The sequence below is a fragment of the Brassica napus genome, chromosome C6 (assembly GCF_020379485.1).
Source record: "Brassica napus cultivar Da-Ae chromosome C6, Da-Ae, whole genome shotgun sequence".
Taxonomy (NCBI): domain Eukaryota; kingdom Viridiplantae; phylum Streptophyta; class Magnoliopsida; order Brassicales; family Brassicaceae; genus Brassica; species Brassica napus.
Window position 1 is genome coordinate 8,620,755 of NC_063449.1, and position 142,242 is coordinate 8,762,996.

The following is a 142,242-nucleotide window of genomic DNA, read 5'->3' on the forward strand; positions in this document are numbered from 1 at the left end:
TCTGGCGAATCAAAGGAGACACTCATCAGACAACGCAATGAGATCCAAGACTACGTCGATGCTCGATATTTATCAGCTTGTGAGTCTATGTGGCGGACGTTCGCATTCCACATACATAAAAGAAAGCCATCAGTTGAGAAGCTTATCATTCACTTAGAAGGCGAACATAATATCACGGTTAAAGAAACTGATAACCTCGGCCGTGTAATCCGCAAGCCAGGTATCGAGAAGACAATGTTCACTGAATGGATGGTTTTATGCAGAAGGTCAAAGTTTGCACGGACATTAACGTATGTGCAAATAGCAGAATATTTCGTATCGAACAACAGTACTAAAGTGTGGACTGAACGTAAGAAAGGCAAAACCATTGGGAGAATCATAGCTGTTCATCCATCAGCAGGTGATCGTTACTATCTAAGGATCCTCATAAATAAGATCAAGGGTCCTAGAAGTTATGACGAGCTCAAAACATACAATGATGTGAAATATCCTGACTTCAAATCAGTTTGCTACGCACGCGGCTATTTGGACAATGATCTTGAATGGGACGAGAGTATGTCAGAGGGTGCTAGATGGGCTACCCCATACCAACTCCGTGATATGTTTGTCACATTCCTAAACAACTGCGTCGTTACGAGTCCTAAAAACCTATGGGAAAACTCATGGAGATCAATGAGCGAGGACATACTTCACAAGAGGCAGAGAGTCTTAGGTCATACAAATCTGGAGCTGGATGATGAGACCCTTGAGAAATACACATTAATCAAAGTGGAAAAGTTGATGCGCATACATGACCGCTCATTGAGTGATATTAAAGAGATGCCAAAAATCAAACCTATTTTGCTAAAAGAACTGGGAAACAATTTGTGGAACCAAGAACTGGATTACAATGTTGCCGAGGAAACACTAAGACATGACATGCAATACAACAAACTTATTGCTGATCAACGGGCGATTTACGAATCAGTCTTAGACTCTGTTGATAAAATGGACGGGAAGCTATTCTTTGTATATGGCGCAGGTGGCACAGGGAAAACATTCCTACACCAAACCATTATATCCATGATTCGATCAAGAAAACAAATAGTTCTGTCGGTTGCCTCTTCAGGAATAGCCGCGTTGTTGCTACCTAACGGTAGAACATCGCATTTGCGCTTCAATATCCCTTTAAAGCTCACCGAAGATAAGCTCTGCAACATCAAACCAGGAACAATGCTGGCTGAGCTAATCGAGAAAACGGACCTTATAATTTGGGACGAATCACCTATGACACATAAGCATGCTTTTGAGGCACTGGACAAAACGTTGAAAGACATAATGTCTACGAAAAATCCTTCCGCAAAGGATCAGATTTTTGGTGGCAAGACAGTTCTATTAGGAGGTGATTTTCGACATATACTACATGTAATTCCACAAGGTAACATAGCTGATACTGTCTTAGCTTCAATAAGTCACTCATACCTATGGGATAGCTGTCACAAGTTCACTTTAAAAACAAATATGAGAGTTAATCAGGAAGAAAAAGAGTTCTCCGATTGGCTCCTTCAGGTCGGAGAAGGTCATCCACAACTAGAATCGGGATATGAGTGTAAAGACTACCATGAACAAATGATAATTGTCGATAGATCATTGATTCGTCAGAGTTATCTTGACCCATTAAAAGAAGTTTTCGATGCCGCATATGAAGAAGTCAACAAAATGACAACTTCTCAGACCTCATACACTGATAAAGCTATACTCACACCCCGTAATGAAACAGTCGATGAAATCAATGCTTATACCATCTCGCAGACCGACGGGGTGTCAAGAGATTACTTCAGCTCTGACAGCTTTGAGATATCGGACACCGAAACATTAAAAAAAAAAAAGACTATGCAATTGTACCCGTATGATCCTAACGCACATAGGCGACTGCATTCTCAAGGCAGAAATTATCACTGGCTCACACATTGGAGAAGAAGTCTTGATCCCAAGGATTGCTCTTTTGCATGATGAAACAATGCTACCGTTCATATTATGTCGGCGGCAATTTCCTATCAGATTGTGTTATGAAATGACAATCAACAAAAGCTAAGGCCAAAGTCTAAAAGAGGTCATCTTATATCTGCCTAAACCGGTCTTTGCTCATGGTCAACTTTATGTGGCCCTCTCACGTGTCACAAGCAAAGCAGGATTAACGATCATCAAAAGTGAAGATTCCCACCAGCTGAAAGTGAAGAACATAGTCTACAAAGAAAACTTCAAAGGCTTCCTCCCCACAAAGGTATTTAAAATTAAAATAAGAACTTTTCACTTCCACCATTTTTCAAAAATCTTCTGATAAATTATTCTATTTACAGATTTGTAATGCCCAACGTATCATCCAAACGATGGTACCATCAAATAAAGAAGGACTTACACAGAGTTTCTACCCAGTTATGCCAGGTATGTATCTTTTTTATTTAAAAAACCATGGCTTGGTATATACTTAAATTTAAGTTAACTAACTTAATCTTTACCAATTTCAGGCTATTTCTTTCTCATGGTCCACATCGCAACTTCTGTTCTTCAAAAGACTTGAACTTTTTCTTACATTGTTTATAATTACTTAAGCTACTCTTTTTTTTTGTTTTTAAACAATTACATGAACTTGATATTCACCAACTTTTCCATCATTTTGGAAAATACAATGCTCCTATTCCAAACAAAAACATTGAGACTTATAATCGGAAAATAAACTTTCAACACGCTTTTCCGCGCGTAGCGCGGAGAGAGGCTCTAGTATATATAACTTTTTAAATCTACCCGCATGCAAGTCATTTGGTTTTATGGTGAATAAAGCAACATCATGACCCAAATATATAACAAACGTATGTAAACCAGATCCTAGAGTAATCAGTAAAGCAAAAAATAAAAATAGGTCAGGATTCATCCAAAAGTTAAGACATGTGATAAAAATCATTCCGTCAGTGTTTCTCTCTAGCCAAAAGATCGACACAAACTATGAAAAAAGATAACTGATGCAAATTGTCCTCGAGGGTGTTAAACATATTCTTACCTAGAACAATTGGCGATGCTGTGAAGCTTAAACCTATGTGTTATTGTGAACCATATGTGACTGGTTTGATCTGGGAAGATGCCGTTGTTTTGTGTTCTCTAACGAAACCTTCATGTAAACTAAGGACGTCAGATTGTACAATACGTGGAACGGTGGAGATAAATGGTAATCTCAAACTCATGACTTACAGATTTACAGCATTAGTAAATCCGCAATGGAGCATGAGCATGAGCATGAACATGAACTTCCATGATCGACGCTCCCAGTTTTTTTGGAGTTTGGGCTTCCGTGCGTCAAGAAAAAAAATGTATGTTGAAATGGAAAACTTCAATCAGCGGTTAGGGACATTGGTATAGACTAAATTTCCCACCTTTTGCAATCGGCTGGTCCCGGGACGTCGTTGATATACACAGCGATAGGAGACTTGTCGGTGGATACGGGAGACTTCCGGTGGATTTCATGGCTGTGGCTGTAGCTTTCTTCAGTTGAGATTTTCAATTAGGGTTGGAGTATAGATCAGATGAAGCGCTTTATATAAAAGGAGAAGAGGGGGGAGGTGGAACGAAACCATTAAAGAAGTATTTAAGATCATAACAGATTGGTGTGGAAAGAAACCATTAAAAAAGATTTAAGATCATAACATATTGTTGAAGAGTGGGTAACCGTAACGGCATAACGGCGAAGTGCAGATATCTTGATCGGCGACGACAAAATGGAAGAGTCGGAGAAGATGAAAACCAACGCTTCCGGGACTAAAGTAAACTTGGGCTTGAATTGAGACATTTAAAAATGTAAACTCAGCCCAAAAGAAGGACCAATTTTTGTTTTAAAAGGAAAAAGCTCTCGTGACGTGGCCAATTAAGTCTTTCTGATTAGTGGATTATTTAATCTGATGTGAACACCTTAAGTGTTGAGCTTATTCTCCTTTTAGTATTGTAAGATATATCGTGTTCACATATCTATTCTAGCAAATATTAGCCAAAAGAAATCGAAATAATGATGGCTTCAAGATAAATCAGTCATTTTTGAGCGAAGGAATAGTTATGTTTTGTTTAATTAAAATGTTCACCTAATGACATATTCCATCTGTTTCGTAAAAAAATGTTATTTTAACATATTTTATTCTGATTAAAAAAATTACAAAATATATTAATATACCATTATTTAATGTATGATTAGTTCTAAATACAAATGATTTAAATAAAAATATATTGATCATGATAACTTTTTTTTTTTGAAGAGATAACTTTTTTTTTTGAAATGATAACTTTTTTTTTTTTTGAATTGTAGTTGCTTGGGAAATGTTTAAGAGGATTCTGATTTAGTTCTCCAGCTCAATTTTGGTTTATTATATCTGCTCAATTATTGCTAGAATGGTAAGAGTGGTTTAAAGAGCTGCTCTTTTAAAATTCTCGACTTCAAAATCATGAGTAAGATCATTGACAAACACATAAAGAACCATAGTAATTCACATCATATATATCTGATGGTTGGGAGAAAATTGAATAGCACTTTTCATTTTATCCTAGGATAAAGAAAATGGGTAAATCTCTAAAATAGCACATTTCAGAATTTATGTCACAAAAATAGTTTTCAAAAACTAAAAATACAAAAATAGCATTTTATCTTTTGAAAAATTTAAATTTTTTTTATTTTTCAAAATTTGAAATCTTATCCCAAAATCCCACTCCCCAACTCTAAACCCTAAAACCTAAACTCTTAACCCTAAACCCTAAATCCTAAAACCCCCTAAATCCTAAACCCTAAACCCTAAATCCTAAACTTCACCCCTTGACTCTAAACCCTAAACTCTAAACCCCACCCCTAAACTCTAAACCCTAAACCCTAAACCCTAAACCCCACCCCTTAACTCTAAACCCTAATGTCTAAATTAATTTACCATTGGAGTATAAGTGTATAATTATCTCTTTTGATAAAATATTAAGTGCTATTTTAGTCATTTTTATTCTTATAGACTATATTTATGATAAAAAAAAATTTTAGTGCTATCCTACTCATTTTCTCTGTAGAAAAGTCATAATTCAATTCTAACATACATGCTTGTTTTTTTAATAACAGAAGTCATAAAACTTGCAAGTTTCTTACCACCATATTTGTTGTCTTTAGCATTTTGCAATTAATGTAGCAAGACCGACAGATTATTTCTGGGATTTTAAAACTCCTCTAAGTCATGGCCATAACTTCAAACACCAAGGGCAGCAACGCATTCTCGTCGGAGATATCAGTTCCAGTGAGATGTTATTGTTGCTCCCTAGTCTGAGCAAAACAAAACAATTTAAAAAACAACTGAAAGAACTCTTTATCAATTGAAAGATTCAACTGAAAAAAAAAAATATTTTGGTCAATATCAGTGGAGGAGTTAATTTACCGGTGAATCAATTTAAGATCCCAATTTTCTCCTTTACAAGTTAATCAACATGACATAGACGATAAGTCTAATAAGTGTGGTTATACCAGTGAATCATAATTTCCTTTGTCTTCTCTCTAAAGCACATCCAGTTTTTCTCCACCCAGTGTTTTAAAATCCGGTCTGGATCCACGATCGAACCAATCAATCCAGTGACCTGGGTATGTAATACGGTTTGAATTTTACGAAATTCCATTATTTAAAAACTCAGTAAAATCCACAAAATATGTTAAAACCTGGAACCCAACTACCGGTTGAACCATACTTTTAATTCTTATTTTTCGGATCTTATCAGTTATTTTATCATTACGAAGTTAAGGTTTTTAATTTTTAAAAAATATCATATGATTATATAGATTATGAATCTATTAAGAAAACTAGTTGATGTGATTGATGTGATTTAGCATTAGTTTATTTTTGTTATCGATAATCTATTACAATTTTATATTTTACTTTTAGCTTATTCTGGATTTAAAGTTTAATTTTATTTTTCACATTAGACATTTAAATACCTAAGGATTTTAAATCTGGATATAGGCTTATTATATGTCATAACTCTTTTTTTTTTTTTTTTTTGTCAGCGTCATAACTCTTAACTTGTTATAAAAATTGTTAAATAGTCTAAATTATTTTTCTTTTTGATATTTTGCATGTAAAATGAAAATAAAAATAAAAACAACTAAAATTACAAAAAATTTCAAATGTTTATTTAACCATAAAATATTTCTCATATTTTTCAATAGCTAATATATTATTATATAAAAATATTGATCTATTAACCCATACTTTGTCTGCGGTCGATCCAATACCAATATGGTCGATCGATAATGTGCCAGGTTCAGTGTTCGGATCGGGTTTCAAAATATTAGCCCCACCGCATGTTCTGTTAACAATATTCCAAGTTATTGATGAAACAAAATAATTATATGAAAGGATCTTTGTGCAAATGCTTTGTAGCCAACTAGTCATCCATGATTGAAATTGACTACGTTTGACCAAATGAAGAATTCAAAAACTGTAAGTAAATTAATTAATGATGATGCGTAAATTAAAACTGAGTTGTAAAGTCAAAATGTTTTAATTGGCTTTCTTTGTTTTTTTCATTTATTAACTCATTGCTTTCTCAAACCTTTTAAAAAATGAGGTGTCAACTCTCTTATAATGACACTTATGTTATTATAGTGGTGATTAGGTGCCATCAGCATCTCCATCCACGTTCAATAATTTAATGCAAAAATAGAGTGAAAAATAAAATATAAACAAAAAATAAAAAATTATTTCATTTTGGTGCGGAAATAGAGATACCCTAACAAGTAAATTGTATTATTTGTTTCACGCTGTTATAGTATTTAAAATATGATCTATTTTCTGAACAAACAACATTATTTTTTACAACAAACAAGCATTCTTATTAAGCCAAATCTACCTAAAATGTAAAACTTCCTTCTTGTCAACAAATATAAAATAAAGACTACTGATCGTGGTATTTTAGGAATTTTAATTAAAAGAATCTAGTAATAATTTAAATTATTTTGTCATCCATTATAGATTAAAAAAATTAAATATAAAATATAAATATGGCATATTGCATAAAACTTATAGGATACGCGGTGAGGATCTGCTTGCTTTTTAGTATTACTAGGGGCATTGTCCCTGCACAAGCGCGAGGTTGTGGACAGAGTTCTTGTTTCATCTCAATATTTGTTAGGGTTATTGTAGCTGTGAATTTTGCGTTTTGGGTTGATCATTGTTTTTCAAGTTTTTTATTGTTATAGGATTAGAGTTGTGATGATGAACTGTGCATGCACTGTTCTCCATACTCATGAAAGACTAAACTGTGTTAGTAATGTGATTGATATAGTTCGTGGTGTTGCTTGCTGTGTGACTGAGACTTATTGTTCGTTTGTCTTTTTAATTTGTTACTTGTACTGTTGAGATTACATAAATTATATTAAGGTTGTTGAGAGTACATTTTGTTTCTAAATATTTTTTCTCCAGTTTAGTTGTGTAAGTTGTATGTATTAAGTAATAATTTTTTATTTTTATTATGTTGGTTATATGTTTTTTTTATTTTTAAACGTGTTGTTTTTATCGGACCTTTAAATCAAATACATGAAGACTTGTAGAAATAACTATAAAATGAGTGACAATTAGTATTTTAGCTTTAATTGGTTTTAAACGAATATATGTATTTCTCATAAGAAGACAATAGCATTGGCCTGTTGACAATGAACATGTAAGCTATTTTCATAAGACAAGAGGAGTGAGCAGGTGGAGATGTTGTTGCCGCATTTGTGTATGTTGGGATTGTCCCTTGTATCTCCTGGTGTGATTGTGTTTATTTCTCTTTTATTTGATGGGTAATATGTAAACAAACATCATTGTTAGTTGTATTTATCAGAGTTTATAACTTACTCTGCTTTTTTGTATAGGTCATTTCACTGATCTTAGTTGTCGTCTTCGTCTTCTTCGTAAGCATCTGCGAAAGTAAGTTTGTAAATTGTTAAATAGTTGGTTGTGTAGTTTGTATTTATTTAGCTGAGTCAATGTATGTGTCGTTGAGTTTCAGTTGAGTTGATTGATTTGGTATATATTTGTTTTGAAGTTTATTTGTAAGATTAGACAAAAAGAGAGGTGATCATTAATGATTCGCCTTTTTTGGGATTCTAGTTTTTGGTGTTTTGATTGTTTGGGTTATTGTGGTTTCTTTTAAGCTGTAAAATAAAGATTTGTGTAAAATTAGATTGATAAGTAAGGGAGATAAATAGACTACCACAAATCTTGGGTAGGAAATATTTTTGATTATTGATGTTAGCACAATATAGACAGTAATATAAAGAAAATTATGTGTGATTGTTTCTTACGGATCAATGAGGAGACGGATAACGACTCGAGTTGTTTCTTTGGTGAGGTCAGAGCCCTGGACAGAACGGATTTACCCAACCACATCTGCGAGTTTAAATATCAGTTATGATATCGAAATATAATATAAACCCAGATGCAATATGATAATATACCTGAGAGATCTAGGTTTGTGTTCGCAATCACTTGGAGATTGTCGAACAGTCCAATCCTGACTGGAGATTGATCTCAGGAGCACCCGTGATGACTTCATCAATAATGGTTAGTTAGATGAAACGAATGAGGAATGGATGATCAGTTATCTTGTATATGCTTGAGCACCTAGCAACCTCAAAATGATCGACTTTCACAATAGAACATGTTTTCAAAGATGACATGTAATGATTAGCATGTCCGACGGGAGTAAACCAATGAATCACGGAATCTGCAAATAATATTATTCAACAAAGAATCATGAAATCAATTGAAACAATTATGTTAAATAAGTGTGATAGATCGAAGATTAACTTACCTTTTCATCAAGGAAGAGAACCGTGATTCCCACAAACTCCATGTATTTCTTGAAGTTCAGGGAATCCCAGAAGCAGAGGAAGCCAGAGGCTATGCTCTGACTACTACGACCAAGACAGAGAGACTCGAAGGTTGAGTGACGGACGCAGGGACGCCGGTTTGAGGAACTGGAGAGGCAGAGAGAAACATTTTCTAGAAGATGGTTAAAGCTAAGAGGAATCAATGAGTTTTGTGGAGATGCATATTGAGTTCATCAGAGATGATAATCATATATATATAGGGTTTACAAAGGAGCTACAAATCAAGAACATTTATGATCAAACGATTTAAGTTGGGGACATGAAGAGTTCACCGGTGAAAAAATAGATTACGAAAAGACACACGTCGCAACTCTTTAACTCAGACTTGGTTGTGACAATGATGAAAAGAACCCAAACTCATGTTAAACGACAGCAGTTTACAATATGGAAAAACTATAATTGTTGCAAATTTGAGATTTTTTCATATAACGTGATGAATCTCATTTAAAAATGAAACTCATAATACACTTGTAGGCCCGACCCTCAGAGGAAGCCGAAGAATCAAGGGCTTTCGACCTTCATAAATATATATATTAGGTTCGGTCATCAATGTACAAAGTATCATTTAGCTTAGTGGTATAAATGTTGTTGTTTATATCTCAATAATCCGGGTTTGAGCCATAGGCTTAATACTTTTTCACACTTTTTAAAAGTGGTGCCCACAAAATGCTAACGTGGCGCGCTGAAGAGCGAGGAAAAACTCAACTATTATAATATAGATTCTTTAATCAGGGCTTGCAATGGGCGGACACATTTTGGATATTTCGGGCTCATGTAAAATTATTTTGCAATTGTTATTTTATCCGGCATAACATCTCTGTGTTGGTAAGTATCTCGTCCGGAGAGTTAGGATTTGTAGGTGAGTTTGGTGCTAGATGTCAGATCGAGATTTTGTTGACGGTGTAGTATAGTTGCTAAAGAATAGTTCAGGTACTTTCACTGACATCGCCTTAAATCTTTCTTCAACTCTAATTATGGGGTTGTCCTTTATGCTTCAGGGTGTTTATTGCTCGGATGGTTTGTTGTTTCGACGGGTTCTCCTTGTGGCTCGTTTTGTAGCTTTTTTATTCCTGAGTTTGTTTTCCAGTCTCTTGCTCTGTGTTTCTATGGCCTTATCGTCAGAGTCGATTCACCGAATTGTCTCTGAGGTCTTGAAATTTTTATTAGGTTCTCTATAATATAAATGTTTGTAGTGAAGTAGGTTTCTCTTGTTCTATTGTTCTAGTGGTAGACTGACCTTTCCTAGTCCCGTGTTGGTTGTCAAACCTCTCAAGTGCTGCTGGTTGGGTTTGTTCGTGGCCTTCCCTCATATTTTCTAGTTGTTTCTTCGTAACCTTCCCACTGCATATGTATATATGGTTAATTTTCCTCTTCTCACTTTTCTAGAATTTTTGTTAAGTTTAGTTTTAGTTCCTAAATTTAGCTTTCCATCAGACTTCGGAATGTGGGTTATAGTTTCACTCTTATAGAATTTAGTTTCTGTTATAAAACTAAGAGGAATAGTTTGTATATTTATTCATAAAACATATGGTTCCTTTATATAAGGATTACAAGATATAGAAATATGGAAAGTATCCAAAACCTAAACCAACTAGGATTAAGAAAACTACTAAGACAAGAGAAAGGAAAAACATCCCAAAGACTTAGCCGCCTATGTGTATGGGCCGAGTATGGTCTTGGAAGATGCTATGGTTATGAGCCTTCCACAATATGATTTATAACACTCCCCCTTGGATGCTATAACCATTATAACTTGTAATACGCTTTGGATGTTGCCTCATTAAAACCTTACCAAGAAAACCCAATTGGGACAAAACCATGGTGAAGAAAAAAGAGTACAACACGTATGAATAGATCTTCTGAATTGTTACTTGAATGAACTTGAATTACTTGTACCTCTCCTACCTTTGCAATGCGTGGGTGAAGGAAATTTTGGGCAGGATACGCTTCTTTGTCGTCGACCATCCCATGTTCTGACCGGACCTCGACCAAAACACTCTCATAGTCCACATATGCCGAGCTTGGTAATGTATGCTTATAATCCAACCGGGAGCTCCAAAGGTGATTAGGTCGAGCTGGTATGTCTTCGTGTAATAATGACGGGCTGGTCTATTGAGTCATGGATCTCAAGACACACACACCCACGGCTTGCCTCTTGTATGGCTATGCTTTCCGCGTGATACTACAAGGTATTGCAGTCCCACGTGCTTTTTTTGCTGCAATGATATGGATTTCCAAGATATTGCATAACCTGTTTGAAAACAAATCAACAAAACCAAATAACCCCTCTTTGGTCTGGTTAGTATAAAATAAACACAAGGAATTCGAATTTCTTTATAAGGATACATGGACTGATTTGAATTGTTCTTATAGAACTTCTTTTACTAAGTATTTACTTAGTCTATCATACTATATGCAGGTGCTTTGTTTCAGTCATAAACAGTTTTGTTCGGCTTTATACAATGTTGTTTTCTTGAGAACTTCTTATCTCATCTTTGAGCTCAATATATTTCTTTATCCAGTGGATTATATGTTGCTTACTACATCCTTTATACACTAATCTAATTTCTTTCTTTTGTCCAGACTTTATCAATTTCGAAATATGTAGTAGCATCCGCCACAGTCTCTATTCCTGGTCTCTGTGAGATTCCTTGTGTAACAAGCCATGCTTGAATGTTGTAAGTAGAAACATGGACAACTTAGACCACGTGATTATGTTCTTTATCTCACGATTTTACTTCTCACAAGACTCATCTATATTCCACTGGTTTAATCATAGGGCGTCTTTATTTATTGGTCAAATACGTCTCTCTTCTTTAAATTATTTAACCTCACGTTTCCATTTCAGTCTAATCTGATCTATGAGTGTACACTCTTATATTGACATGGGTTCATGATCCTTGCTTATATTCATATGTTCAAGTGCTACCTTTTATGTGCTTCCTTATATCATCTTATGTTGACATTCTTTATATGTTCCATTACATTCCAGACATAACATAATTGGTTGCAACCTTATCACCTTCATGACCATTAGTACTATGGAGTTTGGCGTCCCAAACTCCATTGGGTGGTACCTTAGATTGGCCGGCCATTGTCTATGTCTGGGATGGTTTCCTCGACCTCGGATTTGTTTTATCATTCTATGCACCTTTCTCTTTTGTTTCCGAGGATTCTTATCTTTTGGAACTTATTGGTCTATCTTGTATAGACTCTATAGCAACTTGACTGTGTCTCTCTTGGACATCAATTTCGTTGGTGCTTTACAAGCTGGTTTATAACTTAATCATTCTTTTCTTTTCTTTTCTTTTTGGGTCAAATGTGTCTGGCATTTGTTTAGCTAGCTTTTGTAAATGTATAATCTTTGTATTTATCTTTGGACGTCTTATTTCACTTTAGTCTGAGGATCTTGCCAAGACAATGATGGTTTATTCCATTCTATTTCTTTACCATCCTTTTACTCTTTTATCTTACCAGCTTATTACTTTTCTCCCCCTGATGTTGGATAGTCGGATTTATTAACTCTTGCAATCCGTGTTCTTGGCCACTAAATAGATCAACCATATTTGGCTCAAGGTACTTCATTATTTGTGGGAGATTCATATTCAACATATATCCCCATCCTCATCTTCTTCTAAGGATCCATCTTAGACGGCACATATATTTGTGGTGGCTTATCCAAATATCTCAAGATGGTATATGTCTGGCTCATGACCCGTAATAAATTTGAGATGGGAATATCTATGCTCACTTAAATGGTCTGATGCTTATTAGTTAAGATGCATGTAAATTCGTGTGTCCCCAAGCCTTGGACTGAGAATTTGGACCTATGGGTAATGGCCAAGCTATATATAGTATGGACATGTGCGGATTTGTCCTCACTGCCCCCTCATGGACATACTATAATCTTTAAGTGCTTGGGACATCATGGCCTAATGAGTTTCCCTTGTGTTCATGCTACACACGTGAGATTCTATGGGATAACTTTTTGTGCCCTTTCCAATATCAATTTCGCATCATGTTTTGGACCAGGATGGCCAATCCGGTCATGCCATAAAGTGTATAATTTTGTGGGTAAACCATTCTGGTTACCATGAATTTTGCCTCTATCTTACTGATCTTGGCATAGTCTAGATCAATAGAGAATGCAGGTATAGTCTAGACTACTTTTCTATGGTCTTGGACGATTTTCATAACTCTGAAGGAACTTTTGTTTCCTTTTGCCCATTGTATCATTGTGGAAACCATTCTTATATCTCTATATAATCTCAATGGGTTTATATGGGTGAATATAAAGCATCTAAATGCTTGCCCTTATACATATCTGGCCGTAGCCCTTAATGTGTACCATACCCGCAATTTATAAACTCATATTGGCGTTTTCAATAATAAAATCATTCATCTTATTAAATAAAATCAGATAAGATAATAGAAATAAAGTAAACTCAAAGAAATCATATTATTAAAAACATAAGTAGCAAAGCAAAGCAAACATAAATCAAAGCAAAAGCACAAAAACAGAATGTCGAAATCATCTCATTCTCTTAGGCAATCTGAAATCTCATAATCCATAAGGTCATCCTGGTCATGATCAAAATCGTTTTCCCCATCATGGTGGACCAAATGGGCTTCTGGATTCTTCCCTTTCTAGCTCTCTTGATAGAGGTCACAAAGATGTCTGAGAGTCCTACAATTCTTTGCCCAATGGTTATCCATTCCACACATGTGGCATACTGATTTGGACGAGTGTGGTGGTTTAGAGATACCACTGCTTCTGCCTCGACCACGGCCATAGCTGGGACCGGCCATAGCTGGGACCGGCTATAGCTGGGACCACTACCACGGTTATAGTGGTTCCCTTTCCCACGGCCGTGTGAGCTATAATTGCCACTCCCACCACGTCCTCTCCATCCACCACGGCCTCCTCTACCATAGCCATTTCCATAGCCATGTGATTTATCATGATGGACGTGGTTACTTTCTTTGGTGGGTTCTTTCTTTTCCTCTACAGCCTTATTGGCTTCAGGTAATGGAGTTGATCCAGGAGGTCTCATCTCACTGTTCCTCATGAGCAACTCATTATTAGCCTCAACTAATAATAGGCATGAGATCAGATCAGTATAGGTGGTGAAACCTTTCTTTCTGTATTGCTGTTGCAGCAACATGTTGCTAGAATGAAATGTGGAGAAAGTCTTTTCCAACAAATCCTTCTCTGTTACAGTCTCACCACAAAGTCTCATCTTGGGGACAATTTTGAATAGAGCTGAGTTATATTCATCCACGGTTTTGAAATCATGGATTCTCAGATGTTTCCAATCATATGTAGCATTTGGTAGTAACACCGTTTTCTGGTAATCATATCTCCGCTGTAAAGCGGTCCAAAGTTCTAGAGGATTCTCAATAGTGAGATACTGATCTTTTAAACCCTCAGTGAGATGATGGCGGATAATACTTATTGGCATGTATAAATTTATGTCATTCTCTTTGTTCCCCTCGATGATAGTATCACACGGCTATGGGGATGATATGCAATGAGGCCACACGACCTAGGTGATATATGATGCATAGCAAACTTAGGATTTAGATGATCTATATGCAGCAAAATTATTATGCACTAAGGCCACACGGCCATACTATCAATATACAAACAAGGCCACACGACCATGGTGCAATTACTAGCATACGAATTCACTAAGGGTTATATAGCAATTTAGCTTTCAATCAAAGGCAATGAATCAGAATTAGGGTTTATGCGGATTTAGGGTTTCAGAAATAAGTCTGGTCAACTTAGGGTTTAGGCTTTCAGATTAGGGTTTAAAAACAATTAATCTAGCCACTGATCCTAAACTTCAAATTAATTTAGAAATCTAGCAATTAAATTTAGCAGTATGCGATTTTAAGGTTTCAAAGCCTTTAAGGTTTCATATTCGATATTAGGGTTTTTAGAAAACATGTTATGAGATCAATCAAACTATCAACCTAACTCTTAATCAACAAGATCAATCAAAACAAATAAGAATCAAACAGGCTTCAAGTCAGATTTATAACATGTTATTTAGGGTAAAACGAATTTAGGGTTTTCAGAAAACAGAAACAGATCAGAAGGTAAAATATTCTAGCAACCTAAACCTCAAAACATTAAAAGATTTAATCAAACAAAAACAATCATCAAAACGGATTCACATTAGGGTTTAGGGTTTTGATTCGATTTCTAGCAATTTTAGGGTTTACGTTTTTTGGGTTTTGATTTAATCATAGATCAAGGGAGATTTAAGCACATGATATGATCATTGGATCATAGGGTTTTGAGATTCAAAACCGATTAGGGTTTTGAGTTTAGTTGATCAATAGATCAATCTCGATTTAGGGTTTGGGGATCGAACTTTTAGAGTTTCGATTTACTCATTAGGGTTTGATCTATTATCCTATGGCTTTTATCATAAAGATTAGGTTTTATGGTTTCATTCTTTATCAATCAACCCAATTTGATTCATATGTTCTTAGAATTCGAATTACCTTTAGCTTAGTTGATTGTTGAAACCGGACCACCAAAGAATGAACCTCGATCTGGACAGGAACGGGACGCGAGCTGGCCTGGACGCGAGCTTGCCTGGAACGGATTGAGGCTGAGATCACGAGCGGCTGATCGTTGAACGGGAGCTGTTGCTGTCGGATCGCGAGCGGCTCTGATGCGAACGGGACGCTTGCTGTCTGGAGCGCGAGCTGTCCTGGATCAAGAGCTGAGGCTGAGTTCGTCTGAAGCTGAGACGGGAACGCAGGGTTGCTGATCGGGAACGCGTAGGATCGGGATGCAATCGGGATTAGGGTGTTCACCGGGTAGGATTAGGGTTTATCGATATTTGGTTTTATCTTTAGGGTTTTAGAGGTTATTGTGTTGATAACATGTTATAAAACTAAGGGGAATAGTTTGTATATTTATTCATAAAACATATGATTCCTTTATATAAGGATTAGAAGATATAGAAATATGGAAAGTATCCAAAACCTAAACCAACTATGATTAGGAAAACTACTAAGACAAGAGAAAGGAAAAACATCCCAAAGACTTAGCCGCCCATGTGTATGAGCCGAATATGGTCTTGGAAGATGTTATGGTTATGGGCCATCCACAATATGATTTATAACCGTTTCTGAGGATTTTTATATTTTCCGCAAGCTTTTGTATCTGATAATGTATTTTTTTTTGTCAACAGATATTATTAAAGGCTTAAAGCCCAAACAAGGTAAACCGAAGGTCCATTACAACCCAATTCATAAACTGATTTCAACAAAAGATGATAACTACAATATTAAAGAAAAACGTGGAAACACGTGTTCTCACAGGCGGTCTATCTTCCGATCATCTCTCCGGTAAACTTCTCGGATGAGACGCATTAGCTTTACCGCTTCCTTCGAATCTACCTTGAACTCTTCATACAAAGCTCGCCGGTTCTTGTAGTTTGATCTCCGAGTGGTCACTGATCCTTAATTCCTGGGAAAACTGATGGATCTAAAGACAGATCATCTGTCAGGACGTTTCAAAGAAACCCTGACTTTACTTAATCTGCTTCAAAATCAACCAGACAAATCCAACACCTTCGATTCTTCAACCAAAAGGGAGCATCTTCCTATCTTTCTCTTTAGGAAGAAACGATTACGCCCCCTCGGATGAGATCTGGCACTCGGCTAGTACCAGAAGCCAAACACAAGTTCCGGGATTTATGGTTAGATCTTGCATGAAGGGAAAGTGTCCAAGCAAATCAGAGAAAGAAATAGATTCGTGAACAGTTCTGATTTGGTTGAACAAAAACACACCAAAAGATCGCCTAGCGAAAGTGAAAATCCGCAACCGGAACAGAAGTTCGATCAACAGATCGAATATTTACATACAAAAAACAAAAAGATAAAATATGGTAACCGGCAGCGAGAGCCACCGGCTACCGATCGACGATGGTGATTGAAGTTTTCTAGTGAGAAGTTGGAGAGAGTAGAAAGAGAAAAAAGATGTATAATTTTCAATTATCCGATAATGTATTTCACTCTTGATCTAATATTATCATATGAAAAAAACCATCTATGTGTGTTCACCAAAAAAAAAAAAACGTCCCCACGATTCATTTGTGATTTTGCTGCTCATCATGTATAAATACAAATTATTTTTAGGTTAGAAATATGATTGTTTAATATTAGATATATATATATATATATATTTAATGTAAGTATATAATTTATATTTTACGACATGTTTTTAATATTATAATAATATTTGGATCATATTTCCAATAAGAATCAGGGAAACCGACGATAATATTAATTATTAAAATCATAAACTAAATATAAGATAAAACTTAATTATGATATTATAGATATTGCTAATATATATCTACAAATTAAATGTCTTAAATATAATGATAAGTATATTCATTATAATTTTTTTTAAATAACAGCATAAATATCAGTTGAATATGTTAATGTTTATTAATTATCTTAAATATCATAATACACATATATAATAAAATAAAAGTTTAAGTATTAATATTAATCACACTAATGATTTATCCTAAATTTATATAAATATTTTATATCTTAATTTAAATTCTGCAAAAGAAATTCTTATTTTCAGATAATAACAAAATATATCTATGAATTATCTTATTTTTAAAATATGTTTTTAATAATTTATTATATTAAATTATGATTAATTATCTAACCGGAGAAATTTTATGTTTACCACTTTCATGGTACTATTTTTCATTTTTCCACCACTAAAGGAACATTTTCAAATCATACTAATATATAATAAATAAAAAATAATTTTTTTTATTGTTTTCGAATTATATTTTTTCAAATTCGACCTTATTTATATTTTTTTTTTTGAATTTGTTTTCCGAATTTTTTTATAAAATTTCTTTTTTAAAATCCAAAATTATGTTTGAAACTGTTTTTTAAAATTTTTTATATATTTTTTAAGTATTTATTTTTATATTTATTAGATCCTAAATTTCACATTCCAAAAACTCTATCCCACCCCTCAACTCTAAACCCTAAGTCTAGATTAGTTAATCCTAGGGGGTATAAGTGTCTTTTACCTTTCATTAAAAGTGAAGGTAAAAGTGATTAATGTAAACATGAAAAGTGGTACTATATGAGATATTTGTGGTAATTTCTCCTTATTTTTTTATGTGTAAAAGTTCATTAAATTATGGAAATTTGTTAATATCTAATGTAAAAATATTATTAGAAATATTTAATAAAATCATTGACTCACCTAAAATTTTGGAAAATTCTTTATTATATGATAATTAATAAGATAGTATCAAATATTTGTTATATATGAAATATTGTAATTATCATGTTTCCAAAAAGGGTTATTTTAAAAATATATAAGTATTTTAAAAATATTTATGAGAAAACATTAACTAAGCCAAAAGTTATAGAAAACATAACAAATCAAGAAATTCACTTCTTAAATAATATTACACAAAGTGTTTTTTCCCGCTCATGCAGACATAAGCTTCTTATCAATACATATTAGTTTATATCTTATTAATTAAAAAAAGACAATATGATAAATTATTATTTATGTACTTAAAAAATTTAAATTAAACATAAAATTACTTATATATGACAAAAAAAAAATCTATCAAAACATATATGCTTATTGTTGTGTTGATATTTTCAAAATACTCACATATTAAAAAAAAATTTTATAGAAATTTTTTTCCTTGATTATTGTTTAATTATAAAATGTTTATATCTTAATTTTTTTAAATTCTGTAATAGAAGTTATTACTTTCAGATAATAACACAATATATCTAAAATTATCTTGCTTTTTAAAATATATTTTTTGATAATTTATTATATTAAATTATGATTAATTATCTAATATAACAGATAAGTCTAATATTATAATATAATATTTTTTATTAATAATATAATAAACTTTGTAAGAAATTCATTAAGGATAATATTGATATTAATCAGTTATGTTGCAAAAAATCACTTCGCAAATAATAGAATATATATATATATATATATATATATATATAGATAAATTAGCCAATAAATTAAAAGTTGTTACGATTTATTGTAAACTTATTTAGAAGCAAAATTCTCGATTACGCACTCATGTTATATCAAATCCAGTTCTCACAAACGAGATCCATCCCATGATGCAACATACAACAATTTTAAAATGACCAATACCGAAGCAGACTTAGAACATGATTATCGCAGATCCTAAGTGGAGGGTTTTAAACAAAATTTGTGATTTAATTAAATCAAAGAAAAGAAAAGGAGAATTACCGATCCTTAATGGAGTGGTTTGGAAACCGATTTTTATGGGAGTTTTATAACCACGTGTCAGCATCTCGTTTTTTTTTTTTTTTTTCCTTTTTCTTTTGTCTCTTCCTTTCTTTTTCTCACGGTTTCTCGAGCTCTTGCATTCTACCTCAGAGGAGAAGAATCCAGACCAACGACGGACGAGGACTGTGTCGGTCCAATCGACGTCTCCTCCGTCTTCTCCGTCAGAAGAAGGAGCGGAACTCACCGCCGACTCTCTCGGTGCTCACCGCATCTCCTCCGTCTTCTCTCATCTACGCCGTCAGAAGAAGGATCGAAATCCACCACCAATCGACGAATCTCTCGGTATTGATGGCGTTTCCTCCGACTTGTCTCGTCTTCCACCTATTCGACAACTCTCTCGGTCATCACGGCGTCTCGTCCGTCGGTTCTCGTCTTCTCCGACGTGCGACGACTCTATCAGTCCTCCTGGCGTCTCCTCCTCCGGCAGGCAATGTCTTCAGTTTGGAGATCAGCTTCTGGTAAGTATGTAACTTTCTCACTTTTATCGTCTGGATTAGTGTGCTTAATTGTTGCCCTTTGATTCATGTAGAAATAATGGTTGAGTAGTTTGACTGTATTTGTTACAATATCGACCCTAAAGCATGGTTTCAATACAAATATGTAGTGTATGTTGACTGTGAATATCTACATTTGTTTGATATCTGGTTTGTTTTGTTTTTTGCTTGTTTCCTCTGCTATTATATTTCTCAATTTGTTGACCCGTTCTGTTCTATGTGTGTATATTATTAAAACGCAATCAAATCTCTAGAAGTCATCTGTATTGGTGATCTGAGGTGGAGGGATTGGTTCACCTGCATTATTGTATCATGAAGCTTGTGGTGTGGTATGGTTACAGACTTATCGATCATAATGTTGTTGAACTCAACAATGTGCATAGGCAGGTATGATTTTCTTTGAATGTTTAATCATTGGGCAGGTTTTAAGTAACACACATGCTAATAAAGTTGCATCTAGTGCAGATAATCACTATTCGGAAGGAACATGAGGTTAGGAAGTTGAATCTCAAAGCCAAGCACGAGGAGAAAATGCGACAAGCTCAGATTCAGTTCTTGTGGCTACTCTCAGCCAGTCTCATCTCATCTCTTTTATTATGTTACTCGGTTTATTAACTTAATTGGCTGATCCAAGAAAGTTTGTGTAACCTTTTATTATGTTACTCGGTTTACACAACATCTTCATCTTCCAACAACATGTATGTTTCAAGTTTCATTATGTATGTTTCAAGTTTATGTGATCTGTTCTGTGTGAAATGTGAGACAAAGAAACTCAAGTTTATGCAAAGCAAGAGAAGTCACGAGTTTTTGTTCTTGTATAATTATGTAAATGCTTGTCCTTGTGTTCTCTATCTCATGTTCTTGTCTTGGTATTTCAGGTCCAAAAGAGTGTTCTTGTCTTCTAAGAATGGCATTGACATTGGCATTGAGACGATCAAGTAAGGTTTTCTTGTTTATGTTTCTTCCTCTTGAGTAAGTGATCTTCCTCAATTCTTCTAAAAATTTTAAATTTTTTTGTAAGAACTTTTAATTAAGAAACTCCGATTGAACCACTCAAAATGATTAATGTTTAGTTTGGTAATGAAAAGCCAGGCGGCGATGGCGACTGTGACTTTTTCTGCGACATGAAGATTGGATCGATCAATGTTGTTTTGGGAATATTGGAGGCTCAGATTGATGAGGAAATTGGATTTTATGGCTCTACTGAGGAGTTTGGATTGAAATCACAAGGGGGAATAATGTTTTTTGGGCACAAAAGGACAGGATCCGATTGGACTTTTCTGATGAAGACGAATCATGGCATAAGGAAGGAGGGGTTCCTCGGTTGATTGTGATTGTGCCAGATCTATGGATAAGGAAAGGGGAGACGAATAGAGGGCTCCAAAATTTAGACAAGGAAGGTGGTGGAAAAGTTTATGGCCAGTTTGATTTGATAGATCTCTCAAGGTACGCTTGGTTTGAGCTGGGAAAAAGGATTTTTTTGAATCAGATCTCATATTTTCTCTAGTGATTGAATAGGGTATTATTCTGCAAAATCTTGATCGATTCAGTATTAGAAAGGAGATACGGACTTTGTTCATATATGTTTATGTGTTTTGCTTTTTGGAATTTTTCTGGATTCCCAATTAGTTATACTCTTTACCATTTTGAGTTTAGAGGAATCTGGATTGGGAATTTTGAAGATATAACATATCAGAAGGGGGATATTAGTACTATTGTACAGATAATAGAGAATATTCTCATATCCAGTAATTTATGCGGAAGGATATCTGTTTCTATTTTAAAGATTTCATTGGAAGTCGTTATGATTGTGTTTCAAGGCATATATATACTAGAGAATGCGTGTTATGTTTTCATCATTCTCAGTTTCTCAGCTTGCTCTGTTTACAATCCGATATCAGATTCTCATTTTTCTTTTCTCTCTATTTTTGGAGAATTATGACTCAGGGGCAGTGGATGGTTAAGTCTGGTGGTAAAAAGGTGCAGGCCCCAAGTATGGGATTGAAGATCTCGATCCCAAAGTTTGATAATTCAGTTCTCATTACTGAATACTCAAAAACGTTGATTGGGAGATGCATGAATCCTTTCAAGCAGGAGATGAATGCGCTACTGTTCCATCTACCAAAGATCTGGAATGTCGATGAGAGAGTGGTGGGCGCGGATCTGGGCCTAGGACGCTTTCAGTTCGATTTTGACCAGGAGGAAGACATTGTTGAGGTGATGAAGAAGGAGCCCTTTCACTTTGATAACTGGATGCTGTCTGTTGTTCGTTGGGAACCGGTGATGGAGGAGAACTATCCTTCCAAGATAACATTTTGGGTGCGTGTCATTGGTGTCCCTCTGCACTTTTGGGCTGTACCAACTTTCAAAAGCATAGGCGAGGCACTGGGGGAGGTCCGAGGAGATGATGATATTGACATAGATGAAGGGAAGGTTCGGGTGATCATTGACGCTATCAAGCCTCTGGTCTTTTTGGTTACTGCAGAGTTCCACAGTGGTGATGAGTCAACCATCGCTTTAAGGTACGAGAAACTGCACGGGTTTTGTCGAATCTGTTCGAGTTTGTGGCATGATCAGTTTCCTTGTCCGACGGTGAAGAAGAGTACTGACGAGGAGACTGAGGTGCAACCTCCAAAACCGGAGCAGGACCCAGCCATGTTAAGCTACAAGGGAGCAGTGGAGTCACAAGGAAGAGAGCTTGGTGGTGATGCGAATGGGAATAACCGAAGGCTAGGCCATCAAGTCCCGAGAAATAGGGACTACAAGGGCAAGGGTATTGCTTTTGATAACAGCAAATATGAGGGCAATAGTAAGTCGGGGTTTAAGAGGTCGTACAGAGATCAAGACACGGGCTACTTAAGGAATCTGAGGCAGACTGGGAGGTTCCCACAATCAGAGGCTCCAATGAGGTACGCTATCGATACACGGGGTTTAAAAAACATCAACACTCAAGAGATGGGGCAAAACTTGGACGAGCAACAAAAGCTTATGCTAGATGCCTTTAGGAGCGGCAAGAGTGAAGAGACAAACCAGATATCAGACTCCACGGCTCGTAAGGCTCTCAGCTTTGAAGGAAACATCTCCGGAACTGCTATGGAAGGATTGGGTGGTACAGATGTTGCGAGTGGTATAGCGGGTGCAAGTGTGGGAGAGGAGGACCCTAAGGCATTGAAGGAGAAACTCCTCCCTGAAAGACATGGTGCTGATAAAGCAGATGGATCTTAATAAAGAGGAGAGTGAGGGAGAGAAGATTGAGGAGATGGAGGGTCTGTCTGAAGAAATAGATTCAGAGTTAACTGGTGATGTAGCGCTTACTGAGACAGGGGAGCAGGATGGCTCAGAGCATGTGGGTGATGAGGTTTTTGCAGAGGCTGATTTCGATGTGGAGGAGGATGATCAACTGATGGAGACAGAAACCCAGGAGGTCTTGATTGAGTCTGAAGGCAAGGAACGTGGACGTGCTAATAAGAAGAAGCAGGGGAAAGTTAATGGAGCTGCTATGGGAGGCTCTCTTAAGAAGAGATTGGTGCAGAGTGTCGTCTCCCCAAGGAAGAAGCATACTGTTAAGAAGGGCAGCAAGGTGGGGGAGAAGGATGCACTACCCCCAGAGAAGGCTCCGGTTAAGCATGTTCCTGATCAGAACTAAAGTGTTTTTAAGGTCTTAACATTTAATGAATAAGTGTTGGGAAAGAGTTAGTAATTCCCATGATTTTATTGTTGTGTCATTTTTGTTTCCTTGTTATGATTTTCCTCTGAAGTCTTCAGGGTGTTGGAATAATAAATTGGATTTATCTTCAGTGGTCTATAGCTTTTCTTTTACGGGGTTATCAAGGATGGGTTTTCCTACGGATTCTTTGTCTTTTGTAAGTTATGGGGACATGTATATTTATATGGCGAGGAGTCAAGCTGAGCATAGGACTCTGTCTTTCTGGCTTATGGGGCTCTCAGGTTGTAGACGGCAATATATTGATAGAGAAACGAGGTATGTTGGGTTTCATCATTCTGTTTTAAAATATAATTTAGAACAATGTTGGTGGCTATGGAGTTGTGTTAATGGGTCTATTTGGAGCGTTCTATTTTTGCAGTGTAACGGAATGTTTCTCTTCTGGACAAGGCATTTTGCCATCACGATATTTATTGAGATTATTAAGGAACATCAACTTCTCCAGATTGTAATGAAACATTTGAATTGGCGCAATGGGTACTGGCTGGTCTTGAGCTGTATAAAGAACATGCTTTCTCCAGTTGAATATCAGGTGGTTTGTTTCCTCTGGCTTCTTATGGTGTGTCTGAGTAATGGTGGGATTCAGATTGATATGTGTTATTGTGATTTTCTACCTCTTTTGATACGCTGGCAGTGCACTTGTTTGTATTGTCCTGATGATTCTTTTTTTGCGGGTCTTTTGTGTAGTTTTGAGTTGCGGTGGAAGAGTTTTTTTCAGGGACAGATGCGCTTGGTTAGCTGTGGAGGAATATATATTTATATGGCAAAGAGTCACACTGAGCATAGGGCACTGGTATCATGGCCTATGGGGCTCTCAGGTGATCATTGGTGCTATATTACTAGAGAGATGAAGTATGCGTGGTTACTTTTTCTTATTTTACACTATAAGTGTGAACAATAGTGGTGGGTTTGGTTTGGTGTCAGTGGGTCTAGTTGGAGCTGCTGGATAAGGCTTTTTGCCACAGAGTTTATTGAAATTGTTAAGGTTTTTCAACCTTTTAAGGCTGTGATGGAATCTTTTAATTGGTGTACTGTGTTTTGGCTGGTATTGAGCTGCGCAAAGAATAGATCACTTCTAGGAGATTATCATTTGTTTTGTTTCTCTTGGAGGTTTGGGGTGTGCCTGAGCAGTGATGGGATTTTGCTTGATATGTGTCACTGTGTCTTTTTATCTATATGGATCCATTGGTGGTTTACTACTTCGTACTGTCCTGGTGCTTACCTTGCAGATGGAGGTTGGCACCTTAGGAAGCGTATGGAAGATATGGCACTGCATAGCTTCTGTAAAACATATACGAATCCATATATGGGACATCAGTCTATGGAGTGGAGTATTTATGGCAGTTATGACCTGAGAAAGGACAACTTAAATTACGCCAAGCATTACATTTCGGTTGTGCTCTGGCGAAGGGATTTAAAAAATTTGCAGATGCAAATCAAGTGCCTTGATGATCGGAAGACTCTGTCGGCTTATATCCTTGTTTGCAGAGTTACAGCTTCTGTAAAAATAAAACATTTCTATGATCTTTGTGTGGAGATTCGGTCTTCCAAAGATAAGATATGTTGGGTGATGGGCATGCATTGTTTTCTTTTTCTGGATTTTGGACCATTTGTTTCCAATGATGTAGAAATTTTGGGGTCTCTCTCTATGCTGGGTGTTTGGTCTCAGATGTTTTTGCAATGTATATGGTTTGTTATTATTTTTCTGAATGTTTGGAATTTCGGTGATTATATGATGCCCCTTTGCCAATCTTTAACGGCTGAGGTGGTGGCTATGTTCTTTAAGCGCTCGGATAAATGAAAATCTTAAGTTGGAATTGTCGAGGCATGGGCAGCAAATGGACTATTAGTTATTTGAGAGAAATTTGGGGGAAACATAGACCAGCTTTTCTTTTTCTTCCAGAAACTAAACATAAATTCGAATTTGTGCAGTCTTTTCAATTTCATTTCGGGTATTCTCATCTTCATACGGTTGATCCTATTGGGAGAAGTAGTGGTCTGGTTTTATTCTATGATTCTACTTAAGGTCAATATTATTTCCTCGAACAATAGAATTATAGATGTCGAGACAGAATATAAAGGAAAGCGCATTTTTCTTTCATTTGTTTACGGTGAACCAAATCAAAATCTAAAAGATCAAGTCTGGGAGAGGCTTACAAGATTAGGGATTTCAAGGGATGAACCCTGGTTTATTATTGGCGACTTAAATGAAATTACGGGTAATCATGAGAAACAGGGAGGAGCTCTTAGACATGCGGATACGTTTATACAATTCAACAATATGATAGAAAATTGCGGTCTGATGGAATTTCCAAGTCTTGGAAATACTCTTTCTTGGAGCGGACGAAGAGCTGGACATGATGTTAAGTGTCGTTTGGATAGATCATTGGCAAATAATGAGTGGCATAATCTATTTCCTTGCTCTTTTGTTGAATATTTGGGCATGATTAGCTCTGATCATAGGCCGATTGTGGCTTCAATAGAAGATAAAGTTCTAAAATTTCGGCAGCAATTTAGGTTTGATAAGAGATGGATTGGGCAGGATGGATTGATGGAATCTATTGAACGTGGGTGGGTGTCACAGAGAGGTGGAGGGAAAAAGAGTATAGTAGATAAGATCCATAATTGTCGGCATGAGATTTCGGTTTGGAGAAAGGATAATCCATCTTATGGGAAAGAGAAAATAGATACCCTACAGAAGGCTCTGGAGGAAGTTCAAAACGATATGACGAAACCTTATGAAGAGGTGGTCGAAGTCTCCCGGAAATTAAAAGAAGCATATCGAGATGAGGAATTATACTGGGAACAAAAGAGTAGGACTTTGTGGCATACATGTGGAGATAGAAACACAAAATTTTATCATGCTTTGACCAAACAGAGACGAATACAGAATAGAATTATTGGTTTATACAATGAGGATGGGGATTGGATTAACTCTGAAGCTGACATTGAGGGAGTGGCGATGAAATATTTCAAGGATTTGTTCCACTCTACCTCACCTTCGGAGTTTGATAGTTTTCTAGCGGAAGTTCCCCAGCTGGTAACAGCTGTACAGAATAGTAGGCTCACAGCTCTGGCTTCAGAGGGGGAAGTCAGAACGGCTCTATTCATGATGCATCCTGAAAAATCTCCTGGCCCAGATGGGTTGACGGCCTTATTTTATCAACAGTCTTGGTCAGTAATTAAGATGGATGTGGTTAATATGGTTAATGACTTCCTTAGCTCGGGAAGTTTTGATGATCGGCTAAATATGACAAATATTTGCCTTATTCCTAAAACAGTAAGGCAAAATAGGATGACGGAGTTGAGGCCTATTAGCCTCTGTAATGTCGGCTATAAAATTATATTCAAGGTTTTGTGTCAGCGATTGTAAGTTTTACTGCCAAACCTTATATCAGAAACCCAATCGGCCTTTGTCTCAGGAAGGATAATTTCGGATAATATTTTTACTGCTCAGGAGATGTTTCATGGACTGCGAACAAATAATGCATGTAAAGAAAAATTTATGGCAATAAAACATATATGAGTAAAGCTTATGACAGGGTAGAATGGTCCTTTATGGAGCGGTTATTATTGAAAATGGGTTTTTGTTCGGTCTGGGTAGCCAGGGTGATGACATGCATTTCTTCGGTTACTTATATGGTCTTACTTAACGGTAAACCTAAGGGAAGCATTATTCCAAAGAGGGGTTTGACACAAGGGGATCCCCTATCTCCGTATTTATTTATTTTATGTACAGAAGCTCTTATTACAAATATTAGGAAAGAGGAGAGAGAGAAAAGGTTAACAGGACTTAAAATATCGCGAGGAGGACCTGCGGTCTCACATTTGCTCTTTGCGGATGATAGTTTGTTTTTTCTGCAAGGCGAATGTGATTGAATGTGATGTTATCCTCAAGCTCCTCAAAGACTATGAAGCTGTGTCGGGCCAACTAATAAATTTTGATAAATCATCTTTGCAATTTGGTCATGAGGTACCAGAGTCACAACGGGTGGAAATTCAAAATAAACTTGGCATAACTAAATTGGGTGGTATGGGAAATTATTTGGGAATACCAGAAAGTTTGGGTGGATCTAAAACACAAATTTTTGGTTTTTTTTAATGAAAGAGTTAATAATAAGGTGAACAGTTGGACTGTCCGGTTCCTAACTAAGGGCGGAAAAGAGGTGATGATAAATTCAGTGGTGTCGACAATGCCAAATCATACTATGTCTTGTTATAGATTACCAAAGACATTTATAAAGAAAATTACAGGGGCTATTTCTCACTTTTGGTGGGGCAGTGGCAACAATAAAAGAGGTATACATTGGTTCTCCTGGGATAAAGTATGTAAATCTAAGGAGAAGGGAGGTCTTAGCTTTCGCGATCATCAAGATTTTAATACGGCCTTATTGGCGAAGCAATTATGGCGGTTGATAGATAAACCAGACTGTTTGTTTTCAAAGGTATTTAAAGGTCGATATTTTCAGAATACTGATCCATTGGATCCTCACAGATCTTATTCACCTTCCTATGGTTGGAGAAGTATCTGCTCAGCTAAATCTCTGGTTAATAAATGGCTAATCAAAAGAGTAGGAACATGACAAACTATCTCTGTATGGAATGATCCGTGGATTCCTGCTCCTCGCCCGAGGTCAGCTAAACCAAAAACGCTACCCCAATTTTTAAATCCTTCTTTGAAGGTGGATCATCTCATCGATCCGTTGACTAAGTCTTGGAATGTGTATTTGCTCAATGCATACATACATCCGGATAATGTTAAGATTATTAGAGGCCTGGCTATAAGCCGGAACGATAGGAAGGATTCTTATGGGTGGTCATTCACAGAGTCAGGAAAATATACTGTTAAGTCTGGATATAGGGTTGAATCATTATTTCCAGATAAGGCACATGATTTAGTTCCTTATGGTCCGAATATCAAACCACTTTTGGCTTTTTGCTGGAAACTTAAATGTCCTCCGAAATTGAGACATTTTGTTTGGCAAGTTCTCTCATGTACTATATCGGTTGCAAAAAATTTAAGGTCACGGGGGATTAATTGTGATACCCGATGTAGTATTTGTGGTACAGAAGAAGAGTCAGTTAATCATGCTTTATTTGAATGTCCTCTAACTCTGCAAACTTGGGCTTTATAAAAAATCCCTTCAGCCCCTGGTGTTTTCCCAACGAATTCGGTATTTACCAATATGGATTATCTCTTCTGGAGATTGCCAAAAGAGCATGATTTTAGTAACTTTCCATGGATTATGTGGTACATTTGGAAAAATAGAAATAATAAAGTTTTCAGTGATAGGGATGGAAATCCTCAGGAAATACTTAGATATGCGGAAGTGGAGAGCGAGGTATGGGCGGAGGCTCAGACTACAATTCCATAAAGACAAGTTTTGTGCCCACAAAACTTTGAAAGGAAAGCATCGGGACAGTCAAAAATCTGTTTTATAGATGGTGCCTGGAAGGAGAATGACAAATTCACGGGGCAGGGATGGTTCTGCAGAGAAGTAGGATCAGAAGAGAAGATGATGGGGGCGATGAATCTCCGAAGAAGCTTATCAGCTCTACATGCCGAATGTGAAGCCTTGATATGGGCTATAAAGTGCATGAAGACCCTTGATTTTTCAGACGTAGTTTTTGTAACAGACTGTTTTCAATTGGTGAAGATGGTGTCCTCACTAGACGAATGACCAGCTTTTGCTACACATATGGAAGAGTTTCGACGCAGTAAGTGTTTCTTCCCTTCCTTCAAGATTCAACATATACCAAGAGCAACTAATCTAGTGGCAGACAAGCTTGCACGAGGTGCTCGGAGTTCCCCTTCAGTTGTGCTTTATGTTGATTCTATCCCACCGGTTTGGTTTTCCGAGCCGGTAGATTTCTTATCATAGTTTAGTTACTGTTGTTACAAAAAAAAAAAAAACCACTCAAAATGAGAATTTCTTAACTAGTGTTTTTAAGTCCACTTAAGTACATTTATATAACTAAATAATCATTAAGAAACCCAAGTGGGTTTCATGGGATAATTATGCTCTTAAGCAGAGTCTACACCATAGAAAAAGATGTCATCATAACGACCGTTGGTCGGAGACTTCCCTCCATACATCAACAGCCCTTGTTTCGCATCCAGTGACGCAGTCGTGGATGCACACCATCCACGCGGGCTATGACCTTCCTCGAGTTTCTCCCACAACAAACTCTCAGTGTCCAACACAAAAGCCCCGCTGTCCAATTTCCCTGGACCCAAATGAGCCTGTGGGTCCATCTCAATCTCACCTCCCGATATAATTATATATTTCCCCACGACCGCTAGCGCGAACACACTTCTCGCCCACGGCTTTTCACCGCTCGTTTCCACTTTAGTCCAGTTACTTTCAACTGGATCGAAGCAATGAACATCGTCCATTTCATCACCACAAAATCCATAGACAACCCAAATCTTCCCTTGCACAACGGCAAGCCCCGCTCCACCTCTCGGTACTCTAGAGTCTCCAGGATTGGGAAGCTCAGTCCACTTCTGATCAACGATGTTGTATGCATGAAGTGTGTTCAGACGTACCGTTTTACTCACTCCACCAAAGACATATACGTTTTCATCATCAGCAGCCATCGAGAAGAAGCTACGCGGTGTCGGTCCTTTATCAACAGGAGTTATTAGTTTCCACTCGCTCTTAACGGTGTCGTAAGAATAGAAACCGTTGTAATCGCGGTTGCTGTCGCGGCCACCAAAGACGTAGAGTGTAGTTTCGATGGCTACCATGCAAACGCCTAAGCAAGCGAGTTCTGGAACGTCGCCGTTCTGAGGAGCGATTGACCACGCGCGAGTGTTGAAATCGAAGACGTACATGTCTTTATCAATGGAGAAATTTGGCGTTAGCTCTCCTCCAAAAGAGTACATTTTGTCTCCAACCATTGCTATAGCATGCGAGCATCTTGGTCCAGGTTCAAGATCCTTGCCTATTTGTTTCACCTAAAGATAATAGTTACACATGTTTCAGAATAAATTGTTTTTTTTTATAGAAAATGATTTAAGAGATTCTGAGTTCAAAGCCGTACATCCCATAAAACGAAGTCTGAACTATGTTAAATTGTTTTTTTTTTGTCATCATGTTAAATTAACTGAGTAAATTTCTCGTAGAAATTCGAGCATACATATTAGGCCATCCGAAATTTGGAATCTCTCACCATAGTTTTTCACCATTATATTATAGAGATTTAATTAAAAAATCTCTCAAATGTACACATACTAGGTCTAAGAACAACTCACTATTAAAATAAATATAAAAATTGAAAAAAATAGGAGTGTGAGATGGAGCGTTCAAATGAGACTTCATGTGAACTTCATTAGAACCTCTAATACCACATGTCTACTTATTGTCCATCCATATTGATTTATTTTTTGTAACAGTTCTAAAATTTAGTTATGTAACCAAAATATATTAAAATAATAGTATTAAATTGTTGAGATACTTATTTTGAGATATTAAACAATAAATTCCTCTAATAAATATGAACCAAACAGAGATATTTAATCGTATGTCCATCTCTACTACATATATCGCCCTACGGGCGGGTTGTCATATGAAAGAATTACATAAATATATTATCAATTTTAATGAATATTATAAAATATTTAGCTTAATTTAATTTAACTAGATCTTAATTTTCACTTGTATATTTTGTTATTTATTATAAATTATGTTTTATCTTAGTATCAAAGGAATGGATTACAATTTCGTTCTTATAAGTTTTTTTCTTTAATTCATTGAAATTATTTTTCAATGAGCGAATAGCATACATACAACTAATGGCGGTTTAAATACTTCAAATTATAATTATAATACAAAAATTACAATTATATATGTAATTCAAATACTAAAAGTTACAATTAAATACTATGCGTTTTTTTGAGATTTCTTATCATCTTTTTATTATTTTTTGAAGTTAGATTATGAGTCATTATTGAAATAAGTTACATCGTGACCTGAATACGGGTGGGGGAGGTGAGATGACGCCGGTTATGCTTCAGGTGAGATAATAAATATGCTATGTGTTAATTTCTGTATCATTATTGTTTTATACTATTTCTTTCTTTAATTAATTACCACGTAAAGTCTTCCAACCAATCCACCTTTTATCATTTTTTTGATCCTAATCACATAGCTATTCCAAATTCTTTTTCTTAAGAAGCAAAGAATAAAAATATGTTTTAATACCATTTAACTCTTTATTAAAAAATTACTTATACTTCATGAGAACTTAGCGAGCTTTATGTGTATAGATTTTATCAAGATTATGTTAAACTTTGTTTAGTAATTTTTGATACATCATTTTATGAAATGGTTAATTGAAAACATAAATTATTTTAGTGTATATAAATATATATTGTTGATTTATATTATTATTTTTTAGTTAGCTACCACGTAAAGTCTTCAATCAAACCCACCTTTATCAATTTTTTTGTTCCTAATCAGATAGCTATTTCAATTTTTTTTTCCTCGGAACCAAAAAGGAAGATATGTTTTAATAACATTTTAGTCTTTTTATTAAAACTTAGCGAGGTTTTCTTTTCTTATATTGTTTAGTGTTGTAATCAAGATTCATAAGACGATCATACTATTTTGATAGTTAGATTGTAAGACTACAAAATTAAAAAATTAGACGGATTTGAAGTTTTGAATTACATTGTCGCACATGTGACAAGTGACATGTCGGCCTTCTGTTGTGTAAGCCTATGTGTCAATCCCATTTACATGTGTATGTAAATTACAGTTTTCCGTCAGAATCCAATAATTAATAAGTATTAGTAAAAAGTATTAAAATACTTAAAACTTTTTTGGGTGCTTTAGAGCATGATTATTGGAGGTTCTTAGAGTGAAATCCTTAGCGGAATATAAGAACATGTTTCTTAAATTTTAACTAAAAAAATTAAGACTCTTAAAACTCTTATTTAAGATCGGTTCTTAGCTTTTTTACTTAAAAATTAAGAAACGGGTTCTTATATTCCGGTAAAAATTTCACCTTAATAATTTTTCAATAATCATGCTCGTTCTGAAAAAAATATTATAAAACATATTTGGCCACAAAAACTCAGCCCATCAAGTTCATTATAACTTAATCGGTTGTTGCTCAAACTCTTGCTATAATGAAGCCGCCAAGAAACGAAACAGTGTGATGTCTTTAGCGTCGCAATTCTCAGAGGAGGAGGCACAGAAGGCAGCAAGTTACTCCGAACATAAAACCGGAGAGAAGTGGGAAGAGATGAATCATCTTCAATGATTCTTCGAGGAAAACGACAATCCTGTCGAGAAGCTCCACGATTAACGCCCGGCTTTGAAGTGTTTGAAAGCATGGGGAAAAGAAGAGGAGAATGTAGAGGTGAAAAACATCAAACCAGAGCTGCTTATCTATAGGTGATTAGGTGATAGTTTTCGTAGTCGCTAAACAGGAGGTGGGGCATTGAAACGTTGTGCGGATTCTGTTATTAGTAAGAATAAATGCGAAGATTAATAACTGGAATAAATGCTGGTCATCAGCTTACAATGGCATTTAATTGGGAGGCGGTCGCAAGTTGAGTTACCGAAAGGATTACGAAAGTAAAAGTTGAGTTGCTTCAAGTTCGGGTCCAAAACTTGACTAAATTAAAAGCTTAGGGGGGGAGCCCATTTACATTATGAATAAACCAAAGGAGATGACACGTGGCATCATGTGGTGTCCCTATTTATCTAGGTGGCAGCACAAGAAGAGAAGAGAGCATGTTCTCCTTTATATATATATATATACTAGGATGAAATCTATGCCTTGTGCATGATAAATTTATATAAAAATTATTTAAAAAGTATTATACGGAAAAATAATTTTATATTCTTGATTGAATTAATATTTTTGTATTTAAACAATATTTTTTAATTTTTTGTTAATTACATAATTTGTTTATTGATAAGTTGATCTCATTTAAAAAAAAATATGTCAAAAATCATTTACCGCATAAGAACCTAACGTTTAGGTCGAAAAATCTTGGATCTATTTGATTACAATGAAAATATGTCAGCTTAGTATTATATCATGATTTAGTAATTTAAAAATTAATTATGGTTATGAGAAGTTTACGTTCATGTGTCAATCCTATATATCTTCAATATTTTTTTCTTTTTGATTTTAGTTATTGTTCGATATAAATATTAATTTTGAAGTTTATTCTCATTTCGTTTGTTTGTTTTGACCTGAGATTTAGAAAATACTTATGATTTAAAATAATTAAAAAGATACATACTTAGGTTAAGATCTACACTTTTTGCAGAATAAATATTTTATATTTATTATTTATTTTATGTTTTTTCTGCCTATTATGAAATAATAAAATAATAAGTATATATATTAAATAACTAAGAAATCAGTTACTATTATGTAATAAATAGGCGTGTGCATATAAATCAAACTATCACTCTTGTTTATTCGCAATCATTTTAGGGTAAATAAATCAAAACAATCAATCTTATTTATTGTATATGATATATAATTAAATTTAAATGATATTAACATATATATACAGTACACTTTTAATATGGATTAAATGACGTTTCTACTAATATGATTTTATGATTATTTGCAAATTTGTGTAACAAAATTTTACACCAACGAATTTTTTTTTAATGTGGGATAATTTGAATAATTTATAATCATTTAAAAAATAATGAAAATTTCAAAATTAAAATATTAACTTTTGAATATATGTTCAATGCAAATATCAAAATATAAGTATACATTTTCATACGATGTATAGTTTAATTTAAACGATATGAAATATATATATATATATATATTAACATAAAAACCTATTAAAATAAAATGATTTCTTCATATGGTCTTATAATCATTGTATCTTAATATAGAAAAAAATTTAAACCTTGATCATAAAAATTTTTGTGAGACTTTTAACAGTTTTAGTAATTTATACTCGTTTTGAAAAATTCAAAATACAACATATACAAAAAAATCTATATTTTTATTATATGATTAATGTAATTATGTAATTTATTTTAATAAAAAAAAGAAATAAACAAAAATGATAAAAAGTATACAAATTGTTATTGTGTAAAATCATTAATTGCTATATATATATTTTAATCACATTAGGTAATTCCATAGGTTTTATTTAAGGAAAGCCTGCAAAGCAATAAAGATTTGATATATGAAACCAATTATAATCTACGAAATATTATTTTGCTAAAGAGTATAATTTTTAGACTATAGTTTATATAAAGGTGATTTAGAATTTTTTGAAATAAGATTTAGAAGGCATACACAAGTGCCATATAGGATGAAATTTTTTTTAATTTTTACTAGATACAGGTTATAACTTTTTAAAAGATACTCGATTAATATACGGGGATATGTACGTACCTGGATCCACTTGCCACGCAACATCCGCTTAGAACGAAAAACATAAGCTCCGAGAGAATGAATAACATCGCCGGAACTTCCATAGAACCCGGTGATTTTGCCGCCTTCGAGGAAGAACATATTCGATGAGGTCTTTCCAAAGGAGGGAGAGGTTATGCCCTTGAACGTCTTGAATGTAACAGATGTTATAACTCCGGTGTGTTTACCGTAGTAAACTTTTACAGATGTGATGTAATCGTCTTTTCGAACCTCGAACACTTCTGTTCCTGACCCTGTCTTCTTTCCGTGCTCGCGTATCTCTCTTTTACCATCTTTTTCGTATTCGAACTTGAGGTAAGCTACATTGGAATCTACTTGGCCAACATAAACTTTTCTTACATTATCATAAGCACCGTCATCGAATGTTTCTCCAGTACCCTTTCCTCCTAGAGCCTCTCTTTTGTTGGTAGAAGAGGCTGGAGCTGGAGCTGGAACTGGAGCTGGAGCTGGAACGGGAGCAGGGAACGGGGCAAAATGTGCACCGAGGGCATTAATAACATTACTGGACCGACCACAAAACCCGACAAGCTTGAAACCTGTCTTCTCAAAAACAAATTTACTACCATCCTCATTCCCAAAAGCAGGGGAGGTTCTTCCTTTTGATGTCGTAAACTTAAGCGACGTAAGCTTGCCATCGATAGTTCCCTCCACTAACGTAATATGCTCATTAGGATAACCCACCACAAACTGCAACAAGATGCTACATTTCATTCAAACTTTTCATAATATCACGAGATAGCATATATATTGAATATCAAGATTAGTTACCTCTTTTGGAGCTTCATCTCTCTCCCCATGACTATGCGGTACAGTTCTTTCGCCTTTGGCATACTCAAACCTAACGTAACTAACAAACTTACCACGTCGTCCAACGACTACTTTTCTAACACCGTCAAAAGCACCATCGTCCCAAGCATTCCCTTCATTCCCACCTTCAAGGTTAAAGTGCGTAAGAGGATAATTGAAAGCGAAGAAGTGAGGTCCAATGGCATTAAGAAGGGGACCAGCGCGTCCATGGAATCCAAGAAGCTTTCCTCCGTTTTTGCTCTCAAACATGAAATCTGTCTCATATGATACTACAGGTGCTACTGCAGATGATATTGCAGATGATACTAATGATGGTATCAGAGGAATCTTCTTATGACCGAATGTGTCAGATGTCCTTCCATGGGAGGTTTTGAAGAATAAAGATCTGATCAGCGTTGTTTTATGCTTGATATCAAATTGGTGGGTTCCACCAACAGCTGTGATATACTCATCCGGATAATCCAACGCGAACTGGATACCCCATTTTCCATTAGAAACAACAAATGTACGAGGCGATAAAGGTATGATATTTAATAAGAACATATTGAAGAATACACATAGTGAAAGTTTATAACCTCTTTATGTTTCCGAGTAAACTGCCCATGTTCTTTGCTTTCAGTATCTCCATCCTTGTCGTACTCGATCTTGATATAAGAAACACTTAGGAGGGATTTTCCGACAATTATTCTCTTCACCCCGTCAAAAATACCATCGTCAAAAGGATTTCCCTTGTCACCACCCGCGGCTTCCAGTTTTTCAGACATGGTGGCCATCTTCTAACTTCAACGAAAACCTGATGAATTGAGATTTTTATTTTCATTCAAAAACTTATAACAAACAAGAAACAACATGATGTGTACTTGGTAAAGAAATACAATAAACAGAATTGCATAAACTCTGTTTTTTTGTACTTATCACAAATCAAAAGAGAAGTTAATACCCTTGGTAGGTACTATTCTACCGAAATATTGTTTAAGAAAAAAAATTTGTCAGTACTTGCATGCTTAAAACAGGAATATCATAAGAAAACTCGTAATAAGAGAGAGAGAGAGAGAGAGAGAGAGAGAGAGAGAGAGACCTGAATCTTGAGGGTTGTGTTACTCTTAGGCTAGAGGAGAGCTGTGAGTGAGAGAGCCATATATGAAAGTACATATGGGATTATGAATATTTATTGACCGATACTCCTTTTCACTTTTTCAGGGGTTACATTAAAAGTTAAAATATAAATTACCTACTGATTATTATTTATTCTATATTATTAACAATTATTATGACTTGTTTGTTTGTAATGCTTTCTTAAAAGCAGGTGCACTGTCACTTTGTGCATGAATACATTATTCGGCCAACTTGACCTAAAGAAGAGCTAGTGTGCATTTTGCATTCACATATCATGCAAGAGGGTTTCGTGGATCAAGTATCATAACTAATCCCAGTAAAAAACTATGCGGTTTAAACACGTTTTTTGGGCAAGACACGTTTTCTTTTGCTTAAGGTCATATTAACCACATTAAAATACAAGGTGGTTGAGGTACCATCACTACAACCGGCTATAGCATCAAAACTTCTGCAGAACTTTGACCATTTTTTTCTGAAAATTTGGTTCAGCGATGCCTATTGAATATTTGAAGTATATTATCTTAATTTCGGACAGGAATCAACTAATTTCTCAGAAGGGGTTGGTATGTGTCTTATTTTTATTTGTAAGGATTTGATCAAATTAACTAAGTAGTTTTGGCTTAGTTACGTTAAAAAGTTTTCAGCAGGAATTTTTGCGTTGGGTTTGATTTTTTTTTTTGTCACCTAACCATACCATATTTGATGGATTAGTTGTGTATCCGGAAGGAAAGCGTCGTAAGATTAGTCTTTCGTATTTAAAAGCCTTTTGAATTTTCACGATTTTCAAAACAAAAAATAATAAAAGAAAAAGGATTTGATCAAAATCGTTGTACCATCTAATTTATTATAATCAGTACCTTTTACCAAACAAACATAAAAAAAAGACTGAAGGGAAGACCTAAGCTGTGACTATTTTATAAAACACGTACGCGGTTTCATATTGGGGCCCAACATATGACCGAGTAATCTAGTATGATTTAAGAAAAAGAAAGTCGAAAGAAAATCTCCTCAATATTAATCTAGGAGCATTACAACATGTTTTCGTAGCCACGTGTCATCGCGAGAATGATTATTAGAATTGTTAGAAAAATAAGTTAGTGCATATAAAATATACTATGCTTTTTATTAAATTAACTATCAAATTAATTAACAGTGTATAAAAGAATATTTTTTCTTTCCTTAAATAAAAGATACGAAATTATCTAATATGATTAATATATATATGACAATTAATGATTATGAATAATACATTGATTAAAAAAAATTCTAACCTCTCTCTTTTTTGTTTAATTTTATACTATTAAAATAAATTAAACAATCACCTTAAGCATATAATAAAAATAATTAGATTTTTTCTTATATGTTATGTTTTGAATTTTTAAAAACGACTATAAATTACTAAAAAGGTAAAAGTCCCACATTAAAAATTTTGTGATCAATGGTTTAACTTTTTTTTTTGTCCAAGCAAGATACAAATGATCATGGCGTTCGGATACACGTTCGGGTTTATATCGGATATTTCAGTATAAAGGTATAGAACCCGTTCATGTATTTCTACACTTCGAGTCGGGTTCGGGTATTTTATGTTCGGATTCAGATAGTTTGGGTCCGGTTCGGATATTTAAATTTTGAAGAAAAAATAAATAAATTATCCATTGCTTAAGTTTTTTGTATTTAAAATATATTTTAACCTAACTGTTTTTTTTTTAATTTTTAAAAGATTAAACTATTAATAGGTTTGGAGATAAAACTTTAAAAATAGAAATACACTAATTTAGTTGTTGTTTTGAAATTTTAGATGCAACTTTTGTTAATGCAAGAAACAAGAACTTGATATGTATTTCAAAGTGAGTAGCAAATGATTTTGTCCATAATTATATGTATATTATCTAATTTTGAGCAATAAGAATAATTAATATAAATATTTTGAATAAAATGAGAGAAATAAACTAGAAATATAGAGTTAAGTATACTTATGTTTGGTTATCTTCGGATATCTATCTGGGTTCGGATATTACCCGTTCGGATTCAGATATTACCCGAACTAGTGAAATACGTAATTTGTTTTGGTGTTCTAATTAGATGATTTTTAGACCGAGCTGGTGAATATATACTAGACAAACATTAATATTTCGAGTCTGCACTTATATTCTATAACAACTTGATATATTAAATTTGAACACTAACCTGTTAATATAGTTTGCCGGTGATTTTTTGTCAAAATTTTAATTCTTAGATATGTATATAGAGTGAAACTAATTTTTACAGATGTTCATTTTTTTTAATTGACACTTATGTAATTCACTGAATTCATAAGATAAATTAAAAAAGAAACTTAACTTATATCAATTAAACAAAGACGAGAACGAAAGCACAATTCCATAAATGTAGAAAAATGAAATCACTTATCGAGAGTCAATAGTAAACAAATCGAGAGCAGAAAACCTAATCCCCTTTCGTCATTATACAATCGATGTTGACTATTTGGTTTTGGTGATTTGTGTCAGCCGCAAAACTTAATTTTCTTTTGTGCATATGAAGTCTTAAAAATAACTAAAATAAGATGTAATATGTTAACTTTTCAACAACGATGATATATTTAAGAGACCAACATTTGTATTCATCATTTCATAATCGATAAAAAATTTAGTGTTGCAAAATGTTAAAATTATTTCATAAACAAACATTATTATAAGAACTCAGTCTGCATTCGGATTATCATCAAACAAACATTATTATAAGAACTCAGTCTGCATTCGGATTATCATCAGGTGGTTATTAAAGATAAGGTGAGAAGATGCTCGACGACTTCAGTGGGAGTGGTTAAAAGCTTTTAAAAAGTCTTAACAAAAATTTAACACAAGCGGACGTATATGTGAACATAATTGCAGCAATTTTTTAATCATCGGTATGTAATATAATTACAAATATTTCAGCTAGAAAGATAATAAACTAGGCATGGAACTTATTTTAGTTCATATCAATGGATCTTGTGTTAGATGTTTTTTTGTACTTTCATGGGTTTGCATTTATCTAAACATCGATGATAAAAACTATTCTCTAATAAAAAGAGCCTTTAATATGACTATAAGTCTATAAACCATGTATATATATATACATATTCAATCATGGATGTGTTGTTTTGCATAAACAATAATATATATTTTATAAGAATAAAACGATACTTTTTAAGAAAAATAAACCGATACTTTGTTTTCTATACACCAAATACCTCAAGAGGATGACTTCAAAATATTGTCATTTACAAAAAAAAACTTGATGTACAATTAATCATTGTTTGGTTTCTTAGTATTGTATATTTTTTCGAGTACATGATAACCAATTTATCATTTTGTTTTTTAAATTAAAAAATCATGGTAAATATTCTGAAAATCATTGTGCCCGCGTCAAACGGGCATGGACACCTAGTTATCAAACCTTAGATTACATGAGAGATGAGACTCTTGCTTACATAGACAGTATTTGGGATAGTGAAAGATAAGAGGAGATCAACGTTAATGTTCGAGAGTATATCTGTATAGGATTCAGATAGGAATGACATGGACCCCAATTTTATGGAGAAGAAGGTTACCGGACTTTCCATGGAACCCTACAATCATATGATTATCCTTGTGGACTACGAAACTTGATGTTGTACCAACTCCAAAGTCTGGAGAGGTTTGTCTGTTGGTCTTGAGCCTAAGCATGGTTATAGCTCCGGATATATTATCATAACTACCCTCCACTGATGTGACATATTCAAATGGATAGTTTAGCTCAAACTGCAAAATAAGAAAAATCGTTAAGTGTATAATTATAAGTTTGATCAAGTACTAGCTAGTAGCCTTAAGTATTGAATCAGTGACCTCTTTGACTCCAAATAGGTGGGTCTTGTTCCCATGATCATCTCCGAAGAACATTCGAGCATCTTTGTAACACATGAACTTGACAAAGCATATGGCATTGGAGCTTACTGTAAAATCGAGATACAGCGAAAACACAAGGCACAAAGTAATTCCAAAAACTCGTATATCTTTTATTAGAAATCCTTTACACAACTCGACAGGGATCGATTTCTAACACACCCAACTTGCTTGACTCAACACCTGTTGATCAAGTCTACCAATTCACTCAGTTATGAAACCCCAAAATCCTTTGTGTTTCTCTCTGAAAATTACAACGTAAAAGCTCTAACCCTAATCTTAGGTAAAACCACAATATATATTAAATAATCTTTTCTTATTATCTAATATAATATTTTCTATATTTTAGCATCACCAAATCTTCCAATTTGTGATCTAATAACATTCCTTTAATGCTTATTTCGTCAACTAAGCATATAAAAATATCACACATCATCGCATCTTGACGTTTCCTTTTTATTCTCCAAAACATGTGTCACACATTACTCTCCATGTGTAACACATGTACACGAAACAAAACTCCACCACTGCAGCAACCTATCAAGCTCCAAGTTCTTGAGCTTACATTTGAGTTTTACAACTCAAGCTCAATAACTTCTAGGCACAATATGCATCATACATCCAATCAAAGTGTTAACTTAAACTCCCCCTGAATCAAGTACCATCTCCCCCTGCTTGAGTGAAAAACTCTGTGAAAAACTTCATGATACTTGTTGGACCATCAAAACTTTCAATACCTCATAGGCCATCGAACTGGTTCTTCAAGTTTAGTATATTGATCAACCATTCGAGTGTATGACACATTGGTATGCTCGTGTGACACACCTTTCATAAATTTGGGATACAAATCATTCTTAGCTATCCATACATGTCCATACCTTCTAGGTTCCACATAACAAAGGTCCATCCTCCAAGCTCGCTCAATATGGTTTCTTCGAGAATAACAGAAAGCAACACTATGTCCAATCTTACCACAAAAGTGACAGCCATTCCTTCGCTTAGCAACAACTTTTATATCTTGTATCTTTGGAATCGCAATCTTTGATTGAGTTTCATCCTTTCGTGCACCTGAAACAGCTGGAACTGAGGGTTTTACAAACTTGATTTCTTCATTCTTGTCAACCGTGTGAGAACTAGTTCCATGATGACCTCACTTTCTACAGAACAAGCCTCCATTCCTACACGCTGTGTTTTGATTCTCTTTAGTCATTGTCACTGATCCTGATTTTTCTTCAACTTTTGGTTTGTCATCTGATTTTACTTCAGCTTTTATGAACCTTATTCCTCCAGCCTCGTCATAGTCTGTTGCAGTCCACTTTGTCTTCGATTTAAGTGTCTTCAAGCCATCTTCTTGCATCACCAACGGTTCTTCCCATCCAGATTGAACAACTGTCCATATATCTTCATCAGCTCCACGTAAGTTTGCTCTCATTCTCACTTTCCAATATCCATAATTCACATCATTATGCAGCAAAATATCGTGTGCCAAAATCGCCATATTCTCTTCTCAGGATCTCACCTTGGTTCGAAGAGCCCTCCCTCGTTTAGGTGTCCTGCTCTGATATCAATTGTAAAATCGAGATACAACGAAAACACAAGGCACAAAGTAATTCCAAGAACTCGTATATATTTTATTAGAAATCCTTTACACAATCTCTTACAGACTTGTTTGATCTGAATTACACAACTCAACACGAATCGATTTCTAACACACCTAACTTGCTTGACTCAACACCTGTTGATCAAGTCTACCAATTCACTCAGTTATGAAACCCCAAAACCCTTTGTGTTTCTCTCTGAGAATTACAACGTAAAATCTCTAACCCTAATATTAGGTAAAGCCACAATATATATTAAATAATCTTTTCCTATTATCTAATATAATATTTCCTATATTTTAGCATCACCAAATCTTCCAATTTGTGATCTAATAACATTCTTTTAATGTTTACTTCGTCAACCAAGCATATAAAAATATCACACATCATTTGACGTTTCTTTTTTATTCTCAGAAACATGTGTCACACATTACTCTCCATGCGTAACACATGTACACGAATCAAAACTCCACCACTGCAGCAACCTATCAAGCTCCAAGTTCTTGAGCTTACACTTACTCCAATGTATATCTTTCTGACACCATCAAAGCGACCATCCATCGTCCCAAAACGCTTATCCATCACCACATTTTGCTTCTAGTTTGTTTGCATCAGAAAACATAGGATAAAAATATGCTCCAATAGCCGTAAGAACAGAATCATCAGATCATCCATGGAACCCAACAAGAGCACAACCTTTGCTCTCGAATAAGATACCAAGATCTCCAAAACGTTCTGTAACGCCCCGACCGCCCACAGCTAATGGGCCACCCACGTCCGCTCTCTCGGCCCGTGGACCCCATCTTGTCTGACTGTCGGTCCGTTAATTTTTCCAAGGCTCGAAATCATTGTTTACTGACCCTGCAATCACCACCCGACCTTTTCCCGTGCTTTGGCCTCACTCGCACGCTATCGCGAATCACTTCCCGATAGGTCACCCATCCTTCCACTACTCCAGCTCAAGCACGCTTAACTCTGGAGTTCTTTCAGGATGTGCTCCGGAAAAGGTAAGTCAACTTTGGTGACATAGGTAGCCAAATCAATTCTCTTAAGCCTTTTCACATATCACAACTCGGGATGTTACAATTCACCCCCTCTCAAAGAACGCAACGTCCTCGTTGCGGCCCATGACAGGTCTCAAGACGCCTCTCAGGTCAGAACTGAGATGGCTAACCAGCTCTGATACCACTTGTAACGCCCCGACCGCCCACAGCTAATGGGCCACCCACGTCCGCTCTCTCGGCCCGTGGACCCCATCTTGTCTGACTGTCGGTCCGTTAATTTTTCCAAGGCTCGAAATCATTGTTTACTGACCCTGCAATCACCACCCGACCTTTTCCCGTGCTTTGGCCTCACTCGCACGCTATCGCGAATCACTTCCCGATAGGTCACTCATCCTTCCACTACTCCAGCTCAAGCACGCTTAACTCTGGAGTTCTTTCAGGATGTGCTCCGGAAAAGGTAAGTCAACTTTGGTGACATAGGTAGCCAAATCAATTCTCTTAAGCCTTTTCACATATCACAACTCGGGATGTTACACGTTCATTTCCAAATTTCTGAGAGATTCTCCCTTTGGATGTTTTGAAAGTCAATGATGTAATTTCATTGGAGTAAACTTTGTGAAATACGCACCAAGAGATTTTAAATTCTTCTCAACATATCCATGGAACCCAATGATCTTCATTCCATTTTTTGCAATTATAAACTTCGTACCCTTGTTGTATCCCATCCGTTTTGAAGTATTGGAGTTAGTCTTGAACTGAACATCATAGTTTCCCTCCACGGATACTAGGCATTCCTGGTCAACATGTCTAATTTCAAACTGCAAACAAGAAAATGAAGGTAAAATAAAGATGACACACACATAGCATTCAATAAAATGCTAGTGGAAATAAGGTAACAAAAATAGTATTTTTCATTATATCTATACGGATGAACGTCCTATTTCCCCACGAAAATTATCATATAGCACTAGATGTTCACCAAACTTTGACATCATTCAAAATCTTCCCAAACTAAAAGATACAGACTTATTTCTCTCCGAATCGATAGTTCAAAACTTATTTACCCATAAATAATGGTCTAAGCTGGTTTATTATTAACCAAATAATGTAACCAAATAAAACAAACAAATAAACTAATTTGAAACCAAACCGTAAAACAGTCCGGCCCGTCTATATTTCTTCTTCACCCGACTCTGTCTCTGTTTTACTGTCTCTGTTAGTAAAAGTTCACTTATCGAGTCTTATATGTGTTAATAATGGGTCATTGACTTCGCAGTAGAGAAATGCAAATATCACAGAAGTAAATGAAAGATGAACTTCTCGTTTGATAATCACTTCATTCTCTTCTTCTCCAATTGTAACTTCTCTATGAAGCTATCAACTATGGCAATGGAACTCAACCATAATAATTTCCATTTTCTCTCTTACGTTTTGGGTTGTCTCCCTTCTGATGGCCATCCACCACCGTCCAAATGTGATTCCTGTTACTCCCCGAGCAACTCTGATTCCTGTTACTCCCCGAGCAACTCGCTTCCATCCAAGCTCATCTCGATGTCCTCGATTCCATGACAAATGCAATCGCCGACGTCGCAAAGAGTCGCACCGTTCTTCGAACCCTTGGACGTAGACCTGATCACAAGGCAAGTGGCAGATTCGCTGATATCGACGCGTCATTGTCGGAATTGTTGGAGAATATAGCTCTTTGCGAACGACAAGGATGTAGAAGAGAAAGAGCTTAAGTGGAGGGAAGCTATGGATCAAGAAAAGACATAGTATAATGTTTATTAGTAGAGACTATGGTTTCTCAAAAAAAGAAAACATAGACTATGGCTGGCTGGTTGCATAGACGGGTGAAGAAGAAGACATAGACGGGTTGGTTTAATATTGGGTTTGATTAAAAAATTGTTTTTATGGTTTTACTGGTTAAAATTATTTGGTTAAATAATAAACCAGTTGAAACCATGGTTTATGGGTAATTAAGTTTTGAACTTTTGATTCGGGGAGAAATAAGTTATATCTTTTGGTTTGGGGAGATTTTGAATGAGGTCATAGTTCGGTGGACATTTGGTGCTATATGATAGTTCTTGTGGGGAAATAGAACGTTCACCCTATCTATACATACCACGGGCTCAAAACCTCCACCTGAGATAGAACCATGGACTGGCCCATCTTTCAGCTGTCCGTCCTTGACATATTCAAACTTAATGTACTGTATGCCTTTACGACCACCTCTTACATGTATCTTTGTTACACCTTCTGTTAGTGCAAAGATGACACCACAATAATGTAATGCAGAAGATAAATTAAAGAGACAATAGGATACAAGAAACTAACTATGCTTTATTAGAAATTGCCTAAACAATCTATTACAAAACTTGCTTATCAGCTTTACACAGTCTGTCAACAACTTAACAGCTGCTACTGACGGATTCCTAATCTACCCAACCCTGTCTCTCTCTGTCAAGTACTTCGGCAACTGTTTCAGCACGACCAAGACACTCTCAAGAGATTTTCTTTCTCTATAAGATCAGCCTCTGTGTCTCTGTCTCTTTACAGACGACCCGTAGCTATTTTATATTATTCTCCACGTTTCTGAAACCCTAGTCTCCAAGGCAACATGGATATGGACATCTTCCATAACATTAAGTGCAACTTTCCTTTTCTTGGAATGCACTTATTCCAATTCTTTTAAGTCATAAACTTGCTCCTCAAGTTTATTCTTCTTTCCATATCTCGAAGATACTCTCTTGCTCTCCAAGTCTACACGACTCCAGCTCAGCACTTTGACTCCACATGGTCTTCACCACTCAACACGACGTCTGCTTCAGCAACTACGTCAACGACTACTTCAGGGCGGACATCTTACATCTTCACCTTCGTGGTCGGATCCATCATCCCACTCCTTACCTCCATTACCGCCTTTCGCTTCCATTCTAGTAGGAGTTATCCATGTGAAATATGCACCAAGAGAATAGATATTTGATTGTTTGGATCCTTGAAACCCAGTTATCTTTTTCTCATGGACTGCTAGAGTAAACTTAGTACCCTTGTCATCATATTCCATCAGTTCAGAAATTCTTAAGTTGGTTTTGAACTGAAGTGCTTGAACCCCAGTTGACTTTGTGTAGTAGCCGTTGACAGACTCAAGATGTTCATGTTTTAGATGATTAATTTCAAACTGCAATTTTTTTAATAAAAGTATCACAAAACTAATATCTTCCAGATTATAAATTCGAACAAAACGGTTAGAAGAATAAAAAAAACAAATGGAGTGTATTTAGAAATGCTATTTTCAAAGTCATTATACCGTCTGTGTGAAACCCTTGTATGATTGACCATGGAATGACCCATTGTTGAGTTGTCCCTTCATTATATAGTCAAAACGTATGAATTGTATGCCATCAGATCCACCTCGTACATAGATCTTTGTTACATCATCATGGTTAAATCCGTCATCCCATATGTACCGGCCATTCTTGCTCCCTTCCGCCTCCAGCCTTTGGGTCATCTGGAATAGATTTGAAATCTCCACATATGGATAAGTAATTTCTAATGCTCATTAATATTCCAATACTTTAAGATTTTAAGGATATGAAACATGGATGTATATAAAAGCAAGTCGTGTCTAAGAAAAGAAATAGAGAGAGTTGACCTCAAATAGTCGTCGACGAGAGAGAGAGAGAGAGAGAGAGAGAGAGAGAGAGAGAGAGAGAGAGAGAGAGAGAGAGAGAGAGAGAGAGAGGGGATACATGCAACAAAGAAGTCAACAGCTAAGAGTCTTGTGTTCAATAACGGAACTAGTCTCCTCCTTGTTTGTAGGAAACAATTCTCCACTTTCCCTCGTTCCCATTTTGTAGGAAACAATGACTCCACTTTCTAATTCTTGTTATTTGCTTCTTGTACTCTCTATTTAAAGAAATGAAAAATACAAAAAGAGGTAGACTTATCTACCCAAAAGAAAACGTGTATTGTTGTGTGTTCTCTTGTGTTCATGTTTCTAGATCAACATTGATATCTCTTGGCAAGGGACCTATCAGTGGTATCAGAGCATGTTTTGTTTTTGATCCGGACCACTTCGTGGTATCAAAAACTTAATATTTTTCCCTTTCCTTGTTATCGACATTCTTCATGAATCAACGATTATCAAGAATCCCCGACGAACGGTCATTCCTCGGAATCAACGATCATCGAGATCTATCCAGCATTTTTTTTTTGATCCGGACCACTTTGTGGTATCAAAAAATCAGAATTTTATTTTCACCATTTTCTAGTCGGGTTTGTTGATTAAGTTCAACATCCTTTCTTTTGTACGGATTAAAATCTATCATTCTTCCATTGTTTTTTGTTTTCAAAAAAAAAAAAATCTTGTCATTTTATGTGTTTTCCTTTTCTATTCAATACCTTAAAGAAAAAAAAGTTCAAAAAAAAAAAGAAAGAAAAAAAGGGTTCAATAATGGTTAAGCTTCAAACTCTGAAGTTTAGCTTCGTTGAAAAGGGCATGAGCACTCTGATTTCTCGTGACGAACTCTCCTGTGGTCTTATAGCTAATATGAAACTAGTGCACGACACTCCAACCATCTTAGCAATGCCGGCTCCCCAAATAGTCAACTTAAGAAGAGTTTTCATGGCTTGAACCTTGAGGACAAGGTTCATTTTTACGGCGGAAGTATTGATAGGATACATGCAACAAAGAAGTCAACAGTTAAGAGTCTTGTGGCTTTTCTTTTATTTGTTTTAGTTGTTCAACAACGGGAACTAGTCTCCTCCTTGTTTGTAGGAAACAGTTCTCCACTTTCCCTCATTCCCATTTTGTAAGGAGTTAATGACTGCACTTTCTAATTCTTGTTATTTGCTTCTTGTACTCTCTATTTAAACTAGTAAATTTTCCGGGCTATGCCCGAGTTTTCGTATAAATTTTAATTTAGTTACTTTTCACCTATATATGTTTAGAAATTGTTTATATATGTTGCAATCAATTTTAAAATATCAATCTGGTAGCAAATTTACAATGGTTTGTATTTATTCATTATCCGGTGACTAATGAATTTAAATTAGAATTTAAAATTTGTTGTTTTTTAATTATTGAAAACCATATATATGATAAGTAATATGGATAAAAGTTAATTCTATTAAATATGATTTAAAAGTAATTTTATCTCATTTTAAACCAACAGTAAAATTTATAATTGATTTAAACTTTATTTTGACCTTAGAATAAATAATTTTTAATGTTAAAACCACTCAACTAAGTTTGTTTAGGGTAAAAACCCTCAAACTAAGTATTTAAAAAAAAACCCATAAACTAACTTTTTTTAATGAATTCACTACAAGAAAACAAGGCGAAATCCGACGAACTTCTGACGGAGTAGAAAATCGTAGGAATATCCCGAGGGATTTCCGACGCATATCCGACGAAAGGCTAATTATGCTAGTGGTCGGAAATTCGTCGGTATTTTTTGACGGCATTCCGACGAAATATGTGATTGTCGGGAATTTCTGACGGTAAAGCGACGGAATATCGAGGGATGTAAATAACCGTTACACGATAGTTCGCTAATTTGGGTTTCGTCGATAAGTCGTCGAAAATAAACGACAAATTTCCGAGGAATATTTTTGACCGTTGAAAATATTTTAAATTATTGAATATCCGACGAATTTCCGACAAACAATCAAAAAATTTCCGACGTAATTCCGACGACTTTTTGACCGTTTTATAGCCGTTTAAATTTTCAGGTTTCCGACGGAATTTCGACGACCCTTCCGTCGGAAGTGTCGGCATATTTTTCTATAAATACGAGCTCCCCTCACCTCATTCACCTCATTCACTCTTCATTGTCTCTTCACCCTCTTCACTCTCTTCATTCTACAAATTCGAAAAAATTATGTCTTCTTCAAATTATTTTCGTTCGTGGATGGATACACCTCATATGGATCCAAACACCAACTTACTTACGGAAGAATACGCAAAAGGCATTACCGAATTCATGACGTTTGTTCAACAACAACCAGAAGCAAATACCGGTATGTTAAGATGTCCTTGTTCTTCCTGCAAAAATAATAGGAGTTTAAAGGAATGGGATGTTTGGACTCATTTATATATGAAAGGGTTTATGCCGAATTATAAAGTTTGGTATCTTCATGGAGAAACTACTGGTAATGAATATGGTAGTAGTAGTAGTAGCGAACCTCAGACTGTGGATAGGTTAGAAGAACCTAGAACGGAAGTAGATTATGGTGTAGGTACCGAACAGATGGTAAATGATCATTATAGAGGGGAAGAACCCAATGTAGAAGCTAGGAGATTTTTTGATATGTTGGAAGCAAGAAAACAACCTTTGTACAAAGGATGTAGAGATGGTCATTCACCTTTATCATCTGCAACTCGATTGATGGGTATTAAGACAGATTATAATTTGGCTGAAGAATGCGTGGATGCGATTACTGATTTTGTTAAAGGTGTTCTGCCAGAGGATAATCTCGCACCGGGTTCATACTATGAGGTTCAGAAACTTGTAGCGGGTCTTAATTTACCGTATGAGGTGATAGATGTATGCATCGACAACTGCATGATATATTGGAGAGAGGATGAAAACCGGGATAACTGCAAATTTTGCGGAAAACCTCGTTATCAGGATATGAGTGGAAGAGTTCCGGTGCCATACAAAAGGATTTGGTATTTGCCTTTGACAGAAAGATTGAAGAGGCTTTATCAGTCTGAACGCACAGCCCAACCAATGAGATGGCATGCAGAACACTCCACAGACGATGGTCAGATTCGACATCCTTCAGATGCAAAAGCTTGGAAACATTTTCAATCAACATATCTAGAATTTGCGCATGAGAGAAGAAATGTCTATCTTGGATTATGTACCGATGGTTTCAACCCCTTTGGAAAGCATGGAAGACAATATTCTCAATGACCAGTAATTATGACACCGTACAATTTACCCCCAAGTTTGTGCATGCGACGAGAGTTTTTGTTTCTCTCCATTCTCGTTCCCGGGCCAGAGCATTCTAAGAGATCACTTGATGTGTTTCTTCAGCCACTGATATATGAGTTGCAACAACTATGGACGCATGGTGCTGAGACATACGATGTTTCGTGTAAAGAAAACTTTCAGATGCGGGCAGTACTTATGTGGACAATAAGTGATTTTCTAGCATATGGTATGTTATCTGGATGGACAACACATGGAAGGTTGTCATGTCCACATTTCCAAGATAGCACAGATGCTTTCCAACTAAAACACGGAAGGAAATCGTGTTGGTTTGACTGTCACAGAAGATTTCTACCACCCGATCATCCATATCGTAAGAGTAGGACTTTGTTTACGAAGAACAAGAAGGTCTTTGACAGTCCTCCTCTTGAAATTAATGGGGATGATTTGTTGAAACAGTTCAGAGATTTTGGTGCATCTAGGACGCCAGACGTAGGTGGACATGAACATGTTCCAGTCGATGCTGCTGGTTTACTTCACAACTGGCAAAAAAAAGTATCTTATGGGATCTTCCATACTGGAAGGATCATCTGTTGCGGCATAATTTAGATGTCATGCATATTGAGAAGAACTTTTTCGACAATCTGATGAACACGATCCTTAATGTCCAAGGTAAAACGAAGGATAATTTGAAAGCAAGACTGGATTTGGTCGATATTTGTGATCGGTCTGAACTTCACGTTGATGAGAACGGCAAGGCTCCTTTTCCCATATACCGGTTAAATGAAGCTGCGAAAGAGGAGTTCTTTGATTGGATTTCAGAGAGTGTCATATTTCCAGACGGTTATGCATTTAATTTGCGCAACTGCGTCGATAGAAGTGAAGGAAAGTTTATTGGCTTGAAGAGTCACGATTGTCATGTAATGATGCAGCGCCTCCTTCCGTTTGCCTTTTCAAGATTTTTACCACAAAATATTCATGAAGCAGTCGCAGGTATTTTTTATATTTTAACCTTTTTAGTTGGTTGTCATGTTCATTTATTATTCTTATTAACGTACTTATAATGGAATTTGTTTTATTTATATGTATGCAGGGATAAGTGATTTCTTCCGCGATTTATGCACGAGATCAGTCACTGAAGAGGGTATCCAAAATTTGAAGGATAACATAGTTGTGATCTAATGCAACCTTGAGATGATATTTCCTCCTTCATTTTTTGATGTCATGAAACATCTTGCTATTCATCTCGCAAGAGAATTGGAACTTGGTGGTCATGTGCAGTATAGATGGATGTATCTTTTGAGCGTTACATGTTTCACCTGAAGAAGAAAGTCAAAATTTTGAGCAAGGTTGAAGGATCTATCATCGCACAGGTGATCAACGAAGAAACTTCAAAATTTGCTGAAAATTACTTTCCATCAGAAGTGCAGACAAAGAACCGAAGACCTGCTCGACGTGATGACGGAGGGGAAAGAGCAATGTATTATGTTTACGTCCCGAACATCTTCATGGATATTGGACGACTTAGTGGAAAATTAAAGAACCGCAGACTTACTGAGAGGGAGCACGCTCATTTGCACACATATTTGCTTACCAACTGTGAAGACATTCTACAATATGAGAGGTAAATACTTTTATTTCATTAATAAGATTATATTAATAAGTTGGATTTTAGATTAATGACATGATATTTTTTTTACAGGATTTATATGGCAGAGATGCGGTTCACTTACAGACACGCAACAGAAGAGGAGCTTGAACAACTCAAGCTGAAAGAATTTGTTGGATGGCTTCTTAATTATGTAAGTGTGTGCAAGAAATTAGTTATTTAATGCAGTAACATATCACCGATAATGCACTAATTAACATGCTTCATATATATAGGTGAGGGAAGGTGTGGCTAGAGGTGAAATATTTGATGATTGGATATACGAATTTGTGTGTGGACCAAACTATGTGGTGAAGTCATATCCGAAATATTGTACTCGGGGATATGCATTCGCAATTCATAAGGAAGGTCGTTCTAGGACAACTTATGATGCTGGTGTTTCGTTTTCATCTAGTGACGATGTGTACTATGGAAACATAAAAGAAATTTAGGAAATCCAGTATCCCGGTATGGTTGGATTGCGGTGCACTGTATTCTACTGTGATTGGTATGATAACACTCCAGATCGAGGTGTGAAAACCGACGCATTTGGTGTTACATCAGTACATTCGCGAAGGAAACTACAATATTATGATCCTTTCATTCTTGGTTCGCAAGCTGATCAGGTATGTCAATTTATTCATAATAGTTAATCAATATAATTATCACTTCACATATTACTTGCTGATAACAAAATTTAAATTATAGGTTTGCTACATCAGATACCCTCGGGTTACGTACAGAGACGATCCTTGGATCGTTGTTATGTCAATCAATCCAAGAGGACGAGTACATGAAAGTTCTGATAATGACCCATTGCAACCAAACTCTACCAGCAACGTAAACCCAGTTGAAGATTTAGCAAATTGTGAACTCGTCGTCGATTTAACCAAATTTGGTGATGATGCTATTGTGCACTCCGAGTCAGAGGCTCAGGTTGGAGAGTTTGACGAAGATTCTGATTCTGATTCTTCGGAATCAAGTGATTCTGAGTAGATTTGTGTAATCGTATATGTATTTTTTATAAGTTATTTATGTTTTTTCATTTATGTTAAATTGGAAAACTAGTAATTGTAGTGTCTCTTATAAATTATTGGAGTTTTTTTATAGAATGTTGTTCCAAATCCAAAATAAATATAACTGTAATTTTCTAAAAATATATCGGAGTTATTTCATTTAATAAATTTTGCTGTCTAGGAAATAGATTTCTTTAAAAACGCGTCCGAATTCCGTAGGAATATTCCGACGAAATTCCTACGACTGAAAACTTTGTGGTTTCGTTTTAAGATTTAGCCATCCGTCGGAAATTCATTGGAATATTCCGACGGAATTACGACGCCTACAAAAACTTGTTTAGAGGTTTGGGTATCCGCCGGAATTGCATCGAAGTTTACCGACGAATTTCTGAGGAACAACTATATCGCGTCGGAAATCCGTCGGAAAATCCCCACTGATTTCCGACGGAAGTTGATTTTTGAAACCAAAATATCAAAATAAATGTGTGAATAGATACCGAAAATGTCTGAGTAACACATACTAAGATGTTCAGTTACAATAGTTTTAACTATTTCGATGTAAAAAATTATTTACCAAAATTTATCACCGTATACTTAACTTCTCCTGTAAACAGTTATATACTTAAACAAACATGTTGCGGTTATCTAATTTAACAATATTATTTTTGTGTTATATCGATTTCTATAAATATTTTTTTCATGAAATCCCTACAAATCATATAATTATTATCAAAGATTAGTAATATTGATCATCAAAATAAATATTGAAACCACAAATCTTGAGCCGTCGGAAATCTGTAGGTTTATTCCGACGAATATCCCACAACCAACGCACCAACCAGTCAGAAATCATACAGGGAATATGCTCTATCCGTCGGAAATCCGTCGGAAAATTGCTCTATCCGTCGCAAATCCGTCGGATTATTCCGACGAATATCCGACAACCCACACACCAACCAATCAGAAATCATGCAGGGAATATGCTCAATCCGTCGGAAAATTGCTATATCCGACGGATTTCCGACGGATAGAGCATATTCCCTGCCTTGTGACTTGAACATTCACATTTCTCTACATATTCTGACAGATTTCTGATAGAATCGTTTTTTTCGTCGGAAATCTGTCGGAAAATTTCACTTACCCGCGAAAGCGAACCGCCAAAAATATTCGCGCACCGACAAAAGCGGATTCCGACGGAATTCCGATGACTCTCGTTCCGTTGGTTTTATTAAATATAAAGCGTTTCTCCTTCCTTCTTCCTCATTTATCCTCTCTCTCTCTAAAATCTCTTCGATTTTCCCCGCAAATCTCTCTCTCTCTCCGGCGATTCTTAACCAAAATCTCCCAAATCTCTTCCACAATCATGTAAGTCATATACATCCTCATCTATACTGATTTATTTAGGTTTTGGATGTTAGATTTGTGGATTTTTATGTTTTGATTGTTAGATATGTGGATTTTAATGTTTTGAATGTTAGATTTTGTTGGATAGGATGAACAGAATGAGTTTTTGTTGTTAAGTTGTTGTTATATATGATTTGAAAGTAAATTTTTGGTTTGTTATGTTAATTTGTTGTTTTTGAAATTTATAAAGGTTAAATTGCTTTCTAAAATGTTTTTTTTTGTTGAATTTCTGTATAACAAACGTTTTTAATATATATTTATGTTATCTTATTTAAAAACGTTTTTAATAAATAAAAATAAATATAGCATATTTATAATATTCTGAAAACGTTTTTAATACATATATTTATTGTGTTATCATATACTAAAAACGTTTTTAATATATATATATATATATATAAACGATTTTATATTTATTATATATTAAAAAAAATTTAAATATATATATATATATATATATATTTATGTTAGCATATATTAAAAATGTTTTTAATAAATAAAATAAATATAGCATATTTATGATATTCTGAAAACGTTTTTAATACATATATTTATTGTGTTATCATATATTAAAAACGTTTTTATATCTATTATATATTAAAACGTTTTAAATATATATATATGTTAGCATATATTAAAAATGTTTTTTACATATAAACCATTTTTTTAATATATTTATTATTTATCTAACTAATGATATTTTCTTTCTTATGGCCGATGATGCTTCCCCTCCGGTTAGGCTGCGTCGTCCTAGAGCACAAGGTCGATCACATTCGGGGAGTAATTCTCATGCATCAGCATCTTCGCAGGAGCAAAATTCTATTCCTATTGCTCCAGCTCGAGATATAGTTCCAGCTGCTCCACCTGAGCCGGGTGTCATGAGTGTTGAACTGTTGGTTCAACAACCCGGTCGACATCATCTCCCAATGCTCCATCCCCGACCCGAGGGACACACTACATGGTTTGTTTATTTATTTATTTATTTATTTTTCATTGAATTTTGTAACACATAATCTTTTTTTTTTGAAGGTTCACCAAGTCGCACAATGGCATTAGCAAGAGCATTAACCAGATGATGTATTCCATGCTGAAGACTGGCTATAAGACCTATAGCAAAGTCCCATTAGATGAACGCAAGTTGTGGTTTCGTCAGTTTGCGGTATATTTCTCTAAATTTTGTTTCATTTTTTTATTTTAGTTTTCTATTATATTTCAACTAATTATATGTTTTTCAGCAAGAAATTAATTGGCCATCCGGGGATACGGAAGTCATCCGTAAGGCGTTCCACAGAAAGGCCATGGAGATTTACGGGAATCAGATTTATGAGTGGAAACAGCTATGGTGTACGGGCAAGAAACCGAAGTTTATCAACTCGAAGGTTTGGCAAGACTTAGAGGTGCATTGGTCGAAGCAGGAGACTGAAGAGCAATCAACCAAGAACTCCCAGAACCGCTTGAGCGACCGTGGTGGACTAGGTGTTTATGTCCACAACCTCGGTGCTTGCAGTATGTCCTCTAAGGAGGATCAACTTGTAAGTTTTATATATTTTTTTCTTTTTATATATATCTATTAATTAAATTTCCTTTAGGTTGCGGCAAATGACGGTGATCCCGTCGATTATCTCGATGTCATGAGGGGTGCGTACACTAACAAGAAGACTGGGGAAATTCAGAATCCCCTTATCAGGGATGTCATAGACTTGGTAGAATCCCAGAAACAAGAATATCTAGCTTCTCAACCCCTCTCCGATGACGGTTCTTCGGCTTCAACCAACTTGTCCCGAGTTCGAGTTAATGAAATGGTAGAAGAGGTAATTTTTAGATTTCTCATTTCATTAATATAAAATTTCATTTATATTTTAGTTAACTAATATATTTAATTTAATTTATAGGCTGTTCCAAATAAGAAAGGTCGTTTAGTCGGGTTGGCTCGTCGTGCCTCTTCATGTCCTTCTTCTTCACAAACTTCGTATGTTGATCCGATGATTATGGATGAGCTGCAGAAAAAGGATGATCGGATTGTAGCGTTGGAGTCTCAAAACGCTACAATTCTTGCACAGATGGCCCAACAGGATGCTCAAATAGCAGAACATAAAGCTGAAGTGGCGGAGGCTAAGAGGATGAACTTAGACATTATGGAGAAGATGAAGCGACTATTTCCTGCAGAATTTTCAGATTAGAAACTTTTATATGATGTTTTTAATTATGTAAAACTTAATTTCTATAATATTAGTTTGCTGTTTCAATTTTTAATCGATTTGATTATCTAAAATGAAAATATCTGAAATTATTTTAAAATAAATAAAATAATTTAGAAAATAATAATAATTTTTAATATTAAAATCGAACATTTTCGTCGGATATTTGTCAGACGTTTCCGACGACCAAATCCGTTGAATTACTCTGCAACGACATTTCCGACGAATAGTTCTTCGGAATTGACCGACGGAAACAGAGCGTCGGAATTTACCGACGAAATTAAGGAGTCGGAAATTTCCGATGGAAAATGTCGTCGGTAATTTTCGACAGATAGTTCTCGTCGGTTCTCTCTCACATCGACAATTCCGACAATATTTGTTGGTCGGAACATTTTCCGACAAATTACCGACAACGTCTTACCAACGAAGTGTTTTGTCTGTATTCCGTCGGATATTTTTGGCCGTCGTAATCTGTCGGAAAGTCGTTAGAAATTTTGACAGATTTCCGACGAATATTTGTTTTCTGATGAATCCATACCGACGACCAGTTTCGTCGGAATTTCTTCGGAATAGCCGTTTTCCCGATGAAATTCCGACGAATATGGTCGTCGGAATTAGCATGTTTTCTTGTAGTGATTAAACCCTAGCAGTAGCAGGTCATAATTACCATTGCTACCGCTAAATCTTTAGTTTATGGGTTTTTACATTACGTAAACATAGTTGAAGGGTTTTACCTTTAAAAAAATCAAAAAACAGAATTTTATAATATTATCTAGAAATTAGTAACTTAAATTTTTAAAATTAGCATTTTAAATTTGTTTGTAAATATATGAGTTTGATGTGTGTTTTAACATCAACATTATATATGTATAAATTTAAAATGTAAAACCCAGAAAATATAATAAAAATTATCTAAAGAATTATTATTACATTTTCATTAGATAAATATAATTTTTATTATATTTTCTTGTTTTTTACAGTTTTAATCTTTAGTAATTTTATCACAGGTAAATCTTTAGATAGTTTTATTAAAGTTTTATAAATTTATATTTGAGATTTGGTATGTTATAACGATATTATTATATATTTTAGACATGGACCAATAAAATAAATTGCTAAAACAATAGATTATCCCAAGAAAATGAACATCACGACTGGGCTTTAGTTAAACAAAAACTTTGGTCCACTATGTCGACTAATAAATAAAATCATCATGTATAGTTATAGTTAGGTAGGACCAAATGTATTATTTAAATGAAAGGGTGTAACAACTTTTTTTAAGTAGATTTTTTAGGACTCCTCCCTATTAACTATTTAATAGTATATATATCTTGAGAATGACAATGTTGTGAGCATAAAAAGCTCATGAAGGCCACATCGGTCTCTTGTGATCAAGTAATCAACTCATGTGCAATTATCAGACTGCAAATGAAATTTAAATGTGAAACAGGTTTCAGTATAGCTAGCAGGTCATTAAGAAAGAAAAAAGAACCTACATTATTTTTGAGCTGGATGATTGTTGCTTTTGAAAGAAAACAAAATCTGAAGTTGGTGTAATTCACTATTCACTAAGCATCTCTATTAAAACGAAACCAAGAACTGGGGAGGGTATTTTCATTGCATAACGTCTTACCTTTGAGAATATATATGTTTTATGTCAGTGACGTGCAGTTAACATACATTATTTCTACCCAAGGCAAGCCTTCCTGAAAGAATTTATAAATGGAAATCACCCTTTCATGATAGATAGAAGATGCTCACATGAATCACAAGTCCTGAAGATATAGACACAATACTGACTACCTGTTTGGCCAGTGCTCAACTTGTAGTCTTACTTTCTCCATCGAAAATGACTTTTCAATTCCAAGGCAGCCACATAAGTAAAAGCTCCCAGCCTTGTTCTGTTTCATGAAATCTTTTACAAACTCTAAACACGTAGTTGTTAATCCGCACGGCAAACAATAGTTGATGGTCAAGATACTCCAAACATTTACCATATGTAATAATGATAACTGGGAGCTTTTAAACTTCGCATGGAATATGATCCCCAGTTTCGTTTTCACGCATCTGCCAATTAGGTTGTCCGCCGAAACTTTTCAAGATCTGAAATATTGAAAATGAAATGAAATGTCATATCTTTCCTTCAAACTTGTAAGATTTCATAGTATCAAATAATTATAAAATATATGTACACCTACCTCAATTTTCCATTCCCGGCTTCATAGCAATGGTTCACCATCGTATCTGTTGGAGCTAAGATGTAAACGGCTCAAATCAAAATCTTCAGAGGTCTCTATGGCTGGATCTTTCCATAGGCATTGACGCTTACCAATAAATCTCATGCGATTAGCTTGCTTCTGCTTCAATTATTTCAGTTCATAATCTTATGACGGTTAGCAATCCTTGCCAGAAAGGATAGATAAAACACCAAATAACACCAAAACCCCATAAAGGGGATTAGTTTTTTTGTCTGCAATTGAAAAAAAAAATTGAAGGTTCGGAGAAGGCAAAGTGAACTGAAGAGACGACCAAATTTGAGTTTCGAAATCAGGAAGTGGGTTTTGATGCATAAATAGTGTCACCATGGAAGTGGTGAGCAAGGAATATATTGAGGTGAAACCAAGAATAAAAGAATACAGTATATAGCAATATATGAGAAGCTGAAGCGTGAGTTATCATGGAGATGTTACTGTGTTTAAAGGATGATTAATTGAAAGAGGAGGAGAGAAGTCGTAAATAGGAGTGGAGAAGTCGTGCTCGATATACAAAATCTGTACGAAAAAGATGACTGCTGGCGTGGTGTTGATGATGATGTGGATCATTAGAGCTGTATGATTGGTTGATTTAATTGGCTGACGTGGATAGCTTAGAATTTGAGTATTAGTACCTTTTAGTATTGTAAGATAAATGAAAAAGACAAAAAGAGGTAGACTTATCTACCCAAAAGAAAACGTGTATTGTTGTGTGTTCTCTTGTGTTCATGTTTCTAGATCAACATTGATATCTCTTGGCAAGGGACCTATCAGAGAGAGAGAGAGAGAGAGAGAGAGGGCAGTGATCTATAAGTTATTGAATGAAGGATGTAGCATTCACACCAAAAAAAAAAAGTTAATCAATGAAGGTGCCATTTATATACAAGTTTTGCCTACTGCAGATTTATTATATAAAAGTACAAGCAAATTTGTTTATATATATGTCGTTATTAGTTAGTTTGAACGGATCCAGAAATAGTATGAAAGGCAGTAGTCTACAATCTACTGTAAAAAAATTCAAGTGCTAGTAAGTTAAGTTCATCAAACCAACATTAAATCAAATACCTTACTGCAGTTTATACAACTTGCAAACGATGGAATTTGTGAAAGCCACACCAAAACAAACATGAAAGATGATGACATAGTAAATTAGTACAGACTCAAAACAACATTAAACCAAACGGAAGAAGAGCATATGTAGCTTTTTCCAATTAGTATCAAATTAGCAGGAGAAATCGGTGCAAAATAAGCTCCTAGAGAGCGAAGGTTTTTGTCAGAAGATCCATGAAACCCAATGATCTTCTTTCCTTTGACTTCAAGCTTGAACGTAGTGCCAAGGTTGTATCCCATTAGTGCAGAAGTCCCGATGTTGGTTTTGATCACAAGGCCTTGTATCACACCCTCGTCGTAGTAACACTTGATAGATACGATATGTTCGTCAATGGTATGGTTTAGATCAAACTGAAAGAAAAAAAAGCATTCAGAATTATTGATGAACATATAATATAAGCCATTTATATAGAATTGCTAACAGTAACCAAGTCTAAACCGGATCTAACCAGAAGCTAAACACATCGAATCATTCGTACATATTGAACTTGTAACCCTAATAAACTAAGAAAGTCAAAATGTAAGATACCACATGAGATCTAAGTATCTAACAAACTCAAAGATCAAGCAAACTTTTGATGAACCGACTAATGAGATCATGTGGAAGAGAGTTTGAAGACGTACCGACTCAGTGAAACTCTGACCCGAGCCACCGTGGATTGATCCAGCTTTAGGTTCTTCGTTCTTGATATAGTCGAATTTGATGGACTCTATGCCTTCACAGCCCTCTCTTATATAGATCTGTGATATACCTTCATGGTGGCCATCATCCCATTCCGTGCGCCTCCTCCAGTGCCGCCTTTAGCTAACAGCTTCTGAGCCATCGTGAGTCGATTTTATTCTGATAATGTGATGCGTGTTACTTTTCTTGAATCAGATGTGCATCTTTAAGTTGATTTGATGGATAATAACGCGCAAAGTTAGATCTGTACGGGCCATGTTTTCATCGGCCTTGGGTCTCTTATTTATAAAGACAATAAGGACATGATTAACCCCGTCTATTAGCCAGGGTTCTTAATTTATCATTTGATATTTTTTGTTTTTTTTACACTTTTCGGCTAAGAGACGGTTCTTATATCTCTTATTTAAGAGACGGTTCTTAGCTTTTCTTAGTTAAAATCTAAAAAAGCTAAGAAACGTCTCTTAACCGAACCTAAAAGTCCCAGTTAAAAAACTAAGGTCAATCATGGTCTATTGTTTTTTGTGGCAATAGTGACGTGGCATTAGTTAGGGTGTCTTTCTTTCATATATCAAAGTCATTACCATGATTATTATTCTTTTATGGACTGATAGAGCTCAGCAATGGTTACTACTCTTTTATGGACTGATCCAGCTAGGGATGGGCACAGAGCAAATACTAGCAGAATTTTCAGTATTTGTGATTTGCTCCGTACGTTACGGATATCTAATTTTTGATTTGCTTTGCTTCGACAAAATACAGATATCCGAAAATATATAAATACGGGTAGATATTTATGAATACTAACATATATTTCATATGTTTTGCTTTATACAAATAATCTAGAAAATTTGATACAAGTTTTTTAAAAATATTTGTTTACATGATATATAAAATTAAAATTAAAAGAAGTAGTGAAACTACATGTTTTGTAAATTTTAAACTTGGTTAACAATAATAATAATACCAAATTTAAGAGATTTTTTTCTTATTTTTTTCTAATTTAGTACTTCTATAAGTAATAACTTGAATATAATTTACTAAATCATATGTTAGAATAATAATTATATAAACTTATACATTTAAACCTTCGAATATAATCAAGATATACATGTATTTATATGTATGTCGGAGCAGAGCGGATATACACTTCTAAAATTTTCAGTATTTGTGATTTGTTTTGATTTTAACGGATATTGATATTAAGTATTTGCTTCGCTTTGAAAATTTACGGATATTCAAAAAATTTGGATTGAATCAAAATGAATAATGAATCGAATCAAAATCAAAGGATAAAATATCCAGCCCTGGATAGAGCTCATCAATGGTTAGAGACTATGTGAGTTATTAAAATATGAAAATATTTACATTTAAAAAAAAATTAAACAAATGATTTTCTAAAAAAAAAATTATTTTTATATATTTGAATGATAAAAATTCTACAAAAAAAACTACGGGTTTGAATGGTTGAAATTGTGGTTTTATATTTTTTTGCTCTAAGATTTTGACTTTAGATTTTTAGATGTGGCTTTAAATTTTATTGATGTGGAATTTTTTTCCAAAGCACTGACTTAAAACTTTAGATAAACTGAGAGTTAACACATATCTGTTTATAATGTTTTGGTTGTAGATTCAATTTTTAAAGAAAAGTACCCGTTTGATCAAAAAAAAAAAAAAAAAAAAGTACCTTAAGATAGTCCTAAATTTTTTTTATCACAAATATAGCACACATGTCAAAATTTATCACAATTTCAGATTATTTTCATTTAATTAATCTTACGTTAAATGAGAACATATTAGTATATCTTACAATTTTTTAATCTGCCTAAAATATGTCAAATTTGCCAAACGGAGATAGTAGCTAATACAAAACTCAGCAATAGACATGATTTTAGGTACCATCAAAATCTCTTTTTGTTAAAAAGTCTTTATTGCATGGAAGAACTTCCATTGTGGCATTGGGATTGGGATGATTTTTGTGTGGTGTCGGAATGATTTTTCTTCAAAACCATTGAAGTTCACCAATGAAACTGCAAATTAATTTGACTCTAATGAAACTGCAAATCACCACAAATTTAGTATAATTACGTTTCCACGTAACTACAGAAAAACATAATTTACAAAATTTAATACATTAGCATACCAAATACTCTATCTATCCGTTTCACTTTAATTATCTTTTAGATTTGGTCACGGAGATTAAGAAACATTTAACTTTATTTATTTATTAAATAAATACATTATTACTAATACATTTAACCATATTTCAACCAATAAAAAATAGATTGAAATATAAAATCAATAAATTTTGCATTGAAATTATAAAATGACATTTATTTTAAAACGAAAATTTACTCTACATCGACAACTAAGTTGAAACGGAGAGAGTACAATAATACATATTATTTATCACACTAAATATTAATTATTCTATTTTATGATATAAATAAGTTAGAATTTATTAAATAAACAAAATTTGTAGAAAGAAGCAATATTATACTATTCTAAATCTTTTATTAATTTTAAAAAAATATCATACTATTTTAAATCTTTTAATTTTAGTAATATAATTTTTTTTGTTTTTAACTTATAATTATTATAAATAATAAATTGATAGTCGACAAATTAATTAAGAAAAAAATATATATTAAATTGTAAATAAACACTAAACATAAAGTTACAAAACTAATGCCAAATTAACAAGGACAAAATCTAAAATGCGAAACAATATTTTAGAGACATAATACAAATTCAAAAAACAATGTTTATATCTTAACTGTCTATTATAGTATTATATTTAAGTTATAATTAAGAAAAACAACTATCAAAATTTAAAATCTTAAATTTAATAATGTAATGAAAAAGGATATATTTACTGTAAAATTTAGTGTCGTGATTGAAGATGGAAAATGAAAATGTACTACAAAAATACTAAAATATGTGTTATTTTAAGATTATATTTTGTTTTATGATTGGAATTGCTTTAAGTTGAAAGTTTTTTTCTGACTCACAGTCGCTGATGTTAGGGGTAGGCACAAGCGTTTTCGGTATACTTAGTATTTGGCTGACTTGTACGAGTCATAAAATTTTGTACTTATACTTGGTTGGTTTGTTAAAAACGAATACTTATAATTTAAAGCATTTGCTAAAAAATGATAGACTTGCAAATTACTTGCCTTGTTTTATTACTTGTTACTTTTAATTTATTTGCAAGTTATTTGATAAATATTGGTAAGTTATTTGATAATTCGTTAGAATTCAAAACTAAATAATTTTATTATTTATAAATATTATCTCCTTGTTTTTTTAATGTTTTAGTCAATTCGGAAAACATAATATATAAGAAAGAGAAAACTCCAAAATATTTATATAAATATATCACTTATGTTTGATTCACTTATGGAAATGGAAAATATATATTTGTTCATTACCATAAACGAGTAACAAGGCAAACAACGCCAAGTAGTTACTTTTATTTAAATATTTGATATTTGTCTTTTACTCGTGAGTAATTTAAATAGATTACTTGATACTCGACTTGTTATCAAATCAAATATCTCACTTTACGGATCACTTACCGACCAAGTAACGAGTACGAGGCAAGTAACAAGTAATTGTGTCCACCCTAGCTAATGTGGTGGTTGATGATCTTGAAGTAGCTCAAAATGTCAAGCTTTGACTCTCCACTGTATGTCTTTATCTATAATTCTTGGGACTTTCTTGGCAGTTGGGTAAATTCTGCTTTGTTAGGATAGATTTCCCCTGCTCAATTCACATACCTCTTTTACCTGATCGGGTGTATTTTTGTCAGTTGTTTTAGGTTTTTACGTCTATTGTTGCAAATTGGCAAATTAAAAAAATGTCCTACCAAAATGATACTTCAAATTGTATACTTTTAATAGACGACTAACGTATTTCTAAACTTTATTAACGATCGTAAAAGTCATTAATGACATAACTCACAATTTTATTGATCGAGTTCCTAGGTGTTTTCTCTTTATTATCTTGGCTGATGTATGCATTAGATATAAGTCAATGATAGAGATGCGGATATAAAATGAAATAATTTAATTTTGTATTTTTTTTGAAAAATCATTCAATTATTAATTGAAATTTTGGTGGAGAAAATTGTTTGGATTCAGATATGTTTTCTATGTTATCAAATTTTTAAGTGTAAGGAGCAACTTAATATATATGGTGATATAAAATGGCAAATTTATTTATTTGGAAGTGGACTTGGTCTGAACAAAAAAAAAAAATATATATATATATATATATATATACCTTATTGCAATTTGTAACGTGAAGCGATTGAATAAGTGAAAGGCACGCCAAAACAACAAGGAAGATGATACAAAGTCAATTAGTACAGATTCAAAGCAACATAAAAATCAAACTGATGAATCTTGTACATATAGCTTTTCGTTGGAACTCTTATATTTCCATATTAGCAGGGGGAAGCGGTGCGAAATAAGCTCCAAGAGAGTTTAGGTTTTTATCAGAAGATCCATGAAACCCAGTGATCTTCTTGTCTTTCACTTGAAGTTTAAACTTGGTACCAAGGTTGTACCCCATGAGTGCAGAAGTTCTGGTGTTGGTCTTGACCACAAGGCCTTGTATCGCACCCTCGTCGTAGTAACACTTAACAGATACGATATGCTCATCAATGGTATGGTTAAGATCAAACTGCAAAATGTGTATATCCACAAGAAGAATATGATGAGCATATAAAGCATTTATAAAGAGTTGATAACATTAACTAAACCTAGACCGGGTCTAACAAGAAGCCATAAAGACATTGAATCATTCCTAGGGAAATGGAACAGGAACAGTATGATACGCTTTGATAAAGTCACGTTCCAAGGAAATAATATCGGTTTATTTTACGAACGACGAAAAAAAAAGTCAACTTCGAACTAGCCATATTGGTCCATGCGATCTAACAAAATCAAAGATCGTCAAAAAAAAGTCAACTCTTGGTTTTGAAAGAATGTAAAATTTATTCAAAGATGGCAGCAAAACCAAGCAAAAATTGATGAATCGATGATATGAAAACGTACCGAGTCAGTGAAATCTTGACCCAAGCCACCATGGATTGGTCCAGTTTCAGGTTCCCCGTTCTTGACATAATCGAACTTGATGGACTCTATGCCTTCGCTACCCTCTCGTATATAAATCTTTGATACACCCTCATGATGAGCTCCATCATCCCATTCTTTGCCTCCATTTCCGCCTTTCGCTTCCAACTTTTGTGCCATTGGGAATGGATTTGAATCTGATGATAGAAAGAGATCATGTCAACTTCATAAGTCGGATGAGTTTTTCTAATTATGGAATTAAATGATTAGAAGTATGCATCTATAAAGATTGTTGTACCTGATGGACCTTCAGAAGAGAGAGGGCTTTGCATCTTTTGAAGTATATGTTTTTGTTAACATCAAAATGCGGTACTTGTTTAGAAGTAACACCAAAACATGATGCAATTGATTGTGAATATAAAACTTATAATCAATATAAAAGTCGACTACTCGATTGTGAATATAAAATTATAAACTAATAATCAATACGTGGATTGCTTTAGTTCATTTTAGAGCATGTTTATTGCAGGTCTCTTAAGTTGGATTTTTTAGCGTAATATAGAAAAGTTAAGAGACGTCTCTTATATCTCTTATTTAAAAGACGTTTTTTAGTTTATATCTCTTATTTAAGAGACGTTTCTTAGTTTTTAACTGAAAAAACTAAGAGACTGTAGTTTTTTTTTTTTTTTGATCAAAAGAGACTGTAGTTTATATTACCCAAACCGAACCAACCTAAAAACCTACAGTAAACATGATATTATATAAGTTGTATTATATAACTTGGTTCAACATGGTTGGGTGAGTGAATAAAATGGGCCGAGCGGCCCATAGTTTTAGCCTTTGATCTTTTTTCTAGCTTTGGTTATGTTGTAAATCCATATGACTAAAAGGGAGATTACAGCCTAACACTTTTTCTACTCGTATTGTTAAACTGTCCACATAACAATCATCAGTAATTATCAAACTAATTAAATTGTAGATGATAAACACACACAATAATAGAAAGAAGAAGTCCTTATCCAATGAGAATCTCACAAAGTATCTAGAAGTATGTCTCCGAGTAGGTGCCTTTTTTTTTGTCATCCCGAGTTGGTACTACCAGCACAAAAGCTGCTGCAATAACTATATTTTTCTTTGAGCTGATCCACATAGCTTAATAAAGCTTCATCTTGGTCCTTCAAGTAACAACTTTATATGCAACTCTATCTTGAATCATTGGATATTATTTCTTTTAATTGTTTACTAGATCTCAATCCGCGCAACCGTACGGATTTGTGTTTTCATTTATTTTTATATAAACATTTTGTTTTCAATTCTAAATTGGTATATATTATAATATATATGTGTCTATCAATTTTTAAAACATAATAAGTTTACGATATATTTTGTCATTGAATAGATTATTTCAAACTTTCACATGTATTTGTATCTTCTTCTATATATATATATATTTTCGGATTATTATTTCATTATTAAAATCGTAATTATATATATAAAGATTGATAAAATATTGTTTTACTGTCATATTCAAAAATATTGTAACATTTCACAAATTTAGAAAGTTTTTAAAAAATTAAACTTTTCGTTTCATAGATTTATATTATCGAGTAAATAATTAAACATTTAGTTTTTTTAAATTTTTAAAATAAACTATATAGTTTAAAATTTGTTTTTATTGGTTTAAGGTACTAAAGATTAATATTGTTAGATAATATGATTTTTGTTATTTAAAAAAAAATTATAATTTTAAAAGTTAACATCAACAAATATTTAAATAATTAACATATGGAGGTATAGTATTACAACATTAAATTATATCTATTTAATTTATACTATCTATAAATCCAATGGATCATCTATTGTTTAAATCTAATTATTGATAACCCAATAAAAAATTTTGGTAGGTCCAAAATTTAAATGATAAGATTAGAAATTAAATGTAACATGACTTTTTAGAAATATGTCTATTAGATCTATTTTTAAAAAAAAATTACACATGAATCAAGGTTGTGACTTCTGCTTTAATATATAAGATTTAAATTTAAAAAAAATAAAGGTAAGCAAAACTCTCTCTGGCCCAGTTCCCTAGGTGTGCCGCTTCCATGGCTTCTCCCTATAGTTTCAGCTTGGTCCCTCACTCTTCTACCTTTTGACTTCTGTTTTGACCTCAAAATCAAAGATATTTTCAATCCACAAACTTTTAACATGTCACTGTTTTAATTATTTTATCATTATTTTAAATAATGTGTATATATTTATTTTAATATATAGCGCAGGGCCTATGGAAGTCTTGAGCCGGGCCTGGATGTATGTACTCGTTTAATCTATATATATAGCTTTCACCATTCTATGTTAGTTCCAGTCAATTTAACTTTTGATAGATCTTACATGTATACTCTAGAATTTGATTTTGGCTATCTTATACGCATAGATTACGTAAAACTACAACACACATCCGTTAAAAGCTTAAGCATCATGATTTCAGAATATAAATATGTAATATGCATACATGTGTGTGTGTTTATAACACTTGCATAACTGTCTTAATCACTTTTATATCTCAACTAAGAAAAGAATAGTTTAGACCTCGCCCTTCAATCTTGATTTTGGAATCTAAAAAGAGGAAAAATAATGTGATTTACTAAAGTTTTTTTTATTGAGGGAGAATTTGTGAAATAGCCAAAAAAAAACTAAAATTAGATTTATAGAGGGAGCAACATTAACTAAACAAATTCTCCCTCAATAACACGACTCCGTATTTAATTTGAATAATTACAACAAATATATAACTCTTATAAGGACGGTTTGTGATATGATCGAAATATTTACGAACATCTCTCTTATATAAGATTAAAATTTAATTAATTAATTAATTTTTGTTAATTTTAATAAATAATAAAAATTTATAAAATTTTACATTTTCTATAAATTTAGTTTTATAAAAACACTATTTAATTTTTTTCAAAAAAAAAGTTTGTACACATGATATCCTCGTCAGCAACGTAGCATCCACGCGAACAAAAGTGGATGATGTGGCAGCTGATGTGGCGACTAGTGTATGATTTCGCCAAAACATTATAAGTCGGGTATGTTTCGGCATGGCCATATAAGTTCAGGTATGTTTTGGCACTGCTACATAAGTCGGGTATGAATTGAACATATTGTGATATGTTGGGCATGAAACCGTTTTCCCGCAATTTCCCTTATGTAAACATAAAAATAGTAAAAGAAAATTAAAGAAAAAAGTTGGAAAGATTAAGAAAGTACTTGTCTAGATTTTGCTTTGAGGAAAGAGCCAAACAGCTTGCATGTACACTTTAAGTTTCCTGTTTTATTCCATCAAAGTTTTTTTCATCAAAGTTCTTTTTGGTTCTTTTCATCAAAGTTGCTATCAAATATATCACCACCATCACAATATAATTTTCTATTTTAGAGCATTTCCAACATGCTCTAAACCCTCAAATTTTGAGGTTTTTGGTTCTCCAACACATCTTTAAATCTTCAAATTTTGAAGATCTGAATAGTGAAATCTTAAATTTGAGTGTTTACTGTTCACATCTTTAAAACACTATTTACTTTTCATTTTAGTTCTTTTAATTATATAACTTTCATATAATTATATTAGTATTAATTTTTGTATCACTTTAATCTTTTTAATATATTCTGACTAAATATTCAAATATATTTTTAATATATATGTTATCATTGATACATAAAGTACATAAATATGTTAAAATTTTAATTAAACTATCAAAAATAGAAATGTAATGTATATATAGTTTAATCATTTCATATCTCTTTTTTCTAATTATGCATTTTTAAAAGATTCTGTTTAGGAAAAAATTGGTGAAAACCAAAATATCTATATCTATATATAAATTATAAATATTATGTTTAACACTTTAAATTTGTATGTATTATTTATCTGTATAAAGTATAATAACTATAATTGAATTATATTAAAATCGAGGACTAAAATATAAATTACAGAAAATTTTAAAAATAAATTTGAGGTTTTTTATTGGAGTAATTCACTCTCAAACTCTTATTTTGAAAAATTTTTGGCCTTCAAATGAGGTTTTTTGTTGGAGATGCTCTTATAAGGTACATGGTTTTGGAAAGTGAGACTGCACATTAACCACTATAAATTTCATATAACGACTATGCATATAGTAAACCTTTTGAAAGCTTTTAGTAAAAAAAAAAACACTCTCAAACTCTTATTTTGAAAATTTTTTGGCCTTCAAATGAGGTTTCTTGTTGGAGATGTTCTTATAAGGTACATGGTTTTGGAAAGTGAGACTGCACATTAACCACCATAAATTTCATATAAGGACTATGGGTATAGTAAACCTTTTGAAAGCCTTTAGTAAAAAAAAAAGGTCACTTCTTGGATGTATCCTAGTTAGGATAACATGCAAATAATTGAACTGCTAATAGCATGACCGTTGGTGTCAACCCCACATTGGTGTCAACCCCACTAAAGTATCTCACAGTTGTAAACATTAGTAATTTATCATATAATTTTATTTTTAGATAAATTTTAAAGAAAAAATTGCCAAAACGGAATAGAAAAACAAGCACATTGTCCCTTTGCCATAAATCTCTTTTTGGTCAGATTTGGACTTAGGTACCCCAGATGAACTTTGAAAAATCATATCAATTATTTTAAGAATCCTAAAAATATGGAAAAATATACAAAATGTATATAAACAAGAGACAAACATATGAAAAATACTTTGGTTGACTAAATAATTGTGGAACACAATTTCATATTTTGGTCTACCGATGGCAGAAAACATAATCTAGTGTCTACGAGGATGTAGATTTCATATTCGGTTAACTACATAAATATCTGCAAACACCAGAACTTTAAATCGACCATTTGTTATAATTCTAGCATGATAGAATTGAACGACTACTCTTTCTTTTATTTCTGAACTTCGGTAGACATGGTAGAAGTAAACGACTACCATAACTTTTATTTCTGAACTACGGTAGATTTGATTAACTATTATTTCCTAATATAACTACAGAGGCCAAATGACAAAATCTGCCATGTTTCACGAGTCTGCCATAATATTATTCCATAATCTACCACATTCCTTTATTCTTCGGACAACGTAATGTACGTTCTACGAATTTCGAATTGTATATTTTTCTTAAATATCTCCATAATCTTGTAAGAGAATATCTTCTAAATCTATTTTCCTTAAATTTCGTGTATTCCAAGTAAATTTTTTTTAAAAAAATCGTGGTCTTCTTCTTGGTGAGAGGATTTTGATATTTTTCATCCAAAAATTTTGAATTTCTTGTTGAAGAAGATGCATATCTATGCTTCTTGTGGGTTGTGGAAATTTGATCCCCTTAAAGGATGGGGATTTACGGTTGATAAGAACAAACGAGGTAGAGTATTGTACATGGAATTGACAAGTTCCTTTGAAGACCTAAGGCGTATGGTTTTAGAAGATTTTGGAATTGACCAAAACCTTGTCGAGCTTGAGTTAAGCTACTTACCTATGGAGTTAATCGGTTCAATAGACTGTCCCCCAGTTATCATTGAGAGTGATCGGCAAGTCAAAAATTTTCTTACTTATGTACGTGGAAAAACTTCTACAAGCTTGTGTGTGTCTACTTCACCTATCAGTGGAAACAACAGCAACATTGGGGTTGATAATGAGAAATCTAGCTCGCCTATCAGAGAACAAGGTGAACCTTCCTCGTTTCCACCTCGAGATGACAGTGTTCGTTCATCTGAATCAAGCAAGGATGTTGAAGATAATTCCAACTCAAACGCCAATAAAGAAGATGATGTTCTCGCCATTAAAGCAAAAGAAGACGATAATGGAAAAAGTGTTCGGTTTTCTATGGTGGATGTTGTGAAGAGGGGTGAAACGTTTCAAAACAAAACCATGTTGAAAGCAACTATGGAAATGTCGGCAATGACGCATAATTTCGATTACAAAGTTGTGAAATCTGACAGAAACCTTTGGTACATCCGATGCAAATACAACCCTTGCAAATGGAGTGTTCGAGCTGAGGGGTTATCAGGTTCCACATATTTCATCATCAAAAAATATGTGGCGGATCATACATGCGCTGCGTCGAGTATGAATAATGGTGGTCGGACAGCTTCTGCAAAGACAATTGGCAGTCTAATAATGCATAGGTATGATGGTGTGAAAGAAGGTCCCAAAACAAATGATGTCATACAGATTATGAGGATGGAACATGGATGTGAGATATCTAAGTCCTTAGCATGGGATGCTCGGGAGTTTGCAATTAGCATGGTTAGAGGTATTCCAGAGAAGAGTTTCGGAAAAATTCCAAAGTACTTGCACATGCTGAGAGAAGCTAATCCAGGAACGCATACGTTTTATGAAACCGATGTTGATGGTAGATTCAGATTTCTCTTCGTTTCGTTTGGCCAATCAGTACGAGGTTTTCAGACAGCCATGCGACAAGTTCTTGTGGTAGATGGGACATTTTTGAAGAGCAAATACAAAGGGGTCTTACTTGCTGCGACCGCTTTAGATGGAAACTCTAACTTGTATCCTGTTGCGTTTGCGGTTGTGGACTCAGAAAATGATCGTTCATGGGATTGGTTTATGAGACAGCTAAAGGTTGTTATTGCGGACGAGCATTCTCTAGCTTTTGTGTCAGACAGAAATGCCTCACTTTGTAAGGCAATAGAGAATGTGTATCCTCTTTCTCATCATGGAATTTGCATCCACCATTTGTTGAATAATGTGGTCACACATTACAGAGGAAAGGGACTGGCTGGATTGATTGCAAAAGCTTCTAAAGCTTATAGAGTCATTGATTTTCAGAAGCGATTCCAAGCTGTCTGCAATATTAGTCCAGCTATTGGAAAATATTTAACAGATGCAGATGTTACAAAGTGGGCTCGCTGTCAGTTTCCAGGATTCAGGTATGACATCAGAACGACTAACCCAGCTGAATCAATAAACTCTGCTTTGCGCACACCAAGAGAGTATCCAGTCATTCCTTTGTTGGATAGCATCAGAGAAATGCTGACCCGTTGGTTCTTCGAACGGCGCACACGAAGCAGGAAGCACACAAAACCATTAACTATTGCCATCGAGAAAAAGATAGACAGGCGGATTAATAAGGGTAAAACGTTTCTGGTTCAGCCAGTTGATGAGTACCGTTTTTTGGTTCGCGGAGATACAATCGACTGCCTGGTTGATTTGGATAGAAGAACCTGCTCATGTGGGAAATACGACCTACTGAAAATCCCATGTAGACACGCAATCAAGGCTGGTTTAACAGTTGGTCGAGCCCCATCCTCACTAACGGATGAAATGTACACGACTTCCACTTGGAGAACAGCTTATGAAGAAACTATCAATCCAATAGGTGTTCCGGAGGATAGTTGGGTTGTTCCAGATGATGTCTGGAATGCTAATGTGGAACCTCCTGAATCAAGAAGAGGAGCAGGAAGGAGAAGAAAGCGCAGATACGAGACGGTCGAAGACAAACTTCGTTCATCGCAAGGAGCTGAAGAAAAGAAGAGGCGCAGATGCAGTCGATGTGGCGAAGAGAATCATAACAGAGCTACATGCGACAGAGTGATTTAGCCAGTTCGTTGTTTTGGATTTTTCTTGCTTTTGATTAGCTTGTTTTTCATTATGGTGTTGGTTACTTGATTTACTCGTTTTGCTTGGTTTTGGATTTTTTTGTTCTTGGTTATGGATATTAGACATCGTGTTATCTCTCTTGTATTTTTACTAGCTTCGTGAACAACATGAAGGAGAAGAAAATTGTGAACTGAAGCTACTAGCTTTGAAACAACATGAAAGAGAAGAAAAGTATTAGAATGTGAACTGAAGCTGATAATAGTCAGCAACCGAGAGTCAACAAGAAGCCATCAAGTGTATTATAGGCGATCATAATGAAAACAATAATGCAATCTTAAGCTATTTTGAACCCATCAAACTCAAACGACAAGCAACCAATCACTGAAACTTCCTCAGACAGTCAGAGAAGTCCATATTCCCACGATTGCTCCCACAACAACCATAGCAACCGTCGTAATCTTTAGCTTCTGTTTCATATCCTGTGCAACTCTAGCAATCTCCAAGTTCACCTTCTCTTTGAACTTTTCTGACATCTCAGCTTCAACTCTAACAATTTCGGACTTCACTTTTTCCATAACCCTTTCTTCAAACTTTGTAATCTCTTGAGCAACTCTCTCATGTTTCGCATCTACCATCCGTATCTCGTCAATCAAAGCTTCATCAATCCATTTAAATAGATGATTCTCAGTTTTTCTCTATAGCAAAAGAAACCAAAAAACAGTCAGTATGGTGTTATGTGGAACACGAAATTGAATCATGGACTTACATCTCTTGCGATTTGACATCTGTAGAATCGTCGATACCTATTCTCCGCCGTCGATGAACCAAAAGTGGTTATACCCTCGCCACACCAACATCTTGTGGGCACACCATGATTAGAGATGCGAGGAAAACGAGCAGAAGAAGTCGTCGAACTGGTCATTGTTAATTCGTTTCGAGACTCACAGGATTCGCAGACAAAGAACCCTAATCCCCTTTTCTCTCAAATTTATTTTCTTAGGTTTCGACAACTGAAAAGAAAATCACGTCTTTGGGGGTGTGTGGATCCGGGTTCAGGGTCGGGTTTTAATATACTTAATTTTTATTTTTTAACCAGAAACAGTATACTGGGCCTACTGGGTAACTCCAACTTAAAATCGTCTTTTGAATATACTTAATTTTTATTTTTTAAAACAAAAAATTATTTTTCTTTCTTTATGTGATTTAGGGTATTGTATTTGAAACCTATCTATACTAAAGTTTTTGATATAAATTCAAGCTAATTTAGGGTGTAGGGTATGAATCATAATTAATGTAGGATTTAGGGTATGAATCATAGCTAATAAACGGTTTAGGGTATGAATCATAGCTAATAAACGGTTTAGGGTATGAATCATAGTTAATGTAGGATTTAGGGTATGAATCATAGCTAATAAACGGTTTAGGGTATGAATCAAAGTTACTTTAGGTTCTAGAGTATGAATCGGAGCTAATTTAGGGTTTACGGTATTTTAGAGTTTAGAGTATATAATGACACCCTATGTGATTTATTTCCTTAAAGTAATTCATAAAACAGTAAAATAGTAGAAAAACCAATAATTCCATAACAATAAGAGTAATGTAAGAATCAATTAACCATGTCTTAAACCCAAAGAAGAAACAAACTTGAAATCTAAGAGGATCAAGCTAAAAATCATGAAGTTAACCGAGGTCAACAGGTTTCACCGGAGCACGTTTTGGAGGCTTAAATGTAGACATCCGAGATTGCAAGACCGCATCATTTGCTGCTTCCCAAAGATCAAAAGCTATCTTGTGTCGGGCTTCTTTGATGTTCTCGTCGTTCACCAATGAGAAATCTAATCCAAGTAGATGGCACTCTATGAACTTCAATGAATAAGCACCACAATCATTACCACTCATGTTTAGGCCGCGCATGGGGACATATGAAACAGTATACTGTTTCACATTGAAATCTTTCTTCCTCTCTGGCGACTGGACTGCCTTGACGATTCGTGGAATGAGGACGGCAAAAGCTTCGATGACCCTGTTGTTCTTCTTACCCCCACAATCGAAGACATCAATTGTCCGGTTCACAAGATTGACGCAAATAGAGATCCAGTGGATTTGGTTAACACATATAGGGATGTAGAGACGATCGACATCAACGCTCCATACTGAACCTGTGCTTCCATGATATGGAAGCTCGCCTCTTCCATACTCGAGAAAATTGTCGTCGATTTTGTACCCTCTCCTGTTTCCATCTAACTTCCCATAGGCCGTGATAATCTGATTACTGAACATACAGTTCAAAAATGCGACTCGGTCTGGACTCCACCGACGCAATGTGGTTTTCTCCCGAAACAAATACATCATGGCGTCCATGTCCTGAAAAAGACAATACAATTTTGTTTAGGAATGAGAACCAACAACAAAAAGCAATCTGCAAAATATTTCAGAGCTAAACTCACAAAGTTCTTCAACCAAATATTAGGCCCAATAATCCGCGAGGCTAACTCTGCATCAAATGTAGATGACCCAATCTGAAGTACTCTGTAAAAAGAAAGCATTGCTGAGATGTTAGTGAAGAGGTAGATTTGAGGAAAAATAAATAAAACAATTCAAATAACTTACGTGGGATTCAATGTCCATTCAGTTAGTTTGGCCCATTTGTCTTCTGGAAGGAAAACTAATTCGTAGTCTTTCGCTTTGCAACGAACTTCTATATCATCACTATCAATCAAGAAAGGTGTTTTGAAGATCTGTGGCCGAAAAGAAGTCATTGGCGTAGTGAAATCAGAAGGTCCTTCGGACTGCTTGTCTTGAGATGGATCAAAACCGTCAACATTTGACTCTTGTGTAAGGTTACCCATTGTCTTCTGTAAGTACTCTTGGGTCCCTATATTCACATCTAAGGTGCTAAATAAGCTGCCAAACACATCAGACAAATCTGCATCCTGGTTATGAAACACAAAACATGACATTAATATTTTTTAAAGAAAGATTCCATCCTTATAATGATATCACACAAATGATCCAAAACATCATCCTTACATAATTATTACACACAGCAAAGACAACATCATTCTTAAAATAATATTACAAACCGCAAACCGAGTACATGAAAAAGAAAAGCAACCAAAGACATGAAAATATAACAGCAACCGAAGACATGAAAAATGATCTACTTCTTGTTTACCTTTGTCTGAGACCTTGTCTTCGCAGCATTCGCAGGACCACCATTGTGAGCAGTCGCAGAAGCTCGACTGCGATAAGGAGCAGAAGCCGCACTGCGAGAAGGAGCAAGATCTGGAGTAGAAACCGAAGCAGGAGCTTCAGTAGAAGCCCGAGTAGGAGCAGGAGGACGACCAGAAACCGAAGCCGGAGCAGTGGCAGCAGCAGCAGCACCAGCAGCAGCAGCACCAGCAGCAGCAGCAGAAGGAGTCCAAAACGGATCAGTACCACGAGTCTGAGTATTAGCAGGTGCACCACCCTGAGTCTGAGATGAAAGGATCTTCTCCTCTAATTTGGTAAAGCGGTCTTCAATAATCTCACGTACCTCGAGGCCTAAGGCAGTAAAAGAAGAGTTAAACATACTCTGGATATAGGACTTCATTTCCTCTTCAAGATCTCTATATTTCTCGGTTGATCTTTGGCAAAGTAACCTCTTCTTCCTCGACTCCGCACCAGTATCCCGAGACCTGTTCTTCCTCTTCTTAGTAGGAGACACACGGGTGCTTTCTATTTCTTCTTCAATGTCAGTTTCACTTGTCTCTACAGCCGCTTCCTCATCTGAACCATCTTCCTCAGAACTGTACTGAAATGGTTTCACTGTTTCCTTATAAGCCCAAACATGCTTACTCCAGTCATACTTGTTTCGCTGCATGTCAATGATTAGATCAACTCTTTCATCCTTCATCTCACAGACTCGAACAAACTCGGCATCAGTAATCACGTCTTTGAAATTTCCAGATGTAGAAATGGATGGAAACACATCTCCCTACAAAAAAAAAAATTAAAACAGGTTAAAGACGCACCAATTTAAGAACTATGCACATCAATAACATCAATTAAAGGAAACAGAACTTACGGTGGAAGCAAAATTAGACTCTATGGTAATAATATCCTCATAGGAAATCTTAGCAGATCCTTTCCAATTTCTGCACCTCATGGTTTTCACGCCTTCTCTCAGTTTCTGACCCAAAAGAGACCCAATGTCCGGAACAGCTTCCATCAACCAAATCTGAAGTGCATACGAGAATCCATCTACGACATAACTGTTTTGCGTCTTCACTTTATCCCTAGCGTTGATAATGGAACTCACCAGCATATCAAAAGAGTGAAGACCCCACGGATATTTCCTCATCTTCTCGAAGTTCATCACGAGCTTGATGTACTTGTATGGGATCCACACCTTCTCATCCTTCGCCATAAGAATACCAGCAATCACACACAAATAGACCAACCGCAGCCTATCAACACGAGACCATGTATTACACAACTTCACATGAACCTTCCTGATTTGCTGAACCGAAATATTTTTCTGTCTCCTTAGCAACTTACTCCAAAACCCTCCATCATATTCCCAGTCATCAATCTCCAAGTCGGGCTCGTCATTGTATTTCAAACCTGTGATGGCATAGAATTCTTGCATTGAAAATCTGAGAGGCCTCCTAGCATAATGGAACCACAACTCATAACGCTTTGCGGACAGAAGCTGCTTGCAAACGAAGGTGTGGATCGCTCTTGCCGAAAACTGAAGCTTGTGTACATGAATGGCCACAATCTGAGCAAATAGCGGATCCTCCGACACTTCTTTGTACTCGTCTGGACAGTACTTCGCCACCTTCGCAAGTATGGAAGTTCGACAACTGTTGTTGACCTTCTCAACTTGTGTTTCAGTTCCCTCTTTGAATAAGCATTTAGGCAACTGATCAATCGTCATACCTATAAACAATGCAAGAAACACAATCACTACAGTCAATATTTATAAACGCATGCATCATAATATAATTCACAAGATAAAACAAGAGTTACTAGAGATCGGTTGCTACAAAAACAAATTAACCAAAGCTCAAAAAAGTAGGAAATTTTGATAAGATTGAAGCCTAAATAATAATTCACAGAAAAAAGAATCGAAACTTATGACATTCAAAATCGATCTTAAACAAGCTCAAGTAAGAGATACAAAGACATGCAAAAAATTCATAAACAAACCTGAGGAGAATCGATTGGTTTGCTTGAAACTATGGCTGAGAGAGTGAGAGCGGAGCGGTGAGGCACGAGTTCAGTTATCGGCGAGGTACGAGCTTCAGCGGTCTTCGGCGACTTAATTGAGAACGAGTCGCCAAGTGAGACGAGGTCTCTGAGACTTCGATTAAGAAGAAGAAGAACACCGGCGGAGTATTACCGGCCAAAACGACACCGGCGACGGCGAGATCCCCTTCAAATCGTTCTTTCTCTCTATCGCTAAAGGAGGAGACAGCAATTAGGGTTCATCGAGCTTGGGGGAAATTTTAGTCGATTTTTTCCCTTTTGTATATATTTTTTTTTAATAATTAAATTAATTAAAAATAATAATAATATTTTATTAACATAATTAAATTAACAAAAACGTTTAAAAGATTAGATTAGAGGTTTAATTGGGTTTACAGAAAACATTATGGCATTAGGACAACTTATAATTCATATTATGGCAAAGGGACAATCTACTTGTCTTTTTATTCCATATTTCCAATTTTCCCAATTTTAAATCAGATAGAAAATGATGAACTAATCGGTAATTCACACATGTTAGAAAAATATCTAAAATTTGTTTGTTGGATATCTCTGCACCGAACCCAACTCTTCTTCTTTCCACATTCTTTTTCATTTTCTTTCCACTTTTTCATTTTTTTTCATTTATGTTTAATGTCTATCTAAATACTTTGGTAGATACTACCAATAAGGTTTGCTCTACTAAGATTCAAACCGTACGAAATAGTAGATACTATTACTAACCAAAGGTCGATACAGAGAATATTTCCCCATACATCTTTATTTGAGACAACAAAACAGATAAACAAGTAATTTTTATTTTTTTGATAAAAGGGCTTATAAACTAGCAAATTTAAAATTATATATTATTTCATATTGATTAAGATGACTGTGACTTAACAAAAAAAAATGAAAAATTATATTTAGCATTTGAGTTTTTAAAGCGCGCGAGAGGTCTCTTGCTAATGAATTCATTGGATAAAGGAACAAAAAGAGTATTCATTGGATCAAAAAAAAAGAAAAAAAATTAACTAAACAGTTGCATGCAATATGATTGTGAAAGTTTGTGGATCCAGAGATTGATAGTTTTGCTTTAGTTACAACAAATTTACAAAGAACAGTTATTTTAGTAATTAACCCATAACAATATTTTGTTCATATATAGTATCCAATTGTTTCCAGAAATGCGAAAATAAAACCCCCCAAAAACATCATTACATCTTTGCAATAGAACCAGCAAAAGGAGACAATAAAAAGAAAAACAGAGTGAAAAAATATATGAAGATACACAATGATCAAACACTTAGCTGGACTCTAACATCTTTTTCTGCTGATTCAAGTTATTGTAAAAGTTCTTTATGAAATCATCAGCCGCTTGGTTTACTTGTCTTCTTGCCACGTCACCATTTCCCGGGGTCAACGGAAACGGTGAGTCCGTTACTCTTAACGGCCTTACCAGTGGAGTCCGTCCAAACCCGGGAAAGTAAAGAGACAAAGCCTTTGAGAAAGCCTCTGGCGTAACGTTTCCTTTGTCGCTAACGCCGTTAAGAAGCTCAAGAACTGCTCTAGCAGCGGCTGCGTCGTCGTCAAGCGTCTGAGGCGTTTGAACACACGAGAAGAGACTACTGTGGCTTAGATGTGCAGTTGCGGCAGCTGATGAAGCAGCGTTTAGAGCGTTTGAGGAAGTGGAGTCGGCGGCGTGGACGCGGCGACGGTGGTGGAACATAAGATTCTTGCCGCGTTTGAGAGTGGCGCTGAAGTCGGCGATGAGTTTGTGTTTTCTGACGCGTTTGCGGATTATGTACAAGAGAAAACGTACGACGTTCCATAGCTTCTTGGTTATTTGTACGTTTTGATGATCCATCTGATCTTTACATAGAGAGAGGGATGTGTAATATATTTTTTGAGGTTTGGTTACTTACGAGCTAAGGAGAAGAAATGTGAAGGATTTATAAAGGAAGAAAGTGAGAAAAGAGGTGCGAAAACGTGCAATATATTATTACAAAGATTATAAAGACAAAGCAAAAGCTTACTGGAGCATAATTATTGAATCCATGTCACTTTAAAAGAAAACAAATAGTGTTTATGGATTAAATTTTATATTTTAGATTAAATGTTTCTTTAATTAGGATGTATGGTTTATTGTAGCATCTGCTTAATTTTGAAATTATAAAGTTTTCTAGGGTAAGAGTTCGATCATGATTATTTCCAAATCTTTCTTTAGTACCAGGAGATTTCGGACTAAAGTTCATACAAAAAAGCAAGCACTGATTTTTTTAATGCGTATATAATTATTATTAACTATGACTGAAATCAAAGTAATTTTGGCAAAAAATAAAAGTAAATTTTTCAAAGAAAAAAAACTATATATTAGAGCAAAATACATGATTCAACCGTTTGATGCATCTAGCATTTTATTCTTGAGGAAGTTGAAGTTTATAGGCAACGTTAAATTAGATAGATATGTTTTGGCTATATATTATCAAAGATTAGAATGAAATTACGATCATTAAAACAAAAATATAATCACGAATACAATGAAGGACTTAATTAGTTCAACGTAGAAATGTGACCATTTGATATCGACATAGAATAAACCAAACCAAATAATGAAAAAGAAGAAACAAAAAAATTATATAAGGTGGAAGAGTGGTATAACCAAACTTTCACGTATAACTTTTCTTACTTTTTAGATTGCACTATGTAATATGTAAAGATAGCCATAATCTCTACATGAATTTTATAGGTCTTGCTTATATGTTAAATAATTCTTGCGTCTTGTTCTTAATATATATCGACAGGAAACAGAGTTCGAACTTAGATAAAAGATCATCATCACACATAATCAAATAAACCACAAACATCATTTTTCTCGAGTTTTCAAACAAAATACTGTTAATGTGTTCAACAGCAAACATCAAGAACACAACAGAGACCGTCTTACAGTACAACCAAAGTATCTTCTGCAATAAAAACAGATTATTTTTGAAGTTTCAAACAAAGGACCAGTTGATGAACACAAAGCAGATACAATGAGCGTTCTCTTCTTCATTGAGTACTTTCCAAGCAACTGCTCTCTCGTATGAAACTGGCCTCCCCATGCTTGACAGACATATCCCACCTTGAAGACTCGCGAAACCCTAAACCAAAATATCCAGTTAAAGGCCACATAAAACCTGATCAAACTACTACACAAATCAAAGTAGAACGTTGTTAAAAAACCTGTTGCATGATCTGTGGGAACTCAGAGCAGAGAGTCTTTCTTCCATTGTCATCAAATATCTTCTCTAAAGAGATATCTTGAAGAGAAACCAATGTAGTCTCAAGCATGTCAAGCCCCGCCTGGTTTGCAAATGTGAAGACTGGCATGGCCTAAACAAAAAAGGTTAAAGAGGATCAGTGAGTAATAAAACATTCATTGAGTGTTTGATGTTTAAGTCAGTACCTTCATTGAGCAGCAGATGATAGCATCTGTATGATGCCAAAGGTTCTTGAGAACAGATTCACTGCCTTCACTTGTTGATTTAAGTAGCTCAACGCCCATGTAGCACCTGTAACTCTGGCAGATCCAACGAGCAAGTGTTTGGGCTTCAGGAGTACCCAAAGGAGTGCGCAGACCGACTTGTGAACTGATGTGAGAAGGAGAGAGAGCCAATGCAACTCTCTGAACCGATGAGATAATACCACGAACGTACTGCCTAGCCATGGATGCTACATGTTCTTGCATATGGCTCTCAATACCGAACTCAAACGCTATTGTCATCACAGATCTTGCACATGTACCCGAGATTCCTGATTGATCGGTTGAAGCTTTTGTTGTTCCGGCTGGACCAATCTCCAGTGCTGAAGCAAGATCCAAGGTTCGGTTTGGACTAGATACTTCCTGCTTTTTGGGTCAAGACAAGCTTTAAGAGTCTGAAAACTTTTAAATGGTAAAAAGATTATTTGTTCTAACCTTTGTGGAATCAAGAGGGATGATACGGAAGCCAGAAGGAAGCAGAGGCGCATCATCAGCAAAGGAAGCATCAATTGGAGCAAATATGAGTTCAGCGCATGTTCCAACAGCATTTTCATCCATTCCGCTACAAAGCTAATCACAAGATGAATGTATTATTAGTGATCCACATTAAAGTCTGATGCAGAGGAGACAATCTAAAGTTCTTACTTGTAAGAGGAAGATATCTCTTGGAACGATTGCATCTTCAGGGGAGTGGCCAAGACCTTCCAGTTTGATGACTTCCATGGACTAATAAGTAATAACAAAGAAACACCACGAAAGCTTACAAATCATTTATATGTGAAAGCTTATAAAATCATTGATAAAGCCTTATTAATCATTTCTAAAAGTATAGTAAAATATTTATGAAACCTTATGAATCGGTTATAAAATTACCAAAATAATGTATAATGATTTATAAATTTAATTTAAAAGCTTATAAATTGGTTATAAGAGTTTTAAAATAATGTATAAGTGATTGTAAATGTTTTATAAATTTTCTTCATTTTTAGTGATGTTATAAACCCTTGCCTATTTTTACAAGATTTTATAAATTATTTTATAAGTTTTTAACCCCCTCAACAATAATCCATTAACAGTGTTCCGTACAAAATAGAAGGAATTCTAGATGGATGATGACAAATGTTAAAGGTTTGTAAACAGAGGGTTTAAAACGTCAAGTATTTTATCTTCCGATTCAAAAATAGTTTAGAGGTTTTATCACTAAAAACCAAATCTAAAAAGAACAGACAATCAAATAGTACATAAGAAGCTTGAACTGACCTCTTCATGCTCAATAGTGTGAGCAAGTGGAAGTATAACTTGCCCACCGAATCCTCCAACCCTGGCACTACAAGGCCCCACTTTAACAGCTGCTGCCAAATATGCATCAATGTTGTTGTCAGCCCATTCTGATCTGTGCTCCCTCAGAAACCTAAGCAGGATTGCCGGAGGAACATTCTAAAGTTGCAAAAAAAATCCAAAACAAAAGAGTAAGGAAAAGTGTTGAAATAAACATAAATTGATCTATAACTGCACCGACCTGTAAAAGCATGGAGGCTTTTGCGCATAAGACCACACTGCTAACAGGAGTAAAGCCATTGGAAAATGCAAGGTTCAAACCCATCAGCTTGTCTGGAGAAGAGTTCACAGTGATTGTGACATCATCCATGCTGTCTCCCATCACCGACCATCCTTCATCAGTGAAACCATTAACAGCCTCATTGAAGCCTCTGTAGGACAAAAAAATGTATTAGACAAAGCAAATTACTAAATCAATAAAAAGGGAAAAAGTGAAGAATAATCAAAAACCTGCTTAGCCTTTGACTCAAAGCTCGTAAGGCAGCAGGACGCCGTCCCCAGCCATTGACGCTACTGTTAGTCTGAGACACCTCTTGTGCTATTTGCTTGAGTTGGCGCAGCACCTTTGAACAAAAAAGAAACAATGATTCAAAACATCAAAAAAGCAATTTTAGGAATAGTTAAAGTTTTGAAGTTCACTCACTGCCATTGTTGTCTTCTGTGCAAGTACTTTTGGTGACTCGTAGAGCGGACGCAAGACCTCAGGGACACTACAAGCCTATTTAACAAAACAGTCAGGTTTAACATTCTCTGATGCATTGAATAGTATAGAGTGAAGATTGTTGTTACCTCCAAATCCATATGATCAACAATGTGTATGATGGAGCCACCACCATCACAAGGACGTATCAAGTACCCACTGGGTAGCATCTCTGCTCTAACAAAATGTTGAACCAGTGGCATGCTAGGACCGTTTTGAGTGCTCTTAAGAGACCTCTCGCACACCACAAGGCTGCCATCTTCTAGAACAGATGTGTAACGCAACAACCAGAAGTCGCGTGGTGGAGCCAACGTAGTTGGTGCATAGAGCTGCATATAAAGCAGCTCAATGGTTCCACCGTTGGCGGTTGGCAACACATTCATAACATCAACAGCTCGGCATTCGCGGAACCACGAAGGCCGATCCTTGACGATCTCTGCGACCTGTAAATAAAGAGAGAGCAGATCAATCTAAGGTAGAGTAGTAGAAGATTGCATAAGGAATGGTTCTATCTCTACACGTACCCTTGTAGGCTCGAGACCCACTAGGCCACAGGCGCGTGCTGCCACACCTGCGCAACCGTGAGAAATAGAAATGATTCCAATGGAATCCGGACCAGGCTGTTACAAAAAACACAAAGGCAAACCGTTACAGAGAAGAAGAATGATTCACACAATTAGAGAAAGTGGACCAAGGGGCATACCTTCATTCCAGGCATCTGTACCCACTCAACAGCGGTTCCAGTTGCCTTTGAAAGAAACTCTGCTAAAGTTTCTTCTGCAATGGACAAAAGTCTGCAAACACACAAAATTTAATTCAGAAATATAACGTAATTGTGCAACTAAGAGAGTAACATGTTCTCTCACTAAAGCACTAACCCTGCAGGACTAGCATCTCTTGGAGGATTCTGTGATGCTAATTGGTGCTGACCACTCGTCACAACCGATTCACAGCTTGTGTCTTTAGCTGGAAGGGTAGGCTGGAAAAAAAAAGATAAAAAAAAAATCAAAATGAAACTCTTTTATTGTAAGGAAGCATTAAAGAGTCTCACATTGGGAGTGTGTTGACGGAAGTAGCTGTTTTCATGAACCAGCTGTGACACTTGCTTCTGCAACCTATCATTCTCCTCCATCAACAGCTTGTTCATCGCCGTCAACTTCCTGTTCACAGCTTGAAGCCGTGAAGCCTCTTTCCTCTGTTTCTCTCTGCATCTGAAGTTCATAAAAGATTAGATCAAAGAAACTTCCATTTATTACAGTCCCCAAAACTGCATTAAGGAGTGTTAGTATCATTACCTTCGGTTCTGAAACCATACTTTGATCTGTTTAGGCTCAATGTTAGAGAGAATAGGACACTCTCTGATCAACTGCTGACGGCGGATGGAACTGGGTTTAGGACAGTCATGATAAAGCCTCTCAAGTGCTTCAACTTGCTCAGGTGTGTACCTCACATACTTCCCGTTGTCTAAGCATCCCATCTTCCCATCTTTGCAAGACATTGCCATTACTCCTTAATACCAAAGTCTACTCCTTTCTAACAGAACATAACCTTATCAAACCCCACAACTTAGTGAACGAGACAGAGCTTTTAGATACTCACTGCTCTTCCATCTCAAACTCCTAAGTAACCTTCAGAATATCATTTGCCTTATATAACTTAGAACACAAGACTTATCCTTTTAAGGACAAAATACAAAACACAAGAAAAAGACTTTTGTTTTCCCCCAAAGATTACAACTTTCAGCTTTTTGCAAACACCCAGAAAAGAAAAACACAAATAGAGACCTCAAAAAACAAGAAAGCTACAACCTTTATGTTCTGTTTTCTCGTGTCGGTACAGAATCACCGAGTTGACTCAGCCATTAGAAAACCCGAGTTCCCAGATAGCCATATCAGTTAATAGTTCTCAAACCCATATTCTCCATTTCCGAGCTTTCATTGAAAAGAAAAGTAAAGCTTTATTATGAAATCTAATGAAAGGAGGAAACTAGAGACTACGAGGAAGAAGACGTAAGAGTATGTAGAGAAGGAATCATGGAGGAGCTACTACTGTTGTTATGTTTATCTACTCTCTCTCTCTCTCTCTCTTTTTCCTCTGCTTATTCATGGCAACTTTGATTTTTTTGGCTTTTCATTATTTAATTTTATTTTTATTATTTTTAATCAATGATGATTTGATAGTGGCACACTGCATCAAATATTTTTTGTTTTTGTTTTATTTTTTCAAGTTGCGTTTGTGAATTAACTTTCTCGTTGGCATTCTCTTTTTCTCTTCTGCTGATTGGCACATTGCATACCTCACCACCACCTCGAGGATAAACCCAAATCTCTCTTTTGGTTTGTTTTACCTTACTCGAAATGTCTAAATTAGCCTCCACTTGTAATTAAACTGTCAAATTTTTCACTTCAAAAAATACTACAATAGTAAAAAAAATACTATAGACAAACTTTGTTTTACTACAAAAATACTATAGACAAAACTTACAATTCCAAAAATGCAAACATTATGACAAATTATAAGTTTCTAATTTAAAAGAAATTAATTATAAATAGATTGTTTTATAACATTTATATATTAGTATTAATCTCTTAATTTTATATACAATTTTAACATATTTTCGGAGATGATATATTTTAGTGTTTATGGTAAACTAAATTTTACTTTAGAATTAATAAGAAAATCTTTTGAACTCTTTAGTTGTACTAACAAAAGAACAACTCATATCATATTAAGTTTTATATAATTTCAACTAAACGTTAATTAATAATGAGTAAATTAATTAAAAACTATATATTAGTGTTGATATTTCCAAAATCTCGAAATAAACATTAGTTTTTTACTTTTTTTCAAATTATACTGAATAACGGTTCTCATTCAAACTACTTTCCAAATTGTTGTATGTAAGTTATGTTTTCTTTTGAAAACCATAAGTAATGTTTAACCATGTTATTAACCATTTGTATGACGACGGTAATTATGAAATGAATGACTGTATAGTTAAATACTTGAATCTTACATTACGCTGACCAATGAGTAGTTGCTACGAGGAAAGTGGAAGAGGGGCATAATGTGTAATAAAGTGGTAAATTGAAGGGTAAGATCAGAGCGGCAATGGGAAATAGTCAGAAGCGTATAAAAATAAGCAAATGGCGTGGGACTGTGGGAGAGAGGTCTGCGTAGAGATGCAGAGACAACATCATTACCTTCTTTGCATGCGTCTTCGCGTCTTAAAGCTGAAGCCTCTTTCTTTCTTTTTTTTTCTTTCTTTTTTGTCAACTCTATTTCAAATTTATTAAACTAAACTTACTTTACCACTTCTACATTTAATGTCTGTAAAAATGTTGTAACAAAATGGTACTTTTTGTTAGCATAATGTTTAATTGTTCATCATGATGAAAATAATTGTCTAGTTTGAGTGGTTTCAAGTTTCAACATCTAATGATGAAAAATATTTATTGTTATTGCATTAAAACACGGAATTGATTACGTTTTAGAAGTCTAGAGTTTAGACACGTTAACTACAAATCAGGCCTAAAATGTAATGTAGCCCAGCCCATTAAATATCGCAGCTAGTGGTGCTATGCGAGGTCATTTTCGTCATTTTATTTTGAAATTTTGCCCGGTTTGAGAATCTTTCTCCCAAGTTAGTAATTGGATCTTTTGAGGAACTTTGTTTCTTGTCTTCTTTTCGCTAATTGTGTCGTGCCAAGGTTTATATTCTTTTAGTAGGGATAGTTTTAGTGGGATTCGCCATTGTTTCTTTACGAGCACTTTCGGTGGACTTAAGAATATAAATGATGTTGAATTTGTCACCAAGGCCGGCTTTGAGATTCCAGGACCTGTGACAATCTCTATGCAAATTTTTTTTTTCTAAATTTAGATGCCTAAAAAAATTTCGGAAGTTTAGTTTTTTCTAAAAATTTTGGGGGCTAGTTACGAATGTTTCATTTAGTATCGTCCAGAGGCGACCATGTTTGTTACATTGATCTAGTTGAAGTTTGGATTGGTGTGCTTAGCCATTGTCTCTTTTCATGAGTTATTTCTATTGGTTAGATATCATTGCTTAATGCTCTAGAGATTCAGCTTCTATCATTGCTTAATACTCTAAAGATTCAGCTTATCAAAATTCATATCAGATCTGGCAAAAGAAATATTTTTTCAGTGTTCAGGAAAGAATATCACAGCTCCTACTAAAGGCAAGTCAGTATCAGGCAGCCCACGCTCTCACGTAAATGCTTAAATAATCTAGTCACGCTTAAACTCAGTGGCAAACAAACAACAAGAGAAATTGATAAAGAGTAGTGAATCACTGTCTCTACATATGGTCAAAGAAAAGTGTATCAAGTTTCTTTATTACTAACTGATCATACTAAGTTTATCTAGTTCCTCTATGTACGTTTCTAACTTTGTATACGCTGAACCGATCTGATTCAAAGAAGGCGATAAGCAAGAACGGAGTTGCAAAACAGTACGTGTCAAACCAGTAATTAAACCAAAATATATATAAGACAAACAGTTAGAGCGTTACCACGTACGTCATTACTGTGTTCAAAACGACGATGTTGTTGCCTCAGCCGTCCAAAGTATTTAGTCGACGTAACGTAGTGCTCTTAAGATTAGCATGAGAATTTTAAAATCAAATCATTTAGCTAAAATGGATAATGATGACTTATAATATAATTAGTGACATGCTTGCATATTTCCCTGCATGAATCTTTCTCCCTTTTGATTACTATTATTGTCTTGCAGCACTTGTCCAAATATATGAACCGAAGGTTTTTATTTTTTATTTTCCCACCATATTTGATGTTTTGACCTAATTTGCTGAGTAGTGTCTTCCACGTTCCTGTTTAATCTAAAAAATTATAAAATATCCACGTATGATTGATTTAAGTGGCAACTGCACCACGAAATTAAAAAACCGGTCAACAAAAATTACATTAAAAAATACAAATAGAATAGAATAAAAACAGGAAAACAAAAGGTTTTGGTGATCAAAACTCAACGACAAAGAGTGGGTTAGTTGGATGGCCATTTTGTTCGCATGTCTGCTCTCCCCTCCACCTTCTTTTTATGCTCCCCGAAATTTTCGTCTACTCAAACCATAAAATACATCTTTATTATTATTTTGTATCAAAAAAACCGTTTCACCAACATATTATTATTGTTCTACTAACTTAATAAAAATGGCTAAAATTAACCAAATTAATGTTTTTATCAGTTTAGTATCTATGATTTTAATTTTATAAAAAAAACATGTGGTAAAAGAATACTATGAGTTTCAGATTATTTTTTGATTGTACAGATTTAAATACTTGAAAGAAAACGAAAAAAACTCGCAATTTTAATACATGAAATGAAACTGAATAATTAGTGGGAGGGGACATTATCAGTGGAATGAAACATATAACATAAGGATATGACGAAGTTGGCTAAAAATAGACAAAATAAATTCTTTAATCAATCTAGTTATTCAGTATTCGTTTTTATATAAAAATAGCATTATAGCTTCTTTTTTAACAACAAAATAGCATTAGAGCTTATAAGATACAAATTCCGGATTAGTATAAAAAATTTAAATACAGGAAAACTAAATAGTTGCAATTTTAATACTTGGAACGAAACTGAATAATTGGTTGGAGAGATTAGTGGAATTAATCTTTCTTTTTCGACATTAGTGGAATTAATCTAACGGCAGTTAACTCTCAATTAAAATATTAATAATTTAATTAGTTTATCCAAAAACTAATGGAAAAGACAAGTGTCAATAGTAAAGAGATTCATATATAGAAAAAATTAAGAACCCCAACACAAATGTGTGAAAGCTTTTAAAACAAAAACAGAATTTTCCTTTAAAAAAAAGGTTTTTCTCGTTCTTCAGCGAGATTAAAGCTCTGTATGGAAGAATCTCACGGCATCAATGGCGTCGATGATTCATATCGTCATCTCCCTATTCTCTACTTGACTTTTCTATCGATCTGGTCTCTCTCCGCTTGTTCTTGGACGGTTAACACTTTCAAGAACCGCAATTTTCAGGTCCATTATCATCTCTACCTTTATGTCTCAGTTCTTGATTTCAAGATTTGAAGAGACACAGAGTTTGGTTTGGTTTTGATTATTATGTGTTCTGTTTTGTTTTAGAGCAGACAAATAGCTTACAATGGATTCTTGCTTCAGTTCCTTTGATCAAAGCATTACAGCTAACCCTATCTTTCCTCTTTTGGTAAGCAGTTAATACTACTTACCATTAATGTTCTCTTTGAAAAACTTTATATTTAATTGGGTTGAACCGGTTTTTGGGTGGGCAGGCATTCATGTTTTCACCACCAAATATGCTCTCTTTGGATGTCTTTTGGTGTATATGTGACTGGTGTTCTGTTTCAGACAGCTTCGTTTGTTTCCTTTTTACTCATCTCTCACGGTTACTGCATCACGTGTGAACGGCTCTCGTTGACAGAACGTAGAACCACAGCTTCACTTGGTTGTGTCTTTTACTTGACTCTCGTTGGATACAGAGCTTCTGTTCCTTACTTCGCAGTGCTTCTGATACTTAACTACATGATCTCATTCTATGTTATTTTCCACCATATATCACAAAACTTATCGGTGTTACGAGAACAACTGAGTTTCATCGAGGATGAGAATGTTCAAGCTATGCATGATGCTGTCTATGCTAAATACATCATGTTCAAGTACGTTCTTCTATTTCTTAGTACACTTGTGGTGGATGGAAGTAGATAAACTGCTAACCAAGAGTTATATTTATCTTTGCGTGTTCTTCAGAAAGTTTCAAGGAGCTATGCAGATAGTAGCAATGGCAGAAACTGTGGTATGAGCATGTTTTGAATTTGCTGCTTTATCGTTATATACTCACACTCACCTTTACTTCTGGCAGATATATATGAACATGGATAACTCCTCGCAGAACTATTGGCTCAGGCTACTGATTCGAGAGTGGGCTCAGTTTTGCATCTTTCTCTATATTGGGTAAGTTATAATCTCAGTGCATTTCTCTGTTCTTGGTTTGATCAAGGACTAAACAATACCAATCTTGGCAGATGGACTTTCAGGTCTCAGGACATGGCCCCACGGTTCTCAGTCATGCCTACACTAAAACCCAAAGATAATACAATTATCCCTCCAATTTACAGCATGGTAAATGTCACAATCTTAACTTCTTTTATCTTATGATATCTCTTGGATTAGATAAAACCTCTTACTGAATATACAGGAAATGGATGAAAAAACATTTAAAGAATTCAGAAGTCATGAATGGAACATTGGAGTGGTAAGTCATTACACAGCGTATGCTCTTCTTCCATTGGATCATCATCTAAGCCTGAGTTTTATGTGTCTGTGTTTGCAGCCAATGCCACATTCAAACTATGAAAGGCAAAAAGATTCAGTTCTAGTGATAATTCAGCATCCTAGATAGCATTCAAAGACAAAGCAAAATATACATTGTTGCCTCTCTCTTTTATCTTCCTAGAAAGGGCAAAAGTTCACACACAGACACAGAAACAAAGTTTCTCTCAGGTTAAGACAAGGTGCTTCCTCAGCAACTAGCAACTGCAATGTTCTATCCTCACAACCTTCTCTTTTATTTTTTATGTTTTAGTTTTGTTTGTTGCTTTTCTCTCTGTTGGGTATATTACATAGAGAAATAAAAGGTATACTTTCTTGTATAGATGCAAAAGTTAAACTAGTAGAGCTATAACATTACTAATGAAAATGTAAAAACTAGTTCCCTACATTCTCTTGTTTCTAAATCCCAGTTCAAACAAGATCATACTGGGAGCTTCTAAAAGCAAAAGTATATGTTATACTACTGCAGTTAAAGTCAAAACTATAGTGCAAATTTCAAAAACGTTTCACAAGACAACAACTACTGTTGTAATCCTACAAAACTGAAAACAATGAACAAACGAACAAGAAGTAAGAGTTAACAACAACCTATTGCACTATTTGATAAGTATACCATCACAAAGCTTCTTCCAAAGCGATATCATCTATATCTTCCTCAATGATCTCATCTTTAAACAAAGTCTTGAAATATGGTAAAACCTTAGGAAGCACTTGCAAATCCGCCACGTTTATGCTCATCAAATCAAAGGCAATGCAAGTGTTATGCATATGAGACTCGTCAATCACCGGAATCTTTGGATATCTCTGGCTAAAATGCGTGAGAACAATCCTATACACACCCGCAGAAGATCCCATATCAATTGCTTCTTTAGTCGTGCTGTGGTTTTTTGCCAATGCTTCATCTATCAAATCATCTTCAAATGTTGCCTGTAAAAATGTGACAAGAGCGGTAAAAACCAAAATTTTATCCGAAAACCGAAAAATTGATATTTAATCCAAAACTTTTCTGACTTCTTACCCGAATTAATCAAAAAACCGGAACCGAACCAGAACTGAATGGGATCTAAAACTTTGGATATTAGCCAGTTCCCAACTTTGTTATCCTAACCGAACTGAAAACCAAAATAACCGAAACTGAACCAAACATTCTAAATACCCGAACGGATCCTAGACCTCTAGAACCCCAGAACCGAGAACCCAATGCCTAAGGCTAGTCATATATGTAAAAAGACGAGTTTATAAAACTTTTTACCTCGTGTATAAGAACTGTTGCATCTTGTGATGCTTCCACAACCTCAGGACAAGGTCTTGTGTCGCCTGAGTAAACCATCTTCCATCCAGGGATACGTTTTCCAACGCTGTTCAATCTCTCCGCTGCTTTTACAACGACACCAAAGGCTTGAGGACAATGAACAACAGGGAAGCTAATCAAATCCTCCACACCAATTTCGCCAAGAACCTTCTTCAGATTCTTCAAACATGGCAGATCCGTCATGGGAGTTTTGAAGACACTCTGCATAGGACTTCCTTTACTAAACAAAGAACCCTCTTCCTTGCCGCCTTCTAAAGAAGCCCAAGAAGTCTTTGTGGTGCTTCTACAATCAAGAAACTCCATATCCAACTCCTCCAGTCTTTGATAAGCATCAAGAAAGTGTTTAAGCGACCTCGGTCCCACCACAATCGCTGGCTCATGAGCCACTCCTTTCAGAAGCTTGCATCTGAGAGCTAGGATCCTCGCGAGACCCGCATGGTGATCAGCGTGGATGTGAGAGATCCATATACATCTCAGTTTTCTAACGGCCTCATCAGCACCATCTAAACCGTATCTTCTTTTAAGCTGCCCCAAGGTTCCTTCACCACAGTCTAGGAGAAGACTGCCTTTAGAGAATAAGTCAATGTAAATGGCGCTGACGTTTCTGTATTTTGAAGGCTGGGAAGAGCCAGTGCCTAGAAGAACAATCTCCATATCGTCTCGTCTAATGTTTTCAAGACAGCTTGGAAGAAGAGTGTTGCTCTCTGTCTCACCGTTTGGTTTGTTCCACAACTGCTTGATTTCTTCGGTTTTATCTTTGATCTCAGGAATTTCTGAAAGCAGCTCATCCAGTACTAGTGAGGATGTCAGTTCAGGAGGGATGCAAGATCTATCCATCCCAAGATGAGCATAAGGACGCAAAGTGAACTGCCCACAATAAAGAAAAAAAATTCAATAGTTAAGGAAACTTTGAAAGAGCCAAAGATAGATTTTAAAAAAAAATCGTTGCGGTCTAGGCATCTGCTTAATCAATAATCTCCTATACAACGCCTAATTATCGCCTAGCAAATCGGGCATAAGCAAAACAAACAATTTAAAAAAAAAATAGTAAGGCATACAAAAAATTGGTCAGGCATCTGCGTAATAAATAATCTCCTATAAAACGCCGATTTTTTAAACATTGATTTGGTCTATATAAATAGACTTCAACTTCTAAAAATTTTAAAGCTAAAGTTTCTGAGAGTGTTGATACCTTGAGGAGATTTTCAGCAGAAAAGCTTTTACCAAGATTTGAATCCTGTTACAACATGAATAGACAACATCAAATCCTAACACACATCAAACTTAATTCAACACATTGCATAAAAAATTGTATGAGAATAGCATTTAGCAACCTGGTCTGAAGGGGTGGAATCAACTATTGAGTTTGTAACATGTTGAGGAGGCCAAAAGCCAGGAGCAGGAAAGAACTGTGGGCATAAGTAGTTAAGTCTTGCAGCGATTCTTGAACTTGCTTTCAGAATTGGAAACTCCATATTCTTCCTGAACACCCCAAACGAAAACATTAGCACCAAAGCAAATTAACTACTCCCATCGTTTCATATTAAGTGCTGTAGAAAAAAATCGGTTACAAAATAAGTATGGTTTCCAGATTTCAATGCAATTTAAGTCATCACTAATTTATTGCTTTTACGCCTACATAAATTAAGAAAAAAATAAAAACAATAGAATTCTAATAATTAAATAAGGGCAAAACTAAACATGTAACTATTTTCTTAATTGAAATGAAAAAAACTAGAACAACATCTAATTTGAAACGGAGGGAGTATCAATTTTTGATGAGAAACAAAGAAGACAAGAGAGTAACCTTTGGTGTCCAGCAAGAATGTGTTGAGTCGAATGAAACCTCTGCATCCAGTTTTGGTAAGTAGGACTACTTGTTACTGAAGATGGACTTAGATGTATAATACAATTCACCAACTTCCCTCTATCGCCAGAACACGAATAGTAACTCTCCAAAGACTTAGCTGATAAGAGCTGTGCAACGTGTGACTCGGTTGGACAGTCCACAAGGAGAACAATGGGACCAGGAACTGAAGGTCCCATCACATCACTCGGATAAACCTTAAAGACCAAAAGCATACACAGTCTATTATAATCCATTCAAAGAGAGGAACAATAGTAACTGAATCAACCAACATACCGTAATATCCTTTTCATCAGATCTCACTGATTCTCCACACTGAAGTTTACTATACTTTGGACCAGGCCTTACACCAAAGACTTTCTTGGCCTTCTCTAAGTCAAACTTGCCCATTATCTCAGCTAATTCACATACATACACGACAGAGATCTCGCCGGATTTGCTGCAAGATTCTTCTTCCATAGAGCGAGGTGGCTCTAAGGTAATGGCTGATATTTTCACAACTTCGTCATCCACAAGAACAGTAGGATCAGGTGTACTCGAGGGACCAAAACTACGTGTGTGAACCATAGCAGCGCGTGGAATAAAACACTTCATTGCATCAACAAGTAACTTAAGATCTGAAGGTCCCCATACATTCACCTAACGTACCAAAAAAACAATGAGAAATTTCAGCAACATCATACACAAAGAAACACAAATAAGCAGTGTTCTAAAATCGGTTTAGGCGGCTGCACACACAGCAAATCGGGTATAAACGAAACGATTTTGAAAAAAATCAGTTTAGGCGTTCAAAAAATCATTCTAAACGTCCACCTAATCAATAATCATTCTAGTTAGAGCCTAGCGTTTTTTTGAACATTGCACACATGACTTGACAAGAATACTCACCGAAAGCCCTTCTTCACCGATACCAGCAAGAGTTAGTAAAAGACCTATGCCATCAAAACAAGAGATTTTCAAGAATTTATACCATAAACTAAAAGCTCAAGCAACAAAGTCAAAAGCAAGAACAAACCTGGAAGTCCACCAGCAGTCTCTGAGCAGACACGAGACAGAAACACATGATCTATCTGTAATGATTCAGACAACCATCAAATTTCAAACTCATATCATCACAAAGACAAAAAAAAAGACATGATCTATCTGTAACAGTCCAAACTCATCTCATTACAACACAAACAGAGAGAGTAAACAGAGGAGTCTTGGTGATACTTACCTTTGATAGTTTGATCTTATGTTCTGTACAGAAACGTTGCAAGCCCTGAATATACAATAAAACTAACAAGTGAGAGATCAGTAATCATTACAGAACATCTGTGTAAAAGAGAGTCTTACCTCTCCAGCATTGAAGATGAATCTTTGTTTATCAAAGAAGAGTAATACAGAAGACGAAGTATCTTGTGTATCCATTCCCGTTCCAAGGACCTATTTAAAAAAAAAGGATTAATTTTTAAATTTACACAACAAACAAAAAAAAGAATCTGTAATGTTAACAACCTGTGCGTAAGCAGTAGTGTTGGGATTGAGCTTGCGTGTTTTTCGTTCGAGATTCTTCTTGGCCTTGCCTGTTTCGTCGAACCCATCAGCTCTTCTCTTGTTGAACTCGAAAGGAGATGACTTTGAACCGTTCTTGGCTTTGTTCTTCTCCATTGGATATGAAGCAGAGAAGGGTCTGCGAGGAAGAAGGAAAGGAGACGACTTTAAGGGACAAGAGAGGAGGAGAAGTCGTAGGCTTCTGTTTAATATCATCTCTCTGAAGAAGAAACTCTCTAAGTTCTTCTCTGTTCCGCAAATAGGGTTTAGGCGGCCAAGTCAATAGAGTTAACTTTTATTATTTATATATTTTTTAATATGATGAATTTACAGCAAGCTTCAGTAGCTCGGATGGCTAGAGCGTGTGGCTGTTAACCACAAGGTCGGAGGTTCATACCCCCTTCCCTGGGGCGTTTTCTTTTTTTTTTTCCCATTATTCCTCAAATTTCATGCTGAACAAATTGCCAGTGGATGTGTTTTGTTGCAGAATGCATCATCAATTGTCTGTGTGCCATACAACTAGACATTTCTCAGGTTGTTATAGTGTTACATTAGATTCAGTTGTGGTTGTCTGGTATACATGAACAAGAGAACCAAGGCGAACAAAACGAAGCTATATTCTGGTCTAGGGTGGTTTGGGTCTATTCAAATTTCAGATTCTCGGGACTAGAGAGTTAAGCCTCATTCGGATATTTAAAAATTTCGGTTTAGATTGGGCTGAAATTTTTGTGGGTTCAGTTCGGATATTCGTAACAAATTAAAAAAATCCAAATAAAATAAAGGCTCCAAAATTCAAAAATAAGATAATGTACAATATCTCTCGTGTGTTTTTTTTTTCATTCTCAAATTTCATGTTGCCTATATATTCAGGTAGGTCGTACAACATTTCGATTCTACTATATATGAACTAATACCCATTGGATGTGTTTGTTTGCAAAATGCATCATCAATTGGCTGTGTGCCATACAAATAACCGAAGTTGTATGGCACATTAGATTGTATGCCATACAACTAATCGAAGTTGCATGCCATACAACATTTCTCAGGTTGTTATATTGCTACATTAGATTCAGTTGTGGTTGGCTGGTATACATGGTTAACAAGAGAAATCAGCCAAACAAAACAAAGCTATGTTTTGGTTTAGGGTGGTTCGGGTCTATTAGGATTTTAGATTTTCGGGGCTAGAGAGTTAAGCCTCATTCGGATATTTAGAAATTTTGGTTCAGACTGGGCTGGAATCTTTGTGGGTTCAGTTCGTATATTCGTTTAAAATATGTACACAAATTTAAAAATCCAAATATATTTTAAAGGCCCCAAAATTCAAAAATAAAACAATGTACAATATAAATTTGAATAGTGTGTATGCTAAATATCTAATATTAACAGAAAATTAGTTCAGTAGATATTTAGATGTTTTGGTGTTTTAAATATTTGTAGATATTTTGTGTATTATAGAAACTTTTGAGTATTTTCGCATATTTTAGTTTTTTTTGGATATTAGATTTAATAATAATTAATATATTTAAGTATATAATTGTGATTTAAATATTTCCGGGCATCCAAACTATTTTGATTCTTGTCGTGTTCAGATTCAGTTCTTAAATGTCAAAATTTTGGATCCGTTTTTATTTATTACTAGCTTCAGTTCAGGTTTGATTCTATTTTTTAATTTGGATTTGGTTCTTCGGGTCCGGATATTATGTCGATGGTCAGTGTGCAATGCTGAGGTATATTAGTATATTGCTTGCTTTGCTTCTATTGAAGGTCAGAGATTCAAACCCTCTCTAGCTAGAGCTTTTTCATTTCTTCCCAAATTTTAAGTTGGACACATGGGTGAATCCAAAACGTTTTTTTCACTGGGTGCACAAGCACAAATACCATTGTTGGTATGAACTTGTAGAGTGCAATTGACATATATATCAAATTTGTTAAGGAATATACAAAATTTTGAAATTGATGCGGGTGCATGTGCACCTTATGTGTTCTTAGTGAGCCACATATATATTCAACACATCGGTACCCAACATTATCGGTCCAAATCATATGCTTGCCGTAATATGAACCAACCAAACCAGTTTATGTAACCGTAATGATTCTTTTTTTTGATAACCGAGTGTCCTGGCCCCACCGTGGTGGTCCAGACTAGAGACCGAAGCGAGCAAGGACGCTGCCAGGGCGTCACTATGTGGCTCACCGTGAACGGTCTTCGGTCTCGGGCGTTGGGGGTCCGCATGTAAATTCTCCAGTGGCCGGGTTTTGAATCCAGGTGGCGAAACTCACAGCCGTGAGCTCTTTACCACCAGAGCTAGAAGCCCCGGTGATTCTTCATTTAAAACTTTTTAACATCAAAATATAATCCAATACATGGATCATTTCTAATGTTTGATTGAATACATTTCTATTTATCTCAGAATGAATTAATATTCATTCAAATTAGCAAGAGTAAAACTGATTTGCGTATACAATCATATCGTTTTAAATAGTTTTGTCAACTGTATGGCTGGATGCATGCGACGTTAGATTTAGAGGTTAGTTTTTGTTGGTAGGTTTGTATTCTACGGACTGACTCGCGAACATCAAATATATTATACAAGTTTACAAGAAAAGAGATATGCAAACAATCACTTGTAACCAAACTCAAACAAGCACCAAATTAACTTTCCAAAAAAAAACAAGGACAAGATTAAGAAGAAAGAAAACCAAACTAAAAATTGATAAAATATGAATCAGAATCAAGAATCATTTAAGCAGAGATAAGAGGAACATGCTCAGACTCAGTCTCTTGGTTGGACTCGGCGATAAAAGCGTTGGAGTATATAACTCCAGCGAGTCCACCACCAACAAGTGGACCGACCCAATAGACCCAATGTCCTGAAAAGTCACCAGCCACAAGAGCTGGTCCAAAGGAACGAGCAGGGTTCATGGAACCACCAGAGAACGGGCCAGCGGCAAGAATGTTAGCACCGACGATGAGACCAATAGCAAGTGGTGCGATGATTCCGAGAGTGCCATTCTTGGGATCAACGGCTGTGGCGTAAACAGTGTAGACCAATGCAAATGTGATTATGATCTCCATCACTACTCCTTCAGTGGACCCTACTCCAGCCGCAACGCTGTGGATTGGAATCGCCTGCGTTATCCATGTTTAAAGCGTTTGTTAATATAAAAATCAGTGTTCAGGATAGCTATTTCTATATATCTAAAATAACAGGAATATCATTAGCTAAGTGGGTGGCGGCTCAACGCTTAGCGCCTAGACATTTTCTTTAGAACATTGATAAAAATAATAGAAAAGCAAGTTTTCATAAATGTACGATACTGTATGGTAATAGAACATACCAAACCACCGGTGACAAATTTAAGAAGGAAACAAGCAGCGGTGGAGCCAAGAAGCTGAGCAACCCAATAGCAAACTCCTGTGACGATTTTCAATTTTCCACCCAGAACAAGGCCAAAGGTGACGGCTGGGTTCACATGACCACCGGAGTGGTTTGCTGCGATGGAAACCGCGACGAAGAGGGCAAAACCGTGGCAAACGGCAATCGCAACTAGACCGGGCGCATCAAGAGCCGCATTATTCGTTAGCTTCCCTACATTATACAAAATATAATTGTCACACTCATTTAGTATTGACTCATAGTTACAAAATAGATCAAATGTTTTGATATGATGAATGTAACACCTCAGTTTGGTTGGTTAAATGGTTATAATATCTATAGGTTGCACATGGTGCGGATTGAGAGATAGAGAACAAACCAAAAGCAATGGCGGAGCCAACGCCGGCGAAAACAAAGAGCAAAGTGGAGATGAACTCGGCGAGGTAAGCTTTCAAAGACACCAACTTAAAGGAGTCTTCACAGGAAAAGTCAATACCGGCCATTATTGAAGACTTTTGTATGTAAACTAATGAAGGAGACTAGTTTGCAAATGGAAGCACAAAAAACCTTTTGCATGTCCTAGTATATATATAGGAGCATATTGCTAAATATCCACGCCTAGTGATTGATAAAGAAAAACTACTTTTAGCAATATAAGTTATATAGTGAGTTGGACATGAGTTTCTAATCATTGGTTTATTGTTTTATTGTATAGTATTTAGAGCATCAGCGTCGCGGAAACTCAGTTCCACTTCTTAAATTTTTTTTTTTATTTTATCTGTTTATAAAAAAAAAAGAACCAATCGCGGGCCGTCACGTGTCGTGGAGCCCGCAAAACAGTGTAAAAAATCTACAACACACGTCTCTTATTTCGTGACAGGAAGCTACATTTCTTCCCATTTTGTAGGACCCACCCCACATTTCCCCCCTAAAAATCTTCCTAAATACCCCCGATAAAGATGCTCTTTATGTTATCGCCTGTTTCACGTAGCTGTTGGTAATAACGACATGAGTGATTGAAAAAAATATATACGTATAAATACGTGATAATGTTACCCATAATCGTTTGTGAAGCTGCAGATTTTTAACAATGAATCCTGAAGTCCTATTTTTCAGGTCAACGAACTAGTAAAAAAAAAGAAAAAAAAAACTAGTAAAATTAAGCAAATTAAACAGAATCATTGAACCGTCGGTTTAAGGCCAGATATTTGGGTTTAGCGGACCCAAGTATAATTGGAGAGGATAAGGTAATGGAGATGTGAATGTTGAGAGAGCGAAGAACGACGATGGATAAAACCTGGACCAAAAATGAGAGGGACATTGTGAGCTGTGACCAACGTGAAACATATCTGGATCTATAGCGACCAGTGATCTTCCATGTGGTATAATTTTACTCTAATTATGATTACTGACTTCCCAAATTAACGCAATTAATGCTAATTAAGTCGCATTCCCTTCTGGCTACTCTTTCGGATTAACTAGCAAAGGGGTAGCTTTTAGGTGAAACAATTGCAATTATTGCAGCAAATCTTAGATTTTGATAAATCTCATTGTTTATGCTTCAAATAAACTTCAATGTAAGTTTTAGCACAAATTACATAATTTCAAGTTAAAATGAATAATAAAACATTATACCAATAGTCAAATTAATTTCATAGAGACAAACTCCCTCTGATGCATAAAGAATGTCATTTTAGTTTTTTTTTATTTTGTTTCAAAAAAATGTCATTTTACATTTTCAATGTAATTTTTACATTAAATCACATTTTTACTCTTTTAATTTACAAATAGACGTTACGGAACAAAAAAAACAACATAGTTGTTCTTATGGTATAAAACCATCACTAAGTTGTCCCTATAGTATAATATTTTTCATAATCCCAAAACTAACATTTCCTTAATCAAATTAAACATAAATTAAAACCATTTTTAAAAAATTTAGTAAAAAAAGATAAAAGAAAGGTAATCCCATAATGTTTTAGAAGGAAAAAAATGCAAAATATTTTTTTTTTAAACACACGACACAGATCAAAAATATCCCGTAACCTAATTGCATTTGATTTCTAAAATCCTCCAAAACTATTCTTTTAAAATCCTCTAAGGTAGAACTTGATTTCAATAACAGTAGTCTACCCCCTTTATCATCAGCCGAAAATACCCATCTCGTGCTTGCACTAAATTCCCAAACACCACATATTGTATAGATATGCATCATAGAACAAGAGTCTGTGAAAATCACAAGACAAACTATGGAGAAATCATATATTGATGAAGAAGAAAAGCCAAAATCATTTTTTTTCTTTTTGATATTTTGACAAAGAAAATCGACGAGGACACGTTTTAGGAGATTAGAATATTTTTAGAATATTTTCTTAACTGAAACTTCCTTAATTTTTGAAAAAATTGATTTTTTATTCGTAGAAGACACCTTCTACACTGTGCAGAACCATGACAAAAATTCTGAATACAATTTCTACTTTTTGTAGACGTTCGTGTTAAGTTTAGATTTTGCGTACCCGGAATTTTAGAATACTTTGTAAAAGTAGAAACTGCATTCAAAAGAAAAGTAGCGATCTTTACAATTAGTAGAATTTACATTCCCCATATTTAGAATTTTAATTAGTTTTAGATTATTTCTTCTAAAAAAGTAGATGAACTTGTTTATTCTAGAATTCGTTTTCTACTAACCCATTTTCCATAGAAGACGAATTATACTTTTAGTGCAACGTAATTTTAAAATTTTATTTATTAAGTTTTTTAACCCAAAAAAATGTGTTTGTGTATATAGGTGTTTTATTAATTGTGTATATTTTTAATATTTTGTTGGATTCATAAAACTATTTATTTCATTAAATTTCAGAAATGGAAAGGTTAAAAAAAAGAATAAATGGACAAATATAGTTTTATAGTATAGGGTTCCGTTTTGACAAATTTTCCATGTATCTATTCATACTCATTCAATGTTTAAGCTGGATTGGAAGATTGAAAGGATTGATGAGAGTACAACTGATCTAAATTATTCGATTAGCTGTTACAATTTGAAGTATTAAATATATTTAATCATTTTAATGGTGGTAGATTAGGTGGGCGCTAAGTTGGAGACTGAATTATACTACAAATCCCTAGAACTTAATAAATAAGATTTCGTTGTCTTGCCTCCATGAACAAGAATATTTAATAACCAGGATAAAACAAGCGCCTTGCGCAGGATAAAACATGCGCCTTGCGCAGGATAAATTTAAATAAAAATTATTTAAAAAATATTATACGGAAAATAAATTTATATTCTTGATTGAATTAATATTTTGGTCTTTAAACAATTTTTTTAAACTTTTTGTTAATTACATAATTTGTTTACTGATGAGCTGATCCTATTTTTAATAAAAATTTAGGTCAAAAAATCACTTACCGCATAAGAACTTAATGTTTAGGTTGAAAAATCTCGGGTCTATTTGATTACAAAGAAACTATGTCAGCTCAGTTTTATATCATGATTTAGTACTTTAAAAATTAATTATGGTTATGAGACGTTTACGTTCACGTATCAATCTTATTTATCTTCAATATTTTTTTCTTTTTCATTTTAGTTATTGTTCGATATAAATATTAATTTTGAAGTTTATTCTCATTTTGTTTGTTTGTTTTGACCTGAGATTTAGAAAATACTTATTATTTAAAATAATTAAAGAGATACATACTTAGGTTAGGATATGCACTTTTTGCAGAATAAATATTTTATAATTATTTATTTTATAAATAATAGAATAATGAATATATATATTAAATAACTAAGAAATCAGTTACTATTATGTAATAAATTGGCGTGTGCATATAAATCAAACTATCACTCTTGTTTATTCACAATCATTTTAAGGTAAATAAATCAAAACAATCAATCTTATATACATATATGATATAGAATTAAATGTAAATGATATTAACATATATATAGTACACTTTTAATATGGATATTTTTTAAATGAAGTTTCTACTCGATGATTTTATGATTATTTGCATATTTGTGTAACAAAAGTTTACACCAACGACTTTTTTTTTAATGTGGGATAATTTCAATAATTTATAATCATTTAAAAAACAATGAAGATTTCAAAATTAAAATATTAACTTTTCAATATATGTTCAATGATAATATCAAAATATAAGTATACATTTTCATGCAATGTATAGTTTAATTTAAACGATATGAAATATATATATATATTAACATAAAAACCTATTAAAATAAAATTATTTCTTCATATGGTCTTATAATCATTGTATCTTAATATAGAAAAAAATTAAACCTTGATCATAAAAGTTTTTGTGCGACTTTTAAGAGTTTTATTAATTTATACTCGTTTTAAAAAATTCGAAATATAATATATACAAAAAAAATCTAGATTTTTATTATATGATTAATGTAATTATGTAATTTATTCTAATAATAAAGAAATAAATAAAAATGACAAAAAGTATTTAGATTGTTATCAGATCTTTATTGTTTAAAATCATTAATTGCTATATATATGTTTTTAATCACATTAGGTAATTCCGTAGGTTTTATTTAAGGAAAGCCTGCGAAACAATAAATATTTGATATATACGACAAAATATAGCCTGCGAAATATTATTTTGCTAGAGAGTATAATTTTTAAACTATAATTTATATAAGATGCTCTAGAATTCTTTGAATTACGATTTAGAAGGCATACACAAATGTCACATAGGATCCTATGAGGTTGTTTTTAGTTTTTACAAAATTCAGGCTATAACTTTTTAAAAGATTTCAATTAATATATATGGGATTTCGAGTTGTTGCCAAGAGTTGGAGCTTAGGAGGTTGACTTTATATTAACTGCAGTAATTCTTTATATTAAGTGCAGTAATTACTCTGTTAAAAATGCTTAAGGAACAACAATGGACTGTGTCTAGTTTTTTAAATCATTTTACCAAAATTCAAAGTGGAAAATATAATTAGAATTTTCCAAATCGAAGAGCGAACCGATATCCGGTTCAATTGGAAGGATCGGTTTGCTTCTCTCCAACACACTATTATAGATTCTTTTACACTGTTATAGATTCCACTGACACATCCAAAATGGGCTATATATAATGGACTTAATTAGCCCAGTAAGAAAAAAAAAATATGTTTAATACTCTTTCTTTTCTTATTAAAAATGGTTGCAAAATAAGTGTCGTTTTAGCATTTCAATGCAAAATTTATTCTTTATTTTCCAATTTATTTTTCTATTTGTTGAAATATAATTAGGTGTATGGATAATGATTTATTTATATAGAAAATATGCAAACTTAAATGTTTTCTTAATCTGTATGCACAAATCTAAAGTGACATTTAATATGAAATAGAGAGAGAAAAAAATATTTTTTTCACCTCTTAATCATAATTAATATTTTTTCAGATACTTTTTTTAAAACGTTATTAACACTGCAAGCAAAATCCTAAATCCTTAATTCTTAAATATTAAACCCTAAATTCTTAGGTAAATTCTAAATTTTAGATAAAACCTAAACTCTAAATTCTTAGATAAATCATAAACTTTTGGGTAAACCCTAAACCTTTGGATAAACCCTGAACTCTTGGATAAACCCTAGACTTTTCCAATGGTCTAGGGTTTAGGATTTATCCAAGTATTTAAGGTTTACCAAGAATTTAAGATTTACCTAAGAATTTAGGGTAAAAGGTTTAGGTTTATCCAAAAATTTAGGATTTACCCAAAATAGGATTTAAGATTTAGAGTTTAGGGTTTAAGGCTTTGATGGCGGTGTTAACAATGTTAAAAAAAAATTGTTCTTTTTTGCAATTACTAATAGTTTTTATATGTTTTTATATTTTTTATTGGCTATTATGTTATTATGTCAGAAGATGAACTAAGAAAAACTCGACAAATAGTATTCAAAATAGATGTGCTTAAGCCCAAAAAAATTGTTTTATTTAGTTAAATATCTTTTTCGGATTCATATTTATAGTACAAAGATCTTATTTAGTCTTTCAATACTTAAAATTTACCAAGAACAAATAAAGAATTTTCAATTTTATTAATCAAATCATAAATTGAATACAATTTAGGAACAAAAATATTATTTATATAAAAACCAAATAACCATAAAACTATTTAAAATCCTTAAGATAATTCTAAATAATTAACTTAAAAATTAAATAAATAATAAACTAGATAATCAATATATTTGGAATATATCCTAAAATCTTTCATTCATCATTTTCTTAGATTGGAAAGGATTTCTCCTCGAATCTTAACCGTAGTTTTCGATTTCAAAATTTCGTCCAAAGAACCGAACTTTTCTTTATTCTTAACTTTCCAATGATAAAATTCTCCGCGTGCAAAATAATTATGAAACACTTCATCAATTTTGACTTTGGCATGAAGAACCGTGGACTCCTAACCTTATTCTTCATGGTATAGGAGGAAGACATCATTTCAATTGGGCTTTGTGGTGCATAAGCCCAAGTAACACATGATTTTTCAAAGTCAGTGCTCCTCGTGAGACGAACCAATTTTTCTCGAGAGCGTATTCATCTCTAGGGACGTCCACCTCACCATCGAATGCATTGTTTTCTTTGTCTTGAGCACGATCTTCATCATCTTATACGCCAAAATTTGGCTTCCAATAAGTTTTCTGAAAATTTCGCAGACCTTCATCAGAAGCAACTTATATTTATCTTCGAAGAAAATGTTGTATGTAAAAACTTGCTCGCTCTGATAACACATGATATAGCGGAAGCTACGATAATATAAAGATATTATTTAGTTTTAAAATGCTTAAAATTAATGACTTATTAAATTCTTGAGATCTCTATCAGATCTAACGGAAATAAAAGGAATTTAATCAAATTATAAACCGAATACAATTTATACTTATATAAAAAATCAAATAACCATAAAACTCTTAAAAATCTTAAAAATCAAATAACCATAGAACTCTTAAAAATCTTAAAAATCATTCCAAATAAAAGCCTAAATAAATAATAAACTAGATAATCAATATATTTGGATCTCTGGATCAGTACGTAAACATGTAAAATGAATCGGATGGTAATAATTTACATATTTTCTCATGATGTTATACAATTACAAATTTATCAGCTTGAGTAAATCATCTGGTTTCACATCTCCCTTTCCCTTCAATAAGAATCAAGTGTAGCTCACGCTAGTTATAAGTCGCCACAAGTAGTTATGAAACTTTGTATTAAATTTATTTCTATGATAGATATAAGATCGTATATCACTTTGAATTTTGGTTCGACTTTTTATGATCAACTAAGGATAGGAAAAGATAAAGTATAAAAGTATAACAACTTGGTGTGGCCTAATGTAGAAGAGCAATGCTTATCGTTAACCTACTCTCTCTTGTTGTCATCCACTGTGTATGCTTCACTTTGTACCATCTGAATGTAAGGGTCCCTTTTATAATTCATTAGGTTTGACTAGTATTCCAATTTGATTTTATAATTGAAAACCCATTTTACCAAACCTTATAGTGACATCCCATAATGAAAGAGAATCCTCTTATCTTTTGTCGTCCTTTCATTAGCCTAATCATCTTAGAAAGAATGTCTAAACGACTTTTTTTTTTTTTGAACGATATTTATGACTACATTTATGTCGAAGCACACCCCTACACGTTCTTGCAAATTGGAATTTTAATCTGTAGAGTTAAAAGAATGAGTTGAAATAGATGGACCATTAGACTACTTACAATGGGAGATTTATCAATTATTGATAATATTTATCAACAGTTGATAAGTTTATAATGGTTTGTTGTAAAAGTAAAATATATGACGTGGTAAAATGAGTGTTGAAACTTATCACCCGGTGTTGAAAAAAAAAGTGGGTCCCTCTTGTATGACGTGACGAATATTGATTGGACCAAAATTTAGAGAGAGAAAGAGTTGTTTTAGACTAATTTTTTTTTCATCTCAATTATTTAACATCAATTATTTCATTATAATTATAATTATATATATATATATATATATATATAAATTTTATATCAAAATTCATCATTTTTTATACTCTATAAATAGATACTTATTTCATTTCATTTGAATACAAAAAAAAAATCATTTTTTAACTTATAATATGTAATCACAAAAGCATAAAGTAAAAGTATGAATAAAGTTGGTGGGACACGGTGTTGTAATTTTTTTTAAACAAAATCATTGGAGAGAATATGAATTGAGTGGATGTTGAATTATGATGTGGAAGAAAAAAAAGTGATGTGTAAGAGAGGGAAGATGATGTGAAGTGAAAATAGAGTGTTGTAAACATGTAACCAATGTACATAGTTTAGAAAAAGCAAATTGTAAAATATATATCAACAGCACACTATATAATGCTGCTAGAAATTGTAGTGTACCATTATAATCGAATTACTCTCATCTTCTAAGTGATGCTTACTACATATTTACAACTAGATTTTAACCCGCACGTCCGTGCGGATAACTTTTCATTTTTAAAACTTTTGAGCTTAAAAAATATATGATTATTTGATTTTTTTGTTACTAAGCTAATGCATTATGTTATATAAAAAGCTTAAAATTTTGATGAAATTGTTTATAACTTTTTCAACATTCTTTGTCATAATTAAAAATAAATATTAAATTTATAATTAAAATTGATTTCTTTTTAGTATCTTAAATGAATTAAAAATTAAAGTTTTCGAATAGCATATTTGTAAATAGCACTTAAATGTTAGCTATATTCTATTATATTTTTTATATAACTATTTTTAGATAATATATTGTTGTAATTTTAAATAAATAAATAGATAATGTATAGTTGTAGATAAAAAGTTTAACATATATTAACAATTTTATTTTATTTTATATAAAATATTACATAATTTAAAAATTTTACTCCTTTTAAACGGTGAATAATATTTTAATCTTTTTAAATGGTGAATACTATTTTATTTATTTATTTAAATGAAAGCATTTTTTAAATATGTTAATTTATCAATTTAATATAGTTTTCATATTTAATTCATATATTACTTCTATTGTAATATAATATAGAAAAATAATTCTAAAATTTATAAAAAATTCATATAACTTTATTTATTTTTATAGTAATTTAAAAAAAAAATAAATAAATAATATTATATTATTGCTTACGATATTATTCAATTTATTAATTTAAAAATATTAAAAAAATTTAGTAAGATTTTGTTATATTTTTCTCAACAGATTTGTAATTTAATATCTTTATAATTATTTAGTTTTAAGAAATCTTATATATTCAATAGATTAATGTAAATAATCAATTATATGTAATTAAGGAAATAGACCTATTATGAATTTTTATGGTAGATATATTTGGTACTTCTCTTTTTAATAGAAGATATGTTAAAATATATGGAGAATAATTTTGATTTATATTTCTTTAATATAAAATATTATATTTTATATAAAATATTTTATTAAACCATGTTGTAGTGATTAGTTGATGGAGGATTATTTATAGTGATGTGCTAATGATTATGTATAATGAGTGTCCCGAAGATATTTTGATTTCAATTTTAAAAAGAATCGATAGCATATTCTGATTTCAACATCATAGTTTGTTGAAGTTGTTATATGAAGTTAAGATATGAAAAAATATCAATGGAGATGGGGAGTTGAGCGATAGGAAGGCCGGATTATAAGGAGGACAATCTTGTTTAAAATTAGATATCAAATTTTCAAATATAACGGAATAACAGATGATTGACTCACCACCCCCTGCCATTAGTCGGGAGGAATTCTAAATTCGGGTCACACAATGTGGTAGCCAGTCCACTCTATAGCATTAAATGTGATCTTTCCAGGGCCGACCGGATCAACCGATAGGATTTAGGAAAATATATATATATATATATATATATATATATATGTAACAAAATAACATAATAAAAAATCATATTAATTGTTATCGGTTATTTAGTGTGCTGTCAAGTTTGTATAGATTTGATCAAATCTATAGATTTGATAAATTTTATATTTTTCTAATTTTCTTTTAGATAAGGATGGTATTTTTCAAAATTAGTAGGTGTGAATATTATTTTAAGTTAAAAAATGCATGTAATATATAACTTCTAATTCATTCAAAAGGTACGTCTGTGAATTTTAGAGAAATTCTCTACGACCAAAAAAGTTTTTTTGTCACAAATATAGACCTTAAAAATGAAAATGACCAAAATAAACTTAATTTTTTTATCAGAAGAATTAAATATACACTTATACCTCTAGGATTAATTAATCTAGATATTAAGGTTAAGAGTTAAGGGATGGAGTTTAGGGTTTAGGGTTTAAGGTTTAGGATTAAGTGTTTAGAGTTTAGGAGTGGGATTTTGGGGATAGGATTTCAAATTTTTTTTTCAAATAATAAATGTTATTTTGGTCATTTTAGTTTTTGAGATCTGTTTTTGTGACAAAAACTTTAAAAAAAAACTATTTAAGAGAACTGCTCTGAATTTTATGTTGTGGTAAGACCGATTGAAGTTTATATACTGGTAATATTTTGTTCATATTGACAGGTTTCTGTAAGCCAAGTTTCATCTATACGAAAATAGGTCCAGTAAGAGTTATTGTATTGCTAATTTAATTGGAGATAACAATCGGTACAGATTGTTTAAATTATAATAGATAGTAGCGTGTAATATAATTATATTGTAACAAATTTGAAATGGTCCATAAATTAAGTAGCTTCCTAACAAACTTAAATGAGTCCAAAACTTTAATGATAATTTTAATGGTAGATAAATTTAAGACTCTATTTTAATAGAGTAGACTAGATTTTGATCCGCGCTTTCAAAGCGCAAAATTATTTTCTAAGCATTCTAAATTTATTTAATATAAATTTGTATTTTAATTGTATCTACACTTAGATATTACAAATGAGACATTATATTCAATGTTTTGAAACCCGATCCGACCTACAGTTAAATTCGCAAATTCGGTGGCTCATATGTAATCCATTTTAGTTTTTTTTTTAAACTGTTATTTAAAAATTCTATAAAACCCGTAACAACCGCTAAAACCCGAGATCTGGTTATCGGTTGAACTGATAGATGACCCAATATGTAATTCGGTTTGATTTATTATTATATTTGAGTATTGTAATATGTATTCATGAATGTTCAGATGAATAGTGGATATATTATGGAAGTAATATTCCAATTTTAATACAATTTTAGTCCAACTAAAGTTCCATCTTGTTAATGGATCAATATTTGAGAGGATGCATACTAAAAATGAAATAGATTTGAGCATCAATAATGTGTATACGTCTATCACAAATTAATGATTTACGTTTGCAAAAAAAATATAATTGTTTATTTATTTAGTTAGTTTACTTTTGTTATTCACATGTTATTAGATACTTTTTGATGTTTTGTCTATGACTTATTTTAAATTTAAAAGTTAATTTCATTATTCGCATTAGAAATGTAAATATTTATTATTTTAATTTTGATATATATTTTTATTATATTTAGTTCTTAATTTTTATAATTTATATATATATATAATTATATTTTTAAACAATTAAAATATTGACCCTTAATCTCTGGCATCGATTTATGTTAATGTAATGTTTTATGATATATTTGGTTAATATATTTGTTCAATTAGTTTATATTTGATATATATATATATATATATTACATGTCTGTTTGAGTAACCCATAAAAAATATATTCATAAAACTATCAATAATAACATGTTTCATCATATAATTACTATTAATATTTATTTTATTATATATATATATATATATTTTAGCACTCTAACTATAAGAATTATATTTTTATGTATTTGGTGAGGGTTTTGAACAATTTGTTTTTTTTTCATTTGGATTAATATATAGTTGTATATATACGAATGAATATATATATATATATATATATAATTATTTATTACATTAATAACTAAAATATAATTGGTTAGTTTTTTAAATTTCAAATTAATATAAATTAAATTCGTTAGTTTAAAAAATAATAGATTAGTTAGTTAGTTCCTTAATTTTAGGTATGATGTATATTTAATAATTAAATTAGATATGAGTAGAAATAATAGGAAATATAATTAAATATATTGGTCCAACCTAGACTATTTGTAAGTAGATAAAAATTGTTTCTGTGTTTAATAGTATTGATTTTTAATGTCTACATTTTAATAGTTGTAAGACATTGTTAAAACCTAATTACATATAGACTTATTTAATTACCATGAGCATTCTTATATTAAATGACTAAATGATTTTCCTATATGTATTTAAATTATTTCTTGTAGTGTATTTTCCCACCTTATAATGTCTATTTAATTAAGGCATCCAGTGTTATTTTTTCAAGCATTCTCATCAAAACAACTCTGTCACATCACTATAATAAGTTAATAACCAAACCAAAATGGTTTTTATAGATGTGGTCATGTGGACAATATATCAAACTTCCAAAAACTCGAATAACTTTTTAATTTAGTAAATATACCGCAGATATGACATGCGAGAAGAGAGGACAAGGGAGTTGAAAGTCAAAGTCATGGGGTTCGTGCATTTCCTCGAAGGACATGGAAAGGAACACAAAACAAATGCATGTTACATTTTCTTCTTTTCAACCACTTATATGCAAATGAAATGAAATCACAAATCCTCAGCTTTTCGGCTTTTTTTGTTATATGAAAATCTGCAATATAAATGCATATTTAAACAAAAAGAATATTTTTGTTTGTATAAAAGTATAAAACCATTGGGCAAGTTACCCTACCGCGCAAGCTAGCATGTCAATCGGTAGTGTTTCACTTATGGAAGTAGAGGATTAACGTCGTTCACAACAAAGTCTGTTTACCGGCATCTCTTGTGTTCAAAGCAATCGATAGAGAGATGAGAAACATCATTTCAGCTCGAAGATCTCACAAAGGTTTCATGGCATTAATGCAATTGTGGTTGAGATGATAGTGAGATTCTGTGGTTGATAATTATTCCAGCTTGTTTTTATTCTTTTTTTGCCGGGTTGGAATAGAATTTAGATTATTACCTTGGAATAGAATCACAAACCACCTCTTGGTGGCCTAGTGGTAGGCGGACTCCAGTGAGCTAAACGATCTGGGTTCGAAGGCACCCCACTACGGTTAAATCACTAGGTGGCCACCCGGGCCCACCCTGCTACTTCTGGAGTGGAAATAACGTGGCTGCTGCGGGCCTCGAGGGATGTCTGGGCCCCGACCTGGGACCCTCGGTTAAAAAAAAAAAAAAAAAAAAATCTTCAATCATTTATGATATTTACAGTTTAGCAAAAAAAAGGTATAAAACCATGGAGCAGGAACCCAAGCAATGATTTTTTGGTTTAAATGTTTCTAAATTTTCAAATATTTATTGCCGATTTCTCAAACAATATATTTATTGTTAGTATTTTTAATATTGGTGATTAAAATATAAAATATTACTTCTAAGCGATGTAAATTTTAGGTATTAAAATATTTTTTTGTTTACTATCTTTGGATCATGATCAGTACTGTTAAGCCATATCAATGATATCATTGGTAGACATTTCTGAGCATCTAACAGAAAATTTAATATTTGAAAATAAACACTTAAAAGGTAATAAGTAACAAAATAATGTTTTCAAATTTTACTAAATCTCTCAAACAAATTATTTTCCATTTATTTTTTTTACAAAAAATTCTTCGATATGTCCAGATTTATTTATATTCAGATAACTTGTATTTAGGATTCATAAAAAAAAATTGTTATTTTTTTTGTTTTATAATTGATTCTTAGTTTTTATTATATGTGTGTGTTCTGTAATTATGTGTATATTAAAGAAAGATTTGATGCAAACAAAGAATTTTCTTCCAATTTCTTAACTTTCATCACATAAAAGAAAGTGATAGGTAATGGGAAAAAGCATGTAATAAAAACTCAAAATCTAGATAAATTATAAATAGAATGTCCATATCCTCTTGACTACAATAAAAAGATATTTAAAAATTCTCATACGATGGCGACTCAAGAAGCGATCTAGGGTTTTGATGTTCTCTCGGCGATGGGATCCCGGAATCGGTGAGGAGGTTTGGATTGGAATAGGAAATCATCAAGATAAGATTCATGGAGATACGGAAAAGAGATTTCTTCCAGATCTCGGGAGATTTGAAGTGATGAGAGGAAAAGGGGAATTGGGGACACTAAGGAAAATCAGGATAATAGCGAAGCTGATCTCGATTTCGGTCATCATCAAGACGAAATTTCCGGATAATAAAGGTATATCCTCTGATTAATTCACTACTACGACTTTCTTTTGTTTGGAAAGAATAGGGAGAATCAATCACGGATCTGGTTTCATTGGGGGTATGGAGAATTGGGATCCATTGTGGAATTGGTAATGAAATATTATGGACGATAACGGATTCGCGATACAATTACGATATTGAGTTTGAAAGTATCAATTCGGAAAGATATAGTATTATCGGAAAAATTCTCTGGTGTGGAGAAAGGGAAATTTGGGATCAATATAAAAAGTTGTGCTGGTTTTCTCTTTGTTGTTTGTTCTTTGGGGTTATGGGTATTATGGTTTTAGTTATTTCTTGGTCCTTAAAGAGTCTTTGCGAAGCTTGATATTTTGTTTAACCGGTGGAATAATAATGGGCGTTTGGTTTGTTGGCACTTCAGGTCTTTAGAGATGGCTTTCATAATTGTCTCTGTTATATATTCTGGCGTTTTTATTTTATATGGGATGTGTGGAAAGGTATTTGTGGCTATGTGGGTTGATAGCTTTAATCTCATGTGGACGTTGCTTTCTGTATGGGGAAGATGGTTATGCTGTTTTTGTTTATACCAGGCACAGACTAAGCTAGTGTATAGTTATTTTGATTACAGGGCTGACCAAGTGCTCAGGCAGGAGTGGACAAGTAATGTAGTGATTATGGAATGGAGAATAAGGCTACAAAGGTATGGCATTCTGGTCTACAGACAGAAGGACATGACAATTATTGATGACTTAATGAAGCTAAGGGATTACACTCTCTATGAAGATCGGGGGTGTGTAAACTTCAGTGGTTTGGATCTGTTTTTGCCGGTGATTTTGGTTGACAGTGGGGCTGTTACGTTTGGATTTACGGTGGGTACTAAAAATGTCCTTTTATACTATCTTGGTGCGAATTTTTGTAATCATAGTAGTCTATTGGTAAGTGTGTGTAATGTTGGTGTGTTTATGTGTGGGACTAAACTGGATTCAGCTGAGTTTTACTATGTTTTTCTCCAAAACACATATCCAGTGGTATCTTGGTCATTGTATAATATTACAAATACAGGTACGTCCTATTCTTTTGGTCAAAATGGGAGAATGGGGTTTTCATTGGTGCTGCTGATGCAATGGCTGCATTTGGTGTCTTTAAACCAAATACAGTTTAGTTTGGGATGTACGGAAAGGAACATTACAAAGTGGTATAGAGGTGACTGGTGGCTCTCTCTCTCTGAGTTTTTATGGAGTTTTATGGAATGGTTACAAAGAATGGAATATATTTGGATTGGAGAAAGAGGGTATCATTACACCCGTAGTTTTGGCTCTCCAGAGTATTTAAAAGATTATTTTTTTAAATGAGAGTTTTAAGTTGGAATTGTCGAGGAATGGACAGCAAGTGGACTATAAGCTATTTGAGCGAGATAAGGCATAAACATAAGCTCGATTTTCTGTTTTTAGCAGAAACAAATCAAGAACCAGAATTTGTCCAAAAATTTCAAGCTCACTTTGGATATGATAATTTGGTCACAGTAGATCCATTGGGGAGAAGTGGGGGACTAGCACTTTTTTTATAATAACGAGTATCAGGTGAGGGTATTATATTCTAGCAATCGAATGATTGATGTGGAATCGGAGGCTCTTGGTAAAAAGGTTTATATTACCTTTGTTTATGGGGATCCAGTTCAAAAGAGGCGAGAGCAAGTGTGGGAACGTTTAACTAGGTATGGACTAGCGCGTTCTGAGCCCTGGTTTATTATTGGTGATCTTAATGAGATTACAGAAAATCATGAAAAATATGGAGGATCTTTGAGGAGTGCGGATTCTTTTATTCCTTTTAATAATATGATTCGAAATATTCACTTACTCGAGTTCCCGGCACGGGGGAAAAAATGTCATGGCAAGGGAGAAGAGGAAAAGGCAAAGGGGCAGTGACAGTTAGATGTCGTCTAGATTGCGCTTTGGCGGATGAAGAGTGGCACACCTTATTTCCATGTTCTTTTACAGAGTATTTAGGATTGGTGGCTTCTGATCATCGGCCAGTGGTGGCTTATCTTGAGGATAAAATCACTTGGAGGAAAGGACAATTTCGGTTGGATAAGAGGTGGATTGGACAGGCGGGTCTCATGGAATCAATTACAATGAGTTGGATAGACTATAACGAAAGAAGAGATTAAGGAAGATCACAGAACATCGTGGAAAAAATTAGTAATTGTTGTCACAAAATTGCTAAGTGGCGGAAAGATAATCCCCCTTATGGAAAGGAAAAAATAAGTTAATTACAACAAGCTCTTGAAGCGGTCCAAACAGATAATTCTAGGTCTCAAGAGGATATTCTGGAGGTTTCTAGGAAATTACAAGATGCATATAAGGACGAGGAAGATTACAGGCACCAGAAATGTCGGAACATGTGGTATTCATCTGGGGATCTTAATACAAAATTTTATCATGCTCTAACTAGGCAACGAAGGGTCCGTAATAGAATTGTTGGATTACATGATGTGGATGTGAATTAGATTACAGAGGATACTGGAGTGGAAAAGGTGGCAATTGATTATTTTGAGGATCTATTTAGTACCACCTCCCCATCGGAATTCGATAGCTTTCTTACAGAGGTTACACCGGGAATTACTCCTCAGATGAATCAACATTTGTTGAGGCTAGCGACGGAGGAGGAGGTTAAAGAGGCTTTGTTTATGATGCACCCAGAAAAGACGCCAGGGCCGGATGGCATGACAGCTTTGTTCTTCCAACACTCATGGCATATTATTAAGAATGATTTAGTAGAGATGGTGAATAATTTTTTGGTCTCTGGAGAAATGGATACATGATTAAATATTACTAATATATGTATGATTCCAAAAGCAGAGAGACCCACAAGGATGACGGAATTGAGGCCTATTAGTCTTTGTAATGTAGGGTATAAAATTATCTCGAAGGTTTTATGCCAACGGCTGAAAATTTATCTTCCATTGCTCATTTCCAAAACTCAGTCGGCTTTTGTGGCAGGAAGGTTGATCTCTGATAATATTCTTATCGCTCAGGAGATGTTTCATGGACTGCGGACTAATAAAGCATGTAAAGGAAAGTATATGGCAATCAAAACGAATATGAGCAAAGCGTATGATAGAATGGAGTGGGACTTTATAAAGGCCTTATTACAGAAATTGGGATTTGACCTTCATTGGATTAATTTAATAATGGAATGTATATCATCGGTGCAATATAAGGTTCTCATAAATGGACAACCACGTGGCTGCATTATTCCCCATAGGGGCTTACATCAAGGAGATCCTTTATCGCCTTCTCTATTTATTCTGTGTACTGAGGCTCTAATTGCAAATATAAAAAATGCAGAGAGAGGGCAACAATTAACGGGGATGAAGGTAACGAGAGCTTGCCCGTCGATTTCTCATTTGTTTTTTGCGGATGATAGCATTTTCTTTTCTAAAGCTCAAAAAGAGGAGTGTCAAACCATTCTCAGGATTTTAAAGGAATATGAGGCAGTTTCAGGACAGTTAATAAATTTTGATAAGTCCTCAATTCATTTTGGACCTAGGATTGAAGAATCTGTTAGACAAGAATTAAGAGATAACTTGGGAATTCAAAATCTTGGAGGAATGAGATCCTACCTGGGTTTACCGGAAAATATGGGGGGCTCAAAGATCCAAGTGTTTAGCTTTGTACAAGATCATTTAAATAATTGAGTCAATGGGTGGACTTTTAAGTTCTTTACAAAAGGAGGAAATGAAGTGATCATTAAATAAGTGATTACAGCATTACCAAATCATACGATGTCCTGCTATCGTTTACCAAAAGCAACAGTAAAGAAACTAACGAGTGTGGTATCACAATTCTGGTGGAGTCTAGGGGGAAGCACAAGGGGTATGCATTGGAAATCATGGGACAAGGTATGTGCAGATAAGGATGAAGGAGGTTTGGGGTTTAAAGACATCACTGATTTCAATACGGCGATGCTGGGTAAACAGCTATGGCGTCTGATAGAAAAGTCAAACACTTTATTTTCTCGAGTTTTCAAAGGTCGGTATTATAGGAATGCTTCACCCTTGGAACCGATTCGTTCATCTTCTCCGTCATATGGCTGGCGGAGTATTGTTTCTGCTAGATCTCTGGTTAGCAAAAGACTAATTAAACGGGTGGGATCAAGGTCTTCTATATCTGTATGGAATGATCCTTGGCTCCCAACCACTCGCCCAAGACCAGCTAATAAAAATCAACACAATTTATACCCGGACTTTACTATAGAGTCCCTCATTGATTCTACTTCGCGTACTTGGAATTTAGAGGCAATTCAGACATTGGTGGATCCTCAGGATGCGAAACTTATAGAAATCATACCACTGAGCAGGACTCAGAGGGTGGATAGAGATGGATGGCGCTTTACAAAAAATGGGAAATATACGGTTAAATCAGGATATCAGGTCGAGCGGATTTATCCAGATAGAGAAAGACCACCATCACTGATTAGTCCCACAGTTGATGTTTTGAAGGCTTACTGCTGGAAAATACGGTGCCCACCAAAGCTAAAACATTTCCTATGGCAACTGGTGTCAGGATGTATAGCAGTGCGGAAGAATTTCCAAGCGACGGGGATCCAAGGGGATATTTGTTGTGCCAGATGTGGAGCTCCTGAGGAATCGATAAATCATGTGTTTTTTGAATGTCCTCCAGCTGTTCAGGTCTGGGCTCTTTCGAAGATACCATCACATCCAGATATTTTTCCAACTAGATCCCTCTTCACAAATATGGATCATCTATTCTGGAGAGTTCTCCTGCAGATGGAGGATCATCAGTTTGCATGGATACTATGGTATATCTGGAAAGCTAGGAATAATAAAGTTTTCAGTAATTTGGATATGGATACTATGGATACGCTTAAATTGGCTGAAACAGAGTCAACACTGTGGGCTGAGGCACAAGTAGTGAATGACCAGAGGACGACACCACAAATAATAGATGTGATATTGCCGTCGATCCCAGGAAGATGGTGTTTTACAGATGGCTCGTGGAAAGAAGGGGATAGTTTTTCAGGACAAGGTTGACTCAGTACTTTCGAAGGTTTTGATGGATTGTTGGGGGCGAGGAATGTTAGGGCTAGTCTATCGCCTCTTCATGCAGAGATTGAAGCGTTGCTCTGGGCAATGGAATGTATGAGGAATTTACGTCAATTTCAGGTTACGTTTGCAACGGATTGTTCTCAATTGGTGAAGATGGTTTCCGAACCTGAAGAATGACCAGCTTTTGCAAATTATTTGGAAGATATCATGACCCTGAAAGAGAGCTTCACCCGATCAGAAATTATCTATGTACCATGGACGCAAAATTCAAAGGCGGATAGTCTAGCGCGCAGTGCTAGAAAGCAACCGTCTTTTGTCGTTCACATGGATTCAGATCACCCGGTTTGGTTTACAGAGTCAGTATGAGTCTGTATTGTTGATGACAAAAAAAACAATAAAAAAATATTTGAATACTTAATAACTAAATATAACAAAAAATTAAATAAAAAACAAATTCATTAATCAATGCTTTTAGTTATAAATGGGAGATTTTTTTATCTTAAAAACCAGGGGTATCAAAATAAATGTGAGCTCATTTCAGCTCAATTCGTTTTCTCACTAGCACAAGTTATGGTTTTAAATTCATTTATTAAAATAATTTTAATGATCGAGTTTGAATTAGCTCGCAGATTATAGTAAATGTAAACTATAATAATGTTTTTGTCAGACTCGAGTTTGATTTAGCTCGCGGGTTATAGTTTACATTTATTATTATATTTACTTATAATAGATCACGAGCTAACACATTTAATTCGTGATCAAGATAATCTGAGTTTTAGTTTACATATTGAAAATCGTATATTCCGTCTGTTTTTTCATAAGTGTCAATTTGACATTTTTCACACATATTAATAAAGTGACTGAAATATATATATATATTTTTATTAATTATACATATTTGACCAATAGTATTTGAAATAAATAAAATTATTTATTAAATCAATGCATTTTGTAATTAATTTTCAGCTGAAAGAATATCTAATTTGCATTGAAATTTTAAAATGACATTTTTTATGCAACAAGTCAATAATGTTAGAATGACACTTATTATAAAACGGAAAAGATAATAAATAAATCGAGCTTCGAGTTTACATAATGAAACTCATATAATAAATGAATCTAGCTGAGCTAATTCATGAATTATCTAAATTCATCATCAGTTTAGCTTAATTGAGCTATCTAAGTCATTTTGACACTGTATTTACTAGGTGCACCATCATCCCATTGTTGTACCTATTGTTAATTTAATATATAAGTGTTTAAATATTAAGTGTTTAAATATTAACAAAAATTGTAAAACAGAAATGAGAAATAATATTTAACAAACTTAACTTCGTTATGGCAGCAAATGATGACTTTTAATACAGATTATTTTTTGTTATTAAAATATCTTAACATCTAAGTATCAATCATAACTCAGCAAAAGTGTTGTAATTAATAAAACCTATATAATGACGTAGTCATCATATGCGATTCTTAAAAAGCCAAGTATTATTATCTGATCCAATTCGAGATATATTCTTAATCTGCTCCAAAAACCTGGATAACTAAGAAGTTTGATCCGGATTCAGATAATAAAATCTCAGTTTCGTGAAAACTGAATCGGATTCCGCATATCTAAAATTTTATATCTGAATACAAAACTTGGATCCGTTTTTAATATACTAAAATTTTATCTTTTATTAATATGATTTTAATTTTGAATTTCTATAATATATTTTTCTAAAATGTTATATAAATTTTTAGTTTTAAAATTTTTTAAATTGTATATAACTTTTATTTGTTTTTTACAAATCTGAATCTGAATATCTACAAATATCAAAAATGCTTATAAGGATATTCGTTAGCCAGATATTCAAAAAAACACGGATCGGAATTCCAATAGTACAAACACAGATTCATATTTGATATTCTGAAATATTCAAATATCCGGATTCATCCCAAGCTTACAGTTTCGGTCTTGATTTTGATTATCACCATCACACAGTGACGCATGAACACAAAAGCGGAAGAAGACATAAGCTAATTATTATGTGTAAAAGGAGAAAATGTGAAGTGCATGAAAAAGTTTAAAATAAAATAAAGAGAACGCATTAAATCTTTCAAATGTTTGCTGGAGAGTGGGTGAAATTTGAGTCAGAACTTAGAAGAACCGAGACAGACAAAAAATAACTATTTTTGAGTAAAATAATAGAGAAAATATGAGTCTAATAGGTTTCAAAAAAAAAAACTGAGCCTGATGAACTCTGACACATTTGTTTAAAAAAATTACTTGTTTGCTGAAACAAGTAATGAAATAAATTCGGGCTAACGTGCAATTCAAGCAATATTTCAATGATAATGTATTCAACTATTCATACTCTACAGTCTCCCCCACGATCGATTCACAAACATTATGATTTACAGTATAAAAAGGGAAAGTGTCCAATCGAGTTCAATGTATTTTGTGTTGGTTTAAGAAAAATATTAAAATTTTAAACCGAAAACTTTTTATAGTTTTTTTCTGACAAAAACATTGATTATAGTTCTGTTCAAGTTTTGATTTCCTAACTGTTAACGCAATGTTCCATGAGAATTTATCTAACAAAAAAATGTTTATTGACTATTTGTTTTTTTTTTGAAAAAAAAATTAAACCTGGATCTATTAAAGACATAAACCTAACCCCATATAGAGGTACAACTCACGGATAGACTCTCTTCTTGGCATTCAAATGAGCCGAAAACAATAGCCTACATCCGTGTGGTCAGCAGGGTTCGAACCAGGATTCGCCGTATTGTATATATTCTCTCAAGCGCCACTGGACTACCACCACACCACTGGTTTTGTTGACTATTCGTTGATTGTTTGCTTATTTAAATCAGTTCTTATGTAGTTTCTCTCAACTAGCCTTTGACTAGGTTATTATTTTTAATATAAAATTTTAAATTGCATAATCCGAATTAAAGTAGGTTAATGTCTGAGTTATGTTGGTAAAAGAGTTATATAGATAAATTTCATGTGGTTGTTCTCATTTTTTAATTATATTTTGTGTAAATGTTTCCTTTCATTTCCTTTCCTTCCAATAATGTTATTTAGTGAAAATCAACTGAAGTCGTCATAAATAGACGTTGAAGTGGTTATATGACTCAAACTATTACTCCCGCAGTAAATAATGAAATGTCATAACAAAATATTTATACCAATAAAAATAAAAATAATTTAATTTTGTAAGTTATAAACTTATCCCCTTCATGTTATTCGAAAAGAACTTTTTAAAATAAACATTCGCTTCATGTGTCATTCACAAGTTTGCCTTTACTTATGTGTCAACACCACATTCCACCTCACATCTTTTTTAATAACCATTTTTAGTTTATAATAATTACATGTCATGCAATTAGCACGAACTATAAGTTTCATTTATGCATTTTTATTGTAAACATAAGTATAGTTCATGATTAGGCTATTGGCACATACATTTTCGAATATACAACCTTAATACGTGCGACTTTCCATAAACATAAGTATATTTCTTGTCTTCCCTAAAAAAAAACAAACGCATGATTGCTTTATTGTATATTACAATCTACGGAATAAAAAATATATATTATAATCTATTTTATTTCATATTCTAGATTTGTCGACCATAAAAATTATTAGTTATCTATAAATTTGAATTTGAATGTGCTAGCAATGCAGATAACATAATCCCGATCATGAATCTGTATGTGCTAGCAATTTGAATTATAAATACATTTGACAATAAAGATAACATAATAAAAAAATATAACTTTGTATATTTGATCTTGTAAAAAATATAAGGATTTGAACATACATCTAACATAAACAAAAATATTATCTGATTATGGAAAGTCGCAGATATAAAGTGATAACATCATGTTCATCTCGCAACGGCATCACAATTACGTTTAAATATGGAAAGTTGCATGGAAAGTCGAAAATTGGGATCAAATATCACAATCACTGTTCATCTTGTTTTTAATTATGGAAAGTTACATGTTAAATCTTAATGGTCATAGAAGATATGCCATATTTGATCCCAATTTCCGAATAATTATGGATGTTGACCAATCAACGACTTAATTATATTTACTTCAATTTAGGCATGAAAATATTTGTTTACGAATATACATTCATACTTCGCTGTTAATATAAAATAATCAAGACACGAAATCTTAGTTTAACATATCTGAAGCCATAATATCTCTAATTTTTTTTGAATTATGCGTATAATTAGGGATTTTTTTGCATTGTTTGTAGGCGTTAGAATAATAAATTTAAACTTCCTTAAAAACCTTTCCTTATAATTTTTGCTTTTCATATTTTATTATTATATTATCTATGTTTCATTTAATCTTATAAAAGCAATAATTTGATTTTCTATTTTTATTTTTATCTTAATACCATAAATAAGTTTAAATAATTATTTACTTCTACGGATTAAACTTTGACTACACCTAACAAATAACACAAGTTTTTAACAGTTTAAGTAATTAACCTTATATAAACATAATCAATTTAGTCTAATCCGTCATTGTATAACATGTAATATATGAGACTCGAACTTTTACCTTCTAAATATTTATAGACTAAAAATTACGGACTCTTGTAGTCTATCCAGTCAGCGGTCTTCATCGCCAAGTAACTTACTATAGAATATCCAAAAGAAAATGAGCTTTCAGAGTATCCGACACCCACGTGCAAGGGGGAATGAATAAAGTCACATTAAATATTTTCTTTTAAGACTCTCACATTCACTCGCATCATTGTCACTTTATTATTCACAAGGTTTTCAATAATTACATTATTGTACGCTATCTACATTTAATATTGTTGAAAAACATACACTCAATACTTCCACGCAATATTTACTACTCTCTCGGTTTCTAAATATAAGATATTTATTCCATCCATATCACTTTAAGTGGTGTTTAGAGAAAAAAAAAACTATTTCAAAATGATTGATGTTCTCTTTATTCTAGGTAGAATTTAATATCATTTGAACTTTATGACCAATTACAAAATACTGAGTTTTTTTTCTTATTGGTTGAAATAGCTTCATTTAATAATATTTTTATGTAACCAAGATAAATTATATAGAATTTTGTGTTTTCTTAATCTACGTGCAGAAACCTTAAAAACCACTTAGTGTCCGAATGGAGGAGCGGGACAAGTGCAGTTCTCCTGCACATGCAGTTATTCCGCAATGCATTTACCATTTACTCTTTTCTGTTCGTAAAAGCAGTTCAAGCAGGAGATCTGCATGCAGTTCAATATTTTTTGTCTTTTTGTAAAAAAAACAGGAGATCTGCATGCAGATCTCACCCGCCAACATTTGGTAGTGTTGATATGCTTTTTTTTTTTGGTTAATAAATAACTTTGTTACAACACATAACTTTAAAAATATATTTATCTAATTTTATGAATATAATATTTTTATTTTATTTTATTTACAACTTTAACAATACAAACTTATTATTCTCTACTTATTATTTTTAGTCATATAATTTTTAATTTTTTTAAATAAAAAAATAAAAGAAGTATAAGTATCTTATAAAACATTTACAGGTATTTCGGGCGATACTATAACATCTAAGATATTTTTTTAGATATCTAGGTGTCATTTTTATTGTTTTAATATATGATATTTAGTTTTTAAATGATTTTGTCTTTCATAAGTTATAATAAATTATTTGATCGGTTTGATCTGGTTCTCTCCTGCATGATCCGCTTGATCTGCACTTGTCCTGCTTGATCTGCACTTGTCCTGCTTGATCTGCATGATCTGCTTGATCTGTCCCGCTTGAACTGTTTTTACCATTCGAAGCCTTAAAGTGATACAGATGGAGTATTTTTTTATCTAGAAAGTATCACTAAAACTATAAAATAATTGTATTCAACCAATTACAAAATAGATTATTAAATATGATTGGTTACTGTTATAAATCATTAAGTGGATGACCCATAACCAAGACCAGAAGAAAGCCCAGTCGGCCAAGAGGAGGTTCAAAGTCGGCCACTACAACTTTCCTTTTTTCTGTTTTAATAGTTTACATATTTCCAGTTGTATTAGGTTTTGGATACTTTCTTTTTTTTTCTTATACTTTGTAATTCCTATATAAAGGAACCTTATGATTCATTAATAAAACACAGAAGAATTCCCCATTTTTTTACAACACGTTATCAGCACGATAGACTCCAAAAAACCCTGAGACAAAATCGAAACTCCCAAACCCTAAAAACCTAAGCCGGCGGCGACGATCCTAGACGACCTCCGTCTCGTCTCAACTCCGATCAAGCTCAGCTCCTAGACGTTCCCTGTTCGTGTCCAACGTCCTCAACTTCAGCTCAGCTTGCATTCAACTCAGATCACGATCCCAACCAGACGTAACCCCATCCGCGACAAGCAACAGCTCGCGATCGTCCTCGGCACCGCGACCCGATAGGAGCCGTCTTGCGTCCATCCATCTCAGCTCGTCTCAGATCTTAGGAGGTCCGGTTCAGACCTACAAAACAAAGGTAATAAAGACTAAATCTGAGAACATAATGATCAGAACCTAAAACCCCTAATCCATCATTATGGAATCCCATGTTCTTAATCAAAACCTTAAAACCTATAATCTAAAATCGACAATCTCATAGCTAGACATAGAAATCGATTCCTTAGAACTTGTTGATTGTTTTATTGATTGTTTCTGATCTGAATTTAAGAAACCATAATTCTGGAATCGAAACCCTAAAACCTAAAGTTAGAATCTGATTTTAATTGATCTTGTTTGAATGATTGATAATCTTAGGTTTTAGGATTGATAGATTGATTGAATAATCTAATCTTGAATTTAAATTCTAAAGGCCTTGAAACCTTGATTTCATATTGATTAAACCGACAGCTTGTATTGTTTAATTTGAAACCTTAATGAATTGCATTCGTCTTGATTATCAACCAGCATATAGATTATACAAACTCGAATTGATTGCATTAATAAAAGCATATGGCCGTGTGGCCTAATCTCTCTGTCTCATATAGAAACATGAATTAGGATTGTTCGCACCATGATCAAGTAGATTTTCATATGGACGATTCCATTGTTTGATTATGTGTTCGTATAAGGCTTGATTATGGCTGAGATCCTTGTTTGCATGATCACATTATAAAACCCTAATTTCAAATGATAATGTGATCAGATGTCAAAAATCTCAAACCTAGACTACGCAGCCCTTAATCTCTCTGGAGATAACTATTTGCAGTGGGCGCTAGATACAAAGATCAACCTGAGGTCAAAGGGACTCGGTGATACTATCATCGAGGGCAACAATGAGAATGATAAGAATCGGTATAGGGCTATAAGAATTATACGCCACCATCTCATTGAAGGCTTAAAAGATCAGTACCTTACAATGGAAAATCCACTAGACCTTTGGACCGCTTTACAGCGTAGATATGATCAGCAGAAAATGGTGCTACTACCAAAGGCTAGATATGAGTGGAAGAATCTCAGATTCATGAACTATAAGTCTGTGGATGAATACAATTCAGTATTGTTCAAAATAGTTTCAATGATGAGACTCTGTGGTGAAGAAGTAACCGAGAAAGAGTTATTGGATAAGACCTTCTCTACGTTCCATTCCACAAATGTGTTGCTGCAACAGCAGTATAGAGAGAGAGGCTTCACCACATACACTGATCTGATCTCGTGCCTACTTCTGGCCGAGGCTAATAATGAACTTCTGATGAAGAACAGTGAGATGAGACCTCCAGGATCAGCACCATTACCAGAAGCTCACAAGGCTGAACATGAAAAGAAAGATCCCAAAGAAAGCAACCACGTCTATAATGAAAGGAGATCATACGGCAGAGGCCGTGGTGGGTACAAGGGACGTGGTGGGTACAAGGGACGTGGTGGTCGTGACAACTACTCATATGGCCGAGGGTATGGAAACCACAATAACCGTGGTCGTGGTTCCAGCTATGGCCGTGGAAGAGCCAATTTTGGCCGCGGTCGAGGCGACATATCCAAGCCGTCTTACTCGACCAAATCTGTTTGTCATAGGTGCGGGATGAGTAACCATTGGGCCAAGAATTGTAGAACTCCTAAGCATTTATGTGAACTCTATCAAGAGAGCCTTAAGAACAAGAACCCATAAGCCCATATAGCATGACAATGGGTATGATGCTGATGATGATTTCGACCACGAAAAGGATGATCTTATGGATCATGAGACATCAGATTGTCTTAAAGACTAATTCGAATGTTGTTTGATTTCTTTATGATTTCTTTGTGTTTCCTTTACTATTTGATGTTTTGAATTTATAATATGAAGTTTTTATTTTCAAAGTTTATAAAAGTCTCTAAGATTATAAAATCTTTTATATATAGAAATGAATTATGAGATGAGTATACTTGTGGTGGATAGTGGATCATGTCACACAATTCTTAGAGACAAAAGATATTTCATAAATCTCACAATGCAAAATGCCAATATACATATCATTGCGGGTGTAGCCAGCCTGATTGAAGGTCACGGCCAGGCATATATATTGATGCCTAAGGGCACTCATCTAGAGATCAAAAATGCCTTATATTCTCCCAGCTGTAAAAGAAGCTTATTGAGTTTCAAGTACATAAGGATAAACGGTTTCCACCTTGAAACATGGGAAGAAGGAAGTAAATAGTTCCTTAATATAATTTCGATCACCCAAGGCAATAGAAAGATCCTGGAAACCATACCTGCAATGTCTACTGGTTTATACTATGCAAGGATCAGTATGATCGAGGATAATGCCTGCGGCAATTTCACTCTATGGCATGACCGGCTTGGCCATCCCGGTACTAGTATGATGCAAAAATTGATAATGAATTCTCAAGGGCACACATTCAAAGGAGTTATCCCAAACAATCTCACATGTGTAGCATGTACACAAGGAAAACTCATTACTAGGCCATCACCAGTCAAAATGAATAAGGAAATCATAAATTTTCTGGAAAGGATTCAGGGAGTTATACGTGGACCAATACACCCACCTTGTGGGACATTTAGATATTTCATGGTCCTGATTGATGCATCGACCAGATGGTCACATGTTTGCCTACTATCCACACGAAATTTGGCATGTGCAAGGCTGCTTGCTCAGATCATAAGACTGAGAGGACATTTTCTAGATTTTCCTTTAAAGACTATACGTCTAGACAATGCTGGTGAGTTCACGTCCCAGACGTTTAATGAGTACTGTATGTCCATGGGGGTAAGTGTGGAACACTCCGTGGCACATGTACATACACAGAACGGCTTGGCCGAGTCTTTTACTAAACGCATGCAGCTGATTTCCCGACCATTACTCATGAGGTCTAAACTCCCGGTATCAGCGTGGGGACATGCAGTATTACATGCAGCAGAACTGATTCGCATCAGGCCATCTAGTGAGCATAGATATTCACCATACTAATTACTCACGGGTCATGAGCCAGACGTGTCCCACATCAAAACATTTGGATATGCCGTTTACGTTCCAATTGCTCCACCACAGAGAACTAAAATGGGACCACAGAGAAGGATGAGAATATATGTTGGATATGACTCCCCAACCATTATAAAGTATCTTGACCCAACCACGGGTGATTTGTTTAAGGCCAGATACGCAGACTCACACTTTGATGAGTCCACATATCCGACCTTTGGGGGAGAGAACAGCCGGTTGATAAAATAAATACAATGGTCTCGACCATCAATATCTTGGCAAGATCCTCGGACTAAAGAATGTGATATGGAAGTCAAAAATATTATACATCCACAAAAGCTAGCTAATCAGTTGCCAGATTCATTTGCTGACCCGAATAGAGTGACTAAGTCATACATACCGGCTTGTAATGCACCTATAAGAATAGAAGTCCAGAAGGGACAAGAACAAGTTGCTACAGAGTCTAAACAACGTTTAAAACGTGGTAGACCTATTGGTTCCAAAGATAAAGAGCCTCAGAAGTCCAAAAGAGGTGTCGGACCCGAGAGCATTAAGAAAACCGTCCATGACATTGATGGACCGGCCGTGCCGACCAAAATGGTCGAGCCGAGTGGGCCGGCCATGCCGAATGAACCGGTTCGACCAATGGTACCATACAATGAGGTTCGGGACGCTGAACTTCATGGTACACCAGGTCTGGATAATCAAGAGATCTCGATCAATTATATAATGTCTGGAACACAATGGAATATAAAAGATATCGACGTCGATGATATATTTGCATACAAGGTAGCACTTGAGATCATGGATATAGATGAGGATCTAGAACCCACGTCCATATATGAATGCATGCAAAGATCAGATTGGATCAAATGGAAAAAAGTTATAAACGTAGAGTTAGAATCATTAAAGAAAAGAGGCATTTTTGGTCCTATAATCATGACACCAAGAGATGTCAAACCAGTGGGATACAAATGGGTCTTTGTGAGGAAAAAAAATGAGAAAGGAGAAGTAGTGAGATATAAAGCACGGCTTGTTGCACAAGGATTCTCACAGAGACCAGGAATAGATTATGAGGAGACGTATTCCCCTGTGGTGGATGCAACTACATTACGATTTCTAATCAGACTGGCCATAAAAGAAAACTTGGATTTACGCCTAATGGATGTAATGACTGCATACCTGTACGGTCCACTGGATAATGAAATCTATATGAAAGTTCCAGAGGGTATTGAGCTCAAAGATAAAAAAGGTTCTCGAGAACAACATTGTATTAAGTTGAATAAAGCCTTGTACGGTTTTAAACAATCAGGTCGAATGTGGTACAATAGATTATCAGAGTACCTAGTGAAAGAGGGTTATAAGAACGATCCAATAAGTCCATGTATTTTTATCAAGAAATTCGACAACAAGGGCTTTGTAATCATGTCGGTATATGTGGACGACCTGAATATAGTAGGAACCTCTGGAGAGATTTCCCAAACAGTTGAATGTCTAAAGAAAGAATTCGAAATGAAAAACTTAGGAAAAACTAATTTCTGTTTGGGACTGCAACTTGAGTATGTAAATAATGGAATCCTTGTGCATCAGTTGGCATATACAGAAAAGATACTCAAGAATTTCAATATGGACCAGGCTCATCCCTTGTCGAGTCCTATGGTCGTGAGGTCCTTAGACCTAGAGAAGGATCCGTTCGGACCAAAGAAACCGGACGAGAAAGTGCTCGGTCCGGAAATGCCTTACTTAAGTGCCATTGGAGCTTTAATATACTTGGCTAGCCACACTAAACCAGACATTTGTTTTGCCGTGAATCTATTATCTAGATTTAGCCCTTTCCAACTCAGAGGCACTGGAATGGAATAAAACATTTGTTCAGATACCTGCAAGGAACAAAAGATCTCGGTTTGTTCTATACCAACCGGCCAAGAGAGAGTTTGGTTGGATATGCTGATGCAGGATACTTATCTGATCCACATAATGCTAGATCTCAGACTGGATATGTTTTTATATATGGTAGAGCAGTAATATGCTGGCGTTCTACAAAACAATCCTTAATGGCCACATCTTCTAATCATGCCGAGATCATAGCAATGTATGAAGCAAGCCGTGAGCTTGTGTGGTTGAGGAACATGACCGGCCACGTCCGTGTAGAGAGTGGTTTGGCCGTGGGAAAAGAAGAGCCAACAATCATCTATGAGGACAATGCAGCTTGCATAGCTCAACTCAAAGATGGATACATCAAGGGAGATAGGACAAAGCATATCTTGCCCAAATTCTTTTTCACCCACGACCTGCAGAAGGCCAAAGAAGTTTAAGTGGTTCAAGTTCGGTCCAGTGACAATTCAGCCGATCTTTTCACCAAGTCTTTGCCAACCTCAACGTTCAAGAAACTTATTCATCAGATAGGAATGCGCCAACTGAAGGATCTTCAGTGATGCATTCATCAGGGGAGTTTCATGCGTTGTACTATTTTTCCTATCTATGGTTTCCATTTTTCCCACATTGGGTTTTTGGTTTTCCTAGAAAGGTTTTAACGAGGCAACATTAAGCATGTTACAAACCCATATGGTTATGGCATCCAAGGGGGAGTGTTATAAATCATTAAGTGGATGACCCATAACCAAGACCAGAAGAAAGCCCAGTCGGCCAAGAGGAGGTTCAAAGTCGGCCACTACAACTTTCATTTTCTCTGTTTTAGTAGTTTTCCTATTTCCAGTTGTATTAGGTTTTGGATACTTTGCTTTTTCTTATACTTTGTAATTCCTATATAAAGGAACCTTATGATTCATTAATAAAACACAGAAGAATTCCCATTCTTTTAAAACAGTTACACAGTTTTTAATAAAATAAAAGTTACCTAAAAATTGAAAACATCTTATACTCACTTTGTTTCATAATAGATGATGTTTTGAAGAGTTATTGATGTTTCAAAATACATGATGTTTGATATTTTTCAATTAGTTTGAAATTTATTGAAAACTGTGTGACCAATGATGTTTTATAGTGTTTTTGATGATTGACTGGATTAGATTTATTTTATATTTTTAGTGTTACTTTTTAGAAAAATGTATATGTTTTAATTCTTATGATTTCATCCAAAACATCAACTATTTTAGAATATAAAGAGTATATTGAAACATCAATTTTTTTTGAAACATCTTACATTTAGAAACAAAAGGACTACTAGATTTATCTTTCTCTGCATAATTCAACATTTGATGGGAACATATAAATTGTGAACTGAACTTATCAGCAGTTCTTTTTTTGTCAACATTTATTCAACATTTTGTGAGCTATTATGGATTTTCTGGCAGATTACTGTCAATAAGCTTGACTTATTTATGAGCAATGAGTTACGACTGATGGGACGAAACCGGAACAAAAGCGAAGCTTTTTAATATGATTGCACTAACTTTAATGAGTTCTTTATCATTCTTTAGATGATACTAACGAATAAAATATTTAAGAAAATACTAGTCCTTAACGGAAAAAAAGAGAAAGAGAAAAAAAAAGAAACGAGAGACAGCGAAAGAAGAAAAGCTGGTAACCTCATGGGATGTTTCGGCTTGTTCAATTATTTCGATACTTTTGATATGATTTTGTTCCATTCCTTTTTGATTAATCGGATGTGAAAGCTATCTACTTTGTTTATTGTCTGAAGGATGAAGAGTTGAAATTGTTTACATTTTAAAATATATAAAAGTATGCAGCTCTAATTTTTCTTTTTAGAATTGTCTCTTAAATTCTTATAAAGATGAAATGTTAATTTGACTACACAAATTCCATGGTTACTACACAAATTATACTCCTATTTGACAACTATTATTTCCTAATCATAATGCAGACTACACAATTTTTTTATGGCTACACAAAGTCTATGGTTACTTTAATGTAATATAAAGTACAAACATAACTGTTTTCCCTCTTTTTTCTTCTAAGAACATATTTATTGCTTCTGTCACATTATCTTCGTATAATATAACAACGATTTTAGGTTATAGTCTGCATTATCATTAGGAAATAATAGTTTCCGAATATATGTATGGTAGAAACGATTTTTATATATTAAAGATGTTTGTTATTATGCTTAGATGGCGTAAATTGGTTCAGTTATTACAGAATTTATCGAATGCAAGAAATCAATTTTAATATAGTAAAAAAGAACTCTAATCACTTACCATAAAAAAAGAAAAAAGAATTCTCATCACGATTTTTTAAAATTATAATCTGAATTGAAAACCAAATTTGAACCAATCCAAATCTGAATATAAACCAATCAGTTATCAATAATGACGTTATTCCTTATTATGTAACCACACATATAGGCTGTAATTGGATTATCAGTTTTTAGAATGGAATAATGTAGATGATTTATTTCATTTATTCCATAACTTTTTTTTTAACATTTGTAGTGAATGAAATGAAATGTTCATTCCATCAATTCCACAAAAAATAAACAAAATTCAAAGAAGTCATTCCATTACAATTCTGATCATAAATCAATGGAATGAAAAATATTTTGTTTTCTCCATATTTCATTCCTCTAATTCCATTCCTTTTTTCCACTAATTGCAGTTTTAGTTAACCAGTTACAGCCATATAGTAACATCTATGCCTTTCAAACTTTTTAATTTAGTTAGTTCAGGAATCAAAGAAAATATGTAGTCTTTTTACATTCTTTGAATATTAGAAACCAAGAATCTAAACATATTTCCGCGTTTTGGTTTTGTTACTTAAAATGTCTTATGCATTATTTTGGTTGATGTTAACATATACTAAATTATAGGGAGATATTTCATATTTTACATACAGTTATTATAAGTAATAACTACAAATGATGTCTCTGTAAAAGAGAACAAAAGTAAAGGAAGAATATTGCAATACATTAGAAGCAAAATATAATAAATACCAATAACAATATATATATATATATATATATATATATGAATAGCAAAAAAATACATATGTAGAAAATATCTAATTATTTCTATTCAAGTCGATGTTAGTCAAATTCTGATTACACCGTCTAAATTAAAATTCCCCTTTAATATACTGTACTATTTCACTAACCTGTCTGAAAATGAAGCAGATATTCCTATATATTACTATAAATTGCACACTTATCGTGAAAATGAGGTAGAGATTCCTCTCTATCTGAAAACAAAATCGCATTAACTCTCAAATCACTTAACAAAGACAAAGATCTTCCTCTTCTTCTTCCTTTTACCTTCCTCTGTCTCTCTCCTATATAAACTCACCAGACCATAGTGTTCATCCACCAAACAAACTGAAACAATGGAGAACCCTACAAATGAAACAGAGGCTAAGCAAATCCAACTCAATGGAGAAAAGAAACCAAAGGGTGGAATCATCACTATGCCCTTCATCATAGGTATATTTACATTTTCAAAATCTCTAATCCTCATTTATCATTTCTCTTTGATTTCTGAATATTTAATTTATATTGTTAATTATTATGGTGAAGCTAACGAGGCGTTTGAGAAAGTGGCGAGCTATGGATTATTACCAAACATGATTATGTACTTAATCAGGGATTACAGATTTGGAGTAGCAAAAGGAACCAATGTGCTCTTCATGTGGTCCGCTGCAACAAACTTCACTCCTCTCTTGGGTGCTTTTCTCTCTGATTCCTACTTAGGCCGGTTTCTCACCATCGCCATTGCATCTCTCTCCAGTTTCTTGGTAATTTTCAATCTCTTCAAAAAAAATTCTGGCAAGAATCACTAAATCGGATTACCTTAACCATTCTCGCTTGGATTTGAGACGCTTGTTTAATTCATTTGGTTTCGATGCTGAAATACGACGGTGTAACTTGGTTTTTCTTAAACCGGAATTGAAATATCCAACCTCGCTTCGGATCGAACTAAACAAAAGGAAGAAAAAAAAGTTTCCGGTTTAGCTGTCGGTTTGTGAATTTTCGTAACTACTCACTAGCTTGTCATTAGACTGATAGAATCCGTAACGGATTTCGAAAAAACGGACAAACTCTTTTTTTTTTAAGTTCTTACCATATACTTTTCCGTTATAATTATATTTTATACCTTCAAAAGTAGTTTTAAATAATAATTTGTCAATAATATTCCCTTTGTTCAATAATATAAATTGGTTAAAGATGAATATGAATATTAAATAACATAAAATGTTTTTAACATATATATATATATTCTATTAAATCAATCGCGAAAGAGTTGTATGAGTATAATGGTTATAAAATATCTAGTAAATAAAAATATATATAAAAATATGAAAATAAATTTATATTTCAAAACATTAACGTTTACAAAAAAAAAATTGTTGAAGGATAGTGGTACGAGGTTTTTCTTTTATTTTCAGGTTTTTTATAATAAATTATCGATTTTTTTTTTTAAAAAAATTGAATATTCGAATGCATAGTATTGGAGCGGATTAATTTAGTTTCAGTCGTTTTCATCTTTGCTGTACCATTAGATAGGTGGCCTTCTCCATTAATAACGTCATATTATATAATATTGAATTAAAACTACACTATACAATAACAATAATAATTTTGTACAGTTTTAGTAATTTTCACACTTTGCATGTGACTTTGTAAGACATTTAGGACTCGTCCTATGAAAAACATTGCTGCGTTATTGTTTTCTTATGTTTGTATTGCACTAAAAGTCGTTTTCAAATTAATTTTTAGCGTGCCAATTCCATGTGTTTTGCGATATCTAATTTTCATTTTCAATAATTGCTAAATTTAAGATGTCCCTTGTAAGTGGTGTGAATGACTCATAAGTGACCACAAGGCAAACCCATAATTTCAGATGTCACAATATTCCATTTATGCAGATCAAAAGAAAGGTGTGTGACTGGATAATAAATAAAGTAAAAAACTACAATTATTATATAAACAAATAAAACTTATTAAAAGAAACTTTTATATGTGTCTGCATGCATATGCATCGGCTGGTTTTAGGTCCGTTTGGTTTTATTATTTTTTTGAATAAGAGGGTATCTCGAAGTTGAATAACTTTAATACAATGCATGCGACTTTGAATTGTTTGTTCCCTATGGGCCAAGCTTGGTTTTGTTCATAGGCTATAAGGCTATATAGCATGTCGTCGACATGTAGATGTTATTAGGCTTAAGCAATTTCAACCGTGTGTGACCATAGTTTTGTACAACTTGTCCTATTCTTGGGTAAAGTCGACCATCTTGTTTTTAATTTTATTAGATGTCTGAATTTTTGTTAATGTCGACTGATTTGACATGTTGGTACAATTATTTATCCCTATCTTTTGATTTTAATTTTGGTAGGGTTAATGACATAAGACTTTACATTTGATCTACCAATATGTGGTCGTGGTCACGGTTTTGTTGCCGATATGAATATTGGAATTTTCTTCTTCAAAGTTTTTCATTAGTTAAAAATGTTTAAACATAACGATATGTAATGTTTTCGTTAGCCGACATTGTGGGCTATAAGTAATTTAGTAAGGATTTTAATAAAAAAATTAAACAATTTTAGAGACTTATATTTGTGTAAATTATTTTTAGAATTTATAGACCATATGCCAATATTTCGTTTGTCTATGCATATGACCGGCTGTTAAAATTTAACCGGGTCATTTTTGAATCATATCACAGGGAATGGTGCTTCTATGGCTTACAGCAATGTTACCACAAGTGAAGCCATCACCATGCGATCCCACAGCGGCTGGAAACCACTGTGGTTCCGCAACTGCATCTCAGTTGGCTCTTTTGTACACTGCATTTGCCCTTATATCGATCGGATCAGGCGGGATCAGACCGTGTTCGTTAGCCTTTGGAGCTGATCAGTTAGACAACAAAGAGAATCCTAAGAACGAAAGAGTTCTGGAGAGTTTCTTTGGTTGGTACTATGCTTCCTCAGCTGTGGCTGTACTTATCGCGTTCACTGGCATTGTTTACATTCAAGAGCATCTTGGATGGAGAATAGGGTTTGGTGTGCCTGCGGTTCTCATGTTGATCGCTGCTTTTCTGTTTGTTCTTGCATTTCCTCTTTATGTTAGACGCAATGTGAGCAAGAGTCTCTTCACCGGTTTAGCTCAAGTGGTTGTTGCAGCTTACGTGAACAGGAAGCTAAGTCTACCAAATCAGCAGGACTCATCAATTACTTATTATCACATGAAAGATTCTGAACTCAAAGCTCCAAGCCACAAATTGAGGTAAATCTACTTCATATAAATATATTTTTTCTCAACTCTATTGATTACTTTACAAGCAAGAAAGACCATACTCTTCATTAGGTCTAATAAAAACATGATGCTCTCTTTTTAACTTTTGATTTTCTCTTGATTAATTTTTTGAACCAAGCTTGTTATACAAGAAACATGATGCTCTCTTTTAACTTTTGGTTTTCTCTTGATTAGTTTTTTTGAACAAAGCTTGTTATACAAGAAACATGATGCTCTCTTTTTAACTTTTGATTTTCTCTTGATTAGGTTTTTGAATAAAGCTTGTTTAATAAGTAACCGCGAGGAGGAGATTGGGTCAGATGGGTTTGCTTTGAAACCATGGAGGCTATGCACAACAGACAAAGTAGAAGAGCTTAAGGCATTGATCAAAGTCATACCGATATGGTCCACAGGTATAATGATGTCCATAAACACTAGCCAAAGCTCGTTTCAGTTGCTGCAAGCCACTTCCATGGACAGGCGCTTGAGCCGCCATGGTAGTTTTCAAGTACCAGCTGGATCGTTTGGTATGTTTACAATCATAGCCCTAGCCATGTGGGTCGTTCTATATGACCGTGCCGTCATCCCATTGGCTTCAAAGATCCGGGGTAGACCATTTAGGCTAAGCGTTAAGCTAAGAATGGGATTAGGCCTATTCATGTCATTCTTAGCAATGGCGATTTCCGCGATGGTGGAAACCTTGAGAAGGAAGAAAGCATTAAGCCAAGGGTATGCAAACAATGCTAATGCTATTGTAGACATCTCGGCGATGTGGCTCGTGCCACAATATGTGTTACACGGGCTAGCAGAAGCTCTTACCGCGATAGGACAGACCGAGTTTTTCTACACCGAGTTTCCTAAAAGCATGTCTAGCATCGCAGCGTCTCTGTTTGGTCTAGGTATGGCTGTGGCTAGTCTCTTGGCTAGTGTGATCCTCAACGCCGTCAATGAACTCACCTCAAGAAATGGTGAAGATAGTTGGGTTTCAGACAACATTAACAAGGGTCATTACAACTATTATTACTGGCTACTGGCTATCATGAGCTTCATCAATGTGATCTATTACATGATATGTAGCTGGTCGTATGGTCCTTTGGTCGACCAGGTGAGGAATGGTAGGGTTAATGGTGTGAGAGAAGAAGAGGAGTTGCTTGACATTGTTCGGAAAGGCTTTGAAAAAGAAGATCTAAGAGGCGTTGTTAAAACAAATTAAAGGAATTAAAGATCTTGCAAGATTGTATTTTGTCTATAGGATTGGTGTCTATTGCATTTGGTGTGTGTGTTGTACTCAGGTATTAAGGTCTATAATATAAGATTTGTAATTAGATTACATTGTGTGTTTGCATTTTAGGGGTTTTGATACAAAAAGGTTTGTTATTCTTGGCTATGTTATTCTTTTACAGGCCAAACTGTTTGTTGTGTTTATTGTGTTATTGCAATTGATGGTGTCTTCTGTGTATATACTGTTGGTTTGTTTCTTCGTTTTATTATATTATGTAAAATGATATAGGCCTATTGAAATAAGAGTACTCTTGAAATAAAACCATTAAAATATCATCAGGTATGCTCTGAAAAGTTTGGCAGAAAATGAAAAGGAATTATGAACTGTTTAATTAACAATTTAAAAGGAAATAAAAAGAAAAGGTTAAAAACGAGGATCCATCTAAAAAATTCTTTAGTCAATTTTTTTTTTTAATTTTTTCTCCTATCGAATATTACGGCTCTTTTGGAAATTAGGGTATCTCCATCCCTACTCCATATTTTATTTCAAAATGGAATAAAAAATGAAATAACGAAGAAAAAAATTATTCTATTTATAGATTAATGTTTTTATTTTTTATTCGTTACTTCATTTTAGAGTAAAATATGGAGTAGAGATGAAAATGGTCTTAGAACGACGAAGATCCATAAATAGAGAAGATGAACTGTTAAGAAGACGAAACTATAAAAATTAAATTCAATGGTTTTTGTCGGAATATAAATTATTCAAAAAGAGAGAAAATTGGCAAATAACCAAATAAAGAATTAAGAGATTGTTGTAAGAGTGTAAATTCCAGACTATTAATTTACATCTTACATTCATTTTTTCAGAATCAATAAGCGAAGTAAATGACAAAACCAAAGAAAGAAGTAGGGATGTCAATTGTGCTAACTAGGTCTTAAACCCGCAAAATCACATTTTTTAATCATCAACAAATTTTGGTTTATTGTATAATTTTTTTTTCAAAATGAAAATTTAAAACAAAGTAAACTAATTGATTATCCACGTCCAAAACTGCAACTTTGAAAACCAATTGAATTGACGTTTACCCTTATTTAATAAGTTAAAAGCGCAGAGGTCAGGTTAAGAAAATGGTAGAGCGAACCCGTTGACAAAAACAACATCCAATTTAGTTACATCAACAATAACATTTCTACAATAGTCAACAATTGATAAAAAAAAATCAAACCAATTTAGTTACATAAAAACAACAACAACAAATCCCATACACTTGAACAAACCGTTGTAATCATTTTAACTAATTAATACATATAACACACTTGCACTTTATTTTATTTTTTTGAATGAACACACTTGCACTTTATAACGCTCGCAAATAATGTGTATCAAATATGGAGCTTAACTAAGAGTAAATGTTTACTTAGTCATATATTGATTTGGTGGTGCATTACCTGGTGCTTCACTCCCATATTGCCCTTGAGCAAGTATCCCATTCCAACCTGCAGTTATAAACACACTCTTAACAATATTCAATATATATACACATGTTCCTTTCTATATAATTAAAAAGTTATTTCTTCTATGAAAAGTTCAGAGTATTTCTAGAGCATGCTTAGTATTCTAAACGTACAGTATGTTTATACATAAATCCGGTTATAATACTTCTCTTTTTTTTCTTTCTTATAAGTAAGGTTATAATACTTCTCCTTCTAACCGATTAGACTAACAGCATTTGAACACATATAAGTAAAAGTTTCATGGGCTATACTAACTCAAATTTTTTTGATAGAGGAGATTAAAGTTAGTACCCAAAGAAGGATCAAGATTCCTAGCCTTGAGCTCTCTGTATTCTTGACAAAGAGAGCAACAAGAGCATAAAACATGAGTGGCACAATCTGAATATGGAGCTTCCACAAGATTAAATCTTCTCCTCATTTTTTCCCTATACTTTGATCCCATCACCCACTGTGAGCACAAAGCCGGCATCATCAACAAGTATATGAAACTTCCAAGTGGACAAGCTGCATAAACAATTGCATATATGAGCTTCAAATTAATGAATAATCTTATCTCGGTTTCAATTTGTGTAAACCGTAAACATACTCATCTCTCCTTCATCCAACACCTCAGCTATTTGTCCGAATGTCACACATGGTAAGATTGCTGTCATCACGGCTGCACATAATAATAAAGATTAGTGAGTCCATTAATGTTGAATATTTTGCTATAACAGTATGGATACAATACCATTGGTTTGGTCTTCTTGACAATCAAACAAACCACTCCTCCATGGAGTCCCAACCGATATGTTAACATTAGCTTGATGATAACTCGGAGGTGCGAATTGGCTCATCGGAACTCCGGTTTGTTGGACCGGTATACCGGTTTGCTGAACTGGTGAACTGCCATCTGGATTCTCCCTTTGTGGAGTAGTAACACGACCCATTGGTTGATATGTATAGTGTAGCTGAGCTAGCTTGATGTGAAGGGTTGATTTATAGAAGGAGAAGCTTTCTTATTTTTCTCCTTGGCGTATGAAATAATCCAATAATATTCAATAGAAAAGTTGCGTTTTTCTTATTAATAAAACAAAGAAACTTGTAATCTCTTTCGCCGAAAAGAAAGTAGAGATTTCGGATTACATAGTTCACATTTAAAGTTTTGACTTCTTCAAGGGTTGAGTGGGTGGAAGTCAATGGGTTATACGAGTATATGTCTTAATCAAAGTCAACGTCTTGAGCCAAACCTTCCGATTTATTTTGTTTAATTTTTCAAACAAGTTGCGAGCAAAACCAAATAAATCTGATTAAATATCATATTCCTTGGTCTACTCAAAATTTGAATCATATTTTTTTGTACAAGTAGGCTTTAAGATTGATACGAAATATTTTGATTTCTAATTTTAAAATAGGAAACGTGTTATTCAATACAAAAAAAATTAAGAAAGAAAATTGCAACACCCAAAACATTTTATTTGGATATATAAATAATTATATGTTCTGCTTCTAGAAAATAAATATGAATACTAAGATTTTACTAATAAATAAACTCTGTTTAAGCTAAAACTGATCCTGATGTCTTAATTCTTTATATGAAATGATTGATTCGTTTACAAGAAACAGCAACCAAAACCCACAATATAGTATTTACAGGTTCAGTACATGAAACTGGACTCGAGATAACAACAACAGCTATCATGTGACAAATCACAAATCATCTCAGAATAACACATGCGTTTTACTGCCTTACTGGCCAAGTATATCCGCTACTGATTTCTTGACAATTTGGGATAGCTCCTCTCTGAAAAAAGTGGAGAGAAATATAGATTAAAGAAAGACACTTTCATTCGGTTTCAAGATCCACATTTGATATGAAACTTACTACTTAAATCAGAATTTTAAAAAAGCTAACTTCAGTTCTATAAAATTTATAGGGCATCAGACTCAGAAATTTTACGGCTATAAAAACAGAATCGTGTTTAAATGAGGATTTAAATTACCTGTCGGGTTTGAACAAGAGATATCGATATGTAAACCACTGCAAAACACAACGATTAGGTTACATGACTTAAAGGAACAGTCCATATATATTCGTTGATATGATGTCAAAGCTTACTTACCGTTGAGAACAAGATACCAACTAGTTCAAACCCAGAGGAGATAACAGGCAATTTGTCGATTGCCTAATGAAGAAAAATAAAAATCTCAGAATATTTAAAACAAATATACAACCAAAAAGGTTTTATTAAGTGTTTTATACTATACCGTGATGATGTTAAGTGAAGCCCAAAGAGCCACAATAGCAGCAAAACTCAAACCAATAAGACCTAAACGATCTTCAGACTTATCCCACTGAAACAAGTTACATTCCAAGAAACCAAACAATGTCCAAATCAAAACTTAACACATACATGTGTGTTTAAATGGAGCAGAGGTTTTTGGAGACTTACAACATTCTGAATTGAACTAATGACGTCGAGATCAGATGATTCAGAACTTTTGCCACTAGCTTTCACCGCAAGACCCATGCTATGGCTTCTTCTATCTACAAGGAAGCTCAAAACTCAGAAACTCGATCTCATATTAAACAATTACAGTGATGAATCATTACCTCGAATAGGAGAAAATGGGAGTTTCTGAACTGATGTGAGGTTAGGTTTTCTCTGAGTGAGCAGCAATGGTGGAGGCAAACTTGCAGAAACAGACGCCATTTTAGAGATTTCTCGTTAATCTGAGGAAGAAGAGAACGTCCAAGTAATTGTTATTGAATAGCAAGAAACAAATTTAGATAGCCTTATCTTCCTCTAATCCACGTGGCATCTCATCAGTGGCATAAAAATCTCTTACCCATTTCGCCACGTGTTAGAACATGATCCAAGTGAAGTAGATTCTCTAGCTATACAAATGACAACAATCCACTCACTTACTTTGGCAACAACAACAAGGAGAGAAGTCTTTATTGTGTGTTTGGTCTGACAAACA

The 142,242-nt window shown here is 34.2% G+C and overlaps 17 protein-coding genes, 1 long non-coding RNA gene and 2 pseudogenes across 27 annotated transcripts in view; 7 read left to right on the forward strand and 13 right to left on the reverse strand.

The window, feature by feature from the left end:
- Positions 1-1,992, forward strand: part of LOC106404208 — a 2,739-nt gene extending 747 nt beyond the window's left edge. Inside the window, exon 2 of the mRNA XM_013844945.2 lies at positions 1-1,992. This exon is cut by the window's left edge and continues 460 nt beyond it. Coding sequence (XP_013700399.2) covers positions 1-1,992 — 1,992 coding nt within the window.
- A 17,174-nt stretch (positions 1,993-19,166) lies between these two features.
- On the forward strand, positions 19,167-23,574 carry LOC106406866. 6 transcript variants are annotated; one of them, XM_048760456.1, is made up of 5 exons: positions 19,167-19,741; positions 20,032-20,164; positions 20,243-20,715; positions 20,870-21,223; positions 21,725-23,574. In XM_048760456.1, exon 5 carries the CDS (start codon positions 21,734-21,736, stop codon positions 23,000-23,002), a length of 1,269 nt encoding a protein of 422 aa, XP_048616413.1. In that variant the 5' UTR covers positions 19,167-19,741; positions 20,032-20,164; positions 20,243-20,715; positions 20,870-21,223; positions 21,725-21,733; the 3' UTR covers positions 23,003-23,574. The 6 variants fall into 6 exon arrangements, with proteins under 6 accessions (XP_048616413.1, XP_048616411.1, XP_048616410.1 ...); XM_048760454.1 differs by having other exon boundaries at positions 19,169-19,741; positions 20,243-20,475; positions 20,656-20,715; positions 20,866-23,574; XM_048760453.1 differs by having other exon boundaries at positions 19,169-19,741; positions 20,243-20,475; positions 20,656-20,715; positions 20,870-23,574.
- A 5,851-nt stretch (positions 23,575-29,425) lies between these two features.
- On the reverse strand, positions 29,426-37,005 carry LOC106405381 (nitrile-specifier protein 2-like). Its single transcript, XM_013845938.3, has 5 exons — positions 36,820-37,005; positions 36,317-36,534; positions 35,703-36,212; positions 34,896-35,621; positions 29,426-30,462 (listed from the first exon to the last, which is right to left on the reverse strand). The coding sequence occupies exons 2-5, from the start codon at positions 36,512-36,514 to the stop codon at positions 29,527-29,529; spliced, it is 2,370 nt and encodes a 789-aa protein (XP_013701392.1). The 5' UTR covers positions 36,515-36,534; positions 36,820-37,005; the 3' UTR covers positions 29,426-29,526.
- A 2,817-nt stretch (positions 37,006-39,822) lies between these two features.
- LOC125575494 lies at positions 39,823-49,027 on the reverse strand (annotated as a pseudogene).
- Positions 49,028-55,112: 6,085 nt separating this feature from the next.
- LOC106402794 lies at positions 55,113-59,439 on the reverse strand. 4 transcript variants are annotated; one of them, XR_001280833.3, is made up of 4 exons: positions 58,785-59,438; positions 58,581-58,689; positions 58,390-58,487; positions 55,113-58,292 (listed from the first exon to the last, which is right to left on the reverse strand). It is a non-coding gene; the product is annotated as an uncharacterized LOC106402794 (long non-coding RNA). The 4 variants fall into 4 exon arrangements; XR_007324866.1 differs by having other exon boundaries at positions 58,387-58,689; positions 58,785-59,439; XR_007324865.1 differs by having other exon boundaries at positions 58,390-58,653.
- Positions 59,440-59,866: 427 nt separating this feature from the next.
- On the reverse strand, positions 59,867-61,474 carry LOC106402792 (annotated as a pseudogene).
- Positions 61,475-64,875: 3,401 nt separating this feature from the next.
- On the reverse strand, positions 64,876-66,148 carry LOC106402793 (jacalin-related lectin 15). The gene is made up of 3 exons (XM_013843583.3): positions 66,004-66,148; positions 65,688-65,902; positions 64,876-65,313 (listed from the first exon to the last, which is right to left on the reverse strand). Exons 1-3 carry the CDS (start codon positions 66,035-66,037, stop codon positions 65,062-65,064), a joined length of 501 nt encoding a protein of 166 aa, XP_013699037.1. The 5' UTR covers positions 66,038-66,148; the 3' UTR covers positions 64,876-65,061.
- A 4,881-nt stretch (positions 66,149-71,029) lies between these two features.
- Positions 71,030-73,306, forward strand: LOC106404214. The gene has a single exon (XM_013844949.2). It carries the CDS (start codon positions 71,030-71,032, stop codon positions 73,304-73,306), a length of 2,277 nt encoding a protein of 758 aa, XP_013700403.2.
- Positions 73,307-73,698: 392 nt separating this feature from the next.
- Positions 73,699-74,228, reverse strand: LOC106404215 (uncharacterized protein At4g04775-like). The gene is made up of 2 exons (XM_013844950.1): positions 74,073-74,228; positions 73,699-74,001 (listed from the first exon to the last, which is right to left on the reverse strand). The coding sequence occupies exons 1-2, from the start codon at positions 74,226-74,228 to the stop codon at positions 73,699-73,701; spliced, it is 459 nt and encodes a 152-aa protein (XP_013700404.1).
- Positions 74,229-74,986: 758 nt separating this feature from the next.
- LOC106404802 lies at positions 74,987-78,910 on the reverse strand. Its single transcript, XM_022704268.2, has 6 exons — positions 77,373-78,910; positions 76,706-77,282; positions 76,482-76,591; positions 75,917-76,239; positions 75,754-75,835; positions 74,987-75,670 (listed from the first exon to the last, which is right to left on the reverse strand). The coding sequence occupies exons 1-6, from the start codon at positions 78,225-78,227 to the stop codon at positions 74,987-74,989; spliced, it is 2,631 nt and encodes an 876-aa protein (XP_022559989.2). The 5' UTR covers positions 78,228-78,910.
- Positions 78,911-79,589: 679 nt separating this feature from the next.
- Positions 79,590-80,798, reverse strand: BNAC06G05230D. Its single transcript, XM_013846655.3, has one exon. The coding sequence runs from the start codon at positions 80,400-80,402 to the stop codon at positions 79,842-79,844; it is 561 nt and encodes a 186-aa protein (XP_013702109.1). The 5' UTR covers positions 80,403-80,798; the 3' UTR covers positions 79,590-79,841.
- Positions 80,799-81,355: 557 nt separating this feature from the next.
- On the reverse strand, positions 81,356-86,182 carry LOC106406059 (homeobox-leucine zipper protein ATHB-15-like). The gene is made up of 15 exons (XM_048760458.1): positions 85,392-86,182; positions 85,148-85,307; positions 84,975-85,075; positions 84,800-84,890; positions 84,621-84,716; positions 84,186-84,539; positions 84,040-84,114; positions 83,847-83,959; positions 83,578-83,767; positions 83,319-83,495; positions 82,704-82,784; positions 82,494-82,628; positions 81,984-82,421; positions 81,761-81,910; positions 81,356-81,678 (listed from the first exon to the last, which is right to left on the reverse strand). The coding sequence occupies exons 1-15, from the start codon at positions 85,598-85,600 to the stop codon at positions 81,532-81,534; spliced, it is 2,517 nt and encodes an 838-aa protein (XP_048616415.1). The 5' UTR covers positions 85,601-86,182; the 3' UTR covers positions 81,356-81,531.
- A 3,708-nt stretch (positions 86,183-89,890) lies between these two features.
- LOC106406621 lies at positions 89,891-91,849 on the forward strand. Its single transcript, XM_013847313.3, has 8 exons — positions 89,891-90,132; positions 90,243-90,319; positions 90,405-90,788; positions 90,880-90,925; positions 90,992-91,083; positions 91,155-91,251; positions 91,328-91,384; positions 91,463-91,849. The coding sequence occupies exons 1-8, from the start codon at positions 89,995-89,997 to the stop codon at positions 91,529-91,531; spliced, it is 960 nt and encodes a 319-aa protein (XP_013702767.1). The 5' UTR covers positions 89,891-89,994; the 3' UTR covers positions 91,532-91,849.
- Positions 91,850-91,901: 52 nt separating this feature from the next.
- LOC106406620 (tRNase Z TRZ3, mitochondrial-like) lies at positions 91,902-96,455 on the reverse strand. Of its 2 annotated transcripts, none has more exons than XM_013847312.3 (11): positions 96,138-96,451; positions 95,976-96,065; positions 95,857-95,901; positions 95,656-95,710; positions 95,529-95,572; positions 94,917-95,279; positions 94,581-94,837; positions 94,108-94,255; positions 93,966-94,010; positions 92,714-93,640; positions 91,902-92,388 (listed from the first exon to the last, which is right to left on the reverse strand). In XM_013847312.3, exons 1-11 carry the CDS (start codon positions 96,387-96,389, stop codon positions 92,077-92,079), a joined length of 2,538 nt encoding a protein of 845 aa, XP_013702766.1. In that variant the 5' UTR covers positions 96,390-96,451; the 3' UTR covers positions 91,902-92,076. The 2 variants fall into 2 exon arrangements, with proteins under 2 accessions (XP_013702766.1, XP_048616416.1); XM_048760459.1 differs by having other exon boundaries at positions 92,352-92,573; positions 96,138-96,455.
- Positions 96,456-98,736: 2,281 nt separating this feature from the next.
- Positions 98,737-100,238, reverse strand: LOC106404516 (aquaporin TIP2-1). Its single transcript, XM_013845241.3, has 3 exons — positions 99,930-100,238; positions 99,513-99,763; positions 98,737-99,303 (listed from the first exon to the last, which is right to left on the reverse strand). Exons 1-3 carry the CDS (start codon positions 100,051-100,053, stop codon positions 98,917-98,919), a joined length of 762 nt encoding a protein of 253 aa, XP_013700695.1. The 5' UTR covers positions 100,054-100,238; the 3' UTR covers positions 98,737-98,916.
- Positions 100,239-126,000: 25,762 nt separating this feature from the next.
- LOC106404217 lies at positions 126,001-127,026 on the forward strand. Its single transcript, XM_013844953.1, has 3 exons — positions 126,001-126,015; positions 126,130-126,533; positions 126,624-127,026. The coding sequence occupies exons 1-3, from the start codon at positions 126,001-126,003 to the stop codon at positions 127,024-127,026; spliced, it is 822 nt and encodes a 273-aa protein (XP_013700407.1).
- A 6,393-nt stretch (positions 127,027-133,419) lies between these two features.
- LOC106405899 (protein NRT1/ PTR FAMILY 1.2) lies at positions 133,420-137,998 on the forward strand. The gene is made up of 4 exons (XM_013846455.3): positions 133,420-133,730; positions 133,824-134,041; positions 135,971-136,530; positions 136,807-137,998. Exons 1-4 carry the CDS (start codon positions 133,634-133,636, stop codon positions 137,750-137,752), a joined length of 1,821 nt encoding a protein of 606 aa, XP_013701909.2. The 5' UTR covers positions 133,420-133,633; the 3' UTR covers positions 137,753-137,998.
- A 971-nt stretch (positions 137,999-138,969) lies between these two features.
- On the reverse strand, positions 138,970-140,312 carry LOC106404681 (protein PLANT CADMIUM RESISTANCE 8-like). The gene is made up of 4 exons (XM_048760461.1): positions 140,009-140,312; positions 139,865-139,936; positions 139,570-139,782; positions 138,970-139,260 (listed from the first exon to the last, which is right to left on the reverse strand). The coding sequence occupies exons 1-4, from the start codon at positions 140,205-140,207 to the stop codon at positions 139,178-139,180; spliced, it is 567 nt and encodes a 188-aa protein (XP_048616418.1). The 5' UTR covers positions 140,208-140,312; the 3' UTR covers positions 138,970-139,177.
- A 515-nt stretch (positions 140,313-140,827) lies between these two features.
- Positions 140,828-142,121, reverse strand: LOC125588733 (protein CURVATURE THYLAKOID 1C, chloroplastic-like). Its single transcript, XM_048760462.1, has 6 exons — positions 141,872-142,121; positions 141,711-141,805; positions 141,526-141,612; positions 141,381-141,443; positions 141,261-141,298; positions 140,828-141,061 (listed from the first exon to the last, which is right to left on the reverse strand). The coding sequence occupies exons 1-6, from the start codon at positions 141,969-141,971 to the stop codon at positions 141,007-141,009; spliced, it is 438 nt and encodes a 145-aa protein (XP_048616419.1). The 5' UTR covers positions 141,972-142,121; the 3' UTR covers positions 140,828-141,006.
- A 4-nt stretch (positions 142,122-142,125) lies between these two features.
- Positions 142,126-142,242, forward strand: part of LOC106345743 (photosystem I reaction center subunit VI, chloroplastic) — an 839-nt gene continuing 722 nt past the window's right edge. Inside the window, exon 1 of the mRNA XM_013784915.3 lies at positions 142,126-142,242. This exon is cut by the window's right edge and continues 130 nt beyond it. Coding sequence (XP_013640369.2) covers position 142,242 — 1 coding nt within the window. The 5' untranslated portion in view covers positions 142,126-142,241.

Coding starts and splice junctions, on each gene's coding strand:
- LOC106406866 (XM_048760452.1), top strand. CDS start 21,533: ATGCGGAAGGATATCTGTTTCTATTTTAAAGATTTCATTGGAAGTCGT.
- LOC106405381 (XM_013845938.3), bottom strand. CDS start 36,514: ATGGCCACCATGTCTGAAAAACTGGAAGCCGCGGGTGGTGACAAGGGA. Junction 36,213..36,316: donor TTACTCGGAAACATAAAGAG/GTTATAAACTTT, acceptor TGGGGTATCCAG/TTCGCGTTGGATTATCCGGA. Junction 35,622..35,702: donor GAGATGAAGCTCCAAAAGAG/GTAACTAATCTT, acceptor ATCTTGTTGCAG/TTTGTGGTGGGTTATCCTAA.
- LOC106402793 (XM_013843583.3), bottom strand. CDS start 66,037: ATGCAAAGCCCTCTCTCTTCTGAAGGTCCATCAG. Junction 65,903..66,003: donor CTCTTCTGAAGGTCCATCAG/GTACAACAATCT, acceptor TTCTATCATCAG/ATTCAAATCCATTCCCAATG. Junction 65,314..65,687: donor GTCAAGATTTCACTGACTCG/GTACGTTTTCAT, acceptor CACATTTTGCAG/TTTGATCTTAACCATACCAT.
- LOC106404214 (XM_013844949.2), top strand. CDS start 71,030: ATGCATATCTATGCTTCTTGTGGGTTGTGGAAATTTGATCCCCTTAAA.
- LOC106404215 (XM_013844950.1), bottom strand. CDS start 74,228: ATGACCAGTTCGACGACTTCTTCTGCTCGTTTTCCTCGCATCTCTAAT. Junction 74,002..74,072: donor GATGTCAAATCGCAAGAGAT/GTAAGTCCATGA, acceptor CTTTTGCTATAG/AGAAAAACTGAGAATCATCT.
- LOC106404802 (XM_022704268.2), bottom strand. CDS start 78,227: ATGACGATTGATCAGTTGCCTAAATGCTTATTCAAAGAGGGAACTGAA. Junction 77,283..77,372: donor AGTCTAATTTTGCTTCCACC/GTAAGTTCTGTT, acceptor TTTTTTTTGTAG/GGAGATGTGTTTCCATCCAT. Junction 75,836..75,916: donor GAATGGACATTGAATCCCAC/GTAAGTTATTTG, acceptor TTCTTTTTACAG/AGTACTTCAGATTGGGTCAT.
- BNAC06G05230D (XM_013846655.3), bottom strand. CDS start 80,402: ATGGATCATCAAAACGTACAAATAACCAAGAAGCTATGGAACGTCGTA.
- LOC106406059 (XM_048760458.1), bottom strand. CDS start 85,600: ATGGCAATGTCTTGCAAAGATGGGAAGATGGGATGCTTAGACAACGGG. Junction 85,308..85,391: donor GTATGGTTTCAGAACCGAAG/GTAATGATACTA, acceptor TATGAACTTCAG/ATGCAGAGAGAAACAGAGGA. Junction 85,076..85,147: donor TCCGTCAACACACTCCCAAT/GTGAGACTCTTT, acceptor TTTTTTTTCCAG/CCTACCCTTCCAGCTAAAGA.
- LOC106406621 (XM_013847313.3), top strand. CDS start 89,995: ATGGAAGAATCTCACGGCATCAATGGCGTCGATGATTCATATCGTCAT. Junction 90,926..90,991: donor TAGCAATGGCAGAAACTGTG/GTATGAGCATGT, acceptor TACTTCTGGCAG/ATATATATGAACATGGATAA. Junction 91,385..91,462: donor ATGAATGGAACATTGGAGTG/GTAAGTCATTAC, acceptor CTGTGTTTGCAG/CCAATGCCACATTCAAACTA.
- LOC106406620 (XM_013847312.3), bottom strand. CDS start 96,389: ATGATATTAAACAGAAGCCTACGACTTCTCCTCCTCTCTTGTCCCTTA. Junction 94,838..94,916: donor CTGATGAAAAGGATATTACG/GTATGTTGGTTG, acceptor TTGGTCTTTAAG/GTTTATCCGAGTGATGTGAT. Junction 94,256..94,580: donor ATTCTTGCTGGACACCAAAG/GTTACTCTCTTG, acceptor TGGGGTGTTCAG/GAAGAATATGGAGTTTCCAA.
- LOC106404516 (XM_013845241.3), bottom strand. CDS start 100,053: ATGGCCGGTATTGACTTTTCCTGTGAAGACTCCTTTAAGTTGGTGTCT. Junction 99,764..99,929: donor TGGCTCCGCCATTGCTTTTG/GTTTGTTCTCTA, acceptor TGTATAATGTAG/GGAAGCTAACGAATAATGCG. Junction 99,304..99,512: donor AATTTGTCACCGGTGGTTTG/GTATGTTCTATT, acceptor TGGATAACGCAG/GCGATTCCAATCCACAGCGT.
- LOC106404217 (XM_013844953.1), top strand. Junction 126,534..126,623: donor AATGTGTTGCTGCAACAGCA/GTATAGAGAGAG, acceptor GATGAAGAACAG/TGAGATGAGACCTCCAGGAT.
- LOC106405899 (XM_013846455.3), top strand. CDS start 133,634: ATGGAGAACCCTACAAATGAAACAGAGGCTAAGCAAATCCAACTCAAT. Junction 133,731..133,823: donor CACTATGCCCTTCATCATAG/GTATATTTACAT, acceptor ATTATGGTGAAG/CTAACGAGGCGTTTGAGAAA. Junction 134,042..135,970: donor CATCTCTCTCCAGTTTCTTG/GTAATTTTCAAT, acceptor ATCATATCACAG/GGAATGGTGCTTCTATGGCT.
- LOC106404681 (XM_048760461.1), bottom strand. CDS start 140,207: ATGGGTCGTGTTACTACTCCACAAAGGGAGAATCCAGATGGCAGTTCA. Junction 139,937..140,008: donor TCAAGAAGACCAAACCAATG/GTATTGTATCCA, acceptor TATTATGTGCAG/CCGTGATGACAGCAATCTTA. Junction 139,261..139,569: donor GAATCTTGATCCTTCTTTGG/GTACTAACTTTA, acceptor TTATAACTGCAG/GTTGGAATGGGATACTTGCT.
- LOC125588733 (XM_048760462.1), bottom strand. CDS start 141,971: ATGGCGTCTGTTTCTGCAAGTTTGCCTCCACCATTGCTGCTCACTCAG. Junction 141,806..141,871: donor CCCATTTTCTCCTATTCGAG/GTAATGATTCAT, acceptor GCTTCCTTGTAG/ATAGAAGAAGCCATAGCATG. Junction 141,299..141,380: donor TTGGTATCTTGTTCTCAACG/GTAAGTAAGCTT, acceptor TGTGTTTTGCAG/TGGTTTACATATCGATATCT.